The sequence below is a fragment of the Puma concolor genome, unplaced genomic scaffold (assembly GCF_028749965.1).
Source record: "Puma concolor isolate L17-30 unplaced genomic scaffold, mPumCon1.1.hap2 unalloc_scaffold_11, whole genome shotgun sequence".
In the NCBI taxonomy this organism is placed as follows: Eukaryota; Metazoa; Chordata; class Mammalia; order Carnivora; family Felidae; genus Puma; species Puma concolor.
Window position 1 is genome coordinate 699,475 of NW_028240136.1, and position 118,457 is coordinate 817,931.

At 46.1% G+C, this 118,457-nt stretch overlaps 1 protein-coding gene across 3 annotated transcripts; it reads left to right on the top strand.

Moving 5' to 3' along the window:
- Positions 1-21,842: 21,842 nt before the first annotated feature.
- On the top strand, positions 21,843-102,205 carry LOC147571718 (uncharacterized). Of its 3 annotated transcripts, none has more exons than XR_015247114.1 (7): positions 21,843-21,907; positions 29,209-29,284; positions 30,531-30,644; positions 91,682-91,747; positions 92,942-93,073; positions 94,571-95,534; positions 99,554-102,205. XR_015247114.1 is itself a non-coding variant. In XM_086696128.1 (6 exons), exons 1-5 carry the CDS (start codon positions 21,858-21,860, stop codon positions 93,050-93,052), a joined length of 417 nt encoding a protein of 138 aa, XP_086552254.1. In that variant the 5' UTR covers positions 21,843-21,857; the 3' UTR covers positions 93,053-93,073; positions 99,554-102,205. The 3 variants fall into 3 exon arrangements, 1 of the variants encoding a protein (XP_086552254.1); XR_015247115.1 differs by lacking the exon at positions 94,571-95,534 and having other exon boundaries at positions 99,554-99,626; positions 101,374-102,205; XM_086696128.1 differs by lacking the exon at positions 94,571-95,534.
- The last annotated feature ends 16,252 nt before the right edge of the window (positions 102,206-118,457 follow it).

The window sequence follows — 118,457 nt, forward strand, 5'->3', positions numbered from 1 at the left end:
TCCAACTTCTCATTTTGCACGTGAAGAAACTGAGGTGCGGGGCAGTGTGGAGTTTAGAACCCAGGTTTTCTCAGTTTTGAGCTGTTTTCCTGATTGCTGATGTGGCTTCACAAGCAGTCTAGATTCTTGGGGTCTTAATGGAGGCTCAGTATCTGCCACACCCTCTTTCTGAGCAAAGGGGTTGTGACATCTTAACACTGGGCATGCACGTGGCTCCATCTGCCCCCTAGTGTTCAGGAGGATGCATGGTCTTAAATAAGGATGGTGTTAAATGGCCTTGACTTGGGGAGCATTTCCCAAAGAGTGGTTTTTGAGCCACCTGCATCAGAATTATCTAGGATGCTTGTCGAAAATGAAGATTTCTGGGACCCACCCCTGGTTTGTGAAATCAGAACCTCTAGAGGTGGGAGTAGGAATCTGCTTTTTTAACAAACTCAGATCCACTGAAAAATAATACTTTGTCAATAAGAATAAAACTTCCCATATTGAGTCATTCAAATTCTCTAACCTGTGATAGATAGACGATAGCTAGATACATACATACATACAAGTAAATGGGTAAAAAGTTTCTGACTCCACACAAAGAAACTGTCGATGGTTATCTCTTGGGAGTAGAAATAGGGTGAATGGGAGAATGAAGGCTTCTCTGTTCCATATAAGCTAGAAACCTGGTTTTCAGAATACAGATGTGTTTGGAATTCCCTTTATAAGTATGCCTATGGTCAAGCTATTTCTTTGAGAGACTAGAAATGTCTGCAAATTATTATTTATTTGCTAGTATGTGGCCAGTGGGAGAAAGGGAACACTTCGCTGATATAAGAGGACATAGAAGGATCAACCAGGGGACAAGGTGAAATCCAAGTTCGTTCATTTATTCACTCACTTATTTATTCAATACCTATTCATTGACTACTTTGTGTGTACCAGAAACCATTTGAGGTGCTGAGGACATGGGAGGGAATAAGACAGCAGAGTCCCAATTATGTAGAGCTCACAGTCTATTATGGAGAAACACCAGTAGAGTTAAACAAGATAATTTTAAATGGTGACAAGAGCTGTGAAGAAATAAAGGAGCTATGCCATTATGAATGATTGAAGGGCTATTGTCTAGTGGGAAGGGACAGCGTGAGAGGTGACATCTGAGCTGAGGCCTTAGTGGCAAGAAGAAACCAGCCATGTGCATATCTGGGGAACAAGTTTCCATAAAAGGAGGCTGCAAGGACAAGGTCCTGAGGAGAAATTAGCTTGATATATTTGGCATGTATAAAGAAAACTGGCATGGCTAACACAAGATTCAAGTTAAAGTTCAAGAGGAAGACAGTGCCAAGCCACATACTGTAATCATGCCACAGTAAGCAGTTTGGATTCTATTTTAAGTGTAATAGAAAGCCTCAGGAGACCTACATTCAGGGAAGGACAGTTGATATCATGAGATTTGAGTTGTTGTTGTTTTTTTTTTTTAAAAAAACCACTTCAGCACTCAAAATTATATAGAAACTGGGAGTCCAGTTTTAAGAAAATGTGCAACTACTTCAGGAGAAAGTTACTGGGAACCACAAAAGAACTAAAGAAATGGTAGGATATACCATATACATGGAAAGGAAAGACCAATATTATAAAATGCTGATTTTTACCGAAGAAAGGATTTATAAATTCATTGAGGTTCTGAACAAAATCCCAACAGCATTCTAAAATTGAATGGAAATGTAAAAATGCAAGAATTTGGGGCACCTGGGTGGCTCAGTCAGTTAAGTAACCAACTTCGGCTCAGGTCATGATCTCATGGTTCGTGAGTTAAAGCCCCATGTCAGCCTCTGTGCTGGTAGCTAAGGGCCTGGAACCTGCTTTGGATTCTGTCTCCCTCTCTCTGCCCCTGCCCCCCAAAAAATAAGTAAGCATTACAATTTTTTAAAAAATAATAAATAAAAAAAATTCAAGAACGTAATAAGGGAGGTTTGCAAAAGAAGAAGAAGGAAGGAATGTTTCCCCTAATTATCAAAATATTTATAAAACCATAGTAATTAAGACATTATGTTATAGGTATAGGGGTATTGAAAAATAGGTCAGTGGGACAGAATAGAGACTGAACAAATATAGACACTTCCCTGTAGACCCTATAGACACAGGAAGCATTGAAATTCAGAATGGAAAACATAGAATATCAGAAGTAAATGAGTATCAGAAGTAAGTTATTTCTCCTTATGGAATAATAAACTTCCAGATTTACACTTCGTACAAAAATAAATTGAGGTGAATTGAAAACCTAAGTATAAAATGTAAAAGTTCAAAACCTGTAGGTAGATAAAAAGAAGGTATCTTTATATCGTTAGGATAACGTAGATTTTGTAAGCTAGAGACACAAAACCACTCAAGAATGATGAAGTTGATGGATTTCACTATGTCAAAATGTATAACTTCTGCACAAAATAATGCCATAAAATTAAAAGGCAAGTGACAAACCAATAGAAGATATTTGCAACCTGAAATAACTGACAAAAGCCAGGTTTCTAGAATCTCTAGCAAATTCCTGTAAATCAATAAGGAAGAGTCAAACTACCCAGTAGGAAAAATGGGCCACTTACTAACAGTCCGTGTCTTGAGGGGAAGACATGAATGAGTAATAAAAATGTGAAAAGGCTTTCCACATCACTGATAAAAGCAAGAAACGCCAGTTTAAAATCCCAGGATAGCATTTTATGCCTGTCGGAGTAGCAGAAATTCAAAAGGTTGAATTAGACAAGTAAAACTTGGCCAGGAATTGAGATAAACAGCACTTGGAGAATAAATTGTCATCCCCCAGTTGCACTTGAGAATGCACATATTCCACAACAGATTTTCCTGCAGACAGAAAGTTAGCAACATTGTTTCTCCAAGGAGGGGCACTTGGTATTTTTGTGAGGGGCAAGTCTCTGTCCCTCGAGACTTTCATGCACTGTAGAAATTTAGCATCCCTGCTCTCCTCCACCCCCAATTCACAAAAGAGCTCTCTCCCATTTTCAGATGCCCCCAGGAGAGCTGGACTTAACCAGGACAAAGTCCTGCAGGTATACATAGGGCTGTCACAATACTAATGGGCCGGGACAGCCTCTGCCACTGAACAGAGGGATCTGGACTCTAGAGGAGGATTGTGAAGGGTGTCCATCGGAGCATCCTTTGTCATGATTGGACCCCACCCAATAGCCATCAGTCCAGAAAAGGAGAATTAAACTATGGTATGGTTGTATTATAGAGTGCCATACAACAGTCAATGACCTAGATCTGTATGGACCAAAATGAAGATGTCTCAAAAACAATGTGGAGTACAGTGTAATATACAGCATGCTATACTTTATAAAAACTGTAAAACCTACACTACTGTAGGATATGTTGTTTTGGACACACACACACACACACACACACACACACACACACAGGCATATCCATGTGTGAACTGGAGGGGTTTAAGTTCCATGTGGTTCTGTTTCTCAAAAGAGTTAATGAATGCGAAGAACATTAGTTCATTTTGAGTGACGGCACAGTGACGCGGACAGGAGTTTGTCACATCATCCTTTGCGTAATACTGTATTTTCGCCAGCACTCAGGCTGCTGAGTGGACAGTGGATGGGGCGAATGGAAGGGTGAGCATGGGAGTGAGCATGGGGACAAGGGGGCAGTGAGGCTGTGCTGGAAGAAGACTCAGGCTCGGGAGGAGCCAAGTGAGGACCCGAGCATCCCTGCCAATACTACTTTGAACTCCAAGGGCACGTGACCACTTTTCTGCTTCATTTCTCTATCACCTAAAGGTCTTTCTGGAATAACACTTCCCTTTATTGCTTCCTCTGTCTTCCAAGCTATGATGTTGTCACCTACGCAGGCCAAAGATTTGTTGGCTGCCTTTTTTTTTTTTTTTTTAGCAGAATGAGACGTTCTGTATAAACAATTTAAGCCCTCTCTATCCCCATCCCTGCAATTACGCTCCTACATTTTTTTAAATTTTTTTTCTGGAGCATTTTTTATTGTGGTAAAATATACATAATGTAAATCTTACCATTCTAGGGTCACCTGGGTGGCTCAGTTGGTTAAGTGTCCGACGCTTGGTTTTGGCACAGGTCATGATCTCACGGTTTGTGGGATGGAGCCCTGTTACGGGCTCTGCACTGACAGTGTGGAGCCTGCTTGGGATTCTCTCTCTGTCTCTGTCTCTCTGCCCTTCCCTTGTTTGTGCTCTTTCCTCTCTCAAGCTTAAAAAAAAAAGTTTACCCTTCCGACTATTTTTAAATATGCAGTTCAGCAGCGTTAAGTACATTCACAGTGTTGTAAAACCTTCATGGCCATGGGTCTCCAGAACCTTTTCCATCACTCCAAATTGAAACTCTGCGCCCATTAAACAATCACTTCCATTCCTCAGTCCCCTATGCTCTGATAACCTCTGTTCTACTCTCCATCTGTATGAATTTGACTACTCGAGGCACCGCATGCAAGTGAAATCATACAATATTTGTCCTATTGCATCTGGTTCATTCCAGTTACCATAGTGTTTTTAAAATTCATCCACAATGTAGCATGTATCAGGATTCCATTCTGTTTAAAAATGGATACTGCTCCATTGTATGTATATACCACGTTTTGTTTATCCATTTATCTTGTCAGTGGACACTTGGATTATTCCTGCCTTTGGGCTACTGTGAACATATAATAACATATAACATATAACATATAACTTCTCCTCATTTTCACCAACATTTGTTATTTTTCACTTAAAAAAAAATATCCCACCTAATGGGTATTAAGTGGTGTCTTATTGCGGCTTTGTCCTACACTTCTTTTATAATTAGTGTTAAGAAAGCCTCATACATGTCTTCTGTTCAGTTGATTGGTCCCTAATACCCATGTATTTTAGTATTTCTGCATTTCTTTAAATGCATGCCATGAAACACAGGTCCTATTATAAGCTTCTGGCACTGGGGGCTTGGGGGCATGAGATGGGAGAGGTTAAATTGGGAAACAGTGCAAACAACAACGACAACAACCACCTCCTGCAAAGTCACAGCGAGTGCATATTTAACTTTGGCAAATTGAAGACGTTAGTGTGAGTTGGTATCCTGACCCTCCTGGCAGTTCTCAGTGTCTTCAAGCGTCTTACCATGCCGAGGGCGATTCGTAGGCATGTTTTTATACAGGGGCCCGTAAAGAAAGCCAACTCTTTCATGTGGTGCTCAAAAGCAATTTTATCTGTTGCAACTTTGAAGGAAAACCTGGCCATGTTGATGATGACGTGCGATGGTAGACTGTATGGTGTGGCACTTTCCCTAAGGGATTCCCAGTGTTCGTTCTGATCATTCACAGTTTTCAGTTTGAACTAACTTTAGAAATTACTTCCAATGCAAGATGCAGTTTTACTGTATATCCTCCCCTTGAAGTTTGAAGCATATATTTTCCAGACCCTGAAAAGTCCTACAATAAAAGCAAAAACAAAAAACAAAAACCCTGACTACCATAGATTAAAGCAGGAGTTGGCAAACTATCTCTGTCAAAGGCCAGATAGTAAATACTTTTGGTCTTGGGTCTCCGGCACAGCTATTCAGCTGTGTAATTGTAGCTCCAGAGCGACCAGAGACAATCTTTAAATGACTGGATGTGACTGCGTGCCAAAAAACTTTACCTGCAGAAACAGTCAGCAGGCTGGATTTAATTTGCAGGCGATACTTTTCTGACCCCTGGTTTAGACCGTTGTGACCAAAGGTTGTTGAATCATGACCTTTCCCACCTTTATTTTTTAAAATTTAAAACCTGTAATAGACCCTTAGGGGCCTGAATTCAAATAGTAGAGGGCTTCGAATCTTTATGGGTGACACTGAATGTTGATGGCATGTAGCAGGTTTGTTGTTTTTCTAGTACCTGGCTTTGCACTGCTGTGGCAACAGAAATAGTTACTGAGTGGGCAGTATGGACTAAATTGTGTCCTAAGATTCATATGTTGAGGCTCTGACCCCCCGATACTTCAGAATGTCACTATATTTGGAGAGAAAGCCTTCGAAGAGGTAATTAAGTGAAAATGAGACCTTTACAGCAATCTTCGAAAAGAAGAACAAAACTGGAGGTGTCACAATCCCGTATGTCAAGATACACTACAAAGCTGTTGTAATCAAAACAGTATGGTACTGGCACAAAAATAGACACGTGGATCAATGGAACAGAATAGAAAGCCCAGAAATAAACCCATGATTATATGGCCGATTAATCTATGACAGAGGAGGCAATAATATCCAATGGGAAAAAGACCTTCTTTTCAACAAATGGCATTGGGAAAAGTGGACAGCTACATGCAAAAGAATGAAACTGGACCACTGTCTTATACCACACATAACAATAAAATGGACCAAAGCCTAAATGTGACCCCTGAAACCATAAAATTCCTAGAAGAAAACATAGGCAGCGATCTCTTTGACATCAGCCATAGAGACATTTTTCTAGATGTTTCCTTTGGTAAGGGAAATAAAAGCAAGTTAAACTCTTGGGACTACCCCAAAATAAAAAGCTTTTGCACAGGAAAGGAAACCAGCAACAAAACGAAAAGACAACCTGCTGAATGGGGGGAGATATTTGCAAGTGATGTATCCAATAAGGAATTAATATCTAAATTATACCAAGAATTTCTACAACCCAACACACAAAAAACAAATGATCCAATTTAAAAATGGGCAGAAGACATGATAAACATTTTTCCAAAGATGATATACAGATGGCCAACGAACTTGTGAAAAGATGCTCAACGTCACTAATCGTCAGAAAAATACAAAGCAAAACCACAGTGAGATATCACCATACACCTGTAAGAATGGCTAAAATCAACAACATGAGAAACAACAAGTGTTGGCAAGAATGTGGAGAAAAAGGAACCTTCGTGCACTGTTGATGGGAAGGCAAACTGGTATAACCACTGTGGAAAACAGTATGGACGTCCCTCAAAATATTAAAAATAGAATTACCATATGATCCGGTAATTCCACTGGTAGGTGTATACCCAAAGAAAATAAAAATACTAATTCAAAAAGATACATGCACCTCAGGAGAAACCAAACCTTGTTGCCACCTTGACCTTGGACTTCCAGCCTCTAGAACTGTGAAGGCTGTTCAAACCACTCAGTATATGGCATTTGTTATGACAGCCTAAGCAAAGAGGTGATCATATCTCAGGCATCCTAACTCACTGAGACCTTGAACTTATTTGCTCACCTGTAGGTTCTTAATATGACAAGTATCCTTCCCTGAATTTTATGGGTGAAGTTACATGATATGTTCTAATTGCATTTGCATATTTGGTATATTCAAAGATCTTAAGACATTTCCCTCCTACACATTAAGAGTTGAATTGTTGAATATACTCCCATAGTGCTTTTAACTTATGTTTCCTCTGTTCTCTTCTTTAGTCTTCTTTAAAACACTATCCATTCCGTTTCTATTCTTGGGATCTGGAGTTTTCAAATAGATGCATATTTCCTGGGTTTACAGTTGCTGCTCATTACAGGTAGGAAGTCAGAGTATATCGGGCCATGGAACCAAAGAACTTACTAGCTATTGTAGATAAGGTTGCTATAAACATAAGGGTGCATGTATCCCTTGGAATTAGTGTTTTTGTATTTTGGGGTAAATACCCAGTAGTGCAACTGCTGGCTCATAGGGTAGTTCTATTGTTAACTTTTTAATGAAACTCCACACTGTTTTTCCAGAATGGCAGCACCGGTTTGCATTCCAAGTGTCCATCAATAGATGAATGGATAAAGACATGGTGTGTGTACGTGTGTATATAAAATGGAATACTATCCAGTTATAAAAAGGAATGAAATATTGCCATTTGCAGTGACATGGATGGAGCTAGAAATTACAATGCTAAGTGAAATAAGTCATTCACTTTCGAATGTCCCCTCTCTGTAAAGAGAGATTTCCTGTTATTCTTCCTTTCCAATCTTACTCTAATAAACTTTTACCTGCTGCTTAAAAAGAAAGAAAGAAAGAAAGAAAGAAAGAAAGAAAGAAAGAAAGAAAGAAAGAAAGAAATCAGTCAGTCAGAGAAAGACAAATACCATAGGATTTCACTGATATGTGGAATTTAAGAAGCAAAACAAATGAGCAAAGGAAAAAAGAGAGACAAATTAAGAAGCAGGCTCTTTTTTTTTTTATTAGTTTTCTTTATTTTTGAGAGGCAGAGAGAGACAGAGTGTGAGCAGGAAAGGGGCAGAGAGAGACGGAGACACATCATCGGAAGCAGGCTCCAGGCTCTAAGCTGTCAGTACAGAGCCCGATGCGGGGCTGAACTCACGAACCGAACCGTAAGAGCATGACCTGAGCTGAAGTCAGATGCTCACCTGACTGAGCCACCCAGGTGCCGGAAGCAGACTCTTAATAAAAGAGAACAAACCGATGGTTACCAGAAGGGAGGTAGGTGGGGGGGGGATGGGTGAAATAGGTGATGGAGGTTAAGGAGTGCACTTGTGATGAGCACCAGGTGATGTATAGAAGTGTTGAATCACTATATCATACACCTGAAACTATTACAACACTGTATATTAACTGTACGGGAATTAAAATAAAAAAACAAAAACAAAAACAACAAAGAACTTACTAGCTGTGTGTCACCTCAAATAAAGTATCCTCTTGCCGTGACTCAGTTTCCTCATCTTCATAAGATAATGATTCCTATATGATTTTCACAGTTCCCAGAAGCATTAGCTGCAATGTAAGTGCTATGCCCTGTGCACTAAATGGCTTATGGTGGGCACTCAATAAATGATTGCCTTTCTCTCTCTTCTGCCCTGTGATCCAGGCTGCTTGTTATATCACTATTTACAAGGTCTAACCCCCAGTCCAGGAACTGATGTAACCTGGTGGACACATGGAAGTTGTAGTGAGACGTTTTGATAAAGCAGAAAACGTACGGAGTCACGACGGTGCCAGTTCTCCATGTGGTTCTCCTGCAGGTCCCCTTCCCTCTCTCGAAGCCTCAGTTATCTTACCGTAAAGTGGGGGCTGGGACTACACTATCCCTCTCGTATCTTCTATACCCAGTATTTTCCCTGGAAGCCATGGGGTCTAAGGAGATGGCTGGATGTGAGAGGTCTTCATTCTGATTTCATCCTACCCAAACCATTACTGCAGTCCCATGGCTACACTCTATCAACATTAGATCCCACTATTTAAATTTAATTTTTTTTGTTAGCATTTTAATATTGAATTTAACACACCTCACATAAAATTAGGGTCTTACTGGCTTTAAGATTCAAAGATAAGTAAATTAGTTTGTTTCCTAAAATCTATTTTTGTCCTAAAAGGATACTGCAAATATTGCCCACAAGAAACTCCCAGCTGGGGTACCTGGGTGGCTCAGTCCATTAAGCATCCAACGCTTGGTTCTGGCTCAGGTCATGAGCTCATGGTTTGTGAATTCGAGCCCTGCATCAGGCTCTCTGCTGACAGCGCAGAGATTCTCTGTCACCCTCTCTCCGCTCCTTCCGCACTCATGCTCTTTCTCTCAATATAATAAATAAACATTAAAAAGAAAAGAAAAGAAACTCTCAGCTCTCATTGTGGTGGAGCCCCTGGAATATCTCGTTCCTGTTAGAAAAGATGGGTGTATCATATGGCATCAGTAAGGAGACAGGAGCAAAGGTGCTGATGAACAAATTGTCCTGAATTCTTTCTGCTTCCGGCCGCCATCTTCCACTTCACGCCTGTGTCCATGTCCAGGGAGAGCTGAGGCTCAGGTGGAATGGGGAGGTGCAGTGCGGGATGGGTGGACAAGTCGAGTTTTATCCACTCACACGGCAAAACAGCGAATGCCACACCTGCTGCTTCCGCCTTCTTGTCCACTTTTTACACACTCCTGGGTGTGAAACAGTTTGGCCCACAGCTGACAAGAAGCACACTTCCTGACTTAAGGAGAGCTTCCGAGGGATAGCTGTTTCCTTTTCTTTTCTAGAGAAAATGACAAATACATATAAATGAGCATCTTAGGGCGCAAGACACACACTAAATTTCATCAGTATTCATGACATGTGCTTCATTCTCTCCACAACTGACATCTGTTAAAAACGAGATTTGGGAGTGCTATCCTGGTTCCAGTAATTCTGTAACATGGATTCTGCGCTGATGCTTTATTGATTTCTCCCACTTTTGTCACCCTGAATTTACAACTACTGTAGATAACTTTCAGCCCTGTGGAATCTCCTTCTACAGAGACGGTAACACTGTCTATTCAATGAAATGCATTATGTAAGAGGCCAAATCACTTAGTTGTTGAGAACAGCCTCAATTTCATTTGTATGTCAAGATAGCTCTATTTTAAATCTCGTTAGGTAAATTTCTAAAACGGTGATTAAACCGTAGCCAGCCAAGGGAAAACTAGAAATAAATTAGAAGTGTCACTGATTTGAGAACTCTAGTTCTTTCCTGCGTGCCTACAGAAATTAAGGAGCGTCTCTTTTCTGGGTTACAGGCTTTGGTGAGAAATCCAGAAGAAAGAATGTGTGAAAGAAAAAGATGACAACTATGCATGGCAAACAAAATCCGAAGATTATTACAGTGAAAGCAAGAGGAAGTCAGAAGAATACCTACTACTAAAGGTAAGTGGACACCTGTAAATGCTGAACTCTGATGCTGAACAGGAAAGTGGGTTTCTACACGTATGTGTGTGAGTGTACAGAGACTTACCAAGTGGGGATAGGATAGGATAGGATAGGATAGGATAGGATAGGATAGGATAGGATAGGATAGGATAGGATAGGATAGGATACATAATATGATCTACCATCAAAATATCTGTGTTCTAGAAATGAGGAAGAAAATTAGTAAATACAGTTAATTCCTTACTCTCAAATAAAAGCTAGCTGCCCAAAAGTTGAAAAATAGACTTACCTTTTACAAAGGGGTTCTCTTTTCAGAAAGCAAAACAAACAAAAGCCAAAATAACCGATGTACTAACTAACTGTGCTGTGCCGTTGACACATTTCCTACAATATATTTCCAATATTTTATACACACAGTTGTAAAGTTATTATCTTTTTGTTCTCAGTTGAACACTGACCGGCTTAAGTCCAGAGGACAATTGAGCAAGCTAATAGTTGATTATTTTTATACATGCAGTGATTTTTGTCCTTAGCTTTCTTGTAGTACAGGTGTGCTCTGTACCTTTAGTGTTAGTCCTTTGCGTCTTTCCCCTATTTTCCATGGCTGAGAACTGTTAGGGGCTACAGTGTTCTAGAACCACCTCTAGGAATGTTCACCAGGGGAGAGAACCTTCAGAAGTGTGCAGAGTTGGAGCACATTGCCTTTCTCTTGATCCCACAAAATCAAGCTGACCAACCCTGTAAGGAGGGGGAGTCCCTTAGCATCCACAAGAGTCTTGGTAACAGCTTTGCAAATCCCGTGATTATATTTGCTGAAGGGTGTCCATCAAAGAGGGCGTCCTCTCTGTATCTGAGCATTTCCTTCTACAAAGTCCATTCTATTTTGAGAAGCCAGTGCTAGGAAAAAGCTTGGCGTCTCCTAAGGAGCTTGAATGATCTCATGGCAAACCTACAGAGAATGATGTAACTGGTCACCCTAACCTTTGGTGACCAACAAACACAACCAAATTCAAACCTGCTTTGATCCTTATCTCCTGCTCTCTGGTTTCCATTCTGCCCGCATCTTGCTATATGCCTGGACTGTGTCAGGATCTTTTACGTTCCAGTGAAAGAAATCTTTTTTTTTCAATATATGAAGTTTATTGTCAAATTGGTTTCCATACAACACCCAGTGCTCATCCCAAAAGCTGCCCTCCTCAATACCCATCACCCACCCTCCCCTCCCTCTCACCCCCCATCAACCCTCAGTTTGTTCTCAGTTTTTAAGAGTCTCTTATGCTTTGGCTCTCTTCCACTCTAACCTCTTTTTTTTTTTTCCTTCCCCTCCCCCATGGGTTTCTGTTAAGTTTCTCAGGATCCACATAAGAGTGAAACCATATGGTATCTGTCTTTCTCTGTATGGCTTATTTCACTTAGCATCACACTCTCCAGTTCCATCCATGTTGCTACAAAGGGCCATATTTCATCCTTTCTCATTGCCACATAGTAGTCCATTGTGTATGTAAACCACAATTTCTTTATCCATTCATCAGTTGATGGACATTTAGGCTCTTTCCATAATTTGGCTATTGTTGAGAGTGCTGCTATAAACATTGGGGTACAAGTGCCCCTATGCATCAGCACTCCTGTATCCCTTGGGTAAATTCCTAGCAGTGCTATTGCTGGGTCATAGGGTAGGTCTGTTTTTAATTTTCTGAGGAACCTCCACACTGTTTTCCAGAGTGGCTGCACCAATTTGCATTCCCACCAACAGTGCAAAAGGCTTCCCGTTTCTCCACATCCTTGCCAGCATCTATAGTCTCCTGATTTGTTCATTTTGGCCACTCTGACTGGCGTGAGGTGATATCTGAGTGTGGTTTTGATTTGTATTTCCCTGATGAGGAGCGACGTTGAGCATCTTTTCGTGTGCCTGTTGGCCATCCGGATGTCTTCTTTAGAGAAGTGTCAATTCATGTTTCCTGCCCATTTCTTCACTGGATTATTTGTTTTTCGGGTGTGGAGTTTGGTGAGCTCTTTATAGATTTTGGATACTAGCCCTTTGTCCGATATGTCATTTGCAAATATCTTTTCCCATTCCGTTGGTTGCCTTTTAGTTTTGTTGGTTGTTTCCTTTGCTGTGCAGAAGCTTTTTATCTTCATAAGGTCCCAGTAGTTCACTTTTGCTTTTAATTCCCTTGTCTTTGGGGATGGGTCAAGTAAGAAATTGCTACGGCTGAGGTCAGAGAGGTCTTTTCCTGCTTTCTCCTCTAGGGTTTGGATGGTTTCCTGTCTCACATTCAGGTCCTTTATCCATTTTGAATTTATTTTTGTGAGTGGTGTGAGAAAGTGGTCTAGTTTCAATCTTCTGCATGTTGCTGTCCAGTTCTCCCAGCACCATTTGTTAAAGAGACTGTCTTTTTTCCATTGGATATTCTTTCCTGCTTCATCAAAGATTAGTTGGCCATCCGTTTGTGAGTCTAGTTCTGGGGTTTCTGTTCTATTCCATTGGTCTATGTGTCTGTTTTTGTGCCAATACCATGCTGTCTTAATGATGACAGCTTTGTAGTAGAGGCTAAAGTCTGGGATTTTGATGCCTCCTGCTTTGGTCGTCGTCTTCAAAATTACTTTGGCTATTTGGGGCCTTTTGTGGTTCCATATGAATTTCAGGATTGCTTGTTCTAGTTTCGAGAAGAATGCTGGTGCAATTTTGATTGGGATTGCAATGAATGTGTAGATAGCTTTGGGCAAAGAGAGAGATTCAGTGGACCACGTCACTGACCTTCAGACATCGCTGGGTCTCAACAGGTATTCTCAGAGCCCCATTTCTCCATCTCTAGATTTTGTGTGCTTCCTTCATCTTAATTTAAAAACAAACTTTTTTTAATGTTTATTTATTTGTGTGTGTGTGTGTGTGTGACAAAGAGAGAGAGAGAGAGAGAGAGAGAGAGAGAGAGAGAGAGAGCGCATGAGCAGGGGAAGGGCAGAGAGAGAGAGGGAGATACAGAATCGGAAGCAGGCTCCAGGCTCCCAACTGCCAGCCCAGAGCCGCATACAGGCCTTGAACCTGAGAACTGCGAGATCATGACCTGAGTCCGAGTCAAATGCTTAACCCACAGAGCCACGCAGGAGCCCTCTCATCCTAATTTTAAGATAGGCTTTTTGCCTGGGCTGGCAGCCCTAATGCAGCATGTCCTTAACTTGTAGACCCCAGAGAGTGGGACAGCTGTAGTTCTCCACAAGGTTGGAAGAAACCTTAGAGAGGTCTGTGATTGGTCTCGGATAGCATGCCGGTCCCTGCACCAATCACGTTGGCCAGGCCGAGTGGTGCTCTGACAGATCACTCTGGGATCACATATTCACTGCCGGCCGTGGGAAGAGTCAAGTACATCCAAATCTCACAGACAGTACAGGACCCCCTTCCAGCAGGTGTGTTTGTGTACATGGTGTATTTGAGGGGGAGTTCTTCAAAAGACAAGTTTGTAAACAGACAACAACCATAATGAAAAACCCTCCACGCCCCTGATTCTAATCTGTATTGTTCCTGGTTTGGGTGTATGATTGTTTCTATCTACTTGGCTGCCTCAAACCCTTCGTGAGATGCGGTGGAATAAGTAAATGATAAGATGTGTAACATGACTGAAAAGACACATCAGCGCATCTCTCCTTACAAAAGGAGGGTGGGGTCGGCAGAGAGAGCCGTCGGCCAACCTAGTACCAAACTGAGCTGTGGAATGAGCTGCCAGTGGAAAGCTTATCTAGGACCTCCTTCAGACTTCCATTCCGTGATGCGTGTGCTTGTTTAAACAATGACCCCACCTCCATTCGTGGATGTTGAAGAGGGACTCATGATAAAGCAAATACCATTTCCCAGATTGAGAACCAAAGCGGACAAGGAAGACACCAGCCCAGGTTTCACATCTCAGAATTCTCGGTTTGGTTTTTGCCATTCTCTCTTCTTCCTCTCTTACAGGGTCTCTCAGCCTTGACTTTTTTTTTTTTTAATGTTTGTTTATTTTTGAGAGTCAGAGGGGGTAGGGAGGGGCAGAGAGAGAGAGAGAGACGAGACAGAGGATCCAAAGCAGTCTCTAAGCTGTCAGCCGAGAGCCTGATGCAGGGCTCGGACTCACGAAGCATCAGATCATGACCTGAGGCGAAGTCGGATGCTCAACTCACTGAGCCACCCAGGGGCCCTGACCCTTTGGACATCTTAAGCCAGATAATTCTTTGTTGTGGGAGCTGCCCTGTACATTGTACAGGGTTTAGCAACATCCTTAACCTCTATCCACTAGATGCCAGTTACACACCCACTCCCCAATTATGACAACTAAAAATGTCTCCAGAAATTGTCAGATGTCCGTGGGGGTCAGGGTTGGGGGGGGGGCAAAGCCATCCTGATTGAACCCAATACTCCATTAGAATGTGGCTTCTGAGAGAAGGGAACATATGTGACTTGGCCACTGTTGAATGCCTCTACCTAGCACATTGTCTGGAACTTAGTAAGTGCTCCATGAATATATATTTTTTTCCCAGTAAATCTTTGTTGACTGAATGAACTGGCCCACTTTGAATTCGTGTCTAGGTGCTCTTGGCCTCCAAGCAGCCACATTTCTTCGTGTTAAGGGAACCAAAATCAGCAATTTGTGTAAAGTCTTACCTTGTTTCAGGTGTATGACAAACAATAAACGTTAGCTCCTGGCATTACCGTGATTATGACCATCTCCTTCCTGGAGCGGTGCTTAGCCCCAAGCCATGTGGTTATTTTGCGCTGAAAATCATCACTGTTTCTTGAACCACAGGTAGGGACTCAGTTGAACTACTGGAGAATGGGAGAGCAGCAGACATCAAGGGGGTGTCTGAAGGACTTTTGGGGGAGTTCTCTGTGAAATGACATCGCCATGGGCTTTTCTTAGAGCCGGAGGTCTTTTACTAGAGAGCAAGTGCGGAACTTAAACGGTTTCTTATTTTGGAAGAGCATTGTACTCTCTGAGCCTGGTGTTTGGAAGTTGTAGGACCTTTTTCAGTGTCAACATGCCTGGGGAGCCGCCCTGGCCTGACGTCCCCAGAAGCTGACTCTGAGACAAGGATTTGAGGGCAAGTCATGTTTTTAGGAGGGGATCCCAGAAAACAGTTAAGTGTTTCAAGGTAACAAGGTAGGGAAGCCAATGTGTCAGGCCACTTACCACTGGGGTGACTGGAGCTGGGGTCCTGCTGGGGACTCGGAGAGCAGGACGTGCCTTCAGAGTCATTGCATCTGAGAGGCAGGGAAGGTGGGGAGTTGAGCCATCACGTTCTAGTTCAGCACTGGTCAAGGGCTGCTTCCAGAGGCACTGATGCTCTGGCACTTCTGGGTTGCCTTGCGTGGGAACCAAGCATGTTCTCCAAACAGGGCGAAAGTTACCAGGCAGAAGGTCGCAGGTGTTTGCAGCTGGTGGCACTGGCTGGAGGGGTGGGTGCTGACAGGTTGCTGGCAAGGCACTGGCAATATCTGCTGTGGGACATTGGGTGGACAGGGGTGATGGTGCTAAAATCCTACAGCATATAAAGGAGAGCCTCACAAGGAAGCATCATCTCACCCTGAATAGACATCCCTCTGGGAAACATGATAAATGAAAATGGGTATTTCCTTTCTCCTCTGGATTCCGGCAAGAAAGAACCATTTCTGTTGTTTCCTTTTATAAAAACAATAACTGTTATTTTTTTCCTGGTTATTAATGGCATAGTTGCTCCGTGTAGAAAATGCAGAGTACAAGAAGAAAGTCCCTGAAACACATACAACTTACTGCATCTCCTTTTTATTCCCTTTATAGGCAGTAGAAGTCATGGCTAGAAAAAAACGGAGTTGAAAGGCAGTCTTGGGTTGAAACCAAAGTCCAAAACTTACTAGCTGTGTGGCCTCGAACAAGCTAGTTAATGTCTCTAAGCCTTTGTTTCCCCAACTGAAAAATGGGGATAATGATATAGGGTTGTTTTGAGAATTAAACGAGATAGTTTAGAGAGTATTTGGTTTATAAGTAAGCACTCATCAAATAGGGTATCTCCTTTTAGAAATGAGAATAATATCAGCTCGTCTTTATGAATTAAAATTCTTCATATTCTCTTTCCGTGTTTTGTGTTTTGTTTTGTTTAGAATTATTTCATTAGTCTGTTCTTAAGACTTAAAACTTTTCACAAAGTTTTTTAATTTTAAGTTATTTAAATTTAATATTTAAATAATATTTAAATTTAAATATTTAAATTTAATATTTAAAATTAGGTATTTTAATTTTAAGTTATTAAAATTAAGTTAATTTTAATTTTTAAGTTATTTTATTTATTTATTTTTAAAGTTTTTATTTTATTTTGATTTTATTTTTTATTTTTTAAAATTTACATCCAAATTAGTTAGCAAATAGTGAAACAATGATTTCACAAAGTTTTTTAATTTTATTTAAATTTAATATTTAAATAATATTTAAATTTAAATATTTAAATTTAATATTTAAAATTAAGTATTTTAATTTTAAGTTATTAAAATTAAGTTAATTTTAATTTTTAAGTTATTTTATTTATTTATTTTTAAAGTTTTTATTTTATTTTGATTTTATTTTTTATTTTTTAAAATTTACATCCAAATTAGTTAGCATATAGTGAAACAATGATTTCAGGAGTAGATTCCTTAATGCCCCTTACCCATTTAGCCCATCCCCCCTCCCACAACCCCTCCAGGAACCCTCAGTTTGTTCTCCATATTTATGAGTCTCTTCTGTTTTGTCCCCCTCCCTGTTTTTATAGTATTTTTGTTTCCCTTCCCTTATGTTCATCTGTTTTGTCTCTTTAAGCCCTCATATGAGTGAAATCATATGATTTTTGTCTTTCTCTAATTTCACTTAGCATAATACCCTCCAGTTCCATCCACATAGTTGCAAATGGCAAGATTTCATTCTTTTTGATTGCCGGGTAATACTCCATTGTATATATATACACCACATCTTCTTTATCCGTTCATCCATCAATGGACATTTGGGCTCTTTCCATACTTTGGCTATTGTGGATGTGCTGCTATAAACATGGGGGTGCATGTGTCCCTTCGAAACAGCACACCTGTATCCCTTATCTAAATGCCTAGTAGTGCAATTGCTGGGTCGTAAGGTAGTTCTATTTTTAGTTTTTTGAGGAACCTCCATACTGTTTTCCAGAGTGGCTGCACCAGCTTGCATTCCCACCAATGATGCGAAAGAGATCCTCTTTCTCCGCATCCTCACCAACATCTGTTGTTGCCTGGGTTGCTAATGTTAGCCATTCTGACAGGTATAAGGTGGTATCTCATTGTGGCTTTGATTTGTATTTCCCTGATGATGAGTGATGTTGAGCATTTTTTCATGTGTCGGTTGGCCATATGGATTTCTTTAGAGAAGTGTCTATTCATGTCTTGTGTCCATTTCTTCACTGGATTATTGGTTTTGGGGTGTTGAGTTTAATAAGTTCTTTATAGATTTTGGATACTACCCCTTTATCTGATATTTCATCTGCAAAGATCTTCTCACATTCTGTCGGTTGCCTTTTAGTTTTGCTGATTGTTTCCTTCGCTGTGCAGAAGCTTTTTATTTTGATGAGGTCCCGTAGTTCATTTTTGCTTTTGTTTCCCTTGCCTCCGGAGATGTGTTGAATAAGAAGTTGCTGTGGCCAAGATCAAAGAGGTTTTTGCCTGCTTTCTCCTTGAGGATTTTGATGGCTTCCTGTCTTACATTGAGGTCTTTCATCCACTTTGAGTTTATTTTTGTGTATGGTGTAAGAAAGTGGTCCAGGTTCATTCTTCTGCATGTCGCTGTCCAGTTTTCCCAGCACCACTTGCTGAAGAGACTGTCTTTATTCCACTGGATATTCTTTCCTGCTTTGTCAAAGGTTAGTTACCCATACTTTGTAGGTCCATTTCTGGGTTGTCTGTTCTTGTGCCAGTACCTTACTGTCTTGATGATTACAGCTTTGTAGTATAGCTTGAAGTCTGGGATTGTGATGCCTCCAGCTTTGGTTTTGTTTTTCAAGATCGCTTTGGGGATTTGGGGTCTTTTCTGGTTCCATACACATTGTAGGATTCTTTGTTCTAGCTCTGTGAAGAATGCTGGTGTTACTTTGATAAGGATTGCATTGAATATGTAAATTGCTTTGGGTAGTATCAACATTTTAACAATATTTGTTCTTCCTCTCCAGGAGCATGGAATCTTTTTCCATTTTTTTTGGTGTCTTCTTCAATTTCTGTCATAAGATTTCTATAGTTTTCAGTGTATAGATTTTTCACCTCTTTGGTTAGATTCATTCCTAGGTATTTTATGGGTTTTTTTGCAACTGTAAATGGGATCAATTCCTTGATTTCTCTTTCTTTCACTTTATTGTTGGTGTATAGGAATGCAACCAATTTTTGTGCATTGATTTTATATACTGCAACTTTGCTGAATTCATGAATCAATTTTAGCAGTTTTTTGGTGAAATATTTTGGGTTTTCCATATAGAGTATCCTGTCATCTGTGAAGAATGAAAGTTTGACCTCCTCCTGGCCAATTTGGATGCCTTTTATTTCTTTGTGTTGTCTGATTGCAGAGGCTAACACTTCCAATACTACGTTGAATAACAGTGGCAAGAGTGGACATCCCTTTCTTGTTCCTGACCTTAGGGGGAAAGCTGTCAGTTTTTCCCCATTTGGGTCATTCATATGTAGCTTTTATGATCTCGAGGTATGCTCCTTCTATCCCTGCTTTCTTGAAGGTTTTTATCAAGAAAGGATGCTGTGTTTTGTCAAATGCTTTCTCTGCATCTATTGAGAGGATCATATGGTTCTCGTCCTTTCTTTTATTGATGTGATGAATCACAACGATTGTTTTGCAGATATTGAACCAGTCCTGCCTCCCAGGTATAAATCCCACTTGGTCGTGGTGAATAATTTTTTCAATGTATTGTTGGATCCAGTTGGCTAGTATCTTGTTGAGGATTTTTGCATCCATGTTCATCAAGGAAATTGGTCTATAGTTCTCCTTTTCAGTGGGGTCTCTGTCTGGTTTTGGAATCAAGGTAATGCTGGCTTCATAGAAAGAGTTTGGAAGTTTTCCTTCCATTTCTATTTTTTGGAACACCTCCAAGAGAATAGGTGTTAACTCTTCCTTAAATGTTTGGTAGAATTCCCCTGGAAAGCCATTTGGCCCTGGACTCTTGTTTTTGGGGAGATTTTTGATTACTAATTCGATTTCCTTACTGGTTATGGGTTGGTTCAAATTTTCTATTTCTTCCTGTTTCAGTTTTGGTAGTGTATTTGTTTCTAGGAATTTGTCCATTTCTTCCAGATTGCCCATTTTATTGGCATATAATTGCTCATAATATTCTCCTAATTATTGTTTTTATTTCTGTTGTGTTGGTTGTGATCTCTCCTCTTTCATTCTTGATTTTACTTATTTGGGTCCTTTCCTTTTTCTTCTTGATCAAACTGGCTAGTGGTTTATCAATTTTGCTAATTCTTTCAAAGAACCGGCTTCTGGTTTCATTGATCTGTTGTACTGTTTTTTTGGTTTCGATAGCATTAATTTCTGCTGTAATCTTTATTATTTCCTGTCTTTTGCTTGTTGTGGGTTTTATTTGCTGTTCTTTTTCCAGCTCCTTAAGGCCTAAGGTTAGGTTGTGTATCTGAGATCTTTCTTCCTTCTTTAGGAAGGCCTGGATTGCTATATACTTTCCTCTTATGGCCATCTTTGCTGCGTCCCAGAGATTTTGGGTTATGGTGCTATCATTTTCATTGACTTCCATATACTTTTTAATTTCCTCCTTAAGTGCTTCATTAGCCCATTCATTCTTTAGTAGGATGTTCTTCAGTCTCCAAGTATTTGTTACCTTTCCAAATTTTTTTGTGTGGTTGATTTTGAGTTTCATAGCATTGTGGTCTGAAAATATGCACACTATGATCTCGATCTTTTTCTACTTACTTAGGGCTGATTCGTGTCCCAGTATATGATCTATTCTGGAGAATGTTCCATGTGCACTGGAAAAGAATGTATATTCTGCTGCTTTAGGATGAAATGTTCTGAATCTATCTGTTAAGTCCATCTGGTCCAGTGTGTCATTCAAAGCCATTGTTTCCTTGTTGATTTTTTGATTGGATGATCTGTCCCTTGCTGTGAGTGGGGTATTGAAGTCTCCTACTATTATGGTATTACTATCGATCAGTTTCTTTATGTTTGTGATTAATTGATTTATATATTTGGGTGCTGCCACATTTGGTGCATAAATGTTTACAATTGTTAGGTCTTCTTGGTGGATAGACCCCTTGATTATGATATAATGCCCTTCTGCATCTCTTGACACAATCTTTATTTAAAAAAAATTTTTTTTTTAACGTTTATTTATTTTTGAGATAGAGAGAGACAGAGCATGAACGGGGGAGGGTCAGAGAGAGGGAGACACAGAATCCGAAACAGGCTCCAGGCTCTGAGCTGTCAGCACAGAGCCCGACGCGGGGCTCGAACTCACGGACCGTGAGATCATGACCTGAGCTGAAGTCAGACGCTCAACCGACTGAGCCACCCAGGCGCCCCACAATCTTTATTTTAAAGTCTACATAGCCTGGTATAAGTATGGCTACTCCAGCTTTCTTTTGTTGACCATTAGCATGATAGATGGTTCTCCATCCCCTTATTTTCAATCTGAAGGTATCTTTAGGTCTAAAGTGGCTCTCTTGTAAACAGCATATAGATGGATCTTGTTTTCTTATCCATTCTGTTACCTTATGTCTTTTGATTGGAGCATTGAGTCCATTGATGTTTAGAGTGAGTACTGAAAGATATGAATTTATTGCCATTATGATGCTTGTAGAGTTGGAGTTTCTGGTGGTGTTCTTTGGTCCTTTCTGATCTTTGTTGCTTTTGGTACTTATTTGTTTTTATATATATTTTTTCATCTTTTCTACCCTCAGAGAGTCCCCCTTAAAATTTCTTGCAGGGCTGGTTTAGTGGTCACAAATTCCTTTAATACTTGTTTGTCTGGGAAACTTTTCATCTCTCCTTCTATTTTGAATGACAGCCTTGCTGGATAAAGAATTTGTGATGGCATATTTTTCTGATTCAGCACACTGAATATATCCTGCCACTCCTTTCTGGCCTGCCAAGTTCTGTGGATAGGTCTGCCGCAAACCCGATCTGTCTTCCCTTGTATGTTAGGAACTTTTTTTCCCTTGCTGCTTTCATGATTCTCTCCTTGCCTGAGTATTTTGTGCATTTGACTATGATATGCCTAGTTGATGGTCGGTTTTTGTTGAATCTAATGCGGGTCCTCTGTGCTTCCTGGATTTTGGTGTCCATGTCTTTCCCCAGGTAAGAAAGTTTTCTGCATGATGTGCTCAATAACCCTTCTACCCCTATTTCTCTCTCTTCCTCTTCTGGGACCCCTATGATTCTCATGTCGTTCCTTTTTAATGAGTCACTGATTTCTCTGATTCTTAAATCGTGCTCTTTTGCATTAATCTCCCTCTTTTTTTCTGCTTCATTATTCTCTAAGTTTGTCCTCTATATCGCTGATTCTCTGTTCTGACTCATCCGTCCTTGCCACCGTGGCATCCATCCGTGATTGCAGCTCAGTTAAAGCATTTTTAATTTCATTCTGGCTATTTTTTACTTCTTTTATCTCTGCAGAAAGGGATTCTAATCTATTTGCGAGTCCAGCTAGTATTCTTATTATCATGATTGTAAATTCTGTTTCAGACATCTTGCTTGTATCTGTGTTGGTTAAATCCCTGGCTGTTGTTTCTTTGTGCTCTTTCTTTTGGGGTGAATTCCTTCATTCTGCCATTTTGAAGGCAGAAAAGGAATTAATGAGGTAGAAAAATTGAAATTAAAAACATTAAAATTAAAAAAATATTAAAATTAAAAATTAAAGACACACACACACAAATCGAATAGATGATGTTAGATCATAGGTGTGTTTTGGTCTGGGTGTTGAAAGTGGTTTGACAGATTAGAGAAAAAAAAGGGGGAGAAAAAAAAGGAAATCATTTGAGAATTTGAAAAAATGAATACACTGAAGTAGACTAAAATGATATGATGGGATTAAAATAGAATTTGAAAAAATATACACAAAAGTAAAGAATATAGTAGAAAAAAATTAAAAAAATATTTTTAATAAAAATTAAAAATAAATATGAATTTCTTATTTTCCTGTATTCAAGAAAAAAGAAAAGAAATGAAAAAGAGAAAAAAGATTTAAAAAAATAAAAACAAGAAATCGTTAAAAATTTGAAAAAGTGTATACACTGTAGGAGACTAAAATAAAATGATGGCAGTAAAATGGAATTTGAAAAAATTTACATAAAAGCAAAAAATATAGTAACAAAATTAAGGAAAAAGTATTTTTTAATAGAAATTGAAAGTAGAAATGAAGTTTTTCTATTTCTACATTCAAGAAAAAGAAAAGAAACGAAAAGCAGGCAAGGGAACAGCATGTACAAAGTCCTAAAGCAGGGGGAGGACAGAGTGGCCCAGGCTCTGAAATGACGGCAGCCACGTGACCCGGGGCTGGTGTCCCTTCACATCACTGGTTCTCAAACCCTCATTAGTAAAAGGGCAGAATCAGACTAGTTCGTGTCTGGGTCCCTTCCAAGAAAGGGGGTCAGTTTAAACATTAAGCAGGCTCATATGAGCTGTCATATCGTTACCTTATCCTCTGGGTGTCTGGGAGTCCCCTTGGTCACCAGCTGCTGGATTGGAACCCCAGAAGGGCAGCTCTGTACTGATTCTAGAGGCACAGCCAAGTTCACCCCTGAGCCCGGCCCAGGATTGGTTCTGTTGCTGCGCTTCATCCAGTCTGCTGAGGGTCTCGTTGTGGGTATGACCTACACGATTACATGATGGATTTTGCAAAATCCTGTTAGGATTATTTCCCATCCTTGCTCAGAGCCAGATGTTTGACCGAAAGGTAGAGAGGGCTGAAAGGAAAATCTCTGAAACAGGCCTCTGAAAGCAGCACAGGCTTGCAGGCTAGATCAGCCTGCTCTCCCAATGTCCTCGGCTGCTTGGTACCTTCCAGGCATACAGTAGGCCTTAACTGTGGAGTGGATGGTGTTAGACACCATTTCCTTAGAGGCTTCGTTCTACACATACTTCTCTTTAAGAGGTCATAATGAAACTCAATGTAGGATTAATATTTTGCTTTTTATCCACCCAATATTAATTCGTAAGTTTGTCTTCACACTGCTGAGAAACTCTTAAATGTCATTTAAGATGTTCAAGATCCCACTGGGTCATGTGTGGAACTGCTGAGTCACTATATTGTATGCCTGAAACTAATGAAACACTATGTTAACTGTACTGGAATTAAAATTAAAAACTTAAAAAAAAAAATGTTCAAGATCTGAAACGTTAAGACGTTCAAGTCTAAACTACCGAAGAGTTGAGGTCAGCTCCAGCGTCAGCTCGGTGTGGATGAACACGTCCCCTGTCGCCCACAGCCCGTGAGGAAGGGGTGGGTGTTTTCTCTCACGTTCCTCTCAGATGTGTGGCAAAGACTCTCAGGTTAATGTGGGGAGAGGCGCCAGGCACCTGCCAAGGCCCCGAGAAAGCCTGCCGTCCACGGGCACATCGTGCTGGGGTGTCCGAGGACCGGGAGATGGCGGTCAGAACGGAGAGTCCCTGAGTCTCCGCCATCCCGTGCCCCACACTTCCTCATGGGGTCTGCCCTGTCTCCGCTCTCCTTGGACCGTTTTTGCTCTCTCATGCCCTCTCCCCTTTTGGCCCCAGCCACGCGGCCTTCTTACCAGCCGGTGCTTTTCGCTGGGCCTCCGCTGAAACCCCTGAGAGGGGCCAGCTGGTGGGCCCGGCATCTCCTTTCCCTCAGGTGACCATCTGTGGTCCCAGCAGCCAGCGGGTGGGGTTGGGTACTTCGCTGTTGTCCCCTGAACACGGTGCACACGGGGGCTTGCAGAGAGCAGAGGGGCCTGACGCCCATCTGGGACCACGTGGCTTCCAGCTGGTGACCCAGCACCCCACTCACCTTGTCGCCCTCCCCACCAGGCGGGCCTTTCTGCTGGGCTGTCAGGTGCCCGATCTGGGCATGCTGTCTTGCTTACAGCAGCCCCTTCCCCTCTGGGCTGGGGGCTGGGGGCTGGCTGCTCCTGGGGCACTGCCGTGTGCTGTCCTCCGTGCTGGGGTGGGGTTTTGCAAAACCCACCGCTCCTTCTCCCTCTGTGGGTTTCAGTGTGTCCAGGGAATGCAGCCTCTGGCCGGCCTCTGGCATCCTCGTGGAAAGGCCTCTCCACTGGCAGCTTTCCCCCTGTGCCACCTCTGCCTGTCCACTTTCCAGACCTGGAGGCTTCATCTTGTCACTATTGGGGGACCCCGAGCTCCAGCTTATCTCCATTATCCTCATCAGACATGCATGTGTGAACTGTCTGCCAACTTTTTAGTTTACTGTGGTGACAAAGCTGCCAGGAGTCCCGGGAGCCTGTGACAGCCTCAGGGGCAGATGCGCCCTGGGTAGAAGTTGCATAGGAAGACAGATTATGCTCGGGTTGCAGAAGATCTGAGAGTCAGAATCGGGCAGAGTTGATCTGCTGCCCGATTGGAAGGCCAGGTGGCATCGTGTCCCTCTTGGCCTGACCCCCGTTTCCCTGGGAGGTGTGTGGGCCCGTGGTGCCGGGACTCACCTGTCAGGGAGGCCTTTCCCTGGCCTGCTCTGAGTGCATGCTGTCAGCATTTCTGCCCCAGACTCTTTTGCTTCTGCTCACTTCTGACTGTTCTCCCTTCCGATTGCCACCCTTCTACTTGAGCAAGGTTAACATGCTCTCATTCTGGCTGGGGAGCCATTTTGTGTCTTTAATGACAGCTTTGGACGCAGATGGTTCTACCCTTGGGAGACCTTTCCATCATCTTTGAAAGTGTTGGTGTTTATAGTGTCACTGCCTTTGGGGGCATTCAGAGGAAGACGGAGGGAGGCACGTGGAGGAGGAGGAGGAGTGTTTTTGGTGGCTAAATCTGGAGAGGGAGAAGGTGGCAGAGAAGGGGACTCTGGACAGAGAAGTATTGTCCTTCTGATTCTTGGACGAGGGGACTCTGTGGCTTAGGAGGCTGTGCTTTGGAGCTGGGGTTAGAGGCTCAGAGAAGGAAGACAGCAGCCAGGTCACATGGGACCAGGATGTGGGATTAGATGCAGTCATTGCTCTGAGCGTGTCTCTTACCTGCAACACAGTAAAGCACATTTACCATTTCTTTGAAGCTGCAAGGGAGAAGTCCCAGAGTCCTTTCAACTGAGAATACTAAACAGAGGTGAACGAAACACCCATTTCTACCCATTGCACACGTGAAAATGTTACTGCTGCTTTCATTGAGGGTCCTGGGGTTAGTGTTGGGTCTTAGCAACTTCAGAGTCAGTTTCTTCCTTCTTTCCTTCCTTCCTTCCTTCCTTCCTTCCTTCCTTCCTTCCTTCCTTCCTTCCTTCCTTAAGTTTATTTGTTTATGGGGGGGGCCACACAGGTGGGGGAGAGGCAGAGAGAGAGAGAATCCCAAGCAGGCTCTGTATTGTCAGTGCAGAGCCCGACGTGGGGCTTGAACTCATGAACTGTGAGATCATGATCTGAACCGAAATCAAGAGTCAGACGCTTAACTGACTGAGCCACCCAGGCGCGCCTCCCACCCCCCCCCCCCAGCCCCCTTGCCCAGGGTCTGTTTCTGAGGGCTTGTTTTTTCATTTGAAACCTTGGGTCCTCAAACCTTCATTTACCCGGTTCTTCAACTTCTTGTCCTGCATTGGGTCTTGGGGGTTGCTTGTTGAGGTCGAGGCTCTGTTCTAGCGCCGCTTTGATCTGAGATGGTTGATCTGGGAAATTGGCTTCCAGAGGGTAGTGTTAGTGTTGGGAATGTCAGGACTCTGTGGTGCCCCCGGACCTGCACTGTGTGTGGTCCCCACACCACTCGTGAGGGTCGTGTGCCACTCAGGGGTCATGATTTTCTTTATGCAACAGTGGGTGTCCCGCTCTATACCAGCACTGTGCTGGGCTCTGGGGGGATCCAGAGGTGAGCCCTCCCCACCCCCAGAATTTTGCATGCAAGGAGGGGACAAGGGACATCAACAGCTCTCCCTGCTTCTTTCCGGGCCCCACCCTGGCATTCTTCTTATAACAACTGGAGTGATGTCTTAGAATATAAATCAGATTGCATCATTCCCCTGCTCCAAACCCTTCTAGTGCACTGAGGATAAAATCAAGAACCCTCACTGTGGCCACCGAGGCCCCAGCTTGCCCCACAGCCTGATCCCCTCCTGATGCCCCAGCCACACCAGCCAGCTTCTCCTTCCTTGAACTGAGCCCACAGCCATCTCTCTCCTCCCACCTCCTGCAGCCTGTGTGCATCCTTCAGGTGGCAGCCCAAGTGTCACGTACAGAGGGCTCTTCCATCCCCTCCCCAGGCAAGCTGGGCCTCCTGTTCACACTGCCATAAAGCTCGTGTGTCCCCATGCCCTGATGTCAGCTTGGAACTATGTATTTGTGGAATTACATGGCGATCCCCATCCCCCTGCTAGTCTTTGAGGTCCTTGAGGGCCGGGCCGTGTCTGCCCTGGTTCCAGTGTGACACTGACCCTGACCAGAGCCAGGCCCACAGTATGGACTCAGGAAGCCTGTGCTGAGTGAGTGAGCAGTGGGTGGACCAAGTATGTGGGGGTGGGGCATGCCAACGGGAGTGGACACCTGGCAGTTGGAAAAATGATATCCAGGTGGGGACAGGACATAGAGGAATAGGGCAGGGAGTTCAAGGATGCATAGAGAGAGAGGCATGTAGCCCACATCAGCTGTGTGAGAGATCACAAAGGGGGAAAGGGCTTAGCTCTGGCTCTGGACAGAGTGAGGTTCAGACACTCACACATCAGCTTGTGATCTTGGATAGGTCATTGAACACTTCCAGGGCCATCTCCTTATCTGTAAAATTAAGATAATAGTAGCGTGCGCCTCCAAGGGCACCTTGAGGGTGAGTGAGGCAGCCTGAGTGGCTATGCTCATGCTCCTGTGCTGTGGTGGGAAATCGCTGGGCTGAGTAGGCATGGTGTCTGGAATGCTGGAGGGTGATGTGGGCCTTTACTCCGGCCATGGATTTCCGCTGTGTATGTTGGAATCCCCATTTTTGGTTCGGGGGTGGGGGGAATCTGATAGCTTTGAGTGGGTTGGACTAGCAGGGGTGAGGCAGAACCGTGGGGGCTCCTGCAGGAGACCCCTGGAAGGTATTGAGCCTCAGCACCAGGATGGCAGTGGAGAGGACTGTGGACAAGGAGTGGGTGATAATGAGGTGGAACTGGCAGGTCTGGGGCTCCCCAAGCTCCATGATGGAGGGAGGAGGGTGCCTCACTCTAAGGGGAGATGGCCCAGTGGAGAGGGTGACACAAGGGAGCAGTTTTGACATCACAATCAGTTGGTAGGCCCTGCAGGGTGGCCCGGTAGAGCTTTCAGGCAGGCAGCTAGCACCGTGGGACAAGGGTTCTGGATTGAGGTCTCAGCCAGAGCTGCATGCTTGGGACTTGTCCTCTTTACACAGCTGGGGGCTGGGGTCAAAACCCTGTTGGATTTGGATTTGCCAAGGGGGACGGAGGCCTCTGAGCTGCGGTCCAGAGGCACTGTCACAAAGGAAGCAGAAAAGATGAAGGTGGGGGGTGGGGGATGATGATGGCTGTGGCGATGGTGGTGGGAACCTGTGGTAGGCAGGCTGGGCTGTGGGGTGACATTTCCCCTTCAAACTTCTTTTAAGAAGCAGGAGCGAGTGGAATAGCTTGATGGGGATGGCAGGGTAGAAGAAAAGGTGACAAAACGTTTTCTCATTAGGATTACCCACATGCAACCCCTGTAAGAACTGGGGAAATCTCCAGCAGGATGAAACTCTGGCCAAAATAGGAGGAAAGACAGGGAGGAGGCTGCGTAGCTTAGAGCAACGAGATGTGCTCCCTTCCGCCTCTGCCCCGTCCCCACATCCGTGCCTGGTTCTACCGTGGGTGTCGACAAACCAGAAGTTTCTCCACTGAGCAAGTGTCAACCACGGTTGACTCCGACCTTAATGTCACCATCCAGCCCAAGGGGCCCTGGATTTGCACTTTTTTTCTGAAAAGAGACTTGAACAGCAGCAAATACATTTATGAAAGTCTTTAGTGCCTCTGGAGATTATTTGTGGCCTCGCTTGTTCTGAATGCCTTTCCCCCACACCACTCTGTGTAGGGAGGTGGCTTTTTAGAAGGCAGCAGGGCCTGGATTTTGATGCACTGTCAGTGATGGGACTGTGCTGCCCCTTTGTGTCTGTCATAAGCCACTACAGTGAGAGCAGTTTTGTCTAACAGAAAGCTGATTATTATTGCCTGATCCTGAGGCTGGCTCTGAATATGGACTTCACGCATAATTCCAGACGGCTCAAGGTCAAAAAGGTTAAGTGGGAGGTTGGGGCCTCGTATCAGTGACTGGTGCCAAATCTGAGATGCTGGCCAAAAGAACGAAAGAAGTAGCAGATTAAAATCCGGCGTGCAGGCCAGGAAACCTTTGTAAGTCGACTGATGTAGAGAGGAGCCAGTGTCCGCAACGTGTCCTTGCCGCATGGAGAAAATGAAATGAAAACAGACTGCTGACTTCCTTTCTGCCACTGCTCTCTGTGCACAGAGGACCCCCTCGGAAGCCTGGAGAACAGGACAGGACTGGAGGACCACGTTCTCCTGGAGCCTGGGCTCGGGTACAGGTCAGTATTCAGAAACCAAATTGCCTTTGGGATTGAGTTGTCCTGTTCGCGGCTGTGCCTTTTATTCTTTTTTGAAGGTAGGAGTGCACCTCCCAGGATTCAAGGTCAAGGCCTTATTTCACATTAATATTCAGGTTTAGAATGGGAAGTTGCCAAGGGCGTCAGAGTGTGAGGAACAGTGTTTTACCAAACTTCATTTGTGTACCTCCTTGACTTTTTATGATTTAGGGGCCATACCTGGGTACCTGTTCTAACATCATTTACTGGATTTTAACATTTGGTCACAATATTATGCAAGTTTAATATTACGTAATACTTGAGCCACTTAGCTCTCACGTGTTTGAGAAGTGCTTCAACCAGAATAGAGTAGTAAGCACCGTGTCAGTTTTCTGATGTTCAAATAAAAGTATCTCAAAGGGAAACGGAGTTGCTCAAAGTCATTGGATGTTTGGTAGCAGAACTCAGATGGACACTAAAGTCTCCCTAATGCCACCACGATCCTTGTGGTTCTTAGAGTTGTTTCTTTTTCTCTCTTCACGGTTTTAATTTAGTGCAAACTTGAGAGAGTAGGGGTAGATCACATCTGCATTTTCAACCTCAGCCCCAGGGTGGGAGTCACTGATCACCTCAAACCATGCTTGGTTTTACTGTCTCTCCCTAAGTCAACGGAGCTCTGCTCTGTGACAGTGACACCACCTGTCGGTTCCTGTACAGTTTGTACATTGTCAGGATGGGTGTCACCAGGTCCATATAGGGTGCAGAGTCCTTTTTGCTGTTTATTAAAAAAAAAATTAATGTTGTATTTGTTTTTGAGAGAAAGAAAGAGACACAGCATGAGTATGGGAGGGCAGAGAGAGAGAGCGGGGGACACAGAATCCGAAGCAGGCTCCAGGCTCCGAGCTATCAGCACAGAGCCCAACACGGGTCTTGAACCCACAAACTATGAGATCATGACCTGAACTGAAGTTGGACATATAACCGACTGAGCCACCCAGGCGCCCTTGCTGTTTGTTTTAGAAGAATACTGACTATTGATTTTGGGAACACAAATCAGCGTCAGCGAGTAAGCAGATTTGCAAATAGGGAGTCCGTGAATGAAGAGGGCTGACTGCGGTTTTGAAGGGCTGCCTCCTGTGCCTTCTGGTGGTTGCTCCTGAAAACACTGAGTACCTGCTAGTTCTTGGAAGGGTGAGGTTGTATATTTTGAGTGGCCGAGTGTAACTTCCTTCTGTTTGCTTTTTCCCAGTGTGGAAGCTGGTCCTCCTGGCCAGGGAGACCTCTGAGCAGCATGCTACCTTCCTCCTCGGTGCCAGAGTTGATGACAATTAGTAAGTTGCTGAGTCTCCTCCGCCAATGCCGGGTGACTCTCGGACCTGCACATCAGTGGGGTACTGTTGTGCTTGCTCCTGTGTGAGTGTGGACTTTGTGAGATGTGGGGTGAAGTCAGGTGTGTGTGTCCGTGGTCTGAATGTGCTGTGCAGTTCTTAGCTTCCTGAGCTGTGGTTAATGATGTGATGTTTGGGCGTGTGCTCACTCTAAAGGACACGCTTCAGAGCTGGAGCGGCACTGAGTTTTGAGGGGTTTGGGGATTTGCCCCCCGTACGATTGTCAACCACAGAGGAACTGTGCTAATTGGGTAGCTCTGGAGGAGTCCTATTTGTAAATAGGAAAGAGCATGTCTGTTAAGTATGAAGGTTGTTAAAGATCAGGTTCAAACAGTTTCGAACCTTAGCCCTGGGAAGAAAGTATTAGAGATACAACAAGATTAGGTTTGTGTGGCTTTATACAGTAAAGAGTAAGCCAACCGTAGCTTAAGGAGGTAGAAATTCATCTGTCTTTCCAGAAGTAGGCAGGCTGGGGCTGGTATGTGGCTCCCTGTTCGTCAGAGACCGGAACTCCCTCCATCTTGTCTCATAGTCCAAAATGGCTATTTTATCTCCAGCCATCCCAGTCTCATCCCAGGTAGCAGAAAAGAAGAGGGAGCAAAGGAGAGAATTCCTCCATTTCCATAGGTAGGATTCAACTTTTTCCTCTAGCCACTGACTGAAATTTACATTTCCTTCCATTATGAAAGTACCAGCAAACCATAGAAACCGTAGTCATGTTAGCAGAATGGGTGACTTTATCGCCGATAGAAGTCATAGGCCCTGTGAGAGCTGCAACATGAAAAAAAAAAAATCTCAGAATATTGTTTCTGCTGGAAAATAGGGTGGTTTTTTTTTTTTTTTTTTTTTTTAATTTTTTTTTTCAACGTTTTTTTATTCATTTTTGGGACAGAGAGAGACAGAGCATGAACGGGGGAGGGGCAGAGAGAGAGGGAGACACAGAATCGGAAACAGGCTCCAGGCTCCGAGGCATCAGCCCAGAGCCGACGCGGGGCTCGAACTCACGGAGCGCGAGATCGTGACCTGGCTGAAGTCGGACGCTCAACCGACTGCGCCACCCAGGCGCCCCTGGGTGGTTTTTTTTTAATGTGATGATAAAGAATTCTATGTATTTATTATGTCACTTTTATTTTTTACATTTTGATAATGCTATTTCTGTATAATCTGTTCCTTTGAAGTCTTGTGTGTTTTATTTTATGTGTTTTAAAATCTTTTTCTGAGAAGAGGTCCATGGGCTTCACCAGACTGCAGAACGGGTCCATGGTACCAAAAAGGTGATGCCCGCTCCCAGCTGTAAGGACCCTTCCTAGAAGTGCACACAGTGTCCCATTGGCATGGCCAACATCAGTCCCATGGCCTCCTCTGCTGCTATGGAGACAGTGCTCCCCACCCCTCCCATTAGGGTTTTCATTGCTTAGGGCGGCGATGCCCACCCTCCTGCCCCCATTAGGGTTTTCATTGCTAAAGAAGGAAGAGCGGGGTCTGGGAGACATCCAGCACTGCCAAGTCAGAGATGAAGAAGGAAATGAGCAAACTCTCTAAGGTTGGTTGGTGGGAATGACCAGTCTCACTCTGTTCAGTGAAAATGTGCAGTTCATTATGGCACTTCTCAGGCTTGAGTTCAGCTGGGCGGATAGTTATAGATCTATACATGTGGGGCACATGGGCTGGGAGAATAGTAAAGTCTCTGGCTTTCAAATTTCAGTTCTTTATTTACCACTATACTAGTATTTACCCTGTAATTTTTTTTTAATTGGGTGCACTTAGGAAAAGATGAGTGCCTTTATTTAAAAAGGGAAATTTCTGGGGCGCCTGGGTGGCTCAGTCAGTTAAGTGTCTGACTTCGGCTCAGGTCATGATCTCTCATTTCTTGCAGGTTTGAGCCCGTCATCAGGCTCTGTGCTGACAGCTCAGAGCCTGGAGCCTGCTTCGGAGTCTGTGTCTCCCTCTCTCTCTGCCCCTCCCCCACTTGTGCTCTGTCTGTCTCTGTCTCTCAAAAATAAATAAATGTAAAAATTAAAAAAATACCAATAATAATACCATATAATAACCATGATTATAGTAAATGGAGAGTCACTATTCGTTGACTTAAATAGCAATTAACTGAAAATAAAGACAGCAGAAAGGAACCAATGTTAAGTTGGCCTGCATGTCATTGCCTGTCCCAGCTTCTGTCTGAGACCCCCTCCCGTTGTTAAAAAGAGAGGTGAGTGAGTGAGCAGCAGAAGGAGAGTGTTGGGAATATCCTAGTGCTAAACTCAGATCTTTTTCCTGGAAGTAACCAGAAGGATTGAGAAGGGAGAGAAGGCGCCTTCTCAGAGTCCCCGTGACCTCATGCCTTGTCTTTCTGCATCTGCAGTGCTCTCTGTTTGTGTGGCTCACACCTCATGTAGAGCGACGAGACTTCACTCTGGCCCTGAGGCGTGTCCATTCCAAAGAGTGTACGTTTGCTTTGCAAAGAACAGCGACCTCGAGATCGCGGACACAAATACCGGGCTTCATAGGCCTCTTGCTGTGGGCGCTTTATTGGGGTGCAGGCATCTCCATGCACCCCAGCAGCTATTGAGCACTGTGCTTCAAGGGGGTTTCCTGTTTCCCGGGATGAAGTCCCTCCATCACCGCTGACCCCAGGCTGCGTTGCCGGCTGGCCCGTGGGTCTCCCTCAGCCACTTTGTGCTAGAGGAAGTAGGTGGCCCTGCGTGTGCACTGGCACTAAGGTTGTCCATATGAACACACTGGAGTTGCACCGATGGCTGAGGTTTAGGCTGTTTTCCTTGTTTTTACTCATACAGTTTTCCAGAAATGTAAATCTAGTTTATTATTTGGGATCTTTGGCAAGTAGGGACTTACCTAGAGTTTATAACTCGAATCTTGGAGGAGATATGTCACCACACCCGCATCTGGACCCTTGGTACTTTGTGGGGGGTGAACGTGTGCTTCCTGGGGTAGGGGGTGGGGGCTCTGTTTGCTGAGGTGGCGTCAAATTTCAATGAGCCTTCTGGATGCAGCACTGGGTTGCCTGTGTGTGTTCCAGATGAGAGATCAGGATTCTTGGAAATATTGGATAGAAGGTGGATTTGCCTTATGTCCCCCTCATCCTGCCTCTGGCATCGTGTCATCATAGAAAAATGAGAAGCGCGAGCCTGTCCAGGTGTCCAGGGTGTCAGCTAGGTGCCAGCCGGGGTGGTCCTAACAAAGCACCACAGGCTGGGCGGCCTGAAAACAAACTTCTCTCTTGCAGTTCAAGAGGATGGGAGTCCAGGTGACTGTGATGGCTGCTGGCGAGCCACTGTCCTTGCCTTGCAGATAGCCTTTTCCATCTGTCTATGCATCCCTGGTGTCTCTTCCTCTGCTGATATGGACGCCAGTCCTGCTGAATTAGCGCCCACCCTTAGGACCCCATTTAACCTTAATTACCTCCTTAAAGGCCCTACGTCCAAATATAGTCCCATTGAAAGTTAGGACTTCACATATGAATTCTGGCTGGGGGCGGCGGGGGTCCGGGGGGAACACCTGCAGTCCTGGGGAGTCCCAAGAACGGTGTTCCAGGAGCTGTCCATCTCCAGTTCAAAGATTGCATCCCAGCATGTGAAGCACACATGACTCCACTCAGGGGAGATGCCTGACCCCCGAAAACCCTGAAGAGCCTGGCCGAGGGGCCCCAGCTCCGCTCTGTGAAGCAGGGAGCGTTTTCCTCACATCCTGCCAAGTGGCTTCCCCGCTTCTTTTCCTGGTCGGTATAGGCGGCTGTCTGGACACGGTGATGGAACTGGAGTACTTACTCCTCGGTCAGGCCCCCTGCCAAGCAGCCTTCCCCTCTTGGATGCCTCTGAAATGGCAGAGGGTTTTGTCCTGGGCTTTTTGGCTTTTTGGCTTGTTGCTATTAAGTGCCCAAGAGAAGATGCTGTGTCCAGGCCCACGTTACTGCCCTTTCTGCAGGCCCTTTGGCACTTAAGAGCACACATGGGCTTCTTAGGAGGAATTAATTAGTTAGCAAAGTAGTAAACGCAGTCCGGAGTGCACCAAAACACAGGCAGTTCTGTCTAGGCATTTCCATTTCTGCAGCTACATTTGTGTTTGTTTGGGTTTGGGGCGCGCAGGGCTGCACAGGGTGGGAACCGCTGCCTGCCTGTTGCTTTGGTGGGCGACGTGCTGTCCTCGCCAGGAGGGCACACTCTGAAACCAGGCTGCCCAGTTCCCCAGGCTCTCCTGGGCGGTCTCGAACCTCTTGGGGTCTGTCATCCAAACCCAGGGATGCCACGAACACCCATCATTTGCTAAGAGTATCTGGGTCAGAGCTGACAGTCGGTAAATAGCAGCTGTTATCACTGAGCCTATTTGTGTTCTGTTTTCGTAACATTATTCCCTGGGCCTTTTCCCCCTCTTCATCTCCCTGATTATCCTGCTGAATGGCTGTAATATTCTGGTTTACTGGATTGTTTGGGTGGGAGGAGTGCACCAGCCAGGTATTTTTGTTTGTTGTTTCTGCACTGAGGTTCTTCACACATTAAAAAAAAAAAAATTTAATGTTTATTTTATTTTTGAGAGAGATACAGAGTGCTAGCAGGGGAGGCTCGGAGAGAGAGGGAGACACAGGATCTCAAGCAGGCTCCAGATTCCAAGCTGTCAGCACACAGCCCGACGTGGGGCTCAAACCCACGAACCGTGAGATCATGACCTGAGCCGAAGTCGGATGCCTAGGCCACTGAGCCACCTAGGCGCCCTGAGTTTCTTCACTCGTTGTTAGGAAAGAATGAGAAGTACCAGGCTTATAGTAAATGATTTTTTTCTGCTTACGTGTTCCTTTGTGGTACGTTTCTTTGTGGGATGTGTCATGAGTGGGCCACAGGTGAGTCCCCTACTTATGGGCTTGTTACCAGTAGTCATTTTGTGTCCTCAGTTACCACATTGCCAGTAGGTAACAGCTGGTGACAGCCGCCGGTTGCTTGACGCTTCACTGGCCGTACTTGGGAATAGTTTAATGCATCTGCTACTTTAAGAGCTGGAAAAATGGGACTTTGAGGTTGGGTGGCTGTGCATTCCTCGGAGGGGCAGCCCCTCTCCATGCTTTTGTATGACATTTGTAACCCCCCACCTCACTTTTTGTTTCTTTCCTTTGTTTTGGGGTCTCTGGTCCTCCCATTGGCTGTTCTGCCTGATTCGGAGAAGGATTGGGGAGGGGGCACAGAGCACTGTTTGCTGTTCATGGCGCTGGCCGTGTGGCTCAGGGAGGAGGCCAAAGAACACGCTGACAGCCCCCACCTCCCCGTGCTAACCTTGGCTTGTAAGTCAGTGAGCAAGGAGCCAAAAGCCTGCCCCGAGGAATTGCCAGCCAGAGGGAAGATGGACAGTGGCGACATTAACAGACACATGAACTTGGCTTGCAAATCTCCAAGTGCTGGAAAGGGGCCTGTTTTAGGGTGTGTTATTAAGAGAAATTGGTCTCAGGTGACGGCAGAGCTGAGGCCTTCAGGGTGAGGGGACTGTGGAGCTTTGCTGGCCGGCGGTGATGCCGAAAGTTTGGCTGGGCAGCGGGGAGAGGGGAGGCCCGAGCCAAAGATGCTGGAGACAGCCCTCAGTTTGATTTTATCTCAAGAGCGGTGGGAAGCCGGTACAGGGTCTTAAGCAGAGTGATGTGACTGTTCCTGCTTGCTCTTGCCAACGGCAGGTTGGAAAGCTTGTCTGCTACCTAAGGCATCCTCAGTAGTACGCCCTCCAGTCCTCCCTATAAGTCCCTGATGGCCCTTTCTTGCTTGGTGGTTCATGAAGGGCCTCCCCTGTGCCTCGCAGGGTGGGGACTCCTGAGTTGACGTCCGTGTCCCCACTCTTTCAAGCTGCCAGAAATCCACAGTTGGTGCCCTGAGTGCTGCGCACTGACACCCATAACACAGTGGTGTGCTAAGTGCTGCCAGAGCGCTGGGGGGGGGGGGGGGGGGGTGCGACCCAGAACCACCATCCTGGGGTCTGGCCCCCGCTCCAGTGCTTCCTTGGCCAGGCTTCCCTTTCTCTTTCTTTTTTTCTCCCCCCAGACTCCCTGGGGCCCACTTTCTCACGTGTAAAATGAAGACACTTAAACTGGCTTCTTAGAGCCATTCTGAGGGTTAAATGCACTGACATAGGATGGCAGGAAACCCGAGTGCTGAACCAGGCATCATATGGGATGGGCAGCCCGTCGAATGCTTGTGAGCCTCCACACGTGGTGAGTGTTGCCGTTCTGGGTTCCCGAGTCTGGTCATCACCTGGCAGGGCTTGGGGACCGGGTCAAGACGGAGGACGGTGAGAGAATCACCATGAGTGTCCAGCATCATCTCATGATGTTGGGGAGGCATCGCTGGAGGGATGTCAGTTCTTTCTGGAATTATTTCTGGCGACCCTCTGTGGGGGTCAGTTGGGAGCCCATTCATTAGCCCCAACGGTTCAAGCTCTGAACCCTAGTTAGAGCCCAAACCTGTAGAGTTGTGAGCCTGGTCCCTGCCAGTTCCCTCCTAGTTCTTTCCAGGTGACCTCAGCCACTCTGGCTTCAGATAGCAGATCCATCCCTGAGTTCAGACTGGTCTCTGGGGCAACTTCCTTTGAGGAGTGCCTGGGAGAGGTTCATAGTATGCTGTCTCCTCCCTTGTTTTGCCTCCTGTGACCCAGACTCTATTTACATTATTGCCTAATTGTCACAGCATCCCTGCAGGCGGGCCTCTTGGCCTCTGTTGGTAGTTGAAGCAATAGGCCGAGAGATGCCGCTGGAGGCCTGAGTGCCAGGATGTGGTGGGGCCGGGATTTCCTCTCTCCCTCCTTGCTGCTCCTGGAATCCCACGGCTTCTGGAATGCTCTGCCCTCAGAGGAAAGCATCTGGTCTGCTGAGATGTTCCCCCTCAAAGAGGCTTCCCTCCCCGACCACTGGTCTGGAAGAGCTTTTCCCGCACCACCCGTGCTGTTCTTTCAGTCCGCTGATTCCAGGTTTTCGAAACCTTCCCGATCTGAAACCTGAATATACTGTTCATTGGCTTTGCATGTCTCCATGGGGATGTGAGCTCCTTGAAGGCAGACGCTTTGCCTGCTCACTCACGGCCCGCATCCCAGTGCCTAAAATCCTGCCTGGCTGGGCGTTGTGGCTCAGGAGACCTTAGTGGAGTGGATGAAGGAATGGACTGGTGTTTATTTGAGTTCTAACAAGCCTGAAAACTTTCGAAAGAGTTCTGCAGGAATGACCAGAAAGCCAGTCCCCCTGTCACTCCTGCATCTCTAGCTTGGTCTTGCAGCATGAGCCCAGGACTGTGAGCTAGTTACACACGGGGGCGAGTGATACCCCCTGCCCCCATCAGGGAGGAGACAGCTGGTGGTATAGAGGGAGCACTACCTTGAGAATCAGGAAACCTTGGTTCTGATACTGACTCTGATAGTAGTGGGTCCCTTGATCTCTCTGTGCCTCAGTTTGCCCAGCTTTGACATGGAGGAGACTGCACTCCAAGATTCCTTGTCCTTCTCACCATCTTATTCTGGGAAGGGAGTCATGATCCTGTGTTCTTCTTTGCAGCCGTGAAAGCCAAGTTGTGGCAGTCTGGATGTTTCTAGTATCTTGTCTGGTTGGGCTTGTTGCTCTGCGGTCAAAGGTAGGCCTCGTCATTCTCCCCGTGCCGACTGTCTCCTTTGCAAGTGTGCTGACCACCGAGCTGACTTTGCATGACCTTTGGCTAGGTACGCTAGCAAGCACAAACACACTGACCTTGATATTTGGCCCGTAGCTTTTTCTACTCTAGGCCAGGTATTGGCCAATGTAGGAGGCATGGCCATTTGGAAAGAGGCAGGGTGATATTTGCGTGAGTGCCCGGATGCCTGTGGACTGCTTTGAGAAGACGCTGTCTTACAGAGTTGGTAGAAGGTGAATTAACCTTTGTGAGAGGCAAATGTCACCTTTAGGTTTTAATTCTGAGTGACCAGCAGCCCCTTTTACGTGGTCACTACCAAGTTTCTATCACCAGTGCTGCTGGAAGCTTAGACATATAAATCCGTTCTGTACTTTATGCATCCTTTATTTTTATAGTGTTCCGGTGTGGGTGGTTGCAGATGAATTGAGTTGAGAAGGCAGCCTTTTGGGGTGGAAAGAACACTGGGGCCAAGCTGACCACAGTGCTGCTGTTGGAGAGCTGTGTGACCTTGGGCAAATGCTTTACCTTTTCTGAACTAGTTTCCCAATGCCCCAAAAGAAGTGAAATACCACCTGCTTACAGGATTCTGAATAAGCTGTATGAAACGTGTAGCATGGAGTCTGGAGTATATTATGTCTGATGTTTCACCGGAAGCCTGTGGATAGTTTCACAGACTGCAGAAGCCCTTGCCACTGTGTGCAAAATTGTATTTGTGGGTTTGTGCTCCTAAGTGGATTCTTCCTGGGGAGAATTCTTTTGCTTTCGTTATTCTCCTTCAAAGAGCTCCGGACCTTGGAAGAAAGTAAGAAACATGTAGGTGCTCAGTGTGTGGTAATTGCACATGGTATCCACAGCAGCCCTAGTGGGTGTGGTGGTGTTACCCTTGCTGTCGTAATTCTGCTCTGATGTTACAACGGGGTAGGCTGGCTGTGTTCTTACCCACATCCCTGCACGGAGTAGCAGTGGGAGCTTGGGCAAGTTGTCTAGCCTGTCTATGCCTTAGTATTCTCATCTGTAAACTGGGGCTATTAGAAGTACTTGTCGAATAGGGTTGTGAGGATTACTGAATACATACATGAAAAATACTGAAGATACTTTATGTGAATTATACCTTGGTAGGAAAAATTGGGAAAAACATGTTTGGAAGAGTGCCTGTTATATTAAGTGTTCAATAACTGGTAACTCTGTTATTAACATCCTCCAAGGGTACATTCCTGGCTAATCATCCTGAAGGTAGGATCTGGGCCTTCTTGTTGAGCTGCAAACGGAGAGGCCTGATTTCCTGTTTTACTGAAATCATCCCTGCAGCTCAGGCCCCTAAAGTTCCCTTTATGCGGTTTTTACTCCTGAATCTTCCTTCTTAGTTAAGAGGAGATTAACATATGTGCCCTGAGAGGCTGGGGGCCGTGAGAAAGGAAGTGATTGTCAGGACGGTGGTTCTCAAGTGGGGGTACTTTCGTCCCCAGAGGACATTGGGCAATATCTGGAAACATTTTGGGGCATCACACTGGGGTGGGGATGCTATTGGCATCGAGTGCATAGAGGTCAGGATGCTGCTAGGTTCCTCCTGTGCACAGGATGGCCCCACAGCAGAGAGTGGTCCAGCCCGGGACAGCAGCAGTCTGGAGGGCCTGAAACCCCAAGGCAGGAAAGGGAGGCAGTGGGGCCGTTTTCCAGGATCCGGGTTTTGTTGTAGACCTTTTTCTTTTTTAACCACTTGCCTCCTGCATGGCCCAGGGAATGAAACTTAGGAGAAAGATAGATTCCAAATGAACCCAAATGAAATGATGGTTCCCAGAAAGCGTTTGTTCTTGGGCGTGACCTTGGGAGCCATTGAGTTCCATCATCGCAATGAAGGTGATTTAGGGAGGGCTGTAGATGCATAAGAATAAACACGTGTGGAATGTGCTGGAATAGATAGCTGGATCTGATAGCTGTGGAGACATATACATTCAGAACGTGGTGCTCCCTAACTTACTGAAAATTCCTTCAGTTGGCACTTCCTGGTATTCATGTCCTCCGTACATTCCTTCACTTCGCCTGTAAAAATGAGTTTCTACTCCTGAATTATTTCTTTGAATATACGATTATTTGGGAGCTGGAAGTTGAAAGAAAGTGGCTCAGCCTTGATTCCCGCTGATTGCAGGAAGAGCAGCCCTGTGGCCACCCTCTGGCCCTTTCTCTGCCTTGCTCGGCAAAGCTTCCCTTCTGCAGCTGTGGGTTGTTGCTGTTTCAATTTTGGATGCGGGGCGCTTGTGCCCCTTTTGTAACTGTGAGGTGGGGGTGGTGATGGCGGTGGGAGCAGCGGTCTTTTCTAGTGGAAAAACATCAGGCATGTGCAGAACGTTGCGTTTGCCGTTAACTAACGTGACTATGGTTATATGTTGCACAGTGGCTTTCTGAGGAGGTGTAGGTGTCTGGTCCTGTTTTGAAAAGGAATTAATACAGCTAATTAGAAAATAGTTCTCCTTTGGCATTGCTTTCCACGAGGTATAATTAATTTTCCGTGGAGCGTTACTCGGCATTGAAATCCTAACTGTTGCCTTCTTTTTCCTTTTTTGGGAGGGTGGGGACTGATAGGTTGTAGAGAAAGGTAAGCCCCGATAATCCACTCCATTGTTTCCTTTTGACGTCTCCTCACTTTTGATAGTGAGCCAAGGGCAGAGGCCGAGAAACGCATCCTTGGTAGTCAGTAGGCCTTGTTGAGCTGGTCCTTTTCTGCCCCAGCTATTACTGGACCGGGTTCTCAGTGCTAGTGAGGAGGTCTGGCTTGTGGCCTGGCAACACAATTCCAAACATTCTGCAGCTCCAAGAGTGCTGTAGTAATGATTCAGAGGCGGTGGCAAGGCCTGACAAGCTGATTGCTTGGCTGAGCCTTTGATGATTCGGTTTCAGGCAGGGAGGGCGGGCCCACCGGCCATTGGGCTGGTTGCACTCTGAGCCCCTTGCCCCCTCCCTTAAGCACAAGGAGTGAATCTGGTTGGTACGGCCCACACAAGTTGGGGGAGTTTCTTGAAAGAGGAAACTTCCCACTGAATGTTACCTACTAGACCTTCAGTCATTGTCTTGGTACTTAGAATGTTCCAGATGGAATTTAGACATGCTCCACTTCTTTATTGATGTGTATATGTACTGAGCATCTCTCACATGCTGGGCACTGCTCTAGGTGCTGGGGAGCAAAGGTGAAGGAGGTTCAGCTCTGCCACTCAGAAGCTCTGTGCCTCAGTTTCCCCATCATTAAAATGCAGCATCCTCTGTCTGTCATGGTGAGGACTAAATAAATTAATCTAAAGCACTTATGCCAGTGTGCTCAGCATCTGTGAGTTCTTGTTACATGGACCCTGCCCACAAGAAGTTGAGAATTTCTTGGAAGAAGCCATGGTGAGAAACCCCAGAAATAAATGAAGAAGGGTTGCATGGGGCAAGGAAGGCAATGGGGTCATGCGGGGTGATGGATTCTTTGTTGCCTGTGGGCACCAAGTGACCGGCACAGTGACCTTCCCTCACCCCCACCTCGAATGGGCGCCCCCTCCCCCCACTGGAGGGGGAAATCCTAATCAGAGTCTCAGGTCAAATAGTCTAGATCCCTTCCTCACCTAGACACGGAGAGGCCTCCGGCCTCATGTGGGGGGCTGCCTGGAACTGACCTGCATGACTGTTTCCCTGCTGCTGCCTCAGGATGGGGGCTGCTGTCCAGGCGGACAGGAGGGAAGGGCTCAGGGGTGGGTGCAGGGGGTTGAGGGCACTCCAGGGGGAGGGCAGCCGTGTGCAAAGTCTCCTGAGTTGTCCACCGAGCCCCCCCCCCCCCCCCCGGGTCTGGAGGGCTCTTCCTGCCGTCCTCCTGCCATGTGCACTCACCCTTCAAAGCACTCCCATAAGGGCGGGGCCGCTGTTACCACATTTTACAGAGAGGGGCAGTGACTTGGCTGTAGCTGGCCTGTCCCCCGGGGCATTTCCAGGAGTCTCTCTTTCAGGGTGACCTCTTGCTTTAGGCTGGGGTCACTTCCCCGTGAAGCTCTCCCTTGACCGTCGTAACCGCGGCTGCCGTGAACTACCACCACCTCCCCAGGTCTCAGTAGCATGTCTGTGCTGGTGGTTCTTTTGAGCCAAACGTGATTTACCCCCTTTAGGGATTTCATCCTGCTAGTCTCAGATCCGTTGTGTTCCTGCCAGCTCCCTTAGCAACGCACACTCCTAATTTGCTCACGGGTGGGGGTTCATCGGCCCCTCAGCCAGGAATAAGTTTTGGTCAGGAGCTCTCCAGTCGGCTCCGGGTGGGGCCTGGCAGCAGCTTATGTAATGTAACTGTTTGTTGCAATGCAGAGCTGACCCAAAGCAGGCTTCCTGCTCAGCAGGCTTCCTGCTCAGGGGATAAGGCACTGGTCATACTTATTCCAAAGGTCAGCTCTGCTGGAAATGTGCCACCAGAAGAGCCGGGGGCAGCTCAGTGTGTGGTCGCATCCCAGGGGCAGTTACCAGGTTTGACTTAGGAGTGGAGGTGGGCTGCTGGGCCGGGCATCCCATGGAAGTGTTGAGTCCCCAGAGCAGTGAGGCTGGAGAATGCCCCAGGCTGCACCTGGGGACTGCTGTCCTACAAAGGGGCGAGTGGCACACCCCCCCCCCCCCCCCCCCCCCCGCTGTGAGAGGGCCTGATCAGTAATGGCCAGGATGCCGGGGGTTCTGGCACAGTTATTCCTTTTCCTCCACCTCTTCCCCCCTCCTCTGAGGGATCTTAAATATTAACTTTAAAGACAACTATTTTTTAAGTTTTATTTATTTGTTTTGAGAGGGGGGGAGAGAGAGAGAGAGCAAGAGAGCGAACATGTGCAAGGAGGGGAGGGGCAGAGAGAGAGGGGGAGAGAGAATTCCAAGCAGGCTTTACATGGTCAGGGTGGAGCCCAATATGGGGCTTGAACCCAGGAACCCCGAGATCATGACTTGAGCCAAAATCAAGAGTCAGCCGCTTAGCCCCATGAGCCACCCGGGTGCCCCAAAGACAACTATTGTGATTTGTATGTGAATACATTTGCATGGAAGAAATTCCAAATGTACTAACGGGACACAGTAAAGGGTTTGCCTTCCCCCTCGTCCCAGCCTCCCCGCCCCCCATGCCAAGAATCTAACCTTTGTGGCATTCAGCATCTGGAAGAGCACAGCTGCTGGACTGGACAGACAGGGCTGGCACTAGCCTTTGACCCTCGCCCTCTGTCAGGGCGTCAGGTTGTTCTGAGCAGCACCAAGCTGCCTCAGGCATCCGCTCCCCATTAGCTTCCTGGTGCTCACGAGACTATCCCTGCTGGTCCTTCTGCTGGGAGCACTCCCCACCGCCTCTGCCTCCTGCCTTGTGGCCTGAAGAGCGCTTGTTCATTTTGAAGACTCAGGTTAGGTGTCACCTCTTCTAGACACAGAGACATACATCACAGTGGTAGCCTTGTTATCAGTAAAGCTGCCTGGGAAAGAGCTGTAAGCTGGGAGCACGCAGACTTGCAAAAATGTCAACCCTGTGTTCACTAGTCAGGTGGAGACCCCGCTGGGGTCGGTCCTGAGTGTCCCCCACGGGTGGGTGAGCAGCCACTGTGTGGTAGGGTCCCTCCCTAGGGAAAGAAAACAAAAAAGAAAAAAACCTCAAGGCAACCTGGTGATCCACGTATGTGACAACATCCCTCATGACCTTGTAACGTGAGACTACTTAATCAGACTGCATGTTTGTGTGTTAACCTATACGGGAGACAAAGTAGTAAAAACCATATCAAAAGCTATGCCACGTGGCATTCGGGGCTCAGTTCTTTGGGTGCGAACCCAAGTGAGCGGTGCCAGCAGGAATAAAGTTGCTTCCTGGAAAGAAAAGCCTCGGGGTCACGACTCTTAGCGAGAATCCTGCCAAGATTCATTCAGAATACCCTTCTGATGAGCCATTTTTTTTTAATATTTATTCATTTTTGAGAGACAGAGCATGGGCAGAGGGGTAGAGAGAGGAGACACAGAATCCGAAGCAGGCTCCAGGTTCTGAGCTGTCAGCACAGAGCCTGACATGGGGCTCGAACTCCCAAACTGTGAGATCATGACCTGAGCCGAAGTCGGACGCTTTACTGACTGAGCCACCCAGGTCCTCTGATGAGGGGACTTTTGCATAGAGGCCTGTTACAGTGAGGAAGGGAGCTATGAGTATATCGGAGGAAGATTGTTCCTAGCCGAGGGATAGCCAGTGCAAAGGCCCTGGGGTGAGAGGGTGCCGAGTGGGGTGTAGGAAGAAGGAGCCAGGGGCAGTGGGAGAGGAGAGCTGAGAGGGTGGGCATGCCTTGAGCTGTCTGTATGGGATGGGAAACCAATGGGGACTCTGGAGCAGGGGAGAGACGCAGACCTATGTTTAGGAAGACCACTCCGGTCACCCGTGGGGAGTTGACAATGGGTGGACTGGGGGTGCAAAGGAGAGCAGCTGGTAGAGATGAGGGTCAGGGTTGAGGCAGCAGAGCCAGCTACTGGAGGTGGCTCTCGGGCTCTCTGCTTTAGAGGATGATTTTGGGGGCACCTGGGTGGCTCAGTCAGTTAAGGGTCCAACTCCTGCTCAGGTCATGATCTCACAGCTGGTGAGTTCAAGCCTGTGTCAGGCTCTGTGCTGACAGCTCGGAGTCTGGAGCCTGCTTCAGATTCCGTGTCTCCCTCTCCCTCTGCCCTTCCCCCACTCACGCTCTGTCCCTCTGTGTCTCTCAAAAATAAATGTTGGGGAAAAAAAAAAAAGAGGATGCCCCGTGGGCTCTTTTGAAATTTGGATGATCAGTGCCATTTCTGCCCTAGGTTGAAAGCCTGGGCCAGCCCCAGCCCACCTCTGCACTGGTGTGGTCTTGTCCCTTCCAGAGCTGAGAGTGTGCCTCTTAATCTTTGAGCTGTTCCTTCTGCAGCTCAGTCCTCTTCTTTGATGCCATTTCTTGAACCAGCACTTTTTAGAAAAGATCAATTAGCTTCCTGCTGGAAAGAGCAGGCATTGTGTTTCCTGATCTGAGCTCCCTACTGGGCTGAAGGAAGCAGCCAATTCTGTTCTTTTTTTCTCAAGGCTACTATTGTTGTTGTTGTTGTTTTGCCTCATTCAAACCCAGTTGCCCTGAGATAGCTTTTTTTTTTTTTTAAGTTTATTTTGAGAGAGAGTGTGGGCATGAAAGTGGGGGAGGGGCAGAGAGAAAGGGAGAATCCCAAGCAGGCTTCCTGGCACCAGCTCAGAGGCTGACATGGGGCTTGAACTCACAAACCAGTGAGATCATGCCCTGAGCCAAAATGAGGAGTCAGATGCTTAACCACAGAGCCACCAAGGTACCTTGTTCCCCACCACCCCGCCGAGATAGCTTTCTGCCTCAAGTTGCCTTCCTGAGCCTTCATTTTCCCTTCAGTTGCCTTCCATCTTCCAACAACTGCCATTTATCGACCCCCCTAATTAATTTTAATCATTTTATATTGGCAACCTTAGTCACAGCTGCCCTTGATAACAATGAAAAAGGAAAGTGTCTTGTGAACGTGTCTTTGTTTGCATTTATCATCCCTCCATGGCGTTCTTGTAAGTTGTTTATTTGTTTATCCCTAGAGGCCTGTGTGATTAGGGCTCGTCTGAAATTCATTGATAAAAAGATGAACTATACTTGAAAAAAAACAATAACCTCTACTCACTTCAGTTTGCTGGAATTGGAAACCTACGCCTAAGGCTTTCTCAGTTACAACACAGCAAAAAAATCAGAATTGGTTTCCTCGAACTGAGACCATGACTTGGTCTCAGGCCATCTGACGGTTATGTGCCTTGTTGGAAAAATCAAGGTACGGTTCGATGCTTGTGGGCACTTGGATGCCAGAAGAATCTCTTCAAGGGAAACCAGATGCAGAGATTCCCCCTTGCTAGAGTTCTCTGGGGCCAGTTCTTTCTAAAAAGTTCTTGCCACCTATGTTTACCTGGTGGTGTGGCTCATCCACGATTGCTCCAGGGTTAGCTTTGGGTTGAGGCCATCATGTGGTGAGCTATAATCGAAGTGTTCTTTATAGCACACGAATTAGTTGAGGCACTGATCCCGCCAATACTGGAAATCTGCATTTTTTGTGCCCATCTTTGTTAAAATTAGTTGCTGACCCTTGTCTTTATTGCTGTGTATTGTATTCAGAGAATTCTCTGCCTTCCATAGATAGGCCCAAAAGACAAAGCATGCTGAGGAAAGGAACTGGAAAGAGATCTGGCTTCTGTTGCACCTGGATGTCTGCCAGGAATGTCTGTGTGGTCCTACCCCACACATGGGAGGAGTTGGCTCTGAACTCAGGCTCACTTGCATCTGATCAACGCTTCTTTTTGCCAGTTCCCTGGCTTATCGCTGCAGGAGGGCGGTTGAGGTTTGCTTTGGGAGTTTCTAGGAAGTCAGCCTCGCTCCCCAGAGTGTTGGGACAACACAATGGGCAGGTGTTCACAGGTAAGGCCACAGCTAACTCACATACAAAGCCGGACTGCTGTAAGAATTTGATTTTAAAAGAGCATTTTGGGGGAAAAAATCCACCCATATCTTTAATGCAATTCGAACCTTTAGTCTATATTAGAATTTTTTCTTTTCTGAGTAGGACCCATAACTTAGAGCAGATTTATTTTTCTGCAGGTAATATGTGAGCCATGGAAAACTCAAACTGGTGCCAAGGGCTATCTGTCTGGGGATTCCTGTCCTTCTCCCCTCTCCTCCCACAAGCCCTCAGATTCACCAGTCTGGTCCTGTGACACAGAGGAGTCACAGTCCCTGACTGAAGTGGAGAGAGCACTCTGGACAGGAGAGTTTTGTAGAGTTCTCTTTTCTGTGGCTATGAAGTTCAGGTGATTGAGCTGAGAAGTTGGGGTCAAGGGACACCCACCATATTTAATAGAGAGCTCCAGTGGGCATGCCACCTGGTCTCGCGTAGGAGGAGACACACAGTGATTGCTTTCCGGAGGCGGCCCTCCACCATCCATCTTCACTAAAATGGCTCCTCTAGAAAGACTGGCACCTTGTGAGTGATGAGTAATTGTTGGTCGCATGAGCACAGCGGAATCAAGACCATCAGCAGGTGTCGATGTGCTGACTGCTCACTGTGTGCCAGGCCTCTGCTTGGCCTTGACCATCACCCTCGCGCATCCTCACCCTGATTCCGAAGGAATGTGTTCTTTCGTCTATTTTACCAGTGAACAGTCCGCGGCCTGGAGAGATGAAAGAGCTTGTTCGCGGTGATAGCGTTTGGTACTGAGAACCTATGGAAACTTCTGCCATGGGCATTTTTTTAAGGCCAAGAATTGATTGACAGCCCTGGGATGAGGTGTAGAACTGTGTTAGAAATTGCTAGAAAAAGACAGGAAAAAGGGAAATGTTGGGGTGCACCATAGAGATTGTCCTACTGATATGTCAATTGCTATTTGATTCCCCAAAGAGGATAATCACAACATTCTAGCCGAGGTGGTAGGTGGGCTTGGCATCGGGAGGCCAGGATCCTCTTGGACCATCCGTAGGATGCGAGAAGCCCTCTTGGTGGCAGGAAGACTTGACTTTTCCTAACCTTGCCTAACACTCTTTGAGGAGCACTGATGGAAATGAGGAAGGGGTCCGGGTGAGGCTCGGGGAGAATGCCACCTGGCTCTTGGGGCTGGGATGCCAGTGCTGATGCCCTCTTCGAGGGACATGCCATGACAAGCCACAGGGAGACTTGGTTAGTGGCTTCCATAAGAAGAGAGGACTGGGCTGGACCTGACCCCGTGGCCGGAGCTGCCCACCGGTTGCCTCACAGGCCCTGGCGTCTAGAGCCCACGCTCTGCTGTCAGGATGTCCCGTCAGCCTCCTCTCTAAGATCTGTGGCTCAAGCCCCTTAATGACAGGCTGGCGGCCTAGGAAGCAGACGATTAATACGAGGTGGTGTTTTCTCTAGGGGCCCAGGGACTCCTAGAAAGACCACTGCACACTCATCCTCTTTATGAGATGGTGCCTTCTCTGGCAGATGGGCACCTCTGCCCCTCCTGCCCTAGCTCACTGCCCCCTCAGAACCCTGCAGTGGTGTTTTCCTGCACTTGGGGCAACATCCAAATTCTGCCATGCTCTATATACAACCCTGACTTTTCTCTCCTATGCTCTGCCTGTCACTCTTGGCCACACTGACCTTCAGGCAGCTCCTCCATGCGCAGAGTTCATTCTTGCCTAGGGGCCTTGAATCGGGCCCTTCCTTCTGCCTGGATGCCCCTCCTCCTTCCACCCAGCTATCACCTTTCAGTTTATCACCTTGTTTCTCTCAGGCTCGCCTGCCTGCTCCCTCACAGAATTCTCTCCTTGATTTTTCCCTTCCCAGCCTCTCTGTTTGTGGTGATTTTCTTCTGTGCCTGAGTAGTGTCTGTCTCCCGCAGGTCTAAGGCTCCAAGAGCCTGCCCCCACCCCGCCCTCCCACCCCCCCGCTGGTGCCACGGGTGGCACATAGCAGGGGCTTGGGAATGACTGGTGAGTGAATAAATCAATGGTCCCAGGATGGGCTGGTGGTGGACCAGGCGGGTGGTGTCTTGGGTTGCCCAGGGCGGACAGCAGTGAGAGTTTGGAGCTGCCTGGCCCTCAAGGAGCTGCCATTTTTGGAGCAGGTGGTTATGAGCTTCTCCTTGGAGGAGGGGCAGGGCCAGGGGGTGGAGGCCACCATACCCTTTGGGAGGCTGTGAACACAGTGGCTGCTTCTGCCCGGCTCCCTTCCCCTCCGTGGTTTTAGGAACCATTGGCCAGCGCTTGGGAGAAGCCTGGATTTGGGCTCAGGGTGCGGCTCAGTTCTGTGTAGTGCTCACCCTGCGACCTTGGGCCGGCCCCAGGGTCCAGGTGGGTGCGTAAGGGCCGCCTCCCCCGCCCCAGGGTGCGGCACAGCTGGGGTCAGTGGGCGGGCTGCCTCGTGCCCTTGTGCCTGTGGGCTGTTCACAGCACCTGGTCCCTTCCTTGCATGTTCTTAAGCCGGGAGGACCCCGGGCTTCTGGCTTACAGTGCGGGTGCTCTGTCGGCTTCTCTGGTGCGTGTCCCCCCACTCCTATGTGGGGTGGCTTGGTGACTCCTGCAGGACACTCCCTGCTGGAGTCCCCGTGAGTGATCAGTGGGGCTCAGCATTTGTAACTCTCACACAGAGAACGCCCAAACCACGGGTTCCCACAGAGGGGGTCAGTCCGACCCCGGAGGAAATAGGTACGGGCGGTGGTGTTCCTCACGCTGTCTCCTTGCTGGCCTCTGCGCCATCTGAGAGTAGGGTGGCCTTCTTTCAGGTGTTGGAAGCGGGGATTTAGCATGAATGAAGGCAGAGCGTTCTCTGGGGCTGCTTTTTGTCTTGGGTACGTGATCCCCTATTGAGCCTGGGGGGCTGTTTCTGCCAGGATGGGGTTCTCTGCCTGTTGATGCAGTGCTTTCCCCTTTCTCGTCTCTACTCCCAGGAAAGGGAGCCAAGAGATTTGGCCGCACCAAGGGGAGGTGCTGGTCTCTTCTTGCTTCCTTTGAGGGATTTGATGGGATGCTGAATCGCCCCAACAGGGCGGGGGTTGGGGGCAATGGGTGGAGGCAGGAGTAGGAGGTGGGAAGGTAATGGCCTTCTAGCTCCTACTGCCACCTGGTGTTTTCCAGTAATCTCCTTTGTTCCCCATAACTGCCGCAGGAGGGGGAATGTTGTTCTTGCTACCTTACCGATGAGGAAATGGGTCCAACGAGGTTAAATCACTTGCCCAAGGTAGAACAGCTGGTAACTGACCTAAGCTCCTGGGACCATGGAGCAGAAGTGTTTGTTTTTGGCTGTGTTGCGCTGCCTCCCGGGGAAATCGGTAACTACTGAGAACCTACTGTGTGTGTAAGAGATGGTCACATTCTATCAATGATTTCCTCTCCCTTAGTCCCCAAGGTCAGCCTGCGGTAGCCCAAGTGGTGCAGTCCCCGTTGGCAACTGGAAGGCTCCGAGAGAACAATTAACTCGGTTCTGAGCTGGATCTGGTCTCAGGGTGGGGCTGATCCCAGAGACGGCTTCAGAGGCTAAGAGGGCCTGTGTCCTTGCTGAGTTCCAGGTGGGCCTGCTGGGGGTGCTGGGAAGTCAGGGAGGGGTGCTGTCAGCTGCAGGCACTTGAGAGCCCCCTTCATGGTGGTGTAAGTAAGCTTATTTTCTTCCTGTACCAGGTGGTCGGGAGGTGAGTGGTTGATGGCATCGTTCAGCCTCTCAGGGCTACTCAGGGCTCACGTTTCTTCTGCCCCATCTTCTTTATTTTTGATTTAAAACATGTTTATTTTTGAGAGAGGGAGCGTGAATGGGAGTGAGCCTGAGTGGGGAAGGGGCAGAGAGAGGGAGACAGAGGCTCCCAAGCAGGCTGCTCACTGACGGCACAGAGTCCGATGTGGGGCTTGAATTCACGAACCATGAGATGATCATGACCTGAGCCGAAGTCGGATGCTTAACTGACTGAGCCACTCAGGTTCCCTTCTTCATTATTTTTATTGAAGTGTAATTAACAGAGTGCAATATTAGTTTCAGGTATATACTATCCAACAACTCCATTTCTCAGTGCTCATTAAGATAATCGTACTCTTACTCCCCTTTATCTGTTTACCCACTTAACCTTTGGCAACCACCAGCTCTTTGTATTTGAGAGTCTGTTTCTGTCTCTTTGTCTTTTATTTCTGAAGTTCCACGTGCAAATTGGTGCAGCCACTGTGGAGAACCACATGGGGGATCCTCTAAAAATGACAAATAGAAATACCGTGTGCTCTGGTAATTCCACTCCTGGGTGTTTACCTAGGGAAGATAAAAACACTCACCGGAAAAGATCTTTGCACCCGCCCCCGAATGTTGATTTCAGTGTTTCTTAAAACAGCCAAGCTACAGAAGTTGCCCCAAACTTCTTAAGTTGTTACTTTTTATCCTCCTGTTCATTGCCTCCTGTTTGCAAGCTGGCTGCTGCTGTGGAGACTACCAGACCCCTTTACAAGCCGGAAGCCAGGGAGAAAGCGTAGCCCCTGCTGTTTCTTCCTGGGAAAATAAAAGCCCTCACACCAGTCCCTCTAGTAGACGTCCTTTTATAACTTGGTGACCAGAACTGAGCCACATGGTCCCCTCCAGATACACGGAAAACTGTCAGGCACTGTGCTAGACTGGACATTCAGAGAGGATAGGCTTCTCTCTGCTCCTACAGATCTCCCCCTCAAGCAGGGGAGGTTGTTAAAGTTGAGGTCCTCCAGCTGCCCCAAGGTGGAGAATTGGCTTCATCTTGTCGAGTCCAGAAGGCTTCCTCCGGGACGGGGTGTATAAGCCAAGTTTTAAAGGTGAGATAGAAGTGAAAGGCATTCAATTCAAGTCACTATTTTCAGCGTCCAGTTGCTTTCTTCCTCCAATCTGGCTGGTTCTGCCCATCCTACTCTGAGCTCTGGAGTCTCCATTCCCTGTCCCGGGGGCAGCTTGACCTGTAACTCCCATCTCTTTCCTGTGTTCTGCCTGATGTTCCAGACGAGCCCTTCAGCCGAGTCATTGGTGCACTGAGAGAGCAGCTGCCTGGCACGCAGCCACGGAAAACCCTGCAACTCAGGGACACTGTGGTGCACTAGGTGTCAGGAGTGTCCAAAGATTGCCACTGTTTGTTGGCCTCTTGTGTTCTGAATGTCTCTTGTCCCTCTGCCTTTTGGGGCCTTCCTCGCCTTAACTGTAAGGCTTGGGAGCGTTATTCTGCTTCCCTTCCCCGCTGTCCGTGACTGAGGAGGCAGCTTGTGGGGTGACACTTAGCCAGACGTTAGCATCCCATCTTTATTTATTTCTTTTTTAAATTTTTTTTTCACATTTATTTATTTTTGAGACCGAGAGAGACAGAGCATGAATGGGGGAGGGTCAGAGAAAGGGAGACACAGAATCTGGAACAGGCTCCAGGCTCTGAGCTGTCAGCACAGAGCCCGACGCGGGGCTTGAACTCACTGACCGTGAGATCCTGACCTGAGCCGAAGTCAGCCGCTTAACCAACTGAGCCACCCAGGCGCCCCGGCACCCCATCTTTAATCCACAGAGTGCCTCCTGTCCTCTCTCCTGTCAGATCACCTCTAACTTTGGAGGTGGATTGTAGGTGCCATCATGCCCACTTCAGAGCCGGGAAACTGAGACTCCAGATAGGTGACACGCCCGTGGTGGCACAGGAAATCTGTAGTAGAGCCGGGACCAGAGCTGGGCCCATCCTGGCGACATGGAGTTCGCAGGTTGGGTAGCAGATCTCGAAGTGTCCAAACACAGAGCAGGACGGCAGAGGGCTGCAGACTCCGTCTGGTGTGACGTTGGCCTGTGTCCTCTCAGGAGTTGTGCGCTTCTAATTAATTGCAGATTATGTGTGTGGATCTGTCCGAGAATTGGCCATGCACAGCCTGAGGGCGGAAGGAAGCTGTGCGGCTGCTGTCTTAATTATTTATGGGTATTTCACATGCAGTTGTTCTTCCCTGCCATCAGTTAACCGCACCACTGCGCTGAGTGTGAGGCCCGTTGCAGCCGATGTTGGTGTTGGAGCCCTTGGGGCGGTGGCTGACTGGGCACTCCCGACAGGTCCAGGTCCTGTTTACGCTGCTCACATTTCATGGTCCCGCTGAATGTAGCCGGTGGGTAGGAGCAGCTGACGGGGCTGCGGGTGGTCTGTGTTTGCCTGCAGGAGGCTGAAACTTGGCCAGGCCCCTCTGCTGTTCCCGAAGAGCCCCAGCATTGCAGAGCTAGGAGGGGTTCTAGAAGACCAGTGTGTCTAACCAACTCACTTTCAGATGGGATGTCTCAGACCCCAAGGGACTGTGAAATGCCTAAAGCACCTTGCTGTTTAGCTACAGAGCCAGCCAAGGGCCCGGAATCGGTATTTGTTACTTGTCCTGCTGACAGCCTTTAATGGTCCCATGTGTCTCCCAGCTCACTGGACCCTTTGGCTCCAGTGCCTACTCCTTGGAGGTTCCAAGGAGCAGCTTGTGGGGCAGGACCTGTTTGTTTGCAGGGGATGAGAACCTGCTTCAGTCAAGTAAGGGAATGTTCTTCTCCTGCCTCCTGCAGCATAGCAACCCTGGGATCAGATGGTCTGGGGTCTCGCTGATGAGGGCTCGGTGAGTAGAGGAGTAATGAGGAGGAGCTGGGGAAGGCGTGTCGTGACCTCGGGCCCAGGACTCTGCCTAGACCCCGCTGAGGCTTTGTCGTCCGTGAAAATCAGGAATGTTGACCTTTTTTGGAGTGTATGTGTGGGGGGATGTAAAATACAGCCAGTATGGAGCCCTGGCCTCTTTGTGAGATCCCACCATGGGGTTGTGGGGTCGGGAAGATGTTAGGTATCGCATGGTAGTTGTGGCTGTGTCTCGTTGTCAAGTGGCCTGGGTTCAGATCTCTGCCTGTTTCCTTATTGATGAAGTGGGTTTGCTTCTAGAACGTGCTTCATAAGGCTGTTTGGAGGGCTTAACGAGACCATTTTTGCTGCGTTTGATCAAATGTCTGGTGTGAGGGGGCATGTATCCCTGGAAGGGCTCTTGAACTTTGTGTTTTTTTCCACCTGTAAAATGGGGGATGACCCCATCAGCCCCATGAAACCAGGAACTCCTTGGTTCCTTTGATACAGCAGAGCCCTGACCTTTGCTCCATGGTCAGCAGTAGAGACAAAATTGTCACGTGCAGGAGAAGGGCTAGACCCTGGGGCCCTGGCCCATCTCTTTAGGCGTTTCCCTTCTGACTTGCTGGCCAGTCACACTGAAACCCCAAGCTGCCTCTAGGGGCGCTGTGTCCCCTTTAAGTTGTAGCCCTGCCAGGGACTGCCTGCTCTCCATGAACACCTGAGAGTGGGCTGGAGTGGTTAATAGGGCTTGTCTGAGTGTTGGGGTACATGTGCCCTTCACCTTTCCCTGAAGGGGAATCCTTCAGGACAAAGGACCGAGCCCTCCCCATCTGCCTGTGCCACCTGGTGATTGGGAACACAGGCTCTCGGCCTTGCCGGCTTCTCCAGTTTCCTAGCTGTGTGACCCTGAGCAGGTTCTTTAACCTCTCTGAGCCTTTGTTGGCTGATCTGAAAAATAGGAACAGTGGCAGCTTATAGTTCTGTGGGTTGTCGGGGGGCTCGATTGAAGTAACGTCTGCAAAGTTCTCTGGACAGTGGCTGGCCCCCACTGGGAGCTTTTGAATGATGGCACGTGCCATTGCTGGTCTGCTCAGTCCTCTGCCACTTGAGGTCTCCTGTCCACAGACTGCATGTTGAGATCGGCTGAGCTTTACATGGACACTAACGCTCAGGTTGCACTTCTGGAGATTCTGGCTTAGGTGCTCTGTGATGTAGTCTGAGCATGGGTGGTGGGGTGTGTCTGCACGTTTTTTTTTTAATACTTTTTTTTAAAGTTTATTTTTGAGAGAGAGAGAGATAGCATGAACAGGGGACGGGCAGAGAGAGAGAGAGAGAGAGAGAGAGAGAGAGAGGGAGACGACCAAGGCAGGCACCGCACTGCCAGCCCAGAGCCTGATGTGGGGCTCAAACTGACGAAACTGAGATCATGACCTGAGCTGAAACCAAGGGTCAGACGCTTAACTGACGGAGCCACCCAGGTGCCCCATGTTTTTAATAGCTTCCTAGGTGGTTCCAACATGCAGCACAGCCAGGCTGGAGAGTCATTACCCTCCTAACCTCTGCTGTCCCCTGCTCTTTCCCAGGGTGGCGCTGACACCACCTTCCCTCGGCACATGGGTGCTCCCTCACCCTGCTTAGGCCTTGCCGTGTCCAGGCCCTGGAGAGTAAGATCTGGGGAGGGAGGCTTTGCTTTTCCCAGGGGTCGAAGCCAGGGAAGCCACCTCTGTCAGCAGAGACTTGATTCTCTGTCCACACCCATGATTGAGCACCGGGGCACAATTCTTGCACCTGTAGAAAAACTGCGCCAGACAGAATGGGGTGGGGGTGTCCTTTTGTCTTTGTACGTGAACGTTGTGGGTGCTGACCAGATCTGGGTCAGTCCCAAGAGACTGTTTTCCAGGGAGGGTCTCCTTCGGATTTCTACATGTTTGTGACATTGTGGGAGCAGAGAATTCTGGCAGTGGTGTCTCTGGAGTGGCGGGGAGGGCGCGGTGCTGACAGTGTTGTGTTCCTTACGGTGAGAATCCTCTCCTGTGGTGGAGATCGTGTTCTCCACGACTGCAGAGGAAGACAGGGGTTTGTCCGTTTACCCAGGGCTCAGAGACCCGCGTGGCTTCAGGGGTCAGGCCAGTAAAACCTCAGGCTGGGGTGGGGCCCAGGGGGAAAGGACATGCTTTAAGATGTGTTTTTGCCGGGCCTCCCGCACAGCCCAGTGCAGGTGGGTAATCAGGTGGAATCCCACTGTCACAGCAGTAGGATGAAGTTAGTGGTGCCAGGTGAGTACCTCTGTGGAATGTCCCATCTCCTTCTGGACACTTGCTGATCCAGCTGTCAAGCACCGAAGAGCAGATAGGCCTTGCTTTCCATAGCTTCACGTTTCTGTGACACCATCCAATTAACACCTGTATTCTACTTGTCACTTTAAAACCAGACACTTGTACTGGTTTCTACTTGGTGTTTCTCACCGGGCCCTTTCTTTATAAAACACTTCAGCCCCTAGCACCGAAGGGGAAGAGCCCAAGCTCCAGGTAGGATGGTGAAGTAAACGGCGTGACTCTCCCTGCGGTAATCCCTTGAGGTGAGCAGCTGCCTTCTCCCCCTTCCGTCTCCACTGCCTGTCTTCGTCTCCAGAATCCATTTTTGAACTGGGTCTGTAGTGGTTTCTTGTTGGAAAACTACTCGGCAGTGAAGGATGAGGAAAATAAGGACGGTAAGAATTGACCAGGCTGGGTGGTGAGGGCCCAGGTATCTTCCACATGCATCTGAGCTCTTCTGTGAGGTGCGGCGGTTCTAAACAACTCCTGCCTTGCTGTGGAAGCCGGTTTGGCAGTTCTTAAAGTGCAGTAGAATTCCCCTGTGACCCCACAATTCCACTCCTAGGTGTCTACCCCAAAGAGTTGAAAGTAGAGAATCAAGTCCATGTATGCAAATGTTCACGGTAGCTCTATGGACGATCCCCCAAAGGTAGAAACAACCCACTCGTCCATCGAAAGGTGAATGGGCAAACCGCATGTGGTTTATCCCTACAGTGCACTGGTGTGCAGCCGTACAAAGGAAGGGGTCCTGGACACCAGGATGAGCCTCGGAAACCTCCCAGGTGGCACAAACCGGTCTCAAAAGGTTATGTGGTGTAGGCTTACGCTTGGGGACTGACTAGGAGAGGAAATTCCGTAGGGCCAGAAGGGAGATGGGTGGTTGCTGGGTGGGGGGACTTAGGGGAGAAAGTGGACATTGAGAATTTGGGTCCAGAACACTGCAATAAAACAAATGCCAGCACCAGGTGGCTCAAAGGAATCTTTTGGTTTCCTAGTGGGTATGAAAGTTATCACTAGACTGGAGTCTGTCATGCGCAATAGCATTTCATTGAAAAAATAATGCACATACTGTAATTAAGCACTGATGGTTTTTAACATTTTTAATATATTCATTTTACTTTTGAAAGAGAGAGACAGAGCACGAGCAGGGAAGGGGCAGAGAGAGGGGGAGACACAGAATCTGAGGCAGGCTCCAGGCTCCAAGCTGTCAGCACAGAGCCCGACAAGGGGCTTGAACCCATGAACCACGAGACCATGACTTAAGCCAAAGTCAGATGCTTAACCAACTGAGCCCCCCGGGTGCCCCTGCCTTACAGAGTTCTTAAACTGTCATGTGCAGAGGGCAGCTCCTGGGGAACTTGGTAGATATGCCGCTTCTCAGGAGAGACGAGGGCTCCTTTCTTCAGGAGCTGTTGCCCTGGATCTAGGATGGTCCCCACATTTGCTCGTCTAGATACGTGACTCTAATGCACTTAGTGTGTCGACTGCAACCCACTGCTTCTTGAGAAGTCCGTACTCTGTTCAGAACTTTGACTTGATGCAGTAAGAAAATTAAACCTAGGAAAAAAGAAGCCCTGTGCTGGGCTTGTGTCCGATTCAAGAACCTCAACGCTGTAAAATACATTTTGGAGTGTGGGCACTTTTGGATTTCTTCTCCGGCAAATGGGTACACGGAACCCTTGACGTACAGCATAGTTTCTTTGCAGCAGCTGAAGTTCCCTGTCCTAAGACAGAGGCTGAGAGTTCTGAGCCAAAGCAGACAGAGTATGTGCCTCCAGGATGCCAAGACAGCCCTGAAATGGATTAGAGCTGAGACCGTGTAGCATATTTTGTACACCGTGTAGTAGCAATTGTTCCTGTTGTTATTACCGGGAGTGTAGTTCAAGACCATCTGCTTTGTCTGTGGGTCCTCTGTCAGCAGAAGGTTTTTATGAAAGCCTTGGGTATCGGCCTGCCCTGATCTAGGCTCTGTTGCTTATTCAAGCACCGTAGTTTACACTTTTCCCTCAGAAATGCTAGTGAGCACCTGCTCTGTGCCGGGCACTGTGAAGCAGCCCCATTAAAAGCGGCTCTTTTGGGGGTACGTGGGTGGCTCAGTCGGTTAAGCGTCCCGACTTCCGCTCAGGTCATGATCTCATAGTTCATGAGTTCAGGCTCACTGCTGTCAGCCCAGAGCCCGCTTGGGATCCTCTGTCCCTCTCTCTCTCTGCCCCTCCCCTGCCCATCCTGTCTTTCTGTCTCTCAAACTAATAAACTTAAAAACAGAAAGTTGCTCTTTCAAAGAGCTTTTACCTGATTTTCACGTGATACCCTCTATTAGTCCAGCAAAGTGGACTCACTGTTCAACCCCAGCTAGTTGCTGACTCACGCTGAACTACTGAGTGTGTGCCCTTGTCAGGCTGTGGTAGTTTGGGGTTTCTTAACCAGTGTTGGATGACATGTGGTGCGTGGTGAGCTGGGGCAGGGGCAGGGACGGGTAAGAGAGGGAGAAAGTCCGTTCTGATCTACGATTGCCTTGGCTTCTGGTGTTACAGGGCTGGAGCTACAGATGTGTACCAGCTTCCCAGATTTGAGGTGGGAATTCAGAATGCAATATAGCCTTTTTAGTTTGAGGATATCAAGGGTTTTTTTAAGTCTTTTGGCAACAACTTCTTTATGAAAGCGTGAGTACTCATCAGTTGGGAAAAGAGTAAAAAACTGTTTTAAGCCCTAAATGCCTTCAAGGCTGAATAGATGGCTAAGGACTGTGTTGGGATCCCCACCTTCATTATTGCGGAAACGCCTCTCGGAGTAAGAAAAAAAAAAGGGACCTTCAGAATGGATTGTTGACACCCTTTAATTTTCTGGATCTTGGGTTTCAGATTCTGACTTTCTTCCTTTTTTTTAATTTATTTTTATTTTTTTTTCCCAACGTTTTTTATTTTTTTTGGGACAGAGAGAGACAGAGCATGAACGGGGGAGGGGCAGAGAGAGAGGGAGACACAGAATCGGAAACAGGCTCCAGGGTCTGAGCCATCAGCCCAGAGCCCTACGCGGGGCTCGAACTCACGGACCGCGAGATCGTGACCTCAGCTGAAGTCGGACGCTCAACCGACTGCGCCACCCAGGCGCCCCCTTCCTTTTTTTTTTTTTTTTAAAGAATGGTGTAATTCCTCCAAGAAAACTATGGTTTAATCAGCAAAATCGGGAGTAGGATTTTGGTGGCCTCATGAAATAACTGAAGGAAGGGTTTTGTTTTGTTTTTTGTTTTTTGTTTTTTCCTAATGTGGTCCAGAAGTGAGGTTGGGTTATTCTCCCCGCCAAGTGCCAGTTTTCCTTGGTGAGGTCCTATTTCCCGACAGCTTACGCCTGCCCCTGAGTTTTTGGATCTCTGTCCTCCCAGGGTGTGTGGTCTGCTCTCCCTCCAGCCCTAGAGCTGTGGTATAAGGGCTTCCATGTCTACAGAGAACCGGCTGGACAGTGAAGCTCACAGCGTGACTCTTCGAGGGTGTGAGAGCAGTTCTGTTAAGGAGTCGAGGCAAAGACTCTCTTCTCCAGCGCAGGGCACTTACACTTACAGAGGGAGGGTGAGCAGGAGATCGCTCTCTGGACACGTGTTTTCCTCTCAGGCTTCGCTGAATGTTGAAGCAAAGTATGACAAGTCGGTCTCTTGCCTGGAGGGGGCTGAGGAGCAGGTGATCCCACTCATATACCTGATAGGTTGTGTCAGCAAGACTGGCTCATTCTCTCAAGAGTGGACTCACATTAGCCAGACATGCAGAGAATGATGTACAATCAGAAGACCAGCTTACCCATCAGCGGTGAGAAACCAGAAGGCCCAGATCTGATGCTCAGGCACATCATGCCTGTGGCCTTAACAACTTGGGGAGCTGGAGTCTGCCCTGATGGTGGCCTGTTGAGTCAGAGAAGGGGGGCTGGTTGGGTGCTTCAGCTCTCGAGTGGCTTAATGTGTCCCAGACCTGGTGAGGGAAAGGTCTCGACCCGGGCAGGCCTTTACTTGGAGACACACTGTCACCTTCTGGCCTTTATGTGGTCCTGTATCTTCTTTTCAGCTTGTGGCTTAACAGGGTTCTGTGCTAATTGTATCAGGTGGTTGTTGATGGTGAGAGAGAAAGAGAACGTGAGCTTCTGAGATAATTACTTTGTCCTTGCCTCCTAACCAGTAGCCAGCAGATGACTTTGTTTCAGCTTAGTTAATAGTTAATGATAGGGGCGCCTGGGTGGCTCAGTCGGTGAAGCATCCGACTTCGGCTCAGGTCACGATCTCACAGTCCGTGAGTTCGAGCCCCGCGTCGGGCTCTGGGCTGATGGCTCAGAGCCTGGAGCCTGCTTCCGATTCTGTGTCTCCTTCTCTCTCTGCCCCTCCTCCATTCATGCTCTGTCTCTCTCTGTCTCAAAAATAAATAAAAACGTTAAAAAAATTTAAAAAAAAATAGTTAATGATAGCTCTTTTCCATGTCCTTCCAGTTCCCTGTAAGACATAGACACAGGACTCTCCAGGAAACTACAGCTTAACCTGCAGCCATAGTCACCCTCCCTAAGACGCTGCCCCCCACGTGTAGACCCAGAGACTCCCCTTGTGAGGGGTTGTCAGATCTGCAGAATTCCTTCTCTCCCAGTGGGGGCTGGGAGGGAAGAGAGTCCATGAGGGGAGGTAGTGGTCTCTTCAAATGAACTCCATCCGATCGAGAATCTCCCCAACTAGCTACGAGGTGGGGGATGAGGCTGAGAGGATTTCGCTGGTGGAAGTCTCCGCGGGGAAACACAGGCCCTGAATGGAGTCCATCTGTGAAGAGCTGTGAGGGCCACAGCCAGGGAGAGGCCTCTGGAGGGAGATGTTGGCAGGGTTAGGTCGGGAGCATGGCGTAGTGAGAGGGCTTCTCCTCTGTTGCATCGGCTATCCGGAGAAAGAAGGAAGGCTTGTTCTGTCATGGGCTGGTGTCTTTGTCCAAGGTGCCACTTGATCCTGCCCATGACCTGTGAGGGAGACGGTCATGGCCACAGCCTTGGGGGGACCTGGCTTTCTACCTGATCATCTCAAGATGGATGTGGGTGGATGCATGACTTCTGTGTAAGAACGCTGAGGACTCCCCTGTACGACTGACTTAGGGGCCATCTGACCTTTTTGTGACTCTGTATCATCTTCTGTAAAAGGGGAATTGCAGTAGTAACTTCCTCACAGTGTTTGGGGGAAAGAGGACGTGGATTAGTACGAAGCACTTAGAATCAATCCTGTCTGACTTGTAACCATTCAGTACATGTCAGTAATTGATGTTATTGTCGCTCCCTGTACATCTCACAGCCCTATAGGGACAGCTTTGTATGGTCCTAAAGTTAGGATTAAAACAGTTTGTACTACATAAGCCATTGTGAGGATTATACATTAAATGAGGTAGTTGAGATAACTTGCTTGTATCACAGTCTGGGATCTAGAATATACTGCGGTGGGCAGAATGATGGTCCCCCAGGGACATCCATGTCCTGACCCCCAGAACCTGTGAATATGCTACCTGCTCTGGCAAAAGAGACGTTTCAGCTGTGGGTAAGTGAAAGATTTTGATGATGGGAGATTATCGTGGTTATCCAGATGGCTCCAGTGTAGTCAAAGGGTCCTCACAAAAGGAAGGAGGAGGGTCCGAGAGGTAGAAGATGTGACAACAGAAGCCGCAGAGGTCAGAGCGATGCGGGCCCCCAGCTAAGGAGTGTGGGTGTCCTCTAGAAACTGGGAAAGACTGGGGAATGGGCTCTGCCCTAGAGCCTCCAGGGGGAGCATGGCCCTGCGGATGGGCTGACTGTAGCCTGTAAGACCTTCGAGACTTCAGACCTCCTGAGCCGTGAGGTAATAAATTTGTGTTGTTCTAAGCTACCGAGTTTGTGGTTGTTACAGCAGCCATAGGAAATGAACACAGCTAGTGAGCTGAGCTGAGCTGAGGTACTGACTTGACCGTGGATGGGCCCCGGGACCATCGTCATCACTGTCTTAATGGAGTCTGAGCTGGGGCGCTGATGCTTTGAGGGGCTGGGTTTTTTTGTCAGAGGTCCCCCAGTGGATGAAATGGGACCTCAGAGGAGAGCTGTGGCCTTTGGTGGGCAGCACACATGGGACAGGAAAGCCCACTGCCTCTGGCCCAGGCCTGTGCATGGTGTGCGTGTCTGGACCTGGGCACACCCTCGCCCCACCCTGGGGTCTCCGGTGCCAACCCCTGTGTTCCTGTCACCGCCTGCCCTGGACACTGGAGGCGAGGCCCCCACCCTGTGTGGTTGGGGTCTCGCTGTCTAGTGAACCCTTGGGGTTACTCTTCGGGTGTGGTCAGTGGTTGTGTGTGCAGTTGATGAGGCTGCTTTCTCAGTGTCCCATGGGATTTCTTACGGAGTCTTTGCTGCTCAGCAGAACCTTGCTTGGTATTGACCTTCTCTCGGGCTCCCCTGAGGAGCATTTACCTGTGAATCAGAGCTGGCTCTCTGGGCTAAGGAGGAGCAATGATCCTGCTGGGGCACCCTTCTTTCCTGTTCGGGCTTAGGAGGCTCAGGCCACCGTAGTTCTCTTCTCTCCGTGTGAGGCCGTCACATACAGGGAAGAGCTGAGTTCCTTTGAGCGTGCGTATGCAGCCATGCTTGACACGACCGTGCAGCCCTGAGCTCCCACCCTCCTTCCTCTCTTTGCTTTCAATCTTGAGTTGGGTCCCCGTAGCTCATATGCTTGTGCAACTGATTAGCTCTTTACTGGATCCAGAGTCCATCCTGTCCTTGTGAAGGGCTCTTATTTCTCGGAGTCTGTTTTTCCAAATACACATGCCTGTGGTGTGTTGGGGGCTCTTGCTCCTGCCCTTCCCCTCATCGGGTCCCCTCTGCTGTCCTCCTCTGCCTTGGCCACCGTCGTCTTACCCTATAGTGATGGATTTAAGGCTGCACACTCTCGTCGGTGGCTCCATGTAATTAATGTGTCGTGGGCTCGGGAACAGAGGGCTCTCTTGCTACTGGCCATCAGAGTAATCAGCGGCAAGGCAGGAGGTACAGTGGGAGGAACTTGACAGATGAGGGAGGCTTGGGAGCAATTTAAAAAATTTCAGAAACAGAAGAAGGGGAAAAAAAGGAAGTCCTCAGCCTCTCTGATGGGTTGCATGTCTGCCTGTGTATAGCCTGCTCACTGATGCCCCATTGAACATGGTGTGTGCTTCATGCTCTCAGGGGCCTCCGTTTCCCTGGCCTCCCAGCACAATTGATGCCCCGTTTCTATGGAGATGGATGGCCATGGGCGGGGTATTCCTAGAGCCTGCCTGTGCCGCTGGGCATGGGGGGCTTAACTTTGTATCCTGTAGTGTAAACCATGGCAGGCGTGGGCCGTTTCCACTTGGGCGGCCTCGCATCCTGCCCCCGATGTGCACAGAGGCAAAGATGTCTTGATCTGCGTTGGGCTGCTCTGGTCACTCCTGACTCTGCTCATGTTTGTGTGCAGTGGGACAAACGTGGAACCTCGTGGAAACACTCACCCGATCCCATCTCTCTGCTCTTTAAAACCCACTCCAGGGGCGCCTGGGTGGCTCAGTCGGTTGAGCGTCTGACTTCAGCTCAGGTCACGATCTCGCGGTCTGTGAGTTCGAGCCCCGCGTCAGGCTCTGGGCTGATGGCTCAGAGCCTGGAGCCTGCTTCCAATTCTGTGTCTCCCTCTCTCTCTGCCCCTCCCCCGTTCGTGCTCTGTCTCTCTCTGTGTCTCAAAATAAATAAATGTTAAAAAAAAATTAAAAAAAAAAAAAAAAAGAAAGAACCCACTCCAGACCTTTTGATGCTGGCCTCCAGTGCTGGCTGTGGCTGGGTCGTTCCAGTGTTCCAACCCCACCTCTTCCTGGCCTGCCCTAGCCCCCCACCACACTGTCCCCCAGCCACCCTGGCCATCAGGCTCTTCCTCAGCTGCACCAGGCTGGTTCCTACCTCAGTGCCTTGGTGGTTGTTCCTTTGCTGGAATGCTCTTTACCCGTGTCTACACAGCTGACTCCACCCTGTCAAGCAGGGCTCTGCTCAGGGGTCGCCTCCTCTGACCGCCCTGTCTCGTATTGTGTCTTCCCCCTTAGTTTTTATCATGTTACTTCATTGCAGAGTGTATCAGGACCTTGGAGTATCTTGAGTTCACCCTCTCCTGTGCTTGCTGTCTGTGCCCCACTGTGCATTCCACAAGAACAGGGACCTTGTCTGTTCTCTCCTGCCCTGTGTTCAAAGTGCCTTGAGCAATACTTGACTCAGGTGCATGCTCCATGAATGTTCACATCAATGAGTGGAAATTTCAGGGGGGCTGTTGTAGGACCTGGCCTCGTGGCAGGTCAGGTGACAGAAGACCTCCAATCAGATTCTTACCACATCTAGTTTGGTTTTCATGAGCACAGTTAGCACACAATTTCAACTCTCCTCTGGTGTCATCCTTCAGAGCTCTTAACTCCAAGAGTCCTACAATCCAATCTTCTCTGGCCTAAAAAAACGTCTAGAAGTGCCTGTCTTTAGGGATGTCTTGATCCAGGGGTACAAATAACAGGACCCCCCCCCCCGCCATCCCCCATTTCTCAGGTCTGGTTTAACCCCACTTTTCTCCCCGTACTGGTACATGTTTGACCTTCAGGCTTCTGAGGGAGAAATCATCCCATTGCAGGTGCTTGCTGACATTTCCGGTGCTGATGCTCCCCCTCCCCCCCCTCCCCCACCACCTTCGTGGCTGAGTCTAGGCTGTCAGCACCGTGTCACTGAGTGCTGTTGAGGGAAGACTGCACAGCCTGGGCTCCTGTGAGCCGCTGGGCCCAGCCCCCACGCCCCAGTGGGTGCTGGCCTGTTCTCGGCAGGCCTTCTCACGCCGGCAAGAGGCTGCCAGCAGCTCTAGGTTTCATCTGGTCGGCAAACCAGCAGAAGAGAGCACTTCTCTTCCCCACCAGTTTCCATACGAACTACCCTGCCATCTTCCACGTGGAGCAGAGCCGAGTGGTGGTTTTCAGTCTTGGCTCCACACCGAATCACCTGGGGATTAAAACTTCCCATCCTTGCCCACCCGGAACCACTGCGTTGGTGGATTATCATGTGCAAACCAATGAAGTTCACGGTCAGCCAGTATGCTACAAATGTGACAGCAGTCTGGCTCTTGACCAGCAGCAGTCGTTTCAGATCAATGAAAGCTGTGACTTTCATCTCCGATCCAGGTGTGGCCTCAGAACTTGTCTCCAAATAGGTTCCACCAATTACGAAGAGGGTGGGTGGTTAGGGGAGGTGGGTGTGCAAGGGAAGGTGTTCACCACTGCTGACTTAACAGGGTACTTGTACTGTGCCCCCCCCCCCCGCCCCGCCCCAGATCCACAGTGGGTGTCAAGCACCTCTTCCTGGTTTCTCTAATCTTTCCCTTTCTCCGGGAGCATGGCCCTTCTCCTCTTTGCCCAGCATCCTCCCCCTCTGGGTGCCGCTCATGAAGCTTCAGTGTAGTCTGGCCTTGTGCCCCTGTCCTGATGGCTTTCGGATCCCTCCTCTTTGCTCATCCAGTTTCCTCTTCTGGAAGTGCCATTTCCCTTCTCCCTGGTCAGCCAGATGTTGCATTTATTTTAAGAGCCAGCTCTTCTCCTGTCCCTGTAAAGAAATCTAATCACACTGATCTCCCAGTTTCCTAATCTATTGCACTGACAAGCAGTAACCGAGCTCTGGCATTTGATTGCCCACTCTCATGAGTTTGTAGTCCTGTCCCGGTTATGTAGTGTGTCTGACCGACCGCACAGAGGATCGTGACTTTAGTTTGTGTGTTGACCAAGGGCACAATAGGTATTTGATAAAACTTGTTGCCACACTCCATCCAAATACTCGTAGTGATTTTGGAGTAGGAGGCAAGTTGGCATAGAGGGGAGCAGTGTTACCTGAGAGAAGTTTGGGGAAGCAATGTTGCTTAATAAAAGGAAGAGAATAATTGTTCCCCCTTCTTCTAGGAGTGACCCACACCGCTCTGCCCACAGCCCATGGGTGGGGTCTAGGCCTGGGGTTCCACCTAGATGCAGAGATGTCTGGGGAGTGTCCTGTCTGGCTGGGTGGCTGAATCCCAGCAGGAGTTGAGTACAAGGGAGGACGAACAGAGGTTCATGCCAGTCATACTGGGCACTCGCTTGGATGCATGCGGCATCTGTCTCCGAAGCTAGTTGGGTGGCTCCTAAGAAAGGGACCTCATACCCAATATGCTCATTTGGGGACTTGTGCCCTGAGAGTCTTGGAAGGAGTGGTTGGTAACTTGTAAGGGTCTGCAGTAGAAAGAATGTCCGGGAATGTGGCAAAGCTATGTGTGTGAGGATAACTGATTACCTTGCCCGTCATGAATTGGGATGAAGAGGTCATGTACCTACCCTTCGTTGAATGATGTTTCTGGTGTCCGCTACAAATCTTGGCTTATTGATGGGAAGACAGGATACCCTGTGATTCACTCAACAGGTGGACATGTGCCAGGCACAGTTCTGGGAGTACTTCAGTGAATGACAGGTACAAGCTCTCCACCTGAGCTGACTGCCTAGTGGGGGACATGGACAGTGAAAAGGTAGACAGATAATTACAAATGCATGCTATGATGCCGCTCAGCCTTTTCTGATCAGGCCTTGGAATCACCTAGAAAAATAGTTGGTTGATAGTGAAAAGCTTCCATTCAGTGAGTATCTGTAAGGTGCTGGACCTGTGCTAGGTTCTTCACCCTGTAGCATCTCTGTTGGCACCCCACTTTACAGATGTGAGGAAATCGAGGCTCTGAGAGACGCGTGTGCTCAAGGCCCCTGTACTAGGAGTCTCCAGAGAAACAGCTACATATATACACACACACACATTTAAGCACACATGTATGCATACATACATACACACATGTATACACATTTACTTATTTACATACATATATACACACACAAACATAGGTATATCGAGCTGTTGAAATTAACCTTTACAGTCCTCTGCCCAGAGGCCAAGCCAGGGTTCTTAGCTAGGTTTAGGCTGAGTGCATGCATTTCCTGCTTCTCCAGATATGTTCTGCTAGCCAGAGAATAGTGTCCTAGGTGGTAAAATCTGTTGCATCACCCTGGGTCTTAGAAGTTGTGTGTAGCCACTGACCAGGAGCTGCCTGCCTGTGGGGCAGCCTGGGGTGGAGTACCCCGGCTGGGTAGCATCTACCCTACCCCTTAACTTTATCCTAAAAAAGATCCATTCCCTTCCCCTCTTCTCCCCCAGATGACCGAAATCTAATTGTGTGCTGCCACATAGGGCTCCGGGTCAGAGCATGAGTGCCTCGGGACTGGCCACCAGACTTGGGGAGAAACCACTTCTCAGTAGCGGTGGAGACGAGGCATGCTATTGGCATTGTTTTCTTCCTCCATGAAGGCTCGTCCTTCCGTAGTAAAAGGAGAGGAGGTGCGTGCAGAGGCCACAGTAGAACATGGAGGCAAAGGCAGGCTTGGGTTTTCCAGCCAGTGGGGTCTGGGATGAATCTCCACACTCTCCTTGACTAGTTCCAAATTCTTGAAAGAAGTTTTTAACTCAGAGCTTTCAGTGTGTTCATTTTGGGGGCAGAGATGATAATGGAGTGTTGACTTGTACAACTATTTGAAGTCTCAAATGGATGATGTATGGAAAGTACCAGGCAATTGTTGATGTTATTTTGGATTGGAGAGATGGGTTTTGAAGGGCATCTAGTATGTGGAAGGTCAAGGCACATTAGCAGAACACCTGTACATTAATTTCTGAAAGTGGGTGAATAATTGTGGTGAAAATGGTAAAGTAAATCTCGTTGAAAGCTTTACAGTCCTGGTAAATCACTTGTGTGACTAACTAGTTTACTGACCTTCAAATAAATATCTGTACCAGTAGCTCAGTACCTGACCCCTTAGGCAGTGATCAGTACTGGAAGCACCTGGAGAACCGTTTATGGGACAGTGGCCCAAACTCTGATTTTTTTTTTTAAGTTAGAATTTACTGGAAAAGTCTGGGGAATAAGGTATCCAATACCCAGTGTACTCACCACCCAGATTTAATGCACAGTTTTCCGTATTTATTTCTGATCAATAAAAAAAATTAAGTTTCAAATGCCATTTAGGACATCCTTACTGATTACATCCATATGTTCCCAGATGAACACTGTGGCCCAGCTTGGATGACATGCCTCCTTTAAGGTAATCTTCTGGATTTCAGAGGAGGGTTAGGACTCTGATGGGCCACACCAGGCTCCTCACATGCCCACTCCTAGGGGTGGGGAGAGGTGAGGTGGGAGCAGCTCTACACAGCACAGTCGATTGAGAATGGGATGGGGGCAACCCTCTGAAATGAGGAGGGAGACCGATGAAGAGATCATGTTGGGTTGCAGAAGCGCAGGTGGCCATGCAGCTGGGGTGATGTGGGAAATGTAACCTCTCCAGAATTTTTATTCAGCAGAGGTTTGGTGGTTTTGTGGGGTAGGGGTTTGGAGGCATTGTCTTGGCACTGCGTCTGCATAAAATGCGCTCTGTTATGTCGAATTTGTATGTTCATTTGGGTTAGTGGGTCAAGTAGTGAGGTTTGGCTGCATTAAAAAAAACAAACCAAAAAAACCCAAACAGTGACTTCTACAAGATTTTTCCCTTACCTATCACAAGTCTGGAAATACATAGTCTTCTCTGGGGCTAGTGTGATGGTTTTATGATCATCAGGAACTCAGGCTGCTTTTTCTTTTTGCTCTACAATCTTCAGTACATGGCTTTTTATCGTCTTGATTGCCTTATGGTACCTAGATGGCGGCTGATGTTTGAGCCATTACACCTGTATGTTAGGCAGCTGGAAGTGGGAAGTGGCGAGGGGCCGAGCGTGCATTTCATAGCTGAATTCTATAAGGATTTAAAACCTGAGGGGTAATCTGTAAGAAGCTTTTCAGGATACCACCCCCTCCCCCACGACTTCTGCTTCTAGCTCTTCGGCTCCCCTAATTGCAAGGAAAGCTGGGAAATGTGATTGCGTCATTGGCACATGAAGGAGGGATAATGGATATTGGGTAGATAGCCAGCTGTCCTGGCCCCAGGAGGCTGATGGAAGCTATGTGGGAGGGGTGGGGGTGGTGCTGCCAAAGCTCCTCCCCACCTTCCCTGTTCCCACCACCCCCAACCATCCCTTAGTGCTGTCAGCATCGAGAAAAACTTCATCAAAGGCACAGGGGTCATCATTGCAAGAGGATCTGGTCCCTGGGTCTAGAAGTGCCCATGTCTCTCTGGGGACTCCCATAAAGGATAACCTTTTATTTGCTCACCCTGATTTTATCCCCTGTAGGATGCTTTCCCCTGCTAAATCATTGAAAGAGAAATTGCTTGGAAATACCAAGTATCGATTTGTGATTTCTGTTCATTTCTTCTTTATTGTTCGGCGAGAAAGGAAGTCCCAGAAATGGAACAGGAGCCCTCGGACAGCTTCAGCTCCCTCCTGGAGGTGGGCCAAAGCCAGATGTACGTTGATCATTGCGCTGTTACTTTCTAGGGCCGCCTTGGCCTTGGATTGTTGTGCAGTTTGTCAGTCAACGTCTTGTTTGGTGTCCGGCTTCTCTCCTTCCAGGAAGCTGACAGGTGGCTTGTTTTGTTCAATGCCACTCTAGTTCTGAAACTAGTAGTATTGCTGCCTATTTTGTACTTAAAATTTTTTATTCCTTCCTTTCTTGAGTGATGTATTCACTAAGCATTTATACCAGGATGCAGGCTCCTTGTGAGGAACATTGACTTGGTTTTGACACTGTTGTGCAGACACCTTCCAAAAACAGATGCCTGACCCCAGATGTCCCCCTGGTAGGTGACAAAGAGCTTTTTGATGAATGAGTGAAAGAATGAATGTGTTGAGCACCGTATGATAATAGCTCACGTGGATTAAGCTTCATATGCCAGGCCCTGCTCTGCTTGATAGGCACCCTTCTTGTGGGGTGAGTACTGTCATCGTCCCCGTTGTATGGGTGAGGGGCCTGAAACTTAAGAGGTCAGAGCATAGAGAGGGGCCGAACTGGGTTACAGCTCCTGCCATCCTCCGCGTAAGGATTCGATTGTTTTTACTGTCATCAGCGCGGTCAAGTGCTTTGCCCAAGGTGCACAGTGGGTGAATGGTGTCCTGACACAGAAGGGAATGGCAGTGTGTGCCCCTCTGCAGCCCATAGGCTGGGGTGACTGGGTGGGTACACTGGGTGGGCTGTAGGAGAGGGAGCACCCAGATGTCTCCCAGGCAGCCAAGCCAGTGGGCAGAACAGGGCAGGTTGTGGACATTGAGCCATGCTATGTGCTTTCTAGGTGCACTTGACCACAGGAACCAGGAGGCATTCTAGGTATGTGCTGTACCTGAAACTTGCCACCTTGCCAGTCTCCCCACTGCCCTTTTCATTTCTGTCGGACTCCTCTTCTTACTGTTCATGGGACCCAATCCCTCCAAAAACGCACCCTCCTTCCCACAGGTGGAGCCAGTTACACCCAGCTCAGCTCTACCTTTAATTGCTTGTGCCTTTGTTTGCACCTGGTTTGTCTCATTATAATGCCATTAGCATAGTGCAGGGGTCTGGCTGCTGGGCAGCCAGGAATTGTGCCGGCACGTTTTGAAGCCTTGCTTCTATGCTCTTGGCTTCTTCCCGATGAGTAAAATGAAGGATTTGGAATAGACAGGAAGCAAACGTATACCCAGGGGCCAAAAGCATCTGCTGAACTCGTAGCTTGCTTAAAAATACTTTTCCAGCAACTTTATTGTTGAACACCAATTTGTGTTTTCTTGTTAAAAAAGAAGCCATATTCACTGTAGAGAATGTAAGATGATACAGGTAAGTAGAAAGGGAAAAACTAAAAGTCACTTACCAACCCTCAGGTGTTGTTAACAATCTGGAAGCTACCTTTCCAGGTAGGTATATTGCTTTGCCATGTGACCGCTCCTTGGGGTAAACACCCCCACCTGGAGAGAGCTTTGTGATCTCTGACCACCCCTCCCTTTGACACATGGACTTTATGGGCCAAGAGAAAAGTGGATGGCATGGACAAAACCCACAGTAAATAATTTAACAGTAAAGTCAGGCAGTGGTTCAACCTGACTGTAAATTATATCAAGTGTCAGCAACTAGTCACATGTGTTCCGAGTGACAGGAAATGGGGTTCGATGGGATGCAAGCTGGCTGCTGCTTGCTGTCTTGCCTCTTTTCTCACCTCTTTTCCAAAGTAGAGTGGAACATTGTTCACGGAGGCAGCCTTTACCAGAAAGTGTTAGAACATGAACGTGAGACCATGGGTTTGGCCCCAAAAGTCCCAGGTCTGCCCTTTGCCAGAAATGTAACCTTAGGCAGGTTACCTGGCCTTTGGTTTTCTGTGTATGTCATCTTGGGTAGTTTCTCTTCCTTAGTCTTCCAGTTCATGAACGTTTTCTTCTGCAGTTTGCCCATGACATGTTCATGTGGCCTCCCCTAGCTGCAGTGGATGCTGGGAAATTGTCTTTGTCTTCCATCCAGATGGTCAGGTGCTCAGCAAGAAATTTTTCTTGGTACAGAAGAAAGAATGGCTAGGGGACACAAGCCCTTTCCGCCACACATCTGAATTAGCAGCTACTTGGCTTTTACCCGAGGAAGCTGGTGGTGTTGGCTTGGCTAGCAGGGACAGGAATGGGGTCTGTTTCAGTGGAGAAATGGGGAAAAGTAAAATGTGAAAGATGATTTCTGCTTCCCACTTTTGAAGCTCTCCCCATTTGTGTGAAACAGGAGAAACAGGACTCCTCCTTCTCTTTGTGTTTAAGCAGTAAGGTAGCCATTTTCTTTTGTCCCGTGCTTATTTCTCCTGTGAATCAAGGGTGCCCTTGTAGCACGCAGGATTGGATTTACCGTGGACGTTTGTCCTCTTGATCAGCTATTGGTCAATACCGTGAGAATTGGAATTAGAATTGAGGCCCAGGTGCAAACCCTGACTTATGGCTCACCTGGTGTCATTTTGGGATGGCATAACTGAGCCACTCCATCTGTAAGTACCTACCTGGTAAGATTCATTCGTTCATTCATTCATTCATTCATTTGAAAGAAAATGCTGGAGGGGGAGAGAGAGATTCCCAAGCAGGCCACGAACTTAATGTGGGATTTGATTCCATGACCCTGGGATCATGACCTGAGCTGAAATCAAGAGTTGGATGCTCAACTGACTGAGTCACCCAGGTGCCCCTGAGCTTAAGTTTTAAACTACTCTTTCTGTATCATTTGGTCTCCCATGCGGAGAGGAGAATAAAATTAATCTTGGTTTCCCATGACTTTCTATTACTCTTTTCATCTGTTTTGGCAACTTGTAGCCAGAGAGTTCTTTGTATGACACTTAGCCTCCAATTAAATATGAATCATAGGAGGTCTCTTCTGTCCCTTCTATTATTTGCAATAATAAAAAATGGTCAAATGTACTAGAGAATTGATTTTAGTGAAATCAGTCACTAGATTTTTTTTAAGTTGATTTCTTTTGAGAGAGTGAGAGAGAGCGTGAACAGGGGATGGGCAGAGAGAGAGGGAGAGAAAGAATCTCAAGCATGCTCCCTGCTGTCAGTGCAGAGCCTGACGGTGGGGTTCGATCTCATGAACTGTGAGATCATGACCTGAGCTGAAATCAAGAGTCAGATGCTAACTGAGCCACCCATGCCCTTCTCATACCTTGTTTTTTAATAGTTGAATATTTTATTGGAATTTTAAAGTTGAGTTATATATACTTTTTGTAACAAATGCAACAATACAGAGATGTACGAACAAGTTACTCTGACCCAGTGCTACCTATTTCAGACAACCAGAATTAATTGACATATGTAAACTTAAACAGATCTTGACAAACACATATACCCATTCGGTTTCTTTTTATTCTCCCCAAGAGTGGAATTACCATTGAGTCTCTATCCAAGGTTGCCAAACTGTGGTCCATAGGCATGTCATCTGTTTGTGTAAATAAAGTGTTAGTGCAACACAGCCACACCAATTTTTTACATATTGTCTCTGCTTTCTCGATATAATGGAATGTTGACTAGTGCAAAGAACATGTTGCCTGAAGAACTGAAAATATGTACTATCTGGCCCTTTAAAAAAAAAAAAGTTTGTAGACCCTTGATCTACTTGGCGTTTCTCAGGTAATGGTATATCACTTAAGTCATGAATCTTTGTCCAGATCAATAGGTAAAGATCTAAATAAGTCTTTTTTTTTTTTTTAAGCTTATTTATTTTCAGAGAGAGAGAGAGAGAGAGAGAGGCAGAGACAGCATCTGAAGCAGGCTCTGTGCTGTCAGTGCAGACCTCCACACAGGGCTCAAACCCATGAACCATAAGATCGTGACCTGAGCCGAGATCAAGAGTTGGACGCTTAACCAACTGAGCCACCCAGGCGCCCCTAAATCAGTCATCTTAATATCTTTTGATACTAATATCAATGATATGATATATCAATGATATAATGATATAATTTTAAAGCTCATTTTCCTATAGAGGCATTTAGGTTGTTTCCAGGCTTTTGCCAGTAAAAACAGTGTTGAAATAACCCCACATACGTGTGTCCTTCTCTACAGGGGGCTTCATTTTGATGGGAATGATGTACAGAAGCATAGTCGCTTGGTGTAAGCATGAGTTCTATGCCCATCAGTTGCTTTTCATTTAAAACCCAACAGCATTTTGGGATGAGCACTGGGTGTTGTATGGAAACCAATTTGACAATAAATTTCATATATAAATTAAAAAAATAAAAATAAAAAATAAAACCCAACAGCAAACCTGGTTTTCAGTCCTTTTTGACTATGGCTCACAGTAAGAAGGATGCTTTTAAGTGCACATGTTCATGTATTAAGAAATTGAGACACTGCCTTCCTAGAACATTACTTATTTAACCTTTACTGTGTGCAAAACATTCTTATGTTTTATATTCTGCTCCATCATAACAGACACTTGTGACTCACTGAATTCCTTTCACCACCCCACTAAAAGGGATGCAATCTGTAGTTTGAAAACCTCATTTTATAGAAGGGGGTAATATTCCAGAATATAGTAATCTAGTTAATGCATTCAGTATCTTCTCTGTTGGTTAAGGCCTTTCCTCCCTCCTTCCCTTATCTAAGGTATAAACATTATTTCTCTTAGTGAAAACTCAGATTTTAGTACATGATGTCTTCATAGTTTCAAGGTGGGAACAGACCAGTTTCTTCTGGAAATGTCACTTGTTGTTTGGTCTTTTCACACTTCCCCGAGGAGAGTGGATGTGGGGCTTTGCTGCCATGTATTGTGGGCACCTGTGAGCCAAGCCATCTTACAGGTGATTGTCTTTTTCTGGGGTCTAGCCCTCTCCCTCATACATAGATCCTGACGACCCTCTGACCCCAGCATGCATACATAATAGATCACCACCCGCTGCCCCAGTCTCAACTCCCATGGTGACCCCTGATTAACAGTCTGAGTTTTGGCCTCCACCAGCCATGAGAGCCGTGGTTCTGCTCTTGCCTTCAGGTCTTTTGAGGCCACCAGCCCTATTTCAGCAATAGAAAATTTCCCCCCTCTGGCAAACAACAGCAACCAGCTGAAGCCCACAAGAAAGTGTATTATCCCTTGGAAGTAGGCCTTTGGTTGCAGGTGTGGCTGAATCCAGGTATGCATAACAGTTTACCAGGAACACGTATCTCTCTGCCCCTTGGTTCTGCCTCCAGGATAGGTTTGTTTCATTGTCAGATTCTCTTTCCTGGAGGGAAGGAGAGGTAAGAGAACTAGGCAGGGGTCAGAGCAAGTAGCACCCCATATGACTTGCCAGCGGTGTGCATTTTATCCTCTGACTCAGGGCACCTGGTGAAAAATTAAAAGCAGGAAGTGACATGGGGTGCCTGGGTGGCTCAGTCGGTTGAGTGTCCAACTTCAGCTCAGGTCATAATCTCGGGGTCCGTGAGTTCAAGCCCCGCGTCGGGCTCTGTGCTGACAGCTCAGAGCCTGGAGCCTGCTTCAGATTCTGTGTCTCCCTCTTTTTCTCTCCTCCCCCGCTCATGCTCTCTTCTCAAAAATAAATAAACATTAAAAAAAAAAAACCAGGAATTGTTTTGACATGAGCCAATTGGTATGTTTCTTCCCCTCAGGCAAAGATCTGCCCCATGTGTTGTGTTGTTTCTGTGCAGGACAGAAATGATTCTGCCTTTAGAGGGCCGGTTTCTTTTAGACACTGAAAATATTTTTCTCCCCCCTCCCGTTTTTTTCTTTCTTTTTCTTTCTTTCTTTCTTTCTTTCTTTCTTTCTTTCTTTCTTTCTTTCTTTCTTTCTTTCTCTTTCTTTCTTTCTTTCTTTCTTTCTTTCTTTCTTTCTTTCTTTCTCTTTCTTTTCTTTCTTTTCTCTTCTTTCTTTTCTTTCTTTTCTTTCTTTTCTTTTCTTTCTTTCTTTTCTTTTTTTCTCTTTTTTTTTTCTCTTTTTTTTTGGAATTTCATACATTGTTTGAATTTAACAATTCATATTATGAATTCATGAAAATGATCTTTTCAGCTTCTTATACTAGCAGAAATTATCCTTCATTAGATACTGACAGGTCCTGTGATGTGTGTAATTATAAAAAAATATTCCTAGGCTAGCATGTTCTGCAGTGTTAATATTATGCAAATGAGCAGGGGATAAGGATAGAAGCTGAGTAGGATGGTTAGATTTTATGGGAGCAGGGAGGGTGGCAGCTTTGCAGATTTTCTGAAAATGAATAAATATTTGCTGTACACATTAAGTACGTTTTTATTAGTCTACCTCAGTGCTTACCCTTTCCTCATCAGCAAGGGAGCGAATTAATTTTAGCACCCCGAATTGTTTGTAACTCTTGCCCGTATATGGAATATGCATCGCATGAAGGAGAATTGTTTTTCCCTTTCTCCTTCCTTTGCTCAGCCTTTTCTGCAAGGCACGCTGTAGTAATCTGCCTGTTCTGAGGTAAGGCAAGCTTGTTGCAGAGACAGCTGAGTGGGGAGGGGAGAGATGAAGGGTGGGGGCGCTGAGTCTTCATCTGGGCACCCAGGATGGTCCTCTGGCTGAGCCTGAGAAATGAGGACCTCCTCTCATTCAGATCCTGAGGATGGCCAAGTGGGATGGTCATGGCTTTTCTAGAGAGTGTATTTATGATCTTGTTTTATAGTGGCTGAGGCACAGAAGCCATCAGTGGCAGACCCTAGGAATTCTTTCTCTGCCTTATGCTGGCACCTCCTCCCTTCTGCCTTTCCTTCCCTGCCTCCTGTTTCTGCACCACCTGGGGGGGCGGCCTGCACAACTGACTCCTCAATGCCTCAGACACCATCAGTTCCCCCTCCCCCCCTAGATGTCCAAGAGCAAAGACCACCGGTGTCCATTTCCCCACCAACATTCCAGGTAAAAATTAACCCTGGGGAACAAATTGTCTTACATGGATTCAAGTAAAACCTAATCAGTGTTTAAGCTAATTTATGTTTGTTGGTTTGAGATAGACCATGTTTATCAACATTAAAAAAAATAATTCTACCTACATTTACTGAAGGTCAAATCAGCTCATGTTATCTCTGTTCCAGTTTGTAAACAAAAGGATGGCTTAAAGTGACGGTTAATTTTGTCTCTCTCAATGTTTTCATGGGTAATTGTTAAGATAGCTTTCAAAGTCTTTGGTACCTAAACCATTAAAGTTTTGCTTGCATGATAAACTGAGGTTGAATTCACTGGATATCTAACTAGATAAGAGGCTAAAGCACTAATTACTAAACGTAGGTTTGTGCTTCTGACTTGTTACAGGAAAAATAACTAAGGATATTTGGAACTGTTGAAAAATATGCTTTGTTTTCTGGTGTAACCTAGAGTTCATAATTGGTTACTGCTTAGTTTTCACTGGAGACTAAGGTTTCTAAGAGTTAAAATTCTGCTACATGTAGTTAAAACTGATAAAAATAAGAAAGGCAACTGTATATGTAAAAAAGAAGATAAAAACGAAAGATATAAGATAGGAAAATACATTTTTGTTGAAGGTAAAAGAAAGTAATTTTGTCCTAAATGAGACAGGTTATTTGGAGAAAAATGGCTTGGGACAAAATCTAACTGCAAAGAAGATTTGTAGAAGATTTGTGAAGGAAAATCTTTAAAAAAGAAATTTTATGTGTGGTCAGGATGGACTAAAGTGAAAATAGATGGATTTTAAAAGTACACAGGGTTAAGATTAAAATTCCTCCTCCTTTGATCCAAAGGCAGGCGAATAGACCCCAACTTTGGCTCTTTAACTCCCTCCCTCAACAGCCAATGATCAATATGGAACTTACTGTTAGACCAAAATAAAATTAATGCATCCTATGACAACCAAGGAAATTTTGCTTGGTCGCAGACCATACCCCCAGGGTCCTACAGGCAGGAAATGGAGGGATTTAAAAAACAAAAAACAAAAAACAAACAAAAAAACTTTACAAGGTTTAAGACAGTCAAAAGGGGATCTAGGTAAACTTTCTGATCCAATAAGTGTATAAAGGCTTCTCAGAATATTACATACGTTTTTGAGTTGACCTGGAAAAATATAATGCTTTTGTTAAATCAGACTCTTAATGAGACAGTTGTTTTTTTTGGGGGGGGGGGGGAAATAAAGGAAATCTAAGATTTAGCCCTTGAATTATGCTAAACTAGCCACTATTTTACAAACACAAAATGGGAGCCCAATGACCTTCCTGGAGAGGTTGAGGGAGGCTCTCATTAAATATATGGCTATCCCCCTTGACACCCCTTAGGGTGAAATGATTTTTAAGGACAAATTTGTCAGTCATTCAGCCCTAGATATTCAGAGAAAAGACAAAAATTGGCTGTTGGCCTTGAAGGGACCCTGGAGGAGGTCTTACAAGCTGCCAATTGGGTATATTACAAACAAAACAGAAAAGGAAGCTTAAAAAAAAAAATCTGAGGCCTTAGTTGTAGCCTTATGTGCTATGTCAGACCGGACTTCTCAAGGTCCTGGTTCCAAGTGCCATTGATGTGGCCATTCAGAGCACTAAAATGAGAACATCCTCAGAGGGGACAACCAAAATAAAAACGCCATAAGCCATGCCCCTTGTATGGAAACAGCCACTGAAGATTTGACCTCTATCTCTTTGGATCTCTGTGAGGGCTCAGGTAACCACCGTCCCTAGAAGGGACTAACTGGCGCCTGGGGCTCTTCACGGTGGCTCCCCTAAACCAACGGTCTATCAGAAAGCCAGAACCTCAGGAACTCTGAATATAGAAGGAAAACTGGTTGATTTCCTTCTTAACACTAGAGCTACCTTTTCTGTCCTCCCTTCTGCTCCAGGCCAACTATCAAAACACAGCATGATGATTACAGGCATCTTTGAAAAACTTCGAACTAAAGTTTTCTCTTAGCCGCTGGGATGTGTATGGGGAAACCTAATTTTTTTCTCATTCTTTGCTGATAATGCCAGAGAGCCTTAACTAGCCTTGTAGGAAAGGGACATTATAACTAAATCAAAGACTATGGTGCTACTAACTCCAGGACAGATAAAGTTATGTGAGTTTTTGAAAACTACTAGATACTGTAGGCTGTAGATGCCAGAGTTCAGGAGAATAGTTTGCTGCTATATCAATTATTAAAGGAGACTCAACTTCTAGACACTGTCTCAAGCCGCTGGAATGGTTACAAACAGAGCAGGGCAATTACTATTCCCAAGCTCACACAGCTAAAAGATTATTAAAACATACCATCAGGCCTTTCGTTTAGGGAGGGACAAAACTTAATCACATGGCCCAAAGGATATTTATTAGAAAAAATTCTGCAAGTAGTTTCAGTCTGTAAAGTATGTCTTAAAAGCAATCCTTTCAGGGCGCCTGGGTGGCTCAGTCGGTTAAGTGGCCGACATCGGCTCAGGTCATGATCTCACGGTCTGTGAGTTCGAGCCCCGCGTCGGGCTCTGTGCTGACAGCTCAGAGCCTGGAGCCTGTTTCAGATTCTGTGTCTCCCTCTCTCGGACCCTCCCCTGTTCATGCTCTGTCTCTCCCTGTCTCAAAAATAAATAAATTTAAAAAACGTTAAAAAAAAAAAAAAAAAAGCAATCCTTTCAACCACAAACTTGCTGTCCCAGACAATCAAGGAACTGGAGACTATCCAGGAAAGACCAACAATTTAGGTCTCACTCAGATGACAAGGTCAAAAAAAAAAAAATTCCAACATCTGTTTGTATGGGTTAATACTTTTACTAATTGGGTAAAGGCCTTCACCTACAAGATAGAAAAGGCACAAAAAGTAATAAAAATGCTGCTTTATAAAATAATACCCAGGTTTGGCTTAACTAAAAATTTATAAATTAATAATGGTAAATGGCTGCCTTGACTCTTTCTCTAGTAGAACTCCGGGCTCTTAAAGAAGTTTTACACATCAAAATAAAACAGACTGTCTGCGTGTACTCAGGAAAACTCTAAATAAACCTCACAAGCATTAGATGCTTTAAAAAAGATATTTTTCAGTTAGGGCCAAACTCTTGAAAATAGAGCCACCATTGATTGCTTCTCCTGCTTCTCCATCATCTGGGTTATGAGAGATTCCCCGACATACGTTGTTTACAAAATCAAGGTCTCTCCTAGATTATTTGACAGGTTTAGAAACTGTAGACATTATCTTAAGTTGTCATGTTGTTGTACTGGAGAAACGAATAAAATACTGTGCCAGAGACGGCCAAGAGGACTAAAACAAGCTCTGGTCTCTAGCTTAGAGACTCCTCTTCCAGGTTCTCCCCCCACCTGATTGTAGGAAACCCTTCTGGAGGGCCAGCATCCATCACCAGCTCACGATTTATCCAGTTCTGACAGTGTGTCAGTCACACATTGGGTCTTTGTGTTCATTTTCACTTAATTTTGGGAAGAAGCCTGTGAATTAAGGGGGGGGGGGTGTCACCCTCTTTTATAAATATGGCAGCAGAGGTACAGAAGGGTTTAGGCCCCACCTGCTACCTCGTTATGGCGCACCACTGTGGTGGGCCTCCAGCCTAGCGGTCATCTTCAGCTCCATGTCCCTTGCTTCCTCATTCTATGTGGCCTTTGTTCCTGCTGTTTCCTCTGCCTGGAACAAAACTCTGTGCTCAGGCAACAAACTGTCAATATCAACTCCTTGCTTCCTCAGGACCTTGCTGATGCTCCTAACAAAGTCAGATTTTCCCTGTAGAGTATGACGCTTACATGCATCTCTCCCTTAATGGAATTTTATGTGGATCTGTCACGGATTGGTATGTGTCTTCTCTGCTCCAGGAGAGCAAATTCTATGTCTCCTGCTCCCTTGGAGCCCAGTGATTCATGCAGTAGGTGCTGAGTTCATGTGGGTTGGCTCATTGAGTGAATAATTGGATGAATGAATGATAGTCCCACGTAGAAAGTAGTGGAGTCCAGACTTTGCCTGACACCTTTGCCATGCAAGCCCACCTTCTCTCCACTATGCCATGTCTTTGTCTCCCGTCTGAATGCCCGTCAGGGCAATGACATCCATTCACACAAAGGTATCTCTGACTATCAGGGGATCCTTTCCTGGGGGCAGGTTGTGCTGGACACAGGGAGGAGAGAGAAAAGCGGTCATTTAAGGGCCTGAAGACTGTGGGAAGAGCTGGCCATTTGGGCAGCGGTCCCCAGGGCACACCTGACCTTGTCATTGCCTCAGGCCTGCTCTGCTTATCTCCCCAGAGTCAGGCAGCTGGAGCAAAATGAAGGAGGAAGTCTGAAGCTCATCTTCAGTTCTGGAACCTTCTTTTCCTCTGTGAGAGGCATCTATTGTGGGGAAGCTCAGGCTCTCCTGAGTTCATATCCACTTGGCCTGGCTCTCTCCTGACCTTAGGTTAGACTTACTCCTACACCACCATAGCCTCAAGGGCAGGAACTGGTTTTGCTGTATTTGGAAGCCCCAGTTTTTACTTCTATCAAGTGGGGAGTAACTTGGCTCCCCTGGGCAGCCCAGTGAGAGGTTGCCAGTAAAATCGCTCGGTGGTGGGCACGTGGCTGGGGCCTGACCCATTTTCATGTCCGAATCCCCTAGCATGGGGTGCATGTAGTAGGTGCTTGCTGAGTGTTTGCTGAGCGAGAAGTTCGTTTGCATGGAGCTCAGGAGGAGTGTGTGGCCCGGATCTTTGTTTTCAAAAACAGGAGCAGGGACAGAGTTTGCTACCTTTTTGTGATGTTACAGACTTTGAAGCCAAGTGGCTTATTTTAAGAATGAGTTTGGGATTAGGGGTTAAAGCTTTTTAGTTTTCTTTTTTTGAATGTAAGCATTTTCAGGACTATATTCATGATTCTCCCCCCCCCCCCCCCCACCTCTGGTATAAGATGTGAATGAATGCCAGAGTTTTTTCTTTTCCTTTTTTCTTCTCTTCTCTTTTTTTTCTTTTTCCACTTTTATTGGGATTTGATTACAGTCCTGAGAATTCTCTGGGAGAACAGCTTCTGCTTTCAATAATAAACGGAGACAGGGAAATAGTGCACTGTCAGATTGTGAGGCGTGGGGGTCCGTTAGAGTCACTGGCGGGGAGAGCCGAGGGTTCACCTCCTCCTCACCTGCGGGTTTCTTCCCCCCAGGGGAGTAGACTTGGTCTCACTTGGTCGCTTGGTCAGACTTGGTCACTGAAGTTGGATTCCTCTTTTCTTTCTCCTGCCCCCGCGGCGGTTCTCTGTTTCTCTACCCCGAGCACCCTTTAATCAGATCCACTCCCCTGAGGCAGCAGAGATGGTCCAGTGTGGTGTGACTGGAGGCTGCGTTCACATCCTCTCTCCGCGACAGCAGCCCTGTGTAATGTACGTCTTAGGTCCGGAGGTCAGCCGAGCGGACCGAGGTTCAGAGAGCTCTCATGACCCAGCCTGAGGCACGTGGCTTCAAGGTAGCGTCCGATGCACATCCAGGCCTTTCTCCTTATTTAAGACCGTGCCTCTTCCTCTTTCATTTTTGCTTTTTCTTTTCAAGCAAAATTGAGTGTCTGATGTGCTCTAGGCACAGCACACTGGGTGGTTTTAAAGATTCAAATTCCTTTGTGGTTCCCACTCCCTACCTGCAAGATGAATCTGTCCCTTTCTTGTCTCCATCTCATTCTGGATATCAAAGCGGGGTTTTTTGGGTTTTGTTTTTTGTGTTTTGCTTTTTGCAGCATACTAATCACTTCATCTTAATCTCAGAAAGGGCTCTTTGGGAAACTTGGAATGTAGGTAGAGAAGGCAGTTTCCCAGAAGCAGAACACTTATTCAGGGGGTGTGCAAAGCTGGTGCCTTTAGAAGAGGGGAGTGCAGTGTTGGAAGTATCTCAGAAAATGTTAGATCAGAGAGTGTTCGGCGGGCTTCCCTGCTGTAGCTTTTCCCACAACGGTGCCTCCTAGCTCTCCAAAGGGAGTAGATATAGCATGTGTTACATGCATTGTTTCCCAAGATCATTTCCCCAAGGAGCATCTTTTCTGAACTTTCTTTAAATGTTTGTTTATTTTTGAGAGAGAGGGGAGGAGCAGGCGAGACAGAGAATTCAAAGCAGGCTCCAGGCCCGGAGCTGTCAGCACAGAGCCCGACGCGGGGCTCAAACTCATGAGATGTGAGATCATGACCTGAGACGACATCAGGCGCTTAACCGACTGAGCCACCCAGGCATCCGGAGGAGCGTCTTTTCTAACATGTTTTTGGAAGAAGGCGTTTGGGAACGTTAGGGCCCAGTTACACACCATTTTCATTACCCGTGCACTAGCTGGCGAAGGGATCAGGGAAGCCTGGTTCGTCTCATGGGCCTGTCTGGACGTGCAGTCTGCAGGGGCTGGAGGGGAGGAGGCGATGCTGTGTAGCTGTGGGGTGCGGCGAGCCTCTCCACGGCCCGCCAGCCTTTCAGTCCTGGCTCTGACTGGCTTTCCACTCACCCCAGCTGGCCGGGGTCTTGGGGTGAGCAGCGCTGTACCCCGGCACTTGGGGCCTCTTGCACAGGCAGTCTCAAGGAGCTGGCGGTTCTCATTCTTTCTCAGATTACCTTCTCTCTCATGTTCTGTCTGGCTGATTGTTATTTCTCTGTTTCTTCTTCCGTCCCATTGCACTTCTCTCTCTCTGTTCTGTGTCTTCCTTTCTTCCTGCCTCTCTTTCTCTCTGCTCCTTTCTTTCTCCCTCTGCCTGTCTTTATCTCTGACTCTCTCTGACAACCCCACTCTCTCCCTGCCACTTCCTGTGTGGGCCTTGGTCTCTGTCTGCCTGTCTGTCTCTTGCTCATGCCTGAACCCTTCTCTGCAGCCAGCTCACTCTGTCTCTCCCCTCCCCACTCCTTCCCATTTTCTCTACCTCAGTGAGCGTTCACATTGCCGGGTGACACGAAAATGCCCACTGTGCATTGCAGCTTCCTTGACAAACTGACATCCTTTCCATTTCTTCCTTGTTGTCCGACTTGTGTGTTTTGCACATGGCCCCTGTGCAGTGGTGTACCTTGGGACCAAGTTCCCCAAAAGCCTTTGCAGACTCTCCCCTCCTGCCTGCTCCAACATTGTTCCCCTCTCTTGTGCTGAACTTCATTTCCCATGCAGACCGGTAGCTTCCCTGAGACGGGTCTTTGTTCATCGCCCTCTCCGTGGGATGGCACATGGAGTCACTCCCAGAACATAGGATGTATAAATCTGACTGCATACCTGTAGTATCTATGGTGACACTCTGTTGACCACCATACTTGGTTAAACATTAAGGTACCTTCCTGGATCCTGCTGGATAACACTCTTGCTGTTGATCCTTGCTCTAAGCTGCTTGGCGTTTCCACAGGACACCCTCCCTCTAGTGTGGAAATGACTGAGCCTGGTGGGAGAGAAAGACAAGTAATTTAAAATTCAAGGTTGGGATCGATGCGGGGGGAAAAAACTCATCCCGAGTTTTTTAATATGGCTCACTTGGAAATGAAATGCTTCCTGGCACTTGGTTGGTATCATTAAAACTTTCAGAGGGATTGATTTCATTTGTGGGCTGATACTATTTAAGTACAGAAGCTTAATAAGAAATCTATTTTTGGGGCACCTGGGTGGCTCAGTTGGTAAACCATCCGACTTTGGCTCAGGTCATGATCCCACAGCTTGTGAGTTTGAGCCCCACGTCGGGCTCTGTGCTGAAAGCTCGGAGCCTGGAGCCTGCTTCTGATTCTGTGTCCCTCTCTCACTCTGCCCCTCCCCCACTTGTGCTCTAAGAATAAATGAAACATTAAAAAAATTTTTTTAAATAAATATATTTTTCAGCTGGGTGGCACTTGCAGAATATCTAATGATCAGGTACCAAATTGTCTGCTGCCCCACAGTTATTTTTCAAAGTGCCATTTAAGAGACGCTGCTAAAACTATGTTGCACATAAAGGCTTAGCTTAGAAATGTTAGTTTTTGACCCAAAATCTTCCAGAAAGGTTCCCGCAGAACCCACTTTAGACCTCTCTGTGTTCCAGAATAAAAACCCGTCTTTCAGCCCAACATCTTTTTCTGTCCATGGGCAAATACCCCGAGTGATCACAGGCTCCTTGCCATCCAAGCAAAGAGTTGTTCAAATCGCCAGTCTCTTCCCACATGTGCCTGGGTTAAACTCTTGCCCCTGGTTTATGCCTGGCTTGTTCACCATCATGGGTAGTTGGGTTCCATGGGAGAGCCCGAGGCACTACAGTTTGGGGTTCAGGTGGGCAGTGCCTGGCTACCCAGGGTTTATGGGTGTGGAACTTTGAAAATACATTTTCGTGAAGATCAGGGTTTTGTGTCTGTTAGCAAATGCAGCATCTGCAAGCTTTGCCCCAAAGCGGGTCTCCTTTGGATGCAACCAGGAAACACTGGCAAGGTACAGAAGGGTCCAGATTTATAAACCTCGTGCTCCATAATGATTTCAGCTGTGAATTGAGAGAGGCATTTGCTGCCCTGGCTTAGGCTATGTGTTGGTCACTCATGTTATTTGTGGCTGTCTTACATAGAGCATGGGCCCACTGCAGGGATGTGGCAGACATGGGAGATACAGGCTCTGCCTTTGAGGACGTCAGTCTTTTCTGTGACTTGCATGTTTCTGGTTAGACAGCGTTGTGACTTGGCTTGGAAACAGAGGTCTACACGGACAGAGGTCTAAATCCGGCACCTTTCCTGCCACGGATGCCGAAGAAACAGAAGCCATGATTACAAGGCGGCTTTTGGCCTCCCATGTTACCTATTCTCCCTTCCCCAGCACAGCTTTGCCAGTGGCTCATTCGAATTTGCGGCCCGCAGCCCCACCCGCAGAATCGGCAGTCAAGATGTGCCTTTGCTCACAGGCACGATGCCCCCATTTTATTTACTACCAAGTCCTTCCTGAAATAAGCCTATTCTTCCTTGTTTGTTTCCATCTGACCCGGAAGTTCCCATTTGGATGAAGCAGAGTCCCGCCCTCAAGACACACACGCGTGATTGGCACCAGCAAGGCCCACTCTTACTTAGCTAATGAGGTAGCTGTGACCTCACTCTGCCTTCTGCACAAGCTGCTCCCAGACTCCACTCCTGCCTCCCACAAAAAGACCCTGTGTTGCTTGGCTCCCCACCATTGTGTATTTTATTGGCATGTAAATTTCTCAGTAGGATGTCTTAGCATGGAAAAGGAGTGCCCTTGATTGGCCACCCAGTGGGACTCCCCTGTGGGTTTGTCTGGGCAAGGACCTCTGTCCCACATGGCTGGAATGAAGCACTGTCCTTGGCTCATTTTTGTAGCCCTCCCCATCCTGTTCTAGTCTGTCCCCACCATGCCTTAGAAATGTTTTTGACCAAGACATTAAACCCTAATGTAATTTATTTCATTTCTTCTAAATTAACACCATATTTTTGAGGATACATAAACACATGATTTTACTTGTACAAAACCTCTAACTGGATATATTAATGTATTTATTCCTTAATTTAATAAACTTTTCTATGTGATAAGAGTTCCCTTCCCTACCAATTGCATGTGACATTCTCCATTTTTATTTTTTAGGTTCCTTCCTAATTTTTATAATCTTTTTTTTTTTTTTTAAATTTTTTTTTTCAACGTTTATTTATTTTTTTGGGACAGAGAGAGACAGAGCATGAACGGGGAAGGGGCAGAGAGAGAGGGAGACACAGAATCGGAAACAGGGTCCAGGCTCCGAGCCATCAGCCCAGAGCCTGACGCGGGGCTCGAACTCACGGACCGCGAGATCGTGACCTGGCTGAAGTCGGACGCTTAACCGACTGCGCCACCCAGGCGCCCCATATAATCTTTTTTTTTTTTTTTTTTTTTTTTAAATAAAGTCCCGTTGATACTTCCTCTTCGCCTGGCCTGTCATAAATTCAGGGCTGCTGTGTTGGGCAGGGAACAGTCTGAACTGAGTGGCATCTGGGCACCAAAACGATCTTCCAGTTTCCTGTGAAAGCTTTCCCCATATTCTTGAAGTAGATTTATGTAATCTCTCAGTAAAAACAAATGCTGTTTTTGCTCTGTGCTTCTTACAAGTTGAGTCTCTGGCTAGTTGAGGCTTGGTTTGTGGGATCCTGAGTAGATTATGCCTCGGTATGTTGCTGTCCATCTTTGAGGAGATTATGTGATTGGATTGGAACAGATGCTTCTTGGTAAAGGAATCCCTGATGAATTTGCAAAAAGCCAAGCCATTGGCTCCCTTGATCTGTTCTTTTGGAAATGACCTCTTCTTGATGTACAGGCGCCATCTTGGAATTGCCTATGGGGTTCTGGAGTGCCCCCCCCCCCTTGCTTGTGGGGACTGCAGAGATGCTACGTGTATTTTTGAGGAGAATGATTTTATTGACCGGGATTCAAGTGGTTTTCTCAGATACTCAAGGGGCTGGTCTACACCAAAATGGGGGGTTGTGGTTTGAGTGGTGTTTCCAGTGGGGCATTTGCAATATGACTGAACCAACGTTTCTGATAAAGTTGGAAAAACCTCAGGTCCCCTTAGGTTTTTATTTCTTTGCTGGGAACGTGGCTTTCTGCTTGCTGTCCTGGAGTCTCCCTGCCTGTGGCAGTATGCGGGTGTGTACACCTCAAATGGGAATCACCTCCCTCCTGTTACCGGAAGGTCCACGGCCATCTGTTGCTCCCAACACCTTGATACGGCGCTGATATCTTTTTAGCTTTGTTGTAAAAAGAATCTGGCAGCTGCTGAAGCAGCACCTGACTCTCATCTTGTCCTTCACCTCTTACTATTGGCCCTTGGGTCACAGAGCTCTGCCCCTTCCATTTGCTCTTCATTCTGTGTGCAGGGCCTTGCTTCTCTGCCTTCTGAATTTCGGAAGACCTACTGACGTTTTTTTTCTAAGTTACATAAACAAGAGTATGTTTTTGAAAGAAATTAAGTAATACATATATATATTGGATAGAATACAAAATACAAGTGTCCCTCTCCCAGAGATCTTTCCTGTGAAGAGATTTGGTATCTATCCTTCCAGATACACGTACGCATTTACACAAAGACACATGTATGCACCTATACTTGACTACTTTTAACAGCTGATTGGAACTGGCTTTCTCCACTCATGAGCATGAGTTGGCATCTCTTTCCTTCCCTGTCTTCCAAATCTTTTCAGTCCTTCAGAGACCAACTCGTTCTCAAGCCCTTTTTGGCCTGTAGGTACTGAGTGGTTTGTGTTTTTAACTTTCTCTGAATTCTTGTAGTCCTTTTTTCTCCCCTGGGCCACCCCTTTTGTCTAGTTTTCTTATGCCCTCCTTTGTTCATTGGTTTGTTCTGTTGACCCACACCCAGTTCAGTTCTTCTGCCGCTGAACAGAGGTTAGTTGTACAGTGGAGGGAACCCAGAGATATGTTCACATGTAATTGTAGTAGAGTATGGTTGTGTGTGACAGTTGGTTGGCTCTTGAGACATGATTGTTGAATGAATGAATACACGAGAAAGAGTTCTGTAGAAGTAGGTGTAATGGTGGCACAGGGGTGGGTCAGTTAACTGAGACTGACTGGGAAGGCTTCAAAGAGGACATGTTTGTCTTGGGTTTCGAAGGATGAGTAGAAATTGGTCAGGAGGATGGGCCTGTTAGAAGGAACAGTGGTGTAAGTCAACACAGTTTGTTTATATTGTCCGCTGCTTTGGAGGGAGTATCTTTGTGCTTCTGCATCAGATAATGAAGTCCTTAAAAATGGGAGAGGCATTTATGCTCTTACCTATAGCCGCAGATTACATTTATTGAGCACTTACTATATACCAAATTCTTTACCAAGTATTTTATGTGCAGCAGCAAGCCCGTGGAGGAAGTGCTCTCCTGTCCATTTTAGGGATGAGAAAATGAAGGCACACGTAAAATAGATACTGTCCCCAGGTCCTTGTGATGAGTAAGGGATTGAGCTGGTAAGTATCCCCTTTTTTCAGTCTTCATGTGCTCATCTTTAAACAGGACTGTTGGGGGGCAAGGGAGTGCCTGGGTGGCTCAGTTGGTTAAGCGTCCAACTTCGGCTCAGGTTGTGATCTCACAGTTTGTGGGTTTGAGCCCCGCGTCGGGCTCTGTGCTGACAGCTCCAAGCCTGGAGCCTATTTCAGATTCTGTGTCGCCCTCTCTCTCTGTCCCTCCCCCACTCATGCTCTGTCTCTCTCTCTCTCTCAAAATAAATAAACTAAAAAACCAAAACTTAAACATGTCTGGGGGTGCCTACCAGAGAGAGTTGTATGAGGTTTGAGTTAAATGAGATAATGCTTCTAAATCATGCACAGCAAGGGGTCAGATACCACCTTCTCATAATCCTGAATAAAATACCACCCCCGTGCTTTATGTTCCTACATAGCACTTACCCCTCCTTGGTGTAGAGTTGTTTATTTGCCATCTCCCCCTTCATCATTTTATACTTGACTGTGTCCCTAGTGCCAGGTAGAGACTTTTAACTATTTGCTGAATGAATGAATACTAGTTTCTGCTCGTCACTGTAGCATCTGAAGTACGGATGCCCAGAAAATACTCGGTGAATCTGATTGAAGGTAAACATTTTATGCCAGTTCTATACGCCAGCAAGGGACCATGGATTTATGTGTCCAGATGATCAACATTGCTGTTTTATTTGTTTGTTTGTTTGTTTGTGGTCATGTGTGAGGAGCTATCCTATGTCTCCCGCCCCTGATTTTCCTGATGTCTCGATTTAAACGGTTTCCAGTTTGAATATGCAATTATGCATCAGTCACAGCGATAACTTGTGCTTTCCCTGGTGGCTTGTCAGAACAAGTTAGAGCTTAACTGGAGAAACAACTCTTGGGAGAGCAAGGGCTGTCTGGAGAAGACGTGTCCCCTCTGCCCCCGGCCCGCATCTGGAACATCGCTTCTCCACCCAGATGCCGGCCCCAGTCTTGCCCCTCCCCCAGATTCAGTGTGGATGGTGCCTTGTTAGTGCCCTCTGTGAGTCAGTGGCTGACCGGGGCACCGGTGATGCAGAGAACAGGTCCCAGACTGTCCCCTGGACCCTCAGTCTGCATTGTGGAGGAGAGCCCCACGTGAGCTGAGCTCTGCCCCTAGCCTGGGGGGTGTCTATTGCTCCGCATCTTGGTGTTCTGAGAAGACACACCAGGGAGGAATGCCTTGTCCTCAGATCCGCACTCCCCAAGGTGCGAGGCATGTGGTCCTGCTGTTAGGTGGGATCATTTCAGGTGGCTCACTAGCCCAGTGTTAACCAACATGGGCCCTGCAGGGGAAGGGAGTGGTTTTCTTTGCAGGGGGCTTTCAGCAGTGCTGGCGTCTTAATCGCTTCTGTGACTCCCTGACACAGTGAACGAGGGCCTCAGGGTCAGGGTGCTGGCCGGCCACGACGTCTGGAAGTCTAGATGCTGCGGCGCAACCCCAGGTCATCTGGCCGTGTGTCTCTGGAGCACGGCCAGGACATCCCTTGTTGACTCGGGTGATCCTAAGGCAGATAGGGTTCAGAACCACTGACACTTCAAATTTCAGAAAGTTGCGGGCGTCTGGGTGGCTCAGTCAGTTAAGCGGCCGACTTCGGCTCAGGTCATGATCTCACGGTCTATGAGTTCGAGCCCCGCGTCAGGCTCTGTGCTGACAGCTCAGAGCCTGGAGCCATTTTCAGATTCTGTGTCTCCCTCTCTCGGACCCTCCCCCGTTCATGCTCTGTCTCTCTCTGTCTCAAAAATAAATAAACGTTAAAAAAAATAAATAAAAAAACCAAACTTCAGAAAGTTGCATTCATTAGCTTTGGCTCTCTCTCTGTAGCAAGTAACATTGGTCTGCTCTTTGCTAGAGTGATTCCATTTTTCAGTAGACTTTGTAAGAAAAAGGTCGGCAGGACTCTGCTTCTTGTGGCCTGCAAGACCCAGAGCCTTAATACCTCTTGGGCTATGGGCTGGAGACTGCCCTCCTTTCTCCCTACCCAGGTACATTGTGGCCATTTGCCTCATCGAAGTGAGCAAGCCAAGAAAGTATAAGATGCTAGCAAGACGGAGGTGAGCTGTAACCAAACCTCCAAAGTGGCACCCCATCACTTCTGCCCTCCCTCTTCGTTAGAAGCCAGTCACCGGGGCCCCCATACTCAGGGAAAGGGGACCACACGGGGCAGGAAGGTTACGAGATGGGAGCCACCAGGATGCATCTGGGGAGGCTGCTTTGCACAGGAAGCTTGCTGAACACACCTGCTCCTTAATGTCCCCATCACCTTCAGGGACGCCCCTGGGGGAGAGTTCTCACAGGTCCCGAAGCCAGGAGATGGGCTGCTTCGAAGCCATCACAGGTGTATTTTGTGGGCAAAGAGGATCTTGGAACTGGTTTTACTTCACTCTTTGGTCAAGAGGCATCTGGGCCAAAATGACTGCTTCTCTTTAGTTGATTGTGTAGATATAAGTGATTATGTAGAAATGGACAACGTAGAGCTCCCATGGCAGGACTTTGTGCGCAGAGCCTCCCCACTCCAGTCCAGAAGTGCTGTTTCTGTCTTTATCTCATCCCTACCTCTTTCTTGCTTTATTTTTGTTTTAATTTTTTTTAACGTTTATTTATTTTTGAGACAGAGAGAGACAGAACATGAATGGGGGGAGGGTCAGAGAGAGAGGGAGACACAGAATCCGAAGCAGACTCCAGGCTCCGAGCTGTCAGCACAGAGCCCGACGCGGGGCTCGAACTCGTGAACCACACGATCATGACCTGAGCTGAAGTCGGACACTTAACCGACTGAGCCACCCAGGCGCCCCTTGCTTGCTTTATTCTACCCCACCGCAGATACTCTCGTGTGCCTGAAACTTCACGTGTCTTGGGGTTTGGAGAACGTGGTATCTGGAGTTGTGTTCTGTTCAGGGTGGTCTGTGGATTTTTGAAGCACAGAGGTGACCACAGCACCTCCATCCAGGTGCCTGGGGATTCCAACCAGGAACAAGCAGGCAAGGCTGGCATTGAAAGCCCCCAGCTGGCTGGCATGCAGCAGAATCACAACTCACAGCCTGAGGAACGGTGGCCACAGCTTCCTGTGTTCCGCAAGCCTCTCTGCCTCAGTAACAGCATGGTTTTGGCCAAGGCGTGTTACCTCTTTGAGCCCCACTTTTCCCATCTATAAAATGGGGTGTAGGGCTTTAGTCAGAGGAGGCTGGGTTATTTTGTAGTACCAAACAGCTCCAAAAAGTCAGTACAGAAACCACACAGGTTTCCGTCTCAGTCACATTCCCCATCCTCACTGTTGGCTGGGCTTCTACATCATCAGCGTCTTCACACCCAGACCCAGACCACAGAGAGGAAAGAGCCTGGCCAAGCACTCACACTGTCTCAAAGCTTACACCCAGCTAGGGCACACATCACTTCTCTCTTCACTGGCAAAGCACGTCCTACTGAAGCATCTCAGTGCAAGTGGGAGGGGAAGTACAGCCTTGCCAGCATCTGGAAAGAGCATCGTGGGTAGCCTTGGTGACTTTCACAGGGGGCACTTCTCAGAGTGGTGGTGAGGATTCCAGCAGAGGACCTGTGCAGAGCTGTAGAGCCTGACATTTAGTTACCACTGGTGAGCAGTGATGCTGTGGTCATGGCCGTGGTAATGACGCTGAGCAGACAGGTCAAGCTTATCTAGGGGCCCCCGGTTTGATAATCCTTTGTCTTTGTGATCTTTTCCTCCAGTGCCTGTGTCATGAGGTTCTCGGGTTCCTGAGTTCCGAGTACTGTGCTTTGAACTGGGGATCAGAGGTAAGACTGACATGGTCTGTATCTTCAGATCGCTCATAGTCTCTCCTTGGCAGCAGGAAATGGAGGGATTTCCTTTGGGTTTTCATTGTCAGGGTTTGACCTTCGTAGAGAACTGTATAGAGTAAGACAAATGCTGGAGCTGGGAGGGGCCATTGTTTCTGTACTGGTTAGGATGCTTTCAGGGACAGAAGCACAGAACTGAAACCAAAGCAGGTTCAGCAAAGCAAGGAATTTGTTTTGCTGGATAACTGAAAAGTTTAGCACTCGGTGAGCAGTGGCGCCAGACTGCTCCCCCACTCCAGTCATCATCAATCAAGAGGAAAAATACAACTCTCTGTCCAACAGACAGTTGGGCTGTCCCCCAAATTCCCAACATTCTCTCCAATCAAACCAACTTAGTCATGGGCCAGTTTTGAACCACTCCCTAGGACCATATGGACAGGATGTGCTGTTTGACCTAAGGGATTTAGTGCCTATCCTGGGGTCAAGGCATAGGGTTTTTTCCACATAGATCTCTTATCAGGTGATTCCCCTTGCCCCTCCCTTTCCTTGGGGGAAAAACAAGCTCAGAGAAGCTTAGTGACTTACCTGCTGCTACTCAGCACGTGAGAAACAGAGCAGGAGCCGGCTGTGGGTCTGGGACTGTGCACTCCTGCTGCTTTGCCTTGGTTCCAGAAACATCTTCTCAAAAAGGTGCCCATTTCAAAGGGTTGGAGAAACCTCCCACGCTGGGAGACGTGAATATACAAGGGACGTTAAATGACACCGTGCTTGGCATCTTTAATTAGCTAAACTTCATTATTTATTGCTTATTGGTAACAGATTGAAAATCAGGCAGATTTCTTCCTGGCAGGACTGTGTCTTAGGTCTGATCTCTCTGGGTGACAGTTTGGGGCTCTAACTGAAGGTTTCGGTGATTGGCTTCCTGTCATCAGTGCCAGTGAGTGGGCGCTGCCCGGTGGTGATGAGACCACTGTCCAGCTGGTTGTGGGAGGCACTGATTTGGGAGAAGTGGAGCAGTTAACCTTCATGGGTGAGTATTTCCAGAAGGTGCTGTTTTGGCGTTATTGCCCGTCTCCAGTGTTGAGCATCACAGTGCAAGTTGTCTAAGAGGCACATTTTGCAATGTGCCATTTTAGTGTTTGAGGACAGAGAGCTCAGCTCCAAGAAGTCTTGTTTTATTTCTTCTCTCAGTGCCATAATCTTGGAGTCCTGCAGACTGGATCTCCTAAGGCTAATCACCTGCATGAACTGCTCTGTGGAATTTATTTGCCCTCCCACCCATCTGGCCTTTCCAAGAGCTGATAGCACCGTGGGACAGGTCAGGTGAGTGAACTTAGGAAACGATTTGCCCCCTATAGTCACCATGTTCCTCAGGGAAGAACACGTCTTCCAGCGGGCCCCTACCCCCAGTCTTTGGAAATGACCATCCCTACCCGTAAGTGATGCCGTGACCCTTCTTTACTCGTTCATTGAGATACTTGCCAAGTGCCTCCTGTGTGTCAGGCACTGGGATATGACACACCAGTATGGAATTTCTTTCACTTAGTGTATGGTAAGCCCAGTGGGGAAGTAGTAGCTGCCTGCTTTACCGCTGGGAAGGGCAGGGCTGGGGCCACCGGGGGCTTTGGGCATGCTCTTTGGAGACCATGTCCTATCCTCGTGTGGGTTCTGGGCCCTGTGCTTCCTGCTTCCTCTCCCAAGAACGCTGCACCCTAAGCAAGTCGGGTCACCTCTCAGAGTCCACATCCCCATCTGTGCATAAAATGATGCCTAACAGGGCCTGGCATGGAACAAGAGGGGAGTAAGTGTAACAAATGATCGCAGGTCTGGTGGTTTTACAACAGCACAGTACAAATTTATTGTCTCACAGCCATGGAGGCCAGAAGCCTGAAATCAAGTGTGGGCAGCACCAGGGTCTGGCTCCATTTAGAGGCTCCAGGGGAGGATCCTTCCTTGAGGTCTCTGGTGGCTGCCAGCCACCCAGCTGGCTGTCCCGTCCATGACCCCCTCTCCTCCTGCCCTGTGCCCTTCGACCCACAGCCGCCAGAGGGCTGTCCAGTCGAGCAGCTGTGGTGAGGACACTAAGGTTGGGGTTCCTGGTAAAACGCCACTCAGGAGGAGGGGGTCTGCCTTAAAACAAATGGAAGCCTTTAAACTACAAGGAACAGAAAATCCACTGGTATGTTTGTAGCCTGGGATAAATCATTCTCAAAAGTGTGGCAAATGCAGATGCCAGCTCAGCGTAAATAAGGAAAGAGATGAAGGATGAGAAAGAAAATAAAAGGCCTTTATTCCAGAAGAGAGGACAGGGCAAAGAAGAGGGAGCAGCCAAGTTTCTGTTCTAACAGAGAGCGACTGAGTTCAGTCCTCGTGTCTCTGGCACCTTGGGGAAAGTGGGCCATGCCAATTCTCTCTGCTCCTCGTGACGGGGCTGACAGGCTCAAGAAAATGCAGGGGCCTGGGAGAAAGCCGACAGTTTGCTGTCATGTCCCGACCTCCGTAGTGGGGCTGGCACCCTCTATTTGGAGTGGCTGGTGAGCGGGCCCCGAGGTGCCCTGGAGAGACAAGGAGATGAGGTGCGTTCTACAAAGTGGAAAATGGGTTCTGATCAAACGTGAGCCCGTGGGAAAGACTGTGAAGTTCTGAGCAACCTGCATCTGCCTTCCTGTTGGTGTCCTAGTGTGGGGAGGTGGGAGGGCGGCATGGGACAGGAGGTTGAGGGGTGGCACTTACTGAGTGCTTACTACTAAGGCGGAGTGGGTACCGCGCTGGGCGGCTTGCAGACATGACGAGGTGGTGAGTGCTGGTTCCATTTTGCAGACCAGGAAACCAAGGCACAGGGATTCTTAGGAAGTGGCGAGACCCAGGTCTGCCTAACCTTAAGACGTCAGATGTTGTGTCTTTCCTCAAGGACCTCCGCAGCCCAAACTAATCAGTACAGAGCTTCCAGAGAAGCAGACCCCTCTGCCCCTGCCCCAGGTGCCTGAAGTGGCGTCCAGGGTACGGCTTTCTTATTTGTAAGCAGAAATGAAACCCCTGGGAGGAGACATTCCAGAGCCATTTCACTTTTACTTGAACATGAGCAGTGCCTGCTCATGTGCAGATGCGATCACTGCGCTTGTGACAGTAAAAATACCAACCGTGTCATTAGCGGCAACCCTCCTGGGCATGCCCACGCTCTAATGACTTGAGCGTCTTCCCTGCTCTTTACAAGAAGCCGCCTTTCTGAGGCGCTCAGTCTTACGGCTTCTTTCCTTCAGAGATGAGCCTGGATTCTTGTTTGGGACCCACATTGCTTGGTGCAGAAGCAGCAGCAAAGAACGAGGCCTGGGATTCAGCCAAACCTGGCTTTGAATTCTTGCTGTATCCGTGAGCACAACACTCAGCCTCTCGAGCCTCTGGCAGGACGGGGGACACCTCCTACTGAGAGCCTGCTCTGGGCATTTTGTGGATAAAAGCCAACAAGTGACTGCATCTTTAAATGCCATTTATCGTCATCAGTCCTTTCCAGAATGACCTGGGGCCTCCTTTCCTTCACTGGCCTCCAAAAGTCATTTCACTGGGCTGTGGAAATCAAACAGTGGTTCCTCCCCACCAAGAAGAGTTGAATGTTGCCCTGAAATTACCAATAATTTTTCTCCGGCTGTCCGTCATTGAGCGGAGCAGGAGTTGGCCAAGTTTCTCTGTCAACGCCCAGATAGTATGGGTTTTAGGAAGGTGGTCCACACTGTTTCTGTCACCATTACTCGACTTTGTGGATGTCATGTGAAGGCCGCCGTAGATGGTAAGTGTTGTACAAGCATCCCTGTGTCCAGAGAGAATTTATTTACCAAAGCAGGCTGGGATTGGCGCACGGGCCATGGTCTGCAGATTCCTGCTCTGTCGAATGGGGAGGTTCTGGGTCTCAGGCTGGAATTGGCAGCATGAATGCTCCACGGTCTCTGCCCTGGAGGGTCGCCCCAGTGACATACCTACACAGTCAGGGGGCGGGGAAGCGGTGGGGGAGTGGGGAGTGTGCTGTTTGCAAGGAGACAGCTTCCGAGGTGATAGGCGTGGCAGGAACCTTCTGTTGTCCCTGTAGTCTGATGTCTCCAGCAGGTTCACCCAGATGTACCCTCATCCGCTGCTGGGTGATACGGAACTGCTCAGATCTGTCGCTCTCACAGCCACAATACCTGTTACTGCTCTTGAGTGCTGCTTAGTGGTCCCAGCTGGGCTCCAAGTGACCCTTGCAGTTGTGTCTGCATCTACATGTACTTGGGGAAGTCCTGCATGCGCTCTCCACTTACAACTCTAGCAAGGGCAGATTTGGGTGCTCGTGTTTGCACAAACCTTACGCTTTTCTTTGGCATCTCCTGGTTGCTCTGTGTCTCATATTCTCTGGCCACTCAGTGGGAGATAAGGGTGAAATGAAAATGAATGAATGAATGAATGAATGAGGTGGTTTGTTAGTGGTTTCTTTTATTTTTAAATTTTTTTTAAATTTACATCCAAATTAGCATCTAGTGCAACAATGATTTCAGAAGTAGATTCCTTAGTGCCCCTTATCCATTTAGCCCACTGCCCCTCCCAGAACCCTGTTTGTTCTCCATATTTATGAGTCTCTTCTGTTTTGTCCCCCTCCCTGTTTTTATTTTTGTTTCCCTTCCCTTATGTTCATCTGTTTTGTCTCTTTAAGTCCTCATATGAGTGAAATCATATGATTTTTGTCTTTCTCTAATTTCACTTAGCATAATACCCTCCAGTTCCATCCACATAGTTGCAAGTGGGAAGATTTCATTCTCTTTGATTGCTGAGTAATACTCCATTGTATATATATATACTACATCTTCTTTATCCATTCATGGTTCGGTGGACATTTGGGCTCTTTCCATACTTTGGCTATTGTTGATAGTGCTGCTGTAAACATGGGGGTGCATGCGTCCCTTCGAAACAGCACACCTGTATCCCTGGATAAATGGCTAGTAGTGCAATAGCTGGGTCGTAGGGTAGTTCTATTTTTAGTTTTTTGAGGAACCTCCATACTGTTTTCCAGAGTGGCTGCACCAGTTTGCATTCCCATTGTGTGTATATTATCTGATTTTGACTATGATATGCCTTGGTGGTGGTCATTTTCTGTTGAATCTAATGGGAGTTCTCTGTGCTTCCTGGATTTTGAGGTCTGTGTCATTCTCCAGATTTTGAAAGTTTTCCACTACAATTTATTCACATAAACCTTCTGCCCCTTTTTCTCTCTTTTCAACTTCTGGGATTCCTATTTTTCAGATATTATTCCTTTTTTTTTTTTTTTTTTTTTTTTGTAAGTCACTGAGTTCTCTACTTGTATTATGGTCTTTTGCCTGTTTCCCTCCTTTTCTCTGCTTCATTATTCTCCACAATTTTATGGTCTGTTTTGCTGATTCACTGCTCTTTGTCCATCCATGCCATTGTGGCATCATTCGATATTGCATGTCAGTTTTAGCATTTTTAATTTCATCCTAACTAGATTTTATTTCTTCTCTCTCTCCAGAAATGGATTTTATGCTTTTTCCACCCCCACTAGTACTCCTATTATTGTGGTTCTAAATTCTAGTTCAGACATCTTGCTTACAGCTGTGTTGATTAAGCCCCTATCATTTCTTCCTGCTCTTTCTTTTGGGATGAATCCCTCATCTTGTTATTTTGGAGGAAGAAAAAAAATTGGTCAAATAAAAAAAATTCAAATAAAGGAAGCTAAATTCTAGGTGTGTTTTGGTTGCCTTGTGAAAGAAGCTTGTTATGTGGGGAATAAGCTTAGAAATTTGTTAGCAAAGGGATGACTTGAAATAATGGTTAATTTCGTGTGTCTCAAAGTGTTCATGAGTAATTGTAAAGATAGCTATGAAGAGCTTTGGTAACCTAAAACTTTGAAGTTTTGCTAAGTTAAATGATAAACTGGGTTGAATTCATTGGTATCTAAGTATTTTCCAAACGAGACAAAATACTAAAGCAATGATTACTGAACATAGTTTTGTGCTTTCAGCTTCTTTTTGCACAGAACCTGAGGATACTTGGGTTTGTTGGTCAATGTGCTGTGTGCTTAATTGAAAGACTGTACTATGGAAGAACCTCTGTTTTAAAATTTCAGATCTAGAAAAATTCTGATGTAACAGTTCACAATTGGTCACTACTTAGTTTTCACTGGAGACTAAGGTTTCTAAGAGGTACAATTCTTCTGCTAAATGTAATTAAGATTGATGGAAATAAGGAAAGCAACTCTGAATTAAAAAAAAAAACATTGTAAAAGGTTCATGAAGGAAAATCTTTGGAAAGGAATTTTATGTGCTGTTGGGACAAGGTTGAAATAAATGGATTTTAAAAAGTACACTGGTATAAGATTGCAATTCTGCTTTTCTCTCTGTTAAAAAAGACAAAGGTTTCTTGGATTGTTGGTTGCTCTTGATGAAAAAAAAATGTAAACAAGGTTGTTTTTTTCTTCTCTTTTGTCTCCCTAGAAAACCAAAGTTTCTATGTTTTGCCTTTATCGTGTCTTTGGTTACTTAAAAAAGGTTAAAACTTCTCAATATTAAAGGAGCTACGTTTTACTCACAGCTATATAACCCTACATATTTGCCTTTAAAATCTTCATGGCACCTTGGTTAAATAAATAATTAAGTTTCAAGTTTCATAATGACCAATAATCCTATTTAGACATGTACTTTAAAACTTTCTGAGGGTTGGGGCACCTGGGTGGCTCATTTGGTTAAGCGTCTGCCTTCAGCTCAGGTCATGATCTCACAGTTTGTTAGTTCGAGCCCTGTGTCGGGCTCTGGCTGACAGCTCAGAGCCTGGAGCCTGCTTTGGATTCTCGGTTTCCTTCTCTCTCTGGCCCTCCCCCACTTGTGCTCTCTTTCTCTCAAAATAAATAAATGTAAAACTTTCTGAGGGTTTTAACAAACTTCCTCAAGATGTGAATTGTAAATGAAGTCTTTTTGACTAATTAGACTTTTTGGTTGGTATGTTAAATTACTTGGAAAGAACTCTCAAATAATGATACACCTTAGGTTGTATTGCTTGGGTCAATGCTGTAACTGTTCAAATATATATGTGAAATTCCTGCAGTTTTAATATGCTTTGATAATAAGGTTATGACTTGATATTCTGATTATTGAAGTGTTCTGTGTTACAGAAATAACTGAATTTTCTTGTCAAGTGCATTACAGTCTTTTGTCACTTGCACAATGAGTTTCATCTTCAAGGAGGTTCATAAAAAGAACTTTAAAAAAAAAAACAAATACAGCTTTTAGATATCTTTAAAATCATAAAAGTGAAATTGCAGCTTTTTAGTTCTAGAAATTGTTGCCATTTAAACTGAACAAAAGATTACTAACATGACACTAAGTGAACTGAAAAAAATTGTAATTTTTATGACTTTTGTTTGGAACATTACTGGTTCTCTAATGTTTGCTCTTCCAGATTAGGAAGAGCTCAGGCTCACACAACAGGAAAAGAAGGTCTTGACCTTACAAAGACTTGACCTTGCATGTGGATACTAATCGACTACTCCAGCCAGAGGGACGACACTCTTTCCTCACTACCGCCATCTCTGCAACAGCTCAGACAATGAGAAGCCACCACATTTCAAACCACCATTTTACACCAATGGACTTTTAATCGGACTTTCCTACTTACCCTTTTTCTCCTTAAAAAAAGCATCCCCCCCGACTTTGTTTCCTGTCCTTGCTTATGGTTTTGCCACGGCTTGTATGTCCCAGATTACAATTTTTCATTCCTGAATAAAACCATCTTCTTCTGGTAAAATAACTGGCAGTTTCTATTTTTAAGGTTAACAATTCTTGGTGATCAGAAGTGGGCTCCAGAGAAGACCCCAACTGCTCCAGAGCTGGCTAGCAAACAGGTGCAGTACCCATGGACATTTCTGAGCTGCTTTCATGCCTACCCTGGGGCTTTAAGGACAAGTTTTCTCCTGGTTTTCAAGCTCCACACCTCATGTCTCAGTTCTCCAAGATTTATTTGAGATCTATTTACGATGTTTTTTTTTTTTTTTTTCTTTAATCATCTCAGAGGGTACTCATTTGGCCTTAAGTCTAAAGGAACTGTGCTAGCTTTTGGTCTAGTTCCTGTTTTGAATGAGACTGCTCCTAATGGAACTGGACTAGCCCTCACTCTGAGTCCTTTTCAAAATCAGACCTTTCCAGTTGGAACTGTGCCAGTAGGAATTGTGAAGGCCTTTGTTCCTGTTTCCCTTTGCAACTGGACTGTTCCCATTGGAACTCTGCCTGTTGGAACTGTGTTAGCTTTCAGTCTATGATCTTTTTGGGGCTCAACTGTTCTCTCTGGAACTGTGCTGGCCTTTGGTCTGATTCCTTCTGGAAACAGGCTGTCCCTGAAAACCTTCTAAGAAATGGGATCCCAGACATCAAAATGCTTTGAGGGCATCCTGCCTACTGGGACTCTGGATGGTTTTATGTTTAAAAACTATGGTCCCTCTCTGCATGCACATTTATAAATAAATAGACGGACTTAACCAGAAATAATTTAGAACTTCAAAGGCCATGATGGGGAACTTTCAGTCATTTCAAACGTAATTTTCTCAAAGCTAAACTGGACAACCAGGGTTCTAAAATTGACAAAACTGAATGAGATGCTTATTTCAGTAGGTATTTTGAAGCTTCCAAATGCTATCAAGAATCAAAAATTACATCTCTCCTTGGGGTGCCTGGATGACTCAGTCGGTTGAGCGTCCGACTTTGGCTCAGGTCATGATCTCACGGTTTGCGAGTTTGACCCCGAGTTGGGCTCTGTGCTGACAGCTCACAGCCTGGAGCCTGCTTCGGATTCTGTGTCTCCCTCTCTCTCTGCTCCTCCCCTGCTCATACTCTGTCTCTCTCTCTCAAATATAAATCAAGATTAAAAAAAATTTTTTTTCAATTATATCTCTCCAAATACAATCTTAATGATGCAAGCATAGATTAAAAAGTCAAAAAGGGGCTTCTGAGTTCTCTTCTTCCCTTCCCCCACCTTCTCTGTCTACAGAGAGGAGGCAATCACCTTGTGCTCAGGCCACACCTCAGGCCCTGCCTCTGGTGCCCATCTTCCTCTGACATAGTGTGTAAGGCCATGACTCAGGCCTCCCATTTTTCTTAAGGCTCCTTTCCTGTTGTTTTGTTTTGTTTTGTTTTGATCTCAGTTGTAATGTCCCCAATTGGCAGCTCATACCACCTCCTCCAGGGTCCCTTCCAGGCCAATAGCCAATTTTTGCATCTTCCTCTGAATATCTGGGGGCAAATGAGTGACACATTTGTCATTTAAAATCATCTCAGCCTCAGGGGTGTCAGGGGAGATAGCCATATATTTAATGAGAGCCTCCCTAAACCTCTCTAGGAAGGCCATCGGGCTCCCATTTTGTGTTTGTAAAATAGTGGCTAATTTAACATAATTTAAGGGCTTAACCTGAGACCTCCTTAATGTCTCTAAAGCACAAGCTTGGAAGTGGTGGCAATACCATTTCTTCATGGGATGGTCATAGTCTCAATTAGGATCTTGGGATGTAATTACCTGGACCCCAGTAGGAAACCAAAAGTTCCCTATAGGGCCTCCAACCCCATGATAATTAGCGAGTTGTCTTTATCTTTTTCTTTCAGAATTTATGGATCAAAATCATCCCAACTTTTCAGAATGCATCCCACAGGAGTATTGGCCTTGGTTGGAGAATTGCCCATCTATAGGAAAAGGAGGAAGAGGCATCCCTTATGTTAATTGTCCCATAGCTGGCCAGGAGAAGCTTCATGTCCTGATCCTGATAGTTGGACAGGAGAAGAAGCCTCATCTCCTGGCCCTGCATTTTGCCTGGCTACTCCACTGGCAGCCAAAAGCTTTGTCAGTGTCGCGAGGTGCTGGGAGCAGTCACTCTTGTCCAAGTTGACCCTACCTCCAAGAACTGACCTTGTCTTCCCTGATTTCTCCTATCGCTCTGTTTTCTGCCTGCAGGACTTTGGGGGTATCGACTACGACCAAGCAAGACTTCCCTGGTTTAGAAGGATGCACTAATTTTATTTTGGCCCAAGAATAATCATCTTTACAAATATATTTTAAAAGGCTTGTGAAAACCATTTTTTGTAAGGATAAAATTGGCTGCCCAGAGGGCAGAGGGCCAAAGGAGAGGTCTATTTCCTTGCCTTTTTCAGCAGTGCCCACAGAAATGTGTTCTAGCCATGTAGAGTATCTAGGCTGTTACAAATTGGAGGACACTGGGCTAAGTGTAGCAAAATGGCTCCTATGTATTCTAGTAAAAGCCCTTTATATATTATAGTGATCTATCCCTTAAATGACACAGGCATCCATTCCTGTTCGAAACAGAAACAACCCAAATATGGAGCATTTGGAGTCTGGCAGCGAGGACATTGTCACCATCTCCCCAGCCTTTGGATCAAAGGAGGGCAAATTTCAAGGCTTGAGTAAAACAAATCCAAAGGGCATGCTGTCCTGCTTTTTTGGTTAAAATCACATTCTCCCCCATCTTTTTGGGCAGACAGAAGTGGGGGGAAAACCTTTGTTTACCTTTTTTTTTTTAGTCAAAAGCATACTGACAAGCCAAGAAACCTTTGCTTTTTTAACAGATACTAGGGCAGAATTTTAATCTTATACCAGTGTACTTTTAAAATCCATTTATTTTAACCTTAGTCCATCCTGAGCACATATAAAATTTATTTCCACAGATTTCCCTTCACAAACCTTCTACAACTTTCCTTTCCTTTCAGATTGTGACCTAAGCCCCTTTTCTCCAAACAACCAGTCTCATTTGGGACAAAATTACCTTCTTTTACCTTCAACAAAAATGTATTCCCCTTCCTTACATATATCCTACTTTTCTACATAGTAACTTTCTTATCAGTCTTAATTACATTAAGCAGAATTTTTTTTTCAACGTTTTTATTTATTTTTGGGACAGAGAGAGACAGAGCATGAACGGGGAGGGGCAGAGAGAGAGGGAGACACAGAATCGGAAACAGGCTCCAGGCTCCGAGCCATCAGCCCAGAGCCCGACGCGGGGCTCAAACTCACAGACCGCGAGATCGTGACCTGGCTGAAGTCGGACGCTTAACCGACTGCGCCACCCAGGCGCCCCACATTAAGCAGAATTTTAACTCTTAAGAAACCTTAGTCTCCCATGAAAACTAAGTAGTAACCAATTGTGAACTGTTACAGAATTCGGCAGATGGCAAAATTATCAATTAAGCAAAAGCATGTTTTCCAAAAGACCCAAATATCCTTTGTTTCTGTGCAATAAGAAGTAAAAAGCACAAACCTATGTTTAGCAGTCAATGCTTTAGCCTTTATCTCGTTTGGAAAAGACCTAGATGTCCAATGAATTCAATTTCAATTTATCATGCTAGCAAAACTTCTAAGTTTCAGGTTGCCAAAGACTTTGAAAGCTATCTTAACAATTACCCACGAAAACTTTAAGAATTAACCATCATTTTAAGTCACCCTTTTGCGAACAAATTGCAACAGAGATAACATAAGCTAATTTGACCTTCAGTAAACCTAGATAGAATAAAAAGTTTTCTATTTAATGCTGACTCTATTTTTAATTAAACCAACAAACTTGAATTCATTTAAATACCAAAGTTTCTCTTGCATCCGCTTAAAAGACAATCAGTTTGTTCCCTATTGTCAGTTTTTACCTGGCACACTGGTGGGGAGATCTGAAGTGGTGGCCCAAGGGAATGCTCTTCGCTCCCTGACATCAGCGGGTGGGAGGAGAAACCAATGATGCCTGAGGCACTGAGGATGGTATAGCAGCCAGTTATGCAGGCCTCACCCAAGGTGGTGCAGAAACAGGAGAAGGGGGAGAAGAAGGCAGAAGAGGCAAGATTCTGCCCAAAAGCCTAAGGCAGATAAAAGCCCAGAGAGCAGACAGAGAGGTCTCCTGGTCCTAAAGTCTGTCAACGTGAACAGATGAGCAGACGCCAGGTTTTTCCACCAAGTGGAATTAGGCAGTACGTGTTGGGCTAGAGAAGACAGAGAACTTTCCCCAATTAAAAGGAGTTTCAGCAGTGGCTTGGGAATATTCTTTAAAGTCTCCATTCTGAGGTAGACTAACTAGAGATAGTTGGCTCTAATCACCATAGTCAATGACCCAGGAAGTGAATGAGGAAGAAGCCCCCACATACAGTTAGAGGAACTAGGGATGTGCTCAGGATGGACTAAGAATGTATTAGGAAAAACAGAGAGTGTTAGAGTCCCATTTGTTAGGGATGGCCTGTCTTTTTTCTTTCCTCAGCACCCTGGGTTAGGTTTTGGAACACTTCTATATATTGATCAGGGTTGTCTGCAACTTTGCTTAGGTTCTTTTTATTTGCTTCGAATCTTGCAAGGAAAATGGAACTTGCATGAGACCAAATTCACCATGAAGCATTTTAGTCCATAGATAGATTGAATGTGCCTTCCTTTCAAGGGGAAGATTTTTCATCTCTGACAATCCTGGATAAGGAGGGCATGAGTGTCTAACAGGTAGCTTTTCCTGAGAAGAGCCCTCAGAGGACAAGTCTGCAAGAACTTGCTTTTCTCAGCCCCTTTAAAGGCCAGAAGGTTGGCACCTAACTTACAAGTCTTATATCAGGAAATTCTGACCATTCACCCTCTCTTTTACAATATAGATCTAACACGGCAGCCCCAAACCTCTGGGATGCAGCAAAGGCAGTCATAAGAGGGAAGTATATAGCAAGCCAGGCCTTCCTAAAGAAGGAAGAAAGGTCTCAAATACACAACCTAACCTTACACCTTAAAGAGCTGGAGAAAGAACAGAAAATAAAGCCCAAAACAGGCAGCAGAAAGGAAAAAATAAAGATTTGAGCAGAAACCGATGATACCAAAGTCAAGAAAACAGTAGGACAGATCAATGAAACCAGGAGCTTGTTCCTTGAAAGAAGTAACAAAATTGCTAAACCCCTAGCCAGATTGATCACAATGAAAAAGGAAAGGACCCAAATAAGTAAAATTAAGAATTAAAGAGGAGAGATCACAACCAACACTGCAGAAATAAAAAACAATCTTAAGAGAATATTATGAGCAATTATATTCCGTTTAATTGAGAAATGTGGGAGAAATGGATAAATTCCTAGAAACATATAAGCTACCAAAAGTGGAACAGGAAGAAATAGAAACTTTGAACCCATCACCAGTAAAGAAAGTGGATTATTAATCAAAAATCTCCCAAAAAACAAGAGTCCAGGGCCGGATGGCTTTCCAGTGGACCTCTACCAAATATTTAAAGAAGAGTTAACATCTATTCATGTGAAGCTTTCCCAAAAAATAGAAATGGAAGGCAAGCTACCAAACTCATTCCACGAGGCCAGCATTACCTTGATTCCAAAACCAGACAAAGACCCCACTTAAAAGGAGGACTACAGACCAATTTTCCTGATGAAAATGGATGCAAAACTTCTCAACGAGATACTAGCCAAGCAGATCCAACAATACATTAAAAGAATTATTCACCACGATCAAGTGGGATTTATACCTGGGACACAGGGCTGGTTCAATATCTGCAAATCAATCTATGCGATACATCACATTAATCAAGAGTAAGAACCACATAATCCTCTCAATAGATGCAGAGAATGCATCTGACAAAATACATCATCCTCTCTTGATAAGATCCCTCAAGAAAGGAGGAATTGAAGATTCATACCTCAAGATCATAAAAGCTAGATACAAAAGACCCACTTCTAATATCATCCTCAATGGGGAAAAATTGAGACTTTTCCTCTTAAGGTCAGGAACATGACAAGGATGTCCATGCTTACCATTGTTATTCAGCATAGTGTTGGAAGTCCTAGCCTCAGCAATCACACAAGACAAGGAAATAAAAGGCATCCAAATCGGCAAGGAGGAAGTCAAAATTTCAGTCTTTGCAGTCGATATGATACTCTATGTGGAAAATCCAAAAGATTCCACAAAAACACAAAAACAAACAAACAAAAAATCCTGCTAGAACTGATCCATGAATTCAGCAAAGTCGCAGGATATAAAATCAATGCACAGAAATCGGTTGGATTTTTATACACCAATAATGAAGCAGCAGAAAATCAAGGAATCAACTCCATTTACAATTGCACCAAAACCCATAAAATATCTAGGGATAAACCTAACCGAAGGGGTAAAAATTCGATACAGTGAAAACTATAGAAAGCTTATGAAAGAAATTGGAGAAGACACCAAAAGATGGAAAAATATTCCAAGCTCATGGATCGGAAGAACAAATATTGTTAAGGTGATAGTACTACCCAAAGAAATCTACGTACTCAGTGTAATCCCTATCAAAATAACTCCAGCATTCTTCACAGAGCTACAACAAAAAAAACTCTAAAATTTGTATGGAACCAGAAAAGACCCCATAGCCAAAGCAATCCTGAAAAAGAAAACCAAGAGTGGAGGTACCACAAGTCCGGACTTCAAGATGTATCACAAAGCTGTAATCATCAAGACAGTATGATACTGGCGCAAAAGCAGACACATAGATCAACTGAACAGAATAGAGAACCCAGAAATGGACCCACAAACGTATGGCCAACTAATCTTTGGCAAAGCAGGAAAGAATATCCAATGGAAAAAAGACAGTCTCTTCAGCAAATGGTGTTGGGAAAACTAGACAGCGACATGCAAATATGAAAGTGGACCACTTTCTTACACCATACACAAAAGCAAACTCAGAATGGATGAAAGACCTAAACGCAACGCGGGAAGCCATCAAAATCCTAGAGGAGAAAGCAGGCAAAAACCTCTTTGGTCTCGGCCACAGCAACTTCTAACTTGACGTCTCTGGAGGCAAGGAAAGTAAAAGCAAAAATGAACTACTGGGACTTCAACAAGATAAAAAGCTTAACTGACTGAGCCACCCAGATGCCCCTCCACTGAGCAATTTTAATGGCTTTTCTTTAACCAGAAGATGGAAACAAAGTTCAGTCTTATACCAAAAAAAAGCCTCATGAATCTGTTCATGATTATTACTTTTTACTCCAAATTGTCTTTAATGAAAACTCTGCTCCTCCTTTAGATCTATGTTTATTAATGTGCTAGTCTGGGATCTTTCCCTTTTAGTTAAAAGAACCAAGAATGGAATGGGAAACTATGCCCACTCCAGGTTTAATTAACCTGGAAAACCACTTTGCTCAGACCCTAGATGAGTCATCTAGTGGAAAGACTGTTAAATTTTCAATTCTCAACTCCAGCAAATAAAGCACCCCCCCCCCCAAAAAAAAAACTAGAAGCCTAGTTCCTGCTGTGACTGAAAGAACTAGGACATTGGAAAAAAAGATGGTTATAAGTTTAAGAGCTTCAAGGCCCTCCAGCCCTCTTGCCAACCTTTTCAATGTCCTCCCAGTTCCCAATGATGGGATTCCAAGGAACAATGGAGCCCTTCCCAACCCTGACTCTTAATCTCTTTGGAGAAACTACTCTCCAGATTGGGAATGAATATATCTCTGTCTTTACTGAAGCTGGAACTAACCCCAGTGCTATAAAGCAGCCCTAGCCTTGGAGTACAAAAACAGTTCATTTGGGGGGGATCTATTAGATCTCAACAGGTTCCTATCTCTGAACCTAGTCCCTTTGATCCAGGCCCTTTGAGAGATATACATCCTATTCTCCTTAGTTCTTCGACCCCTATTCATTAACTGGACTGAGATTTCTTAGAAAAATACCATGCTGGAATTTCTCTTGTACAAAAGGGAAAAATAATTCTAGAATTTGACAACAGTAACCAAAATAGCAAAAAGGGGAAACAAATGATCCTTTGGCACCTTTTCTGTGCCGTGTCTATGCTGGCACTATAGCTGAGTCTGGCGGTACTGATCATTTATTCCTACTGGATCAGCTACCATCCTCTTTATGGGAAAAACCTTCAACTGATCTTGGCAGAATCCACAGTGTACCTCCCGTCAAGATTCAAATCGATCCTGCAAAACTTCTCCCTAGAATTAATCAAAATCCTATAAATTAAGAAGGCCTTCAAGGCATCAACACCCTAATAGAATGTTACAAGGCTCGTGGCCTCATTACCCCCTGCAGTAGTCCATGTAACACCTCTGTTATACCTGTGAGAAAACCCAACTGCTGAGGATAGTACTTTGTCCAAGACCTCCGAGAAATAAATAGCACTGTTATCCCTCGATATACCCTTCTTCCCAAACCTCACACTCTACCAACATCCACTCCCACTGAAAGCAAAGTTTTCACTGTCCTTGACCTATGTGCTGTAGTTTTTAGCATTCCAGTTGATATGGACAGCCAGTATGTTTTTGCCTTCACTTGCAGGGAATGACAATACATCTGGACTGTAAACTCCCTCGGTTTCACAGAGTGCTTCGTGTTTCCCACACACCTGAAAGGCTGATTTGGATGATGGAAAGTGTTCTGTAGGCTCTACTTTGTTACAGTGTGTCTATGCTTTGCTTCTCTGTTCCCCTCCTCATGCCTCTTCACACGAAGACAGCATCCATCTGTGAAAACTTTTGGCTTTAAAAGGCCTATGAAGACTCCAAAGAAAAACTGCAGTTTGCTCAAACTCAGGTTAGGCATTTAGCTCACCTATTGTCAGAACAAGGCCAATATCTAGATCCAGGCAGACTCAAAGCATCCTCAATCTCCCACAACCTAAAATTACAAGGCTTTTACGAGGCTTTCTTGGACTGGCTGTCTACTGTCAAAACTGGATTCGAATCTTCTCTCTTGAGGCTCAGCTTCTATATGCTTTACTAAAAAAAATGAGAATCCTAACCCTACTATTGAGAAAGAGTAGGGGGATGACACAGCCTCGGAAACTTTATACCTTTAATTTATGTTATATTGGCCATTATGTATACAAGAGAGCCTGGTCCTTACTCACGATCACCTTGCATGTCCTACCCCTGGACTGTCCTTCATCATCGGTCATGGGCTATGAGCCACCCCCCACCCTCCACCGACTCCATTTGGTAAGATGACCTGAACTGGATGAGGGACTTGTAAAGAATATTCATCTTCTTCGTGAAAGACTTGGTGGGAATGATGTAGGGATGCTTGTGAGGGGTTGGCAATTCAACTGCAAACCTGCCTGAGGACAGTGTCACATATCTCAAGTTTCTCAGGACATAATGTGCAATGGGCTGTGTCATTTCCCTGTAATGAGGTCAGCTGTAGGTTTCTCTTGTCAAAAAGAAAGAGGATTTTTACACAAAGGCAGACGTATTGGGAGCACTGGTGCCTATCTTACAGACACAATGTTTTGAGCTCTGTGAAGGATGAGATGCACCCCTAAGTGTAGGTGCCTCAGATGTCCCGTCTGAAAGGGTCACATGCATTATATGACACAGACCTTGTGGTCACCATAGTGGAAGTACCAGTGAAGGATCCAGTGCAAAAATGGGGGAAACTTGAATCACGCAGGAATAGAAGGGAAGTTGAGCACAGTAAGCAGAGTTTGAGGAGGTGCAGAGGGGAGGGTGCTGGGATCAGTGAGATGCAGTTGGAGGCCATTCCTGCCCACAGCCTGAGCAGGGAGCATGAGATCCACACGGAGCTGCTACTTGGGATCACTCTCAGTGCACAATGCAGTGTTTATCTCCAAAACGTCAGTGCTGCCAAAGGGCACCTAGGCAATCATCTAAATGGATTGTTTTCTCCCTGGGTTTCTAAAGGTTCTGGATATTTGTGGGAAAAATGCCCGGCAGATATGGGAAGTTTAATTTGGTCTTACGGAAATGCTTGTCTAAGTTCATATGCCTCAGTGAAACTCAAAGTGAAGAAAGGACCTAGGTCAGTTGAGTGCCTGAACTGGCTTTCAGCCGGAGTCAGACTCCAGTGGGTCAACCTACAATTCAGGGTTGGCCAAGATGCCACCCCTGCTGGACACCTGTCATCACCCTGACTACAGCTTTCCATCTCCTCAGACTTCTCTCACAATATCCCAAGGTTTTTCCTGCGTTCCTGCTGTCTCAGCCCTAATACCAGTTCTCAGTGGGACCTACACAGAGCCTCAGCTTTGTTTTCTGTGAAACAGGGGTAATATTTGTTTCTAAGGACATTATGAATAGAAGACATTGAATATAGAATGCATCTGCAAAATGTCTGGGAAGTGCCCACTCACCCTTCTCACAGTTTCAATTAAGATATCGCCACACAATGATCATCAAAAAAAGACGGTCACGGAAGTTCATTAAACTAAGACTGTTAACACCTCAGCCCAGGGATTGGGAATCACTGTTTTAAACAATAAGACAAAGACAGGCTTTTTCTATTAAAACTCAGGACCTACCAGACAAAGAAAGAAAAGATAATTACGAGAATGTGTATATTCATAGATCTACATCTGAGGTGTGAAGACAGTCATATTCCATTACGTATAGACTCACAGATGCAGCCACACACTAATGTGTTCATCTGAGGTCACAGATAAACTACAGAAGACAGAATGCATGTAGGAAAACATAAAACCCTAGGGAAATAACCCCAAGTCTCGTAAATCTCACTGCCTTATATGACAACTATTTTGAAATTTGAAGAGGACTGTGTGAGGTGACAGACTATGGTGATTATATATTTTAAAAAGGTGTGAGATCTGCTTGAATGCTTTCCCTGCCCACCCTGCGCCCTCTACCTTGTCCTACTTAGTATCTCCTAATACACCTTTCACCGTTCTCTGTTTCAGTGTCTGCTTCTAGCAGGACTTACTCTCACTCCCCATCGAGTACACACAGTGCGGTTCCTATACACACAGATAACAAACTAGCAGAAATTGCAGTGACAGAGGATAGTAACAAGCTCACCTTTTGTGCAGGGGAGCCTGAGAGAGTTTTCTGGGGTGGTGGTAACTTCCTGTATCTAGACTTATGGGGTGCTTGTGCTCATGTATTTTAGAAATATTCACTGACTCCCTGGTCAGATAGACAAGTATCTGTCCCTAGCATATGGCTGATTTCTAATGGTAAGGTATGGTAGGGTAAGGATGAGGGACGAGCAGTGACTGTGGGAGAGGAGTGAGGAGGCCACACATGGAGTCAGACCCTCGCCCAGGGTGCCAGGTCTCCACAGACAGCAACCTTGTGTAGGAGGACTCTGAGGAGCACAGATTTCTTGATCAGTCCTGTGAACTCCATAATCCTCCTCCAGATTTCTCACTGAGGGATGGACAGGGCAGAGGCCAGCAGCTGGAGGACGCCCTGATCATGGCTGGAGTGAAGCAGTGGACCTGGGGGATTTGGTCAGAGAAAGGGACAGGCAGAAGGTAGGGACAGGGAGTTTGAGAGACAAAGGGAAGAGAAGGGAATATTTTCTACTGACTTCACCCACATTTCTGTGTGAACAAAAGGAGATTCTTGTCTCCAAGGGTAGGGAAGAGGGCTGGCAAAAAGCTAGAGTGACATTCTCAGTTCAAGTGTCCAGGGTATCTGCCTTGCTCTTGAATACCTAACACAGGAAGCCCATGCTTTCTGTCATAAGTGGAACTGCAGCTCATACCATTTGGTGAAAACTGAAGCAATTATGAAGCCCTCATCATTAAAGCACTGCAACAAGATTATGTGAACATACAGAGAGATACAATAGAAGACAAAGTCCAAAGGTCGACAGACTGCAATACTTATGGGAATATAGACTATCGGAAAAGAAGGTACCCCAAGGTAGACATTCAGACACCTGGGCAATATCTGAAAAGGTAAAAAAAAAAAAAAAAATTTAGTCCTTCAAAAGCAACATTAGCGTTAGACACAAAGAGATCGTGATGTAAGGTTTAGGGAGAAACCATATGATTTCATGTTGCTGTACCCATGAGATCAAGTCTCATCAAATTATACCCTTTAACTTGAGGCTATTCGTTATATGTAACTTATACCTCATTAAAGAGAGTTTCAAAACATAAAATACTAGGAGAAAATGTGGGCAAGTTCCTTTCTAATCCTGAAGTGCATGGGTGATAGGAGTCTGTCCGCCCATGTGTCAAAAATCCAAAATAATAAGACATTTAAAAAATTAATAATTGCAGAGGAAGAGGACCCTGAGTTCACCCTGTCCCATGTTTTCAACTACATAACATCCACGTCCAAGTCCATAAACCACACAGCGATCCAAAGAGTGGCAGAACAAACTCTACACCTAAATAGAAAGAAGCTGCATCTGAAAGGTTAGGAAGGTCAGAAAGGTGGAGGGCGGCTGCCTGCAGGGAGGGCAGAGAAAGTGAGCCCTCACACCAGGGAGCTCACACAGGGAAGACTAATCCTCCTAACATTTGGCTTTAAAACCCAGAGGGGCTGAATTCCCTTGAGTTTGGATCCTGGAGCTTTGGAGGTCAGCTGACCCAGCACTGGGTGATCCAGGAGGGTGAGTGATAGCCAGGTCCCTGCCTGTGTGGAGAAGAGGCAATGTAAACGTGGCAGTTTATGCAATGCGGAGGCAACAGGAGACAGAACTGTTCATGCTGATTTCTGAGTGCGTTGGGGGACTTCAACAATGAGGGAGGTCACACGCATCATTTTTATCCTGCACCCCCGCAAAACAAGCACAGAGGCACCTACCATGGGGTGAGGCTGCACAGACACTTGCTGCCTAACCCATTAGCAGTGGGCCAGTCCCAAGGGTTCACTGGGGGACTCGCCCACACCAAGCCTGCTGGTCTCAGTGCTGGTCTCAGAGCAAACTTTGTTAAAACCACACAGGCACCCCGTGTGGCCAGCTGCATGCACAGCTGCCAAAGCATGCTGTGCACATCTGCACTGCACCCAGGTGTGCACCCCCCACCACCCTCATCTGTTTCACCTAGCCACCTGCCCCCAGCCACTGATGCACTCCGTGCAGAGCCTCAAGCCCCTGGCTGCCCTGGTCCATGGCCCCCAGCCACCAAAGGACATCAGGAAACCTGGCATAGGACTAGTAGCCCTGTGCAATTTTGCTAACACTCCTGCCCTGCTCCCAAGTTACCCAGCGGGCATATCACCCCACAGCTGGCCTGCCTGGGTCCCACTAATACCACTGAGAGCAAGCACAGCCCACAACAGGCACACAATCAGTGCAGGCACCTACAATGAAAGGAAAAGTAACCCAGACACTACAGCAGGGAGTGAGTGATATCCCTAAGATATTCTCCTGAAGGTCCAGGTCCTGTAAATAGAGACGTGCACTGCTGAGGATTCCAGGACCTCTTATTCATAAATTCATTAGTTTCAAGAGCATAAGGCACAGCTGACTTTCTTAACACAGAGAAACAGAGCCAGAGAGACAGACAAAATAGGGACAAAGAGCTGTTTATCCACAATGAAAGACCTAGTCAAAGCCACAGCCAGAGATCTAAGCCAAAGTGATAGAAGTAACATACCTGATACAGAATTTAAAGCAATGATCACAAGGATACTCACTGGAGTTGCAAAATGAGTAGAAGAGTGAGACCCCTGACATTCAGATAAGGAATAACACAGTAGACAGTGAGGATACAATATATGAGAAACATGCTCGCTGGAAGGAACAGAGGGACGGAAGAAGCAGAGGAACAAACTAGTGACCTCGAAGACTGAGTAATGGAAATTAATCACACTGAACCAAACAGAGAGAACAGAATTCTGCAACATGAGATGAGACTAAGGGAACTCAGTGATTACAGAAAACATAATAATATTAATATTATAGGAGTCCCAGAAGAAAGAGAAAAGGGGGCAGAAAATTAATTGGAGGAATTAATAGCTGAAAACTTCCCTAATTGGGGAAGGGAAACAAACATCCAGATCCAAGAGACTAGAGAACTCCCATTAAAATCAACAAAAGCAGTCCAACACCCAGACATATAGTAAGCAAACTTGCAAATTACAGTGATAATAAAGAAAAACTCTTAAAACCATCAAGACAAAAGAAGTCCTTACAAGACCCATAAGGCTAGCAACAGATTTCTGAACAGAAACCTGGCAAGCCAGAAGGGAGTGACAGGACATATTCAAAGTGCTGATTGGAAAAATCAGCAGCCAAGAATACTCTATCCAGCAAGGCTATCATTCAGAATGGAAGGAGACACAGTTTCCCAAACAAAAACTAAAGGAGTTTGTACCACTATACCAGTCCTTCAAGAAATATTAAGAGGGACTCTGAGTGCAAAGGAGAGACCAAAAGTGACAGTATAGAGGTACAAGACACAAATCACGTAAAAAATGAATATTTCTGTAAAAAATCAGTTAAGGAACTCAGAAAAAAATGGATTTGAAATATAGTAACATTTACCAAAAACCTAGGGAAGAGAAAAAAATGGGTCCAAAGGTAAAAGACCATCAACTTAATACAATCTGTTAAATTCAGAAGAGGTTACATAAAAACCTAACAGTAACCATATATCAAGAAACAGTCGTAAATATGCAAAGAATAGAGAGAAAGAAATGAAAATGTATCACTAAAGAAAATCAGCAAAACATGAAAGAAAGACAAGAAAGGATCAGAGAAACTCATGAGAAACCACAACAAAACAGGTCACAAAATGGCAATCCATATATACATATCAATCATTACTTTGAAGGTAAATGGAATGAATGCTCCAATCTAGAGATGTACGGTGTAAGAATGGATGAAAAAACAAAACAGGTTTATATGCCTACCAGTGACCCATTTTACACCTCAAGAATGATAGTGAGAAGATAGAGAAACAGCACATAAATGAAGGTCAAAAGAAAGCTGAAGTAGCAATACTTGCATCAGAAAAAATACACTCAAAACAAAGTACATAATAAGAGACAGAGGAGGACACTATATAAGAGTAAAGGGTACAATCCAAAAAGAAGATATAACAACTGTAAATATATCCCACAATTAATTGGGATTTGTTCCCAAGCTGCAAGGGTGGTTCAATATTCGCAAATCAATCAATGTGATACAATATCTCAACAGGAGAAAGGATAAGAACCATATGATTGGGGCACCTGGGTGGCTCAGTCATTTAACAGTCCAACACCAGCCTCAGGTCTGGACCTCATGATTCGTGAGTTCAAGCCACGAGTTGGACTCTGCGCTGAAAGCTCAGATCCAAGAGCCTGCTTCAAATTCTGTGTCTCCCTCTCTCTGCCCCTCCCCTGCTCACACTCTCTCCAAATTAATAAATGTTAAAGAAAAGAACCATATGGCCATTTCAATCCATGCAGAAGAAAGCATTTGACAAAGTACAACATCCATTCATGATTATAACCCCCTCAAGTAGGTTTACAGGGAACATACATTGATGTGATTAAGGTTATCCATGAAAACCCAGTAGCTAACATCATCCTTAATGGGGAAAATCTGAGAGCTTTTCCTCTAAGGTCAGGAACAAGACAAGGATGTTTATTCCCACCACTTTTAATAAACAGAATACTGGAAGTCCACGCAACAGCAACCAGACAAAAAAAAAAAACAGAATAAAACCAAACCAAATAAAATAAAATAAAAATTAAATAAAATCCAAATCTTGAAGAAGTAAAACTTTCACACTTTGTAGATTACATGACACTATATATAGAAACCCTAAAAAGTCCACCCAATAACTGCTAGAACTGATAAATGAATTCAGCAATGTCACAGGAGACAAAATCATTGTAAAGAAATCTGTTGCATTTCTGGAACATAATGAAACAGTAGGAAGAGAAATTAAGAAAACAGTCCCATTTACAGTTGCACACCAAATAAGATATCTATGAATAAATCTAACCAAAGTGGTGAGCAACCTATACTCTGAAAACTATAAAACACTGATGGAAGAAATTCAAGATGACACAAAGAAATGGAAGGGTCCATGGACCCATTCCATGCTCATGGGTCAAAAATACAAATATTGTGAAAATGTCTATACTTTCCAAAGCAATTGACACAATTAATGCAATCTCCATCAAAACACCAACAGCATTTTTCTCCGAACCACAACAGTCCTAAAATTTGTATGGAACCACAAAAGACCCCAAACTTCGGAGTAAACATTCTTTATGTGAAGTGATAATTATGGATGGTATTATGCCTCTGGATCTTCTGCTCCAAAACACGTTAACTCTGGCCTAAGCATCTGAACAAATGTTAGACATATCCCAACCAAGGATCATTCTACAAAATACATTCTACAAAAGTACCCTCAAAACTTTGCAGATTATGAAAAATATGGAAAATCTAAAAATTGCCATGGCCAAGTGGAGCCAAAGGAGACAGGATGACAAAATGTAATGTACCAGCTGGGATGAGTCTGGAACAGACGAGGTTAAAACCGAAGAAATCTGAGTAAAAATATAAGCTTTAGTTAATAATACCATATCTCTTTGGGATATTGATTGTGATAATGTACCAACTCATATGACATCAATAGAAAACAGTCTGAAGTATGTGGACACTCAGTACTATCTTCCTAATTTTTTTGGTAATTAGAAACCCATTATGAATGAAAAGATTATTAGTAATCATGGTTTTATTTTTTCAACACATAATATTATACAACTAGTTCTAGTATTAGTTACTAGTGATTGACATTTACCTATTCTTATTGTTCTTACTATGTTTAATTTAAATAATAGCATTCATGTTACAGAAAACTGAATGCACAATGATACACAATTCATAGAAACATCTCCTTTACATATTTTAAGAACATATATATATGTGTGTGTATATATGTGTGTGTGTGTGTGTGTGTATATATATATATATATATATATACACATACATACACACACCACTGTATTATGTGGTATGTAAATTAACTGTTTTTCTTATCTTGAATGAGCATGTCATTGAATGGCTTTCCATAAAGGTGGTTATCCTAGATAATGAATGATACTCAGATTTTACAGGATGTACTTCACATCATGCCTGAACATTTTCAAAAAAAAAAAGTAAAAATGGCCAGATGATTCATTGTGACTGGCTCACTTATTCTAAAGAATCCTTGTTTTAATATTTTCATGCATATTTTTAGCAGGAATAAAACAATCAAATATTTCCAAATCAAAGAGATATTCAAAGACTGGAAGAACGATAGTGAGTTCAAGGGGTTTCAGAAGGAAAAGATGTGACCATGACGTGGCAGTCACAGGCAGGCAGCTTTCTCTGAGCCACTTAAACAGGTTTGCATGAGTAGATGTCCATCACAGCATGTGACTTGCCAAAGGGGAAGACCCAGAAGTACAGGAGGGAAAGACAACGCTTTAGGAAGAGGTGACTTGGAAAGGGTGCTTCTGTGCCTAAGTGATGGCTCAGCAGCCTGGCTGGGCGTCCCTGGGTCAAAGATTTCAACAGGCCAGCAGTAACGTAGACTCACAAAGTTCTTAGTAACTTAGATCAAAGTAACTTAGACCCACAATGATCTTAGAGTCACAGAGTTGATCTTCATCTATGATTAGGAGATGGTCATAGTTCCACAGGATATGAAATTGGGCCAGCAGTAGATGGCTAAAATATTATTTAAGAGCATATTTTTAATAAAAAATGGATGTGTAAAAATTTGGGTTCGGAATGTTAAAAAAAATCACAGGCCCATCATGGAGTTACTTACATTAAGGCCCCATGTCACCAAACCTAGTTTCATTCCTGCAGAAATGTAACCTTTAACCAGTCAACAAAGAATTTCCTAGTCAGTGCTGGAAATTTAACTGATAGATCCCTGCCATTCCCCTCAGGGAGGCCATCTTGCCTAAATAAGGTATTCTGTGCCACAATTTTTTTTTCAGCTTATTTATTCTGAGAGAGACAGAAAGAGCGCACATGCAAGGGAAGGGCAGGGAGAGAGGGAGAAAGAGAATCCCACGACCACGAGGTCATGAACTGAGCCAGGATCAAGAGTCAGACACTTCACCAAGCCATCCAGGCACCCCAAGAATGTGAAGTTTCAAAGGTTAGCAGGCTTGGCTGGGACACAGCTCTGGGGGCACTGGCTTACTCCTGGAGAGAAGGCAGCAAACTACTTGCAGGCATATGGCATGGAAACAGTGGTCTGTACAACGCCTGGCACACACAGTGGGGAGATTATACACTCATCTTGGAGAGCATCCCTGTGAGGCAGTGTTCACAAAGAGGGGACAAAGGAACTGGGACAGAGGAGCTGGGTGACGCCATTTCCCTCCTCTGCCCCGCAGCATAAACACAGAGCCACCTGCTGGAAACAAGGCAATTCCCACACTGACTGCCTAACCTGCTTAGATCAAAGACCACACCCTGTGCTCTGGCAAGACTGGCCTTCCAGGTCAAGCTTGCCTCCATCCCAATGGAGCTGGCCCCTTCCCCAGAAGACCAGCAGAAGCCCCTGACCACAGCACCTCTCTTGACCAGACAGTTGTGCAGGGCTTCAGTTCTAGTGGCAGTCGTTCCAAGTCTCATTTAACAAGCAGATCAGAGCAGACCTAGATAAAACTCCCCACGTTCCGGCCAAGGACCATACATTGCCCACACGACTGGCCTGAAGGATAGTGCAGCCAGAACACAAAACAGTGCACGCAACACACACCACAGACACTCCCTGATGTGCCCGGCCCTGGACACTAGATGACATAATAAAGGCCACAAATAAGGGGTGGTTAAACAACATGCTACTAAACGAATGGGCCAACCAGGAAATCAATGAGAAAATACACTGAAACAAATGAAAATGAAAATGAAGATGCACTGGTAAAAACCTTTGGAATGAGGCAAAAGCAGTCTAAGATGGAAGTATATATAGCAATACAAGCCTACCTTACAGAGCAAGAAAAATCTCAAACAATCGAAACATACA

What these genes read in the sequence shown, in the direction of transcription:
- LOC147571718 (XM_086696128.1), top strand. Translation starts at nt 21,858, where the DNA reads ATGCGGGTCCTCTGTGCTTCCTGGATTTTGGTGTCCATGTCTTTCCCC. An exon ending in GTCTCCTCCGCCAATGCCGG is followed by an intron (nt 30,645 to 91,681) that starts GTGACTCTCGGA and finishes CTTTTCCTCCAG; the next exon opens with TGCCTGTGTCATGAGGTTCT. An exon ending in CTTTGAACTGGGGATCAGAG is followed by an intron (nt 91,748 to 92,941) that starts GTAAGACTGACA and finishes TTCTTCTCTCAG; the next exon opens with TGCCATAATCTTGGAGTCCT.